Raw genomic sequence first — 144179 nt, 5'->3', positions numbered from 1 at the left:
TTTAATTACTTAAAAAGCAGTTGCGTGGTATCTGTAAATGGGGGTATCCAGGGTAAAACAGACAAATTAAGAACATATATTAATGCGCCATGAATCTGCTATGGCAGCATATAGACATATTGTTCTATCGAACACAACAGTCCTTTTGGCTTAAAATACAGCAGTTTATTTTAAAGAGGGGTTGCAAGAGCAGAAACTACTTTTTTAGCCTTGTCTGTGTTTTCTGCCATAAATCATTTCTTTCATAATTGTATTTGCAGTGCTAAACCCTTTAATGCCTGCAATATGAATGAATTGTCAGAGAATCACAAAATTAGAAAAATAAGGTCTTAATGAAACATTTTTCTCAAATTTGTAAAAAAGAAAAAAAAATTATATGTGTAATAAGCGCTCTAATATCTATTAATAACCCTTGCTAAATCCAGTTTTTTTTTCTCATGGTATCTGCGGAAGCATGAGTTCACTTGCACCCATTATTTTCTTTTTTTTTTTTTTTTTTTTTTTTTAAGATTTCAAAATTCTGAATTAGTCTCAAAATCATGAAATTTTAAGTGTATCAAATGTTATACATTTGGCAAAAAGGGGTTAAAATGTGCACTTTGAGATTCGTTTTTCAAATGTAAAGTGCGTTATAAATAAAATGTATTGTTATTATTATTCTAAAATCAATTTATAAAAATATTCATATAGATATAAGGTTTTTTTAGGTTTTTTTTGGGGGGGGTGGGGAGGGGATTTGTAAATTTTCTAATTTGTTAATTAAAAAAAAATTCTTATATGTATCTTTCCAATGCTGTTAAATCTGACTAAATACATTGAACACACCTTAGCCCCTTCAGACCTGAGCATGCTGCTGAATAAAAACACTGAATTTAGTTGCTTTGCTACTTCTGGGAGATGATTGGATGGAACTTTACCCATCGAAATCAAATCATGAGGTTTAGCGCACGTTCTTTGCTATTTTTGGCTCTTTGAAAATGGCTGAGACAAAACGCAACTTTAAAAAGGCAAACTTAAGTGCTCATTTCTCATTAAAAACAATGCAACTCTGACATTAAAAATAACCAATAAAAGCATGAAATATCCCAGACCAAAAAATGGCACTTTCTTCTGGTATTTGAGTAGAGTAAAAAAAAAAAAAGTTTTTTTTTGCCCAGCAGAAAAAAATGCGGGTCTGAAGGGGTTAAAAAAAAATTGTTTTGTTTTTAATGTAAATAAGCGCCGCCTCTACTTCGCAGATTTAAACCGCGAAAAACGAGGGATCTCTGTATTCTATTCAGCTAGTTCTGCACCAAAACAAAAAAAAATGGCCTCATGTAATGAATTAAAATATCACGTAAATTCTTATTTCTTCAAGGCGCCCAAGAAGGAGCTACAAAACGGCGTTATCCGTGGCTACCAAATCGGGTACAGAGAAAACGGCCCAGGCAGCAATGGCCAATACAGTATTGTGGAAATGAAGGCAACAGGAGATAGCGAAGTATACACGTTAGACAACCTAAAGAAGTTTGCCCAGTACGGCGTGGTGGTCCAGGCTTTCAATAGAGCGGGAACGGGGCCTTCCAGCACAGAGATCAATGCAACCACACTGGAAGACGGTGAGTAAAATTAGACAAATTCGTGAAATAAGATTGTTCTTTTTTTTATGGTGCCTAAAGCCACAATGGAACAGTAACACACGGAATCTGCTAAACATGCATTTGTACACCTTTAAAGAGCATACGACAGGAGAAAAAAAGTCTTAGATAGCATTATTATGTGAACTAGAATCATATTTTGAGACGCGTCCCCAACAGGTGGATGACGTCAATGGGAGACTGGGCTCATCGGTTTTATTATACAGCCCACTGAGGGGGAATTATTCAGAACGAGGAAAACGTGACAAAGAGAGCCGCAAAATGTCATTGTTTCAGTCTCTCTACTCCAATATTTTTCCAGGATATTCTTTTTATCCAAGTATTTTCCCCAACTGCTAAATAAATGGCATGGTCATGACAAATAACAGTCTTGTGCTAAATGGAATATGAAATAATAAAAATGCACTTATTCAGGACGACATGGCAAAATGACTCCATAATGGTCAAATATTATTTTATATTTTGATATTTTATGACACCTAAATCGGACATATGTCATATCCCTTCCCCGGCTTCGGAGAATGTAAACAAACCAAGAGGGGTGACAGCTAGCCGACATGCTAACCCCAACCGAGTGATGTTTCAAAGTTTTCGAAGCGGAAAATCACATATAACTAGCCCGGATTATTTGACATGACGACTGGGTTGTCGATTGTCTTCGCGGATCGGCAAACCGCCCGCCGGAGAGCAATTTACAGCTCATTCCCCGGAGGAGGGCGGCTGCAGTTGTTGTGCAGCTAACGTGCATGAGGAGAGCTTTTTACATGCCTATCAATGATCAAACGTAAGTAGTCCTTTATTTAAAGAAAGTTTGTAGTGTTTACTTTGTAATCACTGTATTCGTATTTGACATAATACAAAACAAGATATTTACTCACTTCCTCGTAAGTCCAATGGTCCCACAGTAGTTTTGGCCAATATCCACGGTGAATGGGAACCTTTTGAAACTCCAAAAAGGCGCACACGCCTCTCCCTCATAAAGCAAGATTTTTCTGCAGCCGTTTGGCTGGCATGATGCGAAAAGTAAGCGTATTAATCCACAAAATCAACTGAATCCTTAGTCCTCATACACAACAGTACAGCTGTTTAGTGAAGAGGACGCCTTCGCTCGTACACGTCACAGCGCCCTCCTCCTCAATGCAAGACCGAAGCCGGAAGTCACTCATTATCATGGCGCGGGATTCAAAAAACTAAATAAATATAGCGATCGCTTCCACACACATCCAAGCGGTCCATATCATTCAGGAGCATAAAATACCGCGTGTATTATGAAATAAACATGCTTTTTCGTGTCACATGCACTTTAAAACAAATGAATTGCATATATTCACCCCACCCTGCTCATTTGCATTTGAACCAAGGCGTACAGTCGTAGCTTGTTTTCTATTCACACCGCTCTCTTGCCCGCCATTACAGGAAAAAGAAACCATTGTGAGCTCTTTTAAGCTTATTTGACTGATTTATTCCTTGCCTGTGGGTTTCGGTGTTAAGGAGTTGCTTAAATGTCAGCGCTTCAGCAAACTAGATCAGACGGCAATAACCTAAAAAGTCATATCTTTTCCGGCCCCTCTCTATATTTGCAGTGCCCAGCGAACCCCCCCAGAACGTGCGAGCCATCTCGGTCACGTCGGACGAGGCGGTGATCACGTGGGCGGAGCCTCCACGGCTGACGCTGCACGGTGTGCTGAAAGGCTACCGAGTGGTGTTTTGGTCCCTCTTCCCCGACGGAGGTGGGTGCTGTGGAAGCCGGGCCCAATGGCCAATGCAGAGTAATTATCATCTCTATCATTCTTAACGTCACATAACAGCCCTCCCACCTCACTGTCAATGTCGTTGACTTGTTAAATTGTGTGTACCGTAATTTTCGGACTATAAGGCGCACCTGACTATAGACGCTACTCACCGACGTCACAGAATGACGTGCCGGCCGCCATATTGTCCGTCTCTGTTTAGCCCTATTCTCAATGGTTTCAATTAGTCGTTCAGTTTATAGAGCAATTCATGGAAGCCCCAGTGCTTTCAGACACGGTAAACTCATTGGATGCGTTGCATAAAAGGCTTTATTTGGAAAAGCTTCAGTTTATCCATTCGCTAGATCCATATTTGATGCCTAAATCGATATTTTTCGACCCGCTGTCTTCGCCCTCTCTGCCTGACATCTGCTTCCCTGATATATACAACTATCTTTTCCACAGAAACTCGGCCTGTTCTCACAAAACTTTGAAAAACATTAAGAGCAGCACTCAAAGCAACATTACCCTGTGTGATTTCTAAAATGGCGACAATCAAAAAAAAAAAAAAAAAAAAAAAAGTTGACTGCGATGGCTGATGCTTCAAGGATAGGTGGATATTGGACTATTTCTTCAATAAAACCCGCAACAACTGTGTCTGCCTCATTTGCAAAGAGACAGTCGCTGTTTTTAAAGAGTTAGATGTGACGCGATAATAACAAGACACGCTGACATGTACAAAATGAGGGGCGGCTAGCTTGACTTCGTTTTAACGAATGGAGGGTGGCTTGACCGCAGTTTCGCAAGAGCCCGTGTGCCGCCACAAAGACGAGACTGTTGAAATGACGAATTAAAAAAAATAATAAAGCAAATGTGACACACAGAAGGGCTTGCTAACATTTGTTTAAATATATTGTTCTATGTAAATCAGCCAAGGTAGCCCCCCGCATTTTTACCACACCAAATCTGGCCCCCTTTGCAAAAGGTTTGGACACACCTGTTTAACTGATGATCCGTAGACGAGGCCAGCTTCTTTCACTTGGTACCAGCTAAATATTAATCAAAATGTAATGATGGTGGAAGAATTAACATCTTGAATTTGAAACTGTATGTTGTCGGCGATTAGCCTCCCAATGATCTTAATTGTGGTTGTCAGCCCAAAACCCTCTAAATATATATTAAATGCATCTTTATTATTAATGTTAACGAGCAGAAAAACACACCATAATTGGAGGAATTTACGTAGCGGTAATGCATATACACGACTAGTAGACGGACAACATGGCGCAGAGGCGTGGTTGTGACGTCATGTGAGTAGGGTCTATAATCAGCCACCCACCAAATTTGACACACAAGCGGCATTTGTTCATAGATAAGCCTCACTGGACTATAAGCCACAGCTCTCCTCACTGTATTATGGGATATTTTTTACAGAAAGCTATTAACCTGTAACACTTTATTTGACAGCGACATCATAAAACTGTCATAAGACCAAATGAACCACAATGAAACTTTGAACTAGAGCTGAAACGAATACTCGAGCAACTCGAGTAACTCGAGTTTAAAAACTGATCCGAGTAATTTTATTCACCTCGAGTAATCGTTTATTTTGACAGCTCTAAGCATCACGTTTTGCTCGGACTACTTATAATGCGGGATAACGCGCTGATGTCACGTGCGTAGAGGAAGAAGCAAAAAAAAAAAAAAAAAAACTTACTGCAGCCGACAGCCGCTACAAACGACGCCGACGTTGCTAAATACTAGCCCACACGATGCTATGTTGTTAGCAGGTAGCGTCTGATGAGTCTCATAGTGATCACATGGATGTTGAACTAGATGCGAAATGACATTTCATTTAGCATTTAGCATTTTTAGGTATATATATATATATATATATATATATATTTTTTTTTTAATAAGATCGAAAGGTTTTTTTGAGTGAAAGCAGTGAATTTGTCTTTTTTTATTCTAGTTACATCTGAGATGCAACTGTTGGCTGTTTTCAACAATATACATCGAAAATAAAGACATTGATTGACTGAAAATGGTTCAAAATTAGATGAAATGTCTTGTTTTCTCATGTATATTTATAATTGCTCTTCATCTAAAAATATGTTTTATCCGATTACTCGATTAATCGATAGAATTTTTAGTCGATTACTCGATTACTAAAATATTCGATAGCTACAGCCCTACTTTGAACCAATTGGCTGCAAAGCTTCATTGCTTCAAGAAGCTTCATTTAGCCATCACTGCTCCTTTGGTGGTGACAGTCAAACTCTGCTGTCAACACAGTGGTCATCTAACATGCCTCCTAGCATGCATTGCAGCGCTACAGATGTAAATAACAGTCAAAATTCATGTTCTGTGCTAATTATTTCTTCAATTACAGTTACAGTTGTTTGATTAATTGGTAGTCATGGTATTTGGTGACACTTTATTTGACAATGTTGCCATAAGACCATCATAATTATGACATGAAACTGCCATGAGTATTACCGTAATTTTCGCACTATAAGGTGCACCTGACTATAAGCCGCCATCCATCAAATTTGACACCAAAACGACATTTTTTCATAGATAAGCCGCACTGAACTATAAGCCGCGGCTATCCTCACTGTATTATGTGTTATTATTCACACCAGCGGCATCATACGACTATCATATCACCAAATGAACCACCATGAAGCAATGAAGCTTTGCAGCCAAGCTTCATTGCTTCAGGAAGCTTCATTTGGCCATCACTGCTTCCATGGGGGAGACAGTAAACCTCTGCTGCCACCTGCTGTCAACACTGTTGTCCAACATGCCTCCTAGCATGCATTGCAGTGCTACAGATGTAAATAAAAATTTAAAAAATCATGTTCTGTGCTAATTATTTCTTCAGTTACTGTTCCAGTTGTTTCATTAATTGCTAGTTATGGTATTTGATAACACTTCATTTGACAGTGGCGCATTAAGACTGTCATTAGACAATTATAATTATGACATTGTCATGAGCATTAAACAATGCTTATAACAGATGTCATTTTGTGTCATCCGGCAAATGATCTCACTTTTGAATGGATGTAAAAGATCCGAGCTGGACATAAATGGAGTTACATAATTTGCCAGATGACACTTAATGACATCTGTCATAAGCATTCAGTAATGCTCGTGATAGTGTCATGTCATAGTTATGACTGTCTTATGACGCTGCTGTCAAATAAAGTGTTACCTGTTAACCCAAATAAATCAACAAATAAGCTGCACTGGACAATAAGTCGCATAATTCAAAATGAAGGAAAAAAGTAGCGGCTTATAGTCCGAAATTTATGGGTAATGAATAGAGGCGTGCGAAATTTCCGATTCTTAGATTATTCGCGATTCGGCCGTGGAAGATTTGAGAACGATTCACAAATATCCCAATTCCGGTTATTGAATTATACCAGGTAAAGCGGAAGCAAAACACAGTCAGCGCGGTCTTTGGGACGCAATGAGGAACGGACCAAGCATAAATATCATGTTCAACTCATGGTGCTAGATAAAAAAAAAAACAATCATACCTGAATGTGGCTAAAAAACAACGCCCAGTTGCTAGTTGCTACAAACATACGGCCACCGTAGATATCATATATATGTAGAACTAGATGCAAATTGACAGACGACGTCAGTGTTAGAACATGTATTATTGAACAGAGATGTGAAATGACACTTTCCGGCGTAAGTAAACAGCCGCCATCTTAAAGCAGTAGACCTCTCTAGAAGGCTCTGTTGTAGCGAACCTAATTAACTTTTTATCTAAAATACTCCTAAATCGGCAGAATCTTGTCTTGAATCTATCTTGAAATGATGAAATAGTTTTAAAACTTTGACAAAAGTAGACAGAAGGGAAATTATGGAATAACGGGAGCAATTTTAACAACTGCAACAGTTGATTCACAACATTAAATTAATTGAATGCAGTTTAAAGCTGCTGATACAGAACAGGGACTGGAGTTTTTTATTTACTGTTATTTTTGTATATTTGTTTACTGTTATATGTTAACTTGATAATGAAATAGTAGTTTGGTTTAGCCTGAGAGGATTTTTGAACAATTTTGGAACTAACGTACAATACATTAAAAAAAAAAAAAAAAAGGAGGGGGTGCATCAATAATCATTTTATAATTGAATCGGAGCCTCTGAATCGTAATCGAATCGTTAGGTGCCCAAAGATTCCCAGCTCTAGTAATGAATGTTTATGACAGTGTCATTTTGTCATCCGGCAAATTTTCTCACTTTTGAATGGATGCAAAAGAGCCAATCTGGAATGGAGTTAGTGACATAATTTGCCGGATGACATTTAATGACATCTGTCGTAAGCATTCATTAACGCCCATGATAGTCTCATGTCATAATTATGATGGTCTTATGGCATCACTGTCAAATAAAGTCACCAAATACCATAAGTAACAATTTATGAAACAGCTGTAACTAACTGTAGAAATAATTGGCACAGAACATGAATTTTGATTGTTATTTACATCTGTAGCGCTGCAGTACATGCTAGGAGGCATGTTGGACGACCACAGTGTTGACAGCAGAGTTTGACTGTCTCCCCAAAGGGAGTAGTGATGGCCAAATGAAGCTTCTTGAGGCAATGAAGCTTTGAAGCCAATTGGTTCAAGAAGCTTCATGGTGGTTCATTTGGTCTTATGACAGTTCGATGATGTCCCTGTCAAATAAATTGTTACAGGTTAATATCTTTCGGTAAAAAAAATATCCCATGTCAGTGAGGACAGGTGCAGCTTATAGTCCAGTCCAGTCTTATGACGCCGCTATCAAATAAAGTGTTAACTAGTGCTGTCAAACGATTAAAATTTTTAATCGAGTTAATTACAGCTTAAAAATTAATTAATCGTATTAATCGCAATTCAAACCATCTATAAAATATGCCATATTTTTCTGTAAATTATTGTTAGAATGGAAAGATAAGACACAAGAGGGATATATACATTCAACATACAGTACATAAGTACTGTATTTGTTTATTATAACAATAAATCAACAAGATGGGATTTACATTATTAATCTCTTAAAGCGATCCATGGATAGAAAGACTTGTAGTTCTTCAAAGATAAATGTTAGTACAAGTTATAGAATTTTTATATTAAAACCCCTCTTAATGTTTTCGTTTTATTAAAATTTGTAAAATTTTCAATCAAAAAATAAACTCCTAGCTCGCCATTGTTGATGTCAATAATTACACCATGCTCACTCATGGTACTAACCCATAAGATCAGTTGGACCCAAGCGCCAGCAAAGAGCGCCAAACACCAAAAAAAAGTAACAAGTGGACATTACACTGTACTGTCATTTTAATCTGTTTGAGCGGGGCATGTGCGTTAATTGCGTCAAATATTTGAACGTGATTAATTTAAAAAAATTAAATTATCACCCGTTAACGTGATATTTTTGACAGCCCTAGTGTTAACTATTAACCCAAATAAATCAACAAATTAGGCGCACTGGACGATAAGCCGCAAGATTAAAAATAAGGGGAAAAAGTAACAGTTTGTAGTCCAAAAATTACGGTCTGTCATGAATCACTTCCTCTTTCTGTGTGGAAATGTAGTACAGTGTTATGTGCTTGTTATAATGTTTATGTTTGTGTATTTTTTTCAATGCTTGCTATTTTAGATGGAATAGAAAATCCTAAAAAAAAAAATTGTCTTGGTGTCTTGTGAATTTTGTTTATGTACAGTGAACCTCTGCTATTTGTAAAAACTGAAAAAATATCTACAGTCGTATGAAAAAGTATCTGAAACTTTTGGAATTTCTCATATTTCTGCATAAAATCACCATCAAATGTGAGGTGAACTTAGTCAAAATTACACAGATTAAAAAAGTGTCAGCTTGAACTAAAACCACCCAAACATTTATAGGTTTTCATATTTTAATGAAGATAGCATGTAAACAATGAGAGAAGGAGGGAAAATAAGTGAACCCTCTGCCTAAGGAGCCTTAAAGAGCAATTGAAACCAATTTTTACCAAACAATTTAAGTCAGGTGTTTGCCCAATCACTAATGAGTGGATTAAAGCTGCACTGCCCACTAAAAAACACACCTGGTAAGAATTGTCTTGATGCAATGTCTAATATGCATCATGGCTTGGTCAAAAGAGCTGTCTGAAAACTGCGATCAACGATTGTTGATTAGTAGAAATCTGGGAAAGGATACAAAACAGTTTGAATTGCGATTAATTACGATTAATTCATTTTTAAGCTGTAATTAACTCGATTCAAATTTTTAATCATTTAAAACCCCTAGTAATAAGCGCTCTAATATCTATAACGCTTGCTAAATCCTGTTTCTTTTTATCATGGAACCTGCAGATGAATGTGTTGACTTGCACCAATTTTTTTTTTTTTTTTTTTTTTCAAAAAAAAAAAAAAACCCTCAAAATTCTGAAATAGTCTCAAAATTAAGCCTGAACGATATATCGTTTAAACATCGTCATTGCGATGTGCGCATGCGCGATAGTCCCATCGCAAGGAGGTGCGATAGTTTTTTTTGTTTTTTTTTTCCAATCCACAGACCTTTGATCTGCTTCATTCGCTTGCACAGCCTCTCACACCCTCTTTCCCAGCTCTCAGTCACTGCGGCACTTGCTTATTAAAGTTAACGATGGCTTTGATCTGGTCAAAGAAGCCAGGCAGCAATCTGTCAATCATCGTTTAACTTTTTAAACAGTTTCTGCAAAGAAGCGCGGGCTGGAATAAATGTGTGTGGAGACGTTCGAGACAAATAAAATAAACGCCAAAAGTGATTGTGAGGAGTTTGTAATTTCTACATGTCACTCCAAGAGTCACAGCTATGTTAGGTAAACAGAAGCATTTAATAAAGCCAAGCATTTTTCTACTACAGTACTTTATTCTTGTTTAAAAATGATTCAGTGGGAGTTATGTTTAAAACGGATATAATTATTGCATTTGAAGTGCTTAAAAAGCATTTATTAAAATATATATATATATATATATATTTTTTTTTTAATCATACTTTTGGGGGGGGGGGGGGGGTGAGAAAAAAAGAACATGTCTTATATGTATCTCTTTCCATTGCTAGATCTGAATAAATATATTGAGCACACACACACACACCCACATACACACACACACAAAGGGGGGGGGGGGCTACTTCGCGGTTTTTCACTTATCGCGGCGGGTTCTGCTCCCTATTAACTGCGAAAAACGATGGAATACTGTACACTGTGACCATGATGAGTCATCCAAAGTCTTTCCAAACAGCTATTCAAGTCATCTAGTAAAAATTTCTTTAAAAAAAAAAAATATATATATATTTTTTTTTAATATCGCAATATAATATCGCAACCCCCCCCAAAAATCGCAGCAATAGTTTTTTCCAATATCGTTCAGGCCTACTCAAAATCATGAAATTTTAGGTGTATCAAATGTCATACATTTGGCAATAAAGGATTAAGACGTCACAAAATGGTGCCGTGTACGTTTAATGCTTTGGTTTGAGCACGAAAACCGAAAGGGCTTTTTTTTGTTGTTTTTTGTTTTTTTGTTTAAGCAACTATTGAAAAAATACACAAGTATGCATGGGTTCACTCTAGTTATTAACACATTCCCTGCCATTGACGGTAATAGACATCCAAACCATTATGACCTGGCTTGGACTTCTATCAATCAATAGCAGCTAATGAGTGTCTGATTTGTAAACTTTTTGCTGTGACAATATGTACGAATAATTTCATTCACTGTATTCTCAGAGTGGGGAGAGATGCAGAACATCACCACTACACGTGAACAAGTGGAGCTACGCGGACTGGAGAAATTCACTAACTACAGCGTTCAGGTTCTGGCGTACACGCAAGCCGGCGACGGAGTCCGCAGCAACGTCTTGTACATTCAAACACGCGAGGATCGTAAGTAAACCCGCGAGAAAATTTACATGCCAAAATGTCTGTTACGTGTTTCGCAATATCGAAAAAGCGGAATACAAATGATGTGCTTGAGCGTACAAGAGGTAGGGGAAGCGATAACTGGATGTCTGGTCTGTCGCAAACGCATGACAAAAGCTCATTCATGCTCGGAAGCTCCATTAGCGCCGCTAATGAGAATTAAGAGGCTTTGGGTACATGGCGCGATCTCACTCTTACAGCATATAGCGCACGGGAGTCAAGCATCATCCCGAGCCTGCTTCCTTTCCATCAGCCCCCTTGCCATAGGCAGCATAAGGATTAACTTCTCTTGGATTAGAAAGAATTAATTTTGTGCTTACACCATTGGAGGCAGGATTATTGTCAGATTTACTACAGTGTAGAAAGGAGGGGGCAAACAAGGGTTGAAGATGGAAAGATAAAAAGATATCACACAGCCTATTGTGTGTTGTTGGCATCAATCTATTTGAACTGGGAGGGCTGGCAGTGAACAATCATATTTCAGTGCCATTTACGGGGAGATAAAAATTTAATCCACTTGAATTGAGAGGAACTGTAGCAATAGAATGATCAGTTCAAATGGATTGGCCAATGAGTTGACTTTGGCGACATACAGTGGGGCAAATAAGTATTTAGTCAACCACTAATTGTGCAAGTTCTCCCACTTGAAAATATTAGAGAGGCCTGTAATTGTCAACATGGGTAAACCTCAACCATGAGAGACAAAATGTGGGGAAAAAAACAGAAATTCACAGTGTTTGATTTTTAAAGAATTTATTTGCAAATCATGGTGGAAAATAAGTTTTTGGTCAATACCAAAACTTCATCTCAATACTTTGTTATGTACCCTTCGTTGGCAATAACGGAGGCCAAACATTTTCTCTGTAATTCTTCACAAGCCCTGGTGCAGGTCTACAATTTTGTCTCTGGTGTCCTTCCACAGCTCTTTGGTCTTGGCCATAGTGGAGTTTGGAGTGTGACTGACTGAGGTTGTGGACAGGTGTCTTTTATACCGATAATTAGTTAAAACAGGTGCCATTAATACAGGTAACGAGTGGAGCCTTGTTAGACCTCGTTAGAAGAAGTTAGACCTCTTTGACAGCCAGAAATCTTGCTTGTTTGTAGGTGACCAAATACTTATTTTCCACTCTAATTTGGAAATAAAATTCTTTAAAAATCAAACAATGTGAATTTTTTTTTTTTTTTCCACATTCTGTCACTCTTGGTTGAGGTTTACCCATGTTGACAATTACAGGCCTCTCTAATCTTTTCAAGTAGGAGAACTTGCACAATTGGTGGTTGACTAAATACGTATTTGCCCCACTGTAGATGGTGCAACGATTGGTTAAGCAACGAGCCAATCAACTAGATTGAAATGTAAAACTGATCGTGATTATGTTTAGTATGGATCAGTTGCTGATGCTGGTCTTTCAAGCCAGGGAAGCTGAAAGTTGGTCCGCCTGTGAGTACTTTGTGAAGGTGGGAAAGGAACTGGAGTGCCAGAAGTCAAGTCTCCAAACACAAGCAGCTGCAACACAAAAAAAAAAAAAAAAACTGAAATAAGATACATCTTTCGCGCTTCATTTTTATTAGTGATATACCGAAAGCAAAATTCTTGGCCGAAACCAAATACTGGGAAGACTTGGCCAAAAAGCCAAAAGAAATGCATGCACATTATTCCTTTTTTGTTTAATTATTTAAAAAATATTTTCTTTAATTATTTTCCAATGACTGCGCTTTGCCTTGGCATTGGTTCTATAACCCCGGGTGCTTGAGAAATTTAGTTTGAAAGGTAGTATTAATATTTTATATGCTCTAAAAACAACATTCGGGGTTTCCACTAGGATTTTTTTTGAAGCTGTGGTGCATAGGCTTCATAACCTATTGACATGACACGTGAAACGGGGCCGATTCGTAGAGGGCCTATTTTCAAAAACTTCAAATTCAAATATTTACAAAACCAAAGCTGCTACCGACCTAAAACCAAAACAGGCACCTACCTTAGCCATATATGAGTCTCCATGAGCAGCGGCATCAAAAAATTCAAAGTCGTCCCCTTATAAAATCCTGATTAATTTTTTTTTTATATAAGTATTACACAACTTAAAATGGCTATAAAAGTCTCAGAATATACTGTACACTATATGCAGAGATAATCACCAATATTTTCAGGATCAATAGCAATATTTAACTTAATTTTTGACCAAAATAGCAATTTAATTTTTTTCTATTTACTGCAAGTTTTCAACAGCTAATAAATCACTCAATTTAACATCAGAAACTTAATACTTGAGGAAAACATGCAGAATCAATCATAAATAATATATAAATAGATAATTAATAAATTCTATATACAATTACAACTAATTATATAATAGAATAGCCCTTTATTATCATTATACACTATAAACTGTTAGCGAATGAGGCTAGCGGCCGCCTGGCGTAAACAGAGGTTTTCTGGTGAAAATTCTCGTGAATAAATGCTTAAATCCCCGAATTTTTCATAGATATGGACGTAAAATGGTCTCGATTCTTGGTTACAAGCAAAGAAACCGTACAGTTAGCGTTTATTTTACTTACATTGACAAAGTACCATGCTACTATGCTAGCGAATGAGGCTAGCGGCAGCCTGGCATAAAAGGAGCTTTTCTGGCAAAAAATATACATACAATCTTGAGCAAAAAGTATGGAATCACCAGTCTCGGGCAAGCACTCACTTAGACATTTTATCATGTAGAACAAACTCAGATAAACAGCTTGAAAAAAATAATGAATTAGTTCAAAAGTGCAACTCTCTCGCAATCAGAAACGCTAAAAGAAATTAATCAAAACACTGTGGTGGTCAGTAAATGTTACTTTTATAAAGCAAGTGCAGGGAAATATATATGGAATCACTCCATTCTGAGGGAAAAAAATATGGAAACATGAGAAACAAACAAAGAAATAACAATCAAAACACATCTCTAGTATTTAGTAGCACTACATCTGGCTCTTATGACAGCTTGCAGTCTCTGAGGCATGAACTTGATGAGTATTCTTCATCAATTTGGTGCCAACTCTCTTTGATTGCAGTTGCCAGATCATCTTTGCAGGTCAGAGCGTTGCTGTGGACCATTGTTTCCCCCAATTTCCACCACAGGTTTTCAATAGGGTTAAGACCTGGGCAATCTGCAGGCCATGGCATTGACTGGATGAGTCTTTCTCCAAGGAATGCTTTAACAGTTTTAGCTCTGTGGCATGATGCATTGTCATCTTGGAGAATGACAAACATATTTTCAATTGAAGGGATAAGAAAGCTGTCTAAAATTTTAATGTAAACTTGTGCATTTATTGAAGATTTAACCACAGCCATCTCCCCAGTGCCTTTGCCTGACATGCAGCCCCATATCATCAAGGACTGAGGGAATTTTGATGTTTTCTTCTGGCAGTCATCTTTGTAAATCTCGCTGGAACAGCACCAAACAAACGTTCCAGCATCATCACCTAGCGATAACTGTGTAAAACTGGACTGTACAACCCCTAGCAAAAAGTATGGAATCACCAGTCTCGGACGAGCACTCACTCAGACATTCTATCATGTTGAACAAACTCAGATAAAAAGCTTGAAAAAATAATGAATTGGTTCAAAAGTTGCCTGGTATACCAGACTCACCGCTGTTCAAGCGATTGAGTCTGGTGACCGTCCGGCGGATCAAATTCCCAGGGCGGAGCAAGCCACAGCAAACAGACAGCGGAGTGGACCAATCAGCGACGGGCAGAAGTGACGTTGTTAAAGCAACGAGTAATTAGCATGAGCAGAGAATGGAGAAGTTTATTCAACATGGCTAGCGCGAGCCATGTTGACTGTTGTCACTGACTTGTTTCGATGTGTTTTTGGTCATTTAAAACTGGTTTTACCGCGGATTGGAACATATTCTCGGCTCTCCCGTTCACCATCTGTGTTGTTGTAGACATGACTTTCGGCGCTCAAGAGTGACGTTACTCGTTAAAAACATGTCACGCAAATAAACAAATCTGATTGGACGATTGATTTTGTACCTTGCTCGAGAGGCCGTTAATGGGCTGGGTCCCAGACTATTTCTCACAGTGTTTGAAAAATACAGGGAGAATAGTCTGGCTGTGCCAGGCAAGTTCAGAAGTGTCATCAAGGACTGAGGGAATTTTGATGTTTTCTTCTGGCAGTCATCTTTGTAAATCTCACTGGAACAGCACCAAACAAAAGTTCCAGCATAATCACCTTGTCCAAACCAGATTCTTGACTCTTGACACCTTGTCCAATGCAGATTCTTGACTCTTGACAGCTTGAGAACTAGGCGAGTTCTAGCGGCGACCAAGCTGAGTGGGTACGAGTCCTGATCTGGACGTTACATACCGGTTCAGCTGAATTAACTTTCTAATATTGGCAAATATTGTGTCGTTGTCCAAACAGTTGATATCGTACTATCGTGCAATTCTTGATTTACAGCCATAAATTTTTGTTTCTACCATGGAGGTTCAGTTATGACAACATACTTCCTCATTGCCACCCATCATGACACCGCCAGGATCCACAGCTATCAAATGCTTCACCCTTGTAAAAGCTGCCCTGTTATATTCTACTGAGCCACTGACTGGCTGAATAACAAGATCAGGGGGGCTACATTTTGGGTGGAGGAATGGATTTACAGAGCCTTGCTATTATTACACCGCGGCGCCTCAGCCCTGAGATGAAGCATGCTGTCTGGCACAGCTAATATTTATGTCAGGAATTGAATAAGTTGACACTGTGAACTCTCCACTCCATAGCTTACGAGACTATAGCCTAGCGCTCAAGCTGTCCGGTGCTATTGTGTGTTTACTGTAAAGTGCGCATGCATTTTTAAAGGTCTTGAGGCTTTGGCTTGATTACTTCCCAATTGAGCGTATTAAGCAGCATCCAGTTTTAAACTGAAATGGCTGACAGGGGATCAGACATTAGTGTCTAATCTGTTTGCGAGTTAGGAAAATGCTGGGTGTCACAGTGTCAGAACTGCTGACCAATGTCTGAATGAACATATGTCACCCCTGGAACGCAAAGACACTTCTTTCCGGACCTTCCGCGGCGGCTTAGTGAGGGATAAGACAAAAAATCTGCAAACAAGCCTGATTACTTGACAACTCATTCACTGCTATTGACTGTGATATACGTGTGAGAGGGAGGAAAGGAAAGACTAGGGTATGGCTGGGCAGGTTTGACATCTACACCTTTAATGTGTGAATTATTTTTTTTAAAGGCCTTACAGGGTACTCAATCAGCTCATTGGCTGCAATTGACAGTGGTAGATATCCAATCCATTTAGACTGGGAGGGGTCATTCGCCCCTCCCAGTCAAAATAGATTGGACGTGTAAGGACGTCAATGGCATTCAATGCAATGGTATCAAGTACTATAAAAAAATTTTTAAAAATTAAAAAAACTTCAGTGTTCTTAGGGGCCGTCCCCTGTTTTTGTTCAATGACGTTTCATTTATTTAGTTCTTAATTAACAAAAAAATCAATGATTAATAATTTTAAAAAATATATTACTGTTTTGTCCACACGATAAGGTGCAGGTGGCTTGACCACGGAATTAGAAAACTTCAGACAACAATAACATAGGAACTGCGTAGAAGGGTTTATTGAACACACACAAAAGCATGCGACCGTGAAAAGGGAGAAAGAAAAATGGTCTGTGACAGTAGGTTGGGATCAATAAGTTTTTGGGGTTTTTTTAAACGCGGAGGGAAAACTGCGGTGAGAAGCTAAAAAATGAAAAAAACAAGGCAATGATGCAACTAGCAATGAAGGGATATACAAACTGTCAAATGGCAGCAAGTCAATATCTCAGCAAGCCGCCTAGGATCGGTGTAAAGACACAGCTGATGAGCTGGAATTGGAATTGGCGTGAATTGGCTCGCAGCATGACCCCAAACGGCTCGCAAGACAATTGCAAAGACGATGACCCAGAAGTTAAAAAAATAATAATAATAATAAAAAGACGACACTTTGTATATTGCTATATGTGCTTTGTGACCATTTCTGCGGGCCTCCGCTGATGAGCTGGAATTGGAATTAGCTGGAATTAGCTCGCAGCACAACCCCAAACGGCTCGCAAGACAATTGCAAAGACGATGACCCAGAAGTTAAAAAAATAATAATAATAATAAAAAGACAACACTTTGTATATTGCTATATGTGCTTTGTGACCATCTCTGCGGGCCTCCGTAAAGTTGCCCCCCCCCCCACCCCCATCAGACGCAAATTTATATAATAATGATGATGTTAACTGTTTGTGCTGCAACGGTTTTGTAAATACAGTATTATGATTTTATTGAGATATTAATGACGAGTGGGGACGTCACTCGTAGCTTTTTCTTATTAGGGGGCTTGAGATAATAATTTCGAGTGATGACATCCCTCTAATCCCCCAATTTACTGCAAAATGGACCCGAATTTGTTTGCGTTCGTTCATGCTAGCCTTTTTAGGACACTCCTCTATTATTGAGAGAGTTGGTACGCTCCATTAGCTGCGGGAGCTAAGCTAAGAAAAAGCTACGAGTGACGTCCCCACTCGTTATTAATTTAGAGGGATGTCATCACTCGAAATTAATATCTCAAGCCCCCCAATTTATAGCAAAATGGACCCGAGTTTGTTTGCGCTACGTTCGTGCTAGTCTTGTTAGGACACCCCTCTGTTATTGAGAGTTATTACGCTAGGGTGACCATATTTTGATTTCCAAAAAAGAGGACACTTTGCCCGGCCTCGAGATACTTGAATTTTACTCGAAGTTCACTCAAAGATGCCTGTATCACTTTAATATATTTAAAGTGTGCCTCTTCTGTCTGGACAGAAAAATTCCGTTTTATTTAAAAAAAAAAAAAAAAAAAAAAAAGCCAAATAGTATATATTATATACTATATGTTAATTTTTTTTTTTTTTTGCTCAACAGGCTTTATTTTTACCAAAACATAATCAAACAACAACAACAACAAAAAACGCAAAAAAATAATTAAATAATGACCAAAAAAATATGCAGACCCGTGGAAATATAGTACAGTCAATACAGACACACAGTAGGCTTGTGCCACATAAATATTTTTATAAATTATTATCTCGACAATTGTCATTAAGAAATTGTTATTCCCACTCAATTTTTATTCTCATCCAATGTTCTAGATTGCACGCAAACAATAACTAAAATAAACTGACAAACTATTCTACCGGCATGTTTCCTAACGCAGCAGTTCAAAACTACGTTTCCCATAATGCGTAGTGAAGCTTAGTTAGCTCACTGATAGCGACCCTTTTAGCGAGTACCGGGAGACGAGGCAAAATCAAACTTTGCTATATAAGTTTACAATCATCTGTAGCACAACGATGCGACACCAAACGGGATTTTACAGATCACGCCAGTACAAAACTCCGAGAGAAGTCAACAGTTGCCATTATATACGTATTTATCATAAAAAACTGAACAACTGTGCAGGCGCTCCCACTTAGAATATAAAACTAACATTCAACCAAATACACAAATGCAGATTAATACAAGACTAATACAACATACTGCGTCTCTTTGTACCCATATATTGTATAGTATATAACAGAAGACACATGAGCGACATTAACAGAAGATAAACTTACAGAAAGGTGTACGGAGCACTATAAATGTCTCTTATAACTACTCCTTATTGTAGTCTGTAACTGCCTGTTTTCTTGCCAAACCGTCAACCCACTAGATGGCGGTAATGCCCCATAATACAAGGGGTAAACTGTACTCCTTCTCCCGCCTCTACTAGTAGGAGCCACGACGACGCAGGCAAGCGCTGCCCCCCAGCGGCCGGAGGGATTCTCTTCAAATTGGTCCCGTGAAAAATCATAAAAACCGGATATTTTCATGAATTTATAAAACCCGGCCGGATGTCGAGGACACGACGTGAAAGGTGGACATGTCCGGGCAAGAGAGGACGTTTGGCCACCCTATATTACGCTCCATTAGCTGCGGGAGCTAAGCTAAGAAAAAGCTACGAGTGACGTCCCAACTCGTAATTAATATCTCAATGAAATCATTATACTGTATTTACAAAACCATTGCAGCACAAACGGTTAACATCATTATCATATAAGTTTGCGTCTGATGGGGGGGGGACTTTACGGGGGCCCGTAGAGATGGTCACAAAGCACATATAGCAATATACAAAGTGTCATCTTTTTTATTTATTTATTTTTTTTAACTTCTGGGTCATCGTCTTTGCAATTGTCTTGCGAGCCTTTTGCGGTCGTGCTGCGAGCCATTTGCTGCCGTGTTGTGGCAATTGGGGTTTGTGCTTTTGCTAATTTGGGATCGCGCTTTAGAAATTGGGGATCGTGTTGTGTCAGTTTGCATTCGTGCTTTTTGTGTTTTGCAAAGCGTTTGCAATTGGGGTTCGTGCTTTTTCTATTTGCAAAGTGTTTGGACTTTGCATTTTGCCTGACACCTCTCGGACACCGTAAGATAGGGTTTTGCTGTTTTATAATTAAAAAACTTTTTTTTTTTTAAATTCCCTCCTGTTCAATATGTTTCTCTCCCCAGAAAATTGAATTTTTAAGCTTTCCAATGATGTATCACACTTGCATATCGGACAGTTTTTAAATTTGGCTGAATTTGGGGTCTCAGAGCGGAACTTCAAGTCACCTGAGTGTTTTCCGCCATATATAATTAATGAACGAACAAAAATGGTCACTTGCTCTAACAAGGGTTAAAGGGTCAAATTTTCAATAGCTGTCCGCTGCTGTGACATGCACTGTCTCTAAAAGGGTTAACGCTTGGCTCTGCTATATTTTTTCCTAGTTCCCGGTCCACCGGCTGGCATCAAGGCAGTTCCGTCGTCTCTTAGTAGCGTGGTGGTGTCCTGGTTGCCTCCCCACAAACCAAATGGTGTCATCCGCAAGTACACCATTTACTGCTCCAGTCCAGGCTCTGGACAGCCGGTAAGCGACTCACAGGAAAACAATATGGAAAATTTGCAAGCTCGCTACTAAACTAATCACGGCTTGAATCGTGTCATCGTGCGGGCGTGTTTGTATACGTGTCTTTTTGTCACTCTTGACTGTTTGCGCCCGTCGCCTTATTTCCTGCCTTCCCAGATGAACAGATGAGGTTGTCTTGGCAACGTGATGAGACGTAGATATGCAAATGAGGCCGAGAACAAGCTCACACATGCACACTGCCGCATCACAGAGGCACACAGACATCACAATTCAGCCATTTGCTATTTATACACCAAGTGTGGCATTTCACTTTTGGTTCGATCACGTGCGCACGCATCACACGGTGAATTTTGATATCTCACACTTTGTTGTTATTCAGAAACGCTCCTCAATTTCTGGGCACGAGCGCAATGTAAATGAGCGCGGGCTGGGAGACGAGAAGGGAGGGTGAGAGGGAGGGAGGCTGAAAGAAAGACACCATTAGAGGTAGGCAGAGACCGAGGGGAAATGGGGGGAGAGTGACAGACGGGCAGGGGAGAAGGGAGGAGCAGGGGAGGGTATCAGTCACATCGAGATGAGAGTGCTTTTGTCCGTCTTTTCATTATCTCTCCGTATCACTCCCTGGATCACCACAACACGGCCGCTATTCTGGTGGAATGTTCGCACCCCCTTTAAACACGTCCTCCCTCCATCCTCATACTGATTTAGACAGAGAGGGAAAAGAGGGGAAAGCAAATTTTCATCGCGCTGAAGATGAACACCAACAGATTAAAGAGACAGAGCAGGAGATTGACTTGACACAATGCAGTATTTTGTGCGCATTGCCGTACGAGTGTGTAGGGAATAATACTTTATGTTGGAAATGTAACCTTTTAATCACATTTAGTTGTGTCTGAACATCTCTCACCGTCAATGGCAATGAGTCAATTGATTTTAATTCTGCCAAAACTCCAAAAAGGTGTGTTCAAAGTTACTGAAGGGAAATGCAATTTTCGCTAACATGCTAATCGATAATTGTAAACACGCCTGCTTCTATTGTTTTAGTACAAACTACTGTAATGTCCCGAATATAAGGGGCACCCGTGTATAACGCGCGCCCCAAATTTACTTGTAAAATCTAGGGGAAATTATTGTACCCGTTTATAACGCGCACCCTAATTTTAGTACCAATAAATAGAATACATGAAAACAGAGACAGATACAGAAATGTCATTTTACTGACTGGTGAAACACAGCACAAGCATAGCATATTGGTAGTTCAAAACATTACCATAACTAGTGATGCACGATAATGAATTTTTCAACCGATACCGATGACGAGAGATGTCCCGATCACGTCATTTTCAAAGTATCGGAATCGGCAAAAAAATATCGGCCTTCCCCTTTTTTAATATATATATATATTTTTTTAATCGTTTTCTAATTGTATTTAACGTTACAGACATAATATGTTACACTCACCCAGAGTCTTTAGTTTAGGCTTAAGGTATGGTTATCAAATTTATCCCAATAACGGCAGTAATTAACTTTTTTATAAATGTATCACGTTAAAATATTTAACGCAATTAATGCATGCGCTGCACGACCCACTCATGCATTGTCGCGCTCAATTTGTAATAGCGCCGTTTTACCTATATAGAGAGATAAAAGGCAGCATAAAATGAAAAGAGTGAAATTTGGCAGCCTGGAGCCTTTTTTTAATTGGCTAAAGCCTTACAATCCCTCTCCCTACGATAAGAAATATCATGGCAAGCAATGTGGGGAAGCAAGGTAGCACTTGCTCTTTTTCTTAACACCTTATGTTATTTGCCAACGCAGAGAAGATATATGAATTGGTAGCACTACGCACAGTCATGGTTCCACTTCCCATCATGCATTTGACAATGGCTACAGTATCATTTACTGAAAGCTCAAACACGATGGCAATATTTAGTCACAATATACAAAGTCACAGGTCTTTCTAAAATTTACAAATTTTAATAAAACGAAAACATGAAGAGGGGTTTTAATATATATATTTTTTTAAGAACTACAAGTTTTTCTATCCATGGATTGCTTTAAGAGAATGTTAATAATGTGATGATGATGATGATATTGCCATCTTGTTGATTTATTGTTATAATAAACAAATACAGTACTTATGTACCGTATGTTGAATGTAGATATCCGTCTTGTGTCTTATCTTTCCATTCCAACAATAATTTACAGAAAAATATGGCATATTTTATAGATGGTTTGAATTGTGATTAATTACGATTAATTAATTTTTAAGCTGTAATTAACTCTATTAAAATTTTTAATCGTTTGACAACCCTAGTTTATATACACACACATATACATATATACATATATACATGTGTATGTATATGTGTGTGTATATATATATATATATATATATATATATATATATATATATATATATATATATATATATATATATATATATATATATGCTACGGCTGTCAAAATTATCGCGTTAACTGCCGTTAATTAATTTTTTAAATTAATCACGTTAAAATATTTGACGCAATTAACGCACTAGGCCCGCTCAGAGAGATTTAAATGTCAGTACAGTGAAAGGCCAACTTGTTAATTGTGTTTTATGGAGTTTTTCCGCCCTCTGCTGGCGCTTGGGTGTGACTTGCATATGTTATGTGGCGTAATGTCGCCCTCTGCTGGCGATTCAGTGCAGCTGATTATTTGGGTTTCGGCGCGCTTTTCTGACGTGATTATATGTCGACGCGAACTCACATTAATAGACAGTGCTATTCAGACCAGCTAACGTCCGCATCCAGTATTTAGTGGCAGTTGTCATAGCCCCATCACACTGTTTGTGTCTAATACATGCATCGCTTGTGAGTTATATTCTTCCTTTGTTTATATTCATGAGCATTACATAGTTATTGATGATGTGTATTTGAATTTGTTCACATATATGGTGAAATGCAGTTACATTGTTAGATGCTTGTGAGCTAATTGGCTAGTGCTACTGCTCAAATGGACACGTGTGTGTACATTTTATGTTATTTTGTGATTTATGCAAGTTATTGACACATTGCCTTGTTATTTTCAGTTTTACAAAAATACAAGAAACGTGCTCCTGTCAAAAAGAGATGACTTCAGTAAAGCCCATGCAACTTTGCCACACCATCTGATTTCTTTTTGGAACTTATGTTCGCTATCTGTCAATTTGTGTACTCACACACATTGAGGACAGAATAGGGCTACTAGTTTATTTTTTGATTGAAAATTTTACAAATTTTATTAAAACGAAAACATTAAGAGGCGTTTTAATATAACATTTCTATAACTTGTACTAATATTCATCTTTTAAGAACTACAAGTCTTTCTATTCATGGATCACTTTAACAGAATGTTAATAATGTTAATGCCATCTTGTTGATTTATTGTTATAATAAACAAATACAGTCCTTATGTACCGTATGTTGAATGTATATATCCATCTTGTCTTATCTTTCCGTTCCAACAATAATTTGCAGTAAAATATGGCATATTTTATAGATGGTTTGAATTGCGATTAATTGCGATTAATTACGATTAATTAATTTTTAAGCTGTAATTAACTCGATTAAAAATTTTAATCGTTTGACAGCCCTAATATATATATATATATATATATTTCTGTCTCCATCCATGTACCCATTTATAATGCGCACCATGATTTTACAAGTTGATTTTGGGGAAAAAAAGTGCGCGTTATATTCGGGAAATTACGGTAATTCAGTTCACAAACATTTTATCATCAGTGTTGTTTTCGTCAACGATGACGATAACGAAAATATTTCGGCAGCGAACATTTTTTTTTTTTCATGATGATGACGATAACGAGCTAAAAACGTGTTTTGGGAGAGTAAGACATCACGAGACGGATGCCAGATTTCGTTGAGACGATTATAAGCAATAGTTTCCGTCACATGTTGACAATGTCTGACATTTTATGTGTAGTTAGCATAGGCAGAGTTTGACTTTTGGGGCAGGGGGGGCACCACATGTTGATGACCCCGAAACGCAGTTTCAGCAATAAAATTAACTGACAAGAATATTTATAATAATAAGTTGACAAAGAGCGTTTTTTGTTTCCCATAATTCTTGAGGGGAATTCTGGCTGCTTAGGCAATACTTTTCGCCAAGATCGTCAACCATTGAATATGGTACGCCTGCCGATGTCGTGCCAATGTAGTTACTCCAGTCAAAAATTGTATCCCGTGGGCGGAGCCATATGGAGGTAGATTTGTGTCTTTATTATTCAATTTAAAAGAAAAAAGTTGCTTCAGTCAAAATATATATTTTCAATCCAAAAAAAAGTCGCTTCAATCAAATAAAAAATGTGTTTGCAAAAATAAATTTGAAACTCAAAAAAATGCATGTGAAAGCTATATATAGGGCTGCAGCTATCGATTATTTTACCAGTCGATTAATCGATGAACTAGTTTGTTTGAATAATTGAGTCATCGGATAAGGAACATGAAAAATTAAAATACCTGAGCTGAGCCTCAAACAGTATAAAAAATAAATAAATGAGGATCTAAGTACAATAAAATAGTAATTGGCTAACTTATATAACAAAACCCGCTAGCTTAAATGCTATAAAATGCGGACGTTTTTTTTTTTTTTTTTTTTTTTACAATTCTCAATGCAATGATTCAGACACATATTCCCACAAAAACGGCCAAATATACCTATAAACTAAAACAAAAACTTAGCTTACAGTATGTTGGTCTTAACAGGGAGCAGTTGGATTCAGCCATGCGAAATGAGGCAGACCAGAGGGCAGTGAATCCACACTAATCAATAAAACTTAATGCTAACACTTTCAAAATAAACCATTACTAAACTTAACGAATACTCGAAGCAACAAAATTGAATTCGAATATTTTTTTCTAATCGAATACTCGAGTTAATCGATTAATCGTTGAAGCACTAGCTATATATTTAAGAAATAAATTCGCGGGGATATTAGGTTGACTAGCTTAGATATATCTGCGGTCAAGAAAAAATGCAACATTGGATAATTTCTCGCGACACACCTGATGTTTTCTCACAGCACACTGGTTGAAAACCTCTGAACTAGGATATGACAGGGCACGGTGAACGAGACTTTGGCCTGTAATCCTCTAACCAAAGATTGTATCTCAGGCTCCGAGTGAGTACGAGGCCAACCCGGAGATGCTGTTCTACCACATCACGCACCTGAGCCGAGGCAAACAATACCACATCTGGGCCGCCGCCGTGACGACTGCCGGCCGGGGCAACATGAGCTCAAAGGTCATCGTGGAGCCGGCCGGAAAAGGTGGGTCGTAAAGGCGAGCCTCGTAAAGCTTACGAGCCGGAGCGCCTTCAGAATGGCTATTAAACAGCAACATGATCTCCTGTTCACACATCACTTTCATCGCTTGCCCTCCTCCTCGCTCGCCGCTATTGATTGACAGCTGTAGTATTGATTGAGTGCCGGCTATGTTGCCAGAAATGTTGTTGTTAATTACGTGCTGATGAACAAGGCCCGTCTAGTCCATAGTAAAATGACCCTTGGGGAGACAGGGAGCAGGCAGGAATCAATAGAGGGAGGATCTATGGGGTGAAGATAGACTAGAGAATCTATGAGGTCAGCTGAGGGTCTCGTCTGGGAATAAAGGCCACGCTCTCAGACAAACTAGGCCAGTGATATCTCTCACAAAAGATGGGGGGGTTAAGACACCCTGTTTGGGTGTATGTGTCAAACACTGTGTGTGATGTCTTTGTGTCCTTCGCCGCAGTCCCGGCCAAAATCTTGTCCTTTGGGGGAACTGTGACCACGCCCTGGATGAAGGAAGTAAGGCTGCCCTGCAAATCCGTGGGGGAGCCGGCGCCAACCATCAAATGGACAAAAGACAGGTTTGTTGATTCTTTATAATCAAAACAAATGGGAATTTTCAGATTGTGCCCTCCAACGGACTAGCGAGCAGTTTAGAATGTAATTCGCATTTCACCAGAGGTCATCTGGGGTAGACTTCAGCACCCTAAGACCCTGACAAGGATAAGCAGTTTTGAAAATAGACCTTTTGAACTGAACTTTTAACTAATTGACTACCATTGATGGTATTGGCAGCAATAATTCAATCTACAAAACAGTAAATATTACACTACAAAAACACACCTCCTCAAAACTAGTTACAGTGAGGAAAATAAGTACCGTATTGGCCTGAATAGACTGCCCTGATTATAAGACGACCCCCTCTTTTTTAGGACTCAAGTTTGAAAAAAATACTTTTTAATAATAAATAATAATAATATTATACATGTATATATATATATATTAGGGCTGTCAAACGATTAAAATTTTAATCGAGTTAATTACAGCTTAAAAATGAATTAATCGTAATTAATCGCAATTCAAACCATCTATATAATATGCCATAGTTTTCTATAAATTATTGTTGGAATGGAAAGATAAGACACAAGATGGATATATACATTCAACATACGGTACATAAGTACTGTATTTGTTTATTATAACAATAAATCAACAACATGGCATAAACATTATTAACATTCTGTTAAAGCGATCCATGGATAGAAAGACTTGTAGTTATTAAAAGATAAATGTTAGTACAAGTTATAGAAATTTTATATTAAAACCCCTTTTAATGTTTGTGTTTTAATAAAATTTGTAAAATTTTCAATCAAAAAATAAACTAGTATCCCGCCATTGTTGTCAATAATAACAAAATGCTCATGGGTGCTTAAGCCCATAAAATCAGTCGCATCCAAGCGCCAGCAGAGGGCGACAAAACTCCCAAAAACCCAAGTAACAAGTTGGCATTGCACTGCACTGTCATTTTAATCTGTTTGAGCGGGGCATGTGCGTTAATTGCGTCAAATATTTTAACGTGATTAATTTTAAAAATTAATTACCGCCCGTTAACGCGATAATTTTGACAGCCCTAATATAAACCGATTTTTTTTTTTTTTATTGACACGGCCACATTGTGTTGAAGAAACGTATGCGTATGTATTATTATTATATTTTTGAACACCAAATTGATTTTTATACAGAAACTAATTACAGTACATCCGAAACAAATGATTATAACAATATATTTGAGAGAAAAAGCATGTTATTTTGCCTCATTCAAATCTTAATACCTGAACATTTAAATCTGTAAACTAAAGTGCAATCACATTCGTAAATGATTGGCTTCTGGTTTTTGAAATGTAAATAAACCAATCTGTTGTTTTATAACAAATTGCAATGACTGAATTAACCATCAAAGTGAGGTCTAACTAACTGTAGTCTTGAATCAAATCTGAATAAAGAAAAACATTGCAATAAAATAATGCAAACTGGTTAAGCTTGAGAGTAGCTGAGATCTGTCATGACAGAACATCGCTTCAATGATATCTGGCGCCATCTAGCGTCGTGAATGGGTATAACGTTTAGACCCCGAATATAAGACGACTCCCACTTTTTCAGTCTTACTTCAATGCAAAAAACAGTCTTATATTCGGGCCAATACGGTATTTTAACACCAGTGTTGTTAATCTTACTTTAAAAAAGTAATTAATTATAGTTACAAATTACTTCTCCCAAAAAAATAATTGCGTTAGTAACTCAGTTACCTGAATGTAAGAGTGATTAGTTACTTGACAAAGTAACTGGTGATCATTTTCATGTTTTTTTTTGTTTTGTTTTTTTTTAAGAAAAAAAAAAACATAGGTCACATTTTGTGAAGTTTAAAAGATTTTTGGGACAATTGGCCCTAGCCCAATTCTTTTACCCTGAATCAACCGTTAAAAGTTGTTGAAATTGCTCCCATTATTGCATTAGTTCCCTTCTGTCTACTTTTGACATGTGGAAGTTTTAAAACTGTTTCATCATTTAAAGATAGATTCAAGTCAAGATTTAGGAGTATTTTAGATAAAAAGTTACTTAGGTTCGCTTGGAAGGTTCTCTACAACAGAGCCTTCCTAACAAGTCTACCGCTTTAAGATGGCGGCTGTTTACTAACGCATCTAGTTCCTATACTGTACATGTTGCTCACGCCGCAGAGTCTGTCATTTCGCATCTAGTTCTCTCTCTCTCTCTCTATACATATACAGTGTATATATATATATATATATATATATGATATCTACCGTGTCTACCATATCATGTGGGCGTAGTTTGTAGGCTATCGGCTACAGTCAGGTATTATTGCAGCCACCTAGCATCGCGTTTGCTGCTCGGCGTCATAACTTTTTTGCCTCCTCCCCACTCCTGCTCTGCTCTGTCGTCTCGGTGAGTCCGTCTCCCTCAGACTTTTCAACCGATATAGTAACGCACGCCTTTCCATCCTCAGTAACGGTAACGGCGTTGCCAAGATGAGAAAAGAAATTAATTAGATTATTCACTACTGAAAAAAATAATGCCGTTAGTAACTCCGTTATACTCTAACACCTTTATTAACAACACTGTTTAACACCCTGCGATTTTGCAAGTTCTCCCACTTTGAAATGATTGGCGGGTTTGAAATTTTCATCGTATGTGCTTGTCAACTGTGAGAGACATCTAAAAAAAAAAAAAAAAAAAAAAAAAAACAGAAATCACAGTGTACAATTTTTCAACAATTTATTTGTATTATACTGCTGCAAATAAATATTTGAACACCTATCTAATAGCTAGAATTGTGAGCCTCAAAGACCCATTCGTCACCTTTAAAAAGTCCACCTCCACTCCACTTATTCACCTAAATAAGTGGAGTGGAGGTGGACTTTTTAAGTCTGACTTTTTGACCTGTTTGAGACGGTTAGCTGCATATATAAACACCTGTCCACTCCTTATACCAAGACAACAGAGACAGAATTGTAGACCTCTACAAAGAGCTTTGGGGCAATTGCCAAGCAGTTTGGTGATATAAGATCCACCGTTGGAGGAATTACTAGAAGATGGAAGACGCTAAACATGACTGTCAATCTCCTTCAGACTGTGGCTTAATGCAAGATCTACCTCGTAGGGTCTCAATGATCTTAAGAATGTTAATTATGTAATAAAAATTTCATTTTGAATGATGACAATGGCTTTGTTGACGCCTGATGTGGTCATCTGTAAAAACAGGACTTGTCATGTACTTGTAATTATACATATGTACAGTGGGGAGAACAAGTATCAAATACTTGTTCTCCCTACTGTATGTATACATACATATCCATTTTTTTTTTTAGCTTCGGGAAACGTATGGAGAAAACATCCTTCATATGTCATAATTTCTAGAGTTGTTTCTACAAGTTCTAAAACAGCAGTGTTTACTCGGCATGTTCTTTTTTTGATAGATTACCAGCAGAAAACAAGCAGTAATAACATAGTTTGTATGCGAGGGCGTGTCTATGTTGACCCACTTCTAGGTTAAGATGGCGAAGTACGGTCTAAAAATAGCATTCGTGCGGTACGCTATTGGCTAACTTGCATAGCAAAAGTTTCCTAGCTTGAATGCTCTATAATGCTAATGTTTACAACAATTGGCTAACTTGCATAGCAAAAGTCCGCTAGCTTAAATGCTACGTAATGCTCATGTTTACTAGTTTGCTAGAAATAATCCGGTGCACATCAGATTGCTTAAATTTATATTATTTCTGTCGATGTTCCTTTAGGGGCGCCGTAAAAGTCAATATTTCCTCTTTCTTTTAATTTTTTGGCAAAAAAACTAAAAAAGCAGTAAATATTCTATTTGCATACATCTGCTTTTGCTTTGAAAACCTGTAATTCAGTTACACTAATAGTCATAGTTTACTCAAAAATGTTTCACTGTCCGTGGCAGCCAATAAATTCATTGCCGCCGATTGTTCAATTCCCTCAATTTAATGGGAGAATCCCCTTTGGCGATGACGCCATCATATCCTTGACGGAATTCATTCCTAAGCCTTGCAGATGAGGTTAACGTCTGTAACATCCATGTCATTTGTCAGCGAGGACGCGGCCATTCCGGTGACAGCTGACAGTCAGCGGCAGATTTTATCCAACGGCACGCTAGTTTTGCGCTCAGTCAAAGCGGAAGATTCTGGCTACTACACGTGCACGGCCACCAACACCCTCGGATTTGACACCATCATTGTCAATCTGGTGGTGCAAGGTAAGGGAAATGAGGAGTCAAGCCCAAATGTGATGTATATTCTCCATTCACTTTCTGCCTATGTGCTTCTATTCAGTTCCTCCAGACCAGCCCCGCCTCACTGTCTCCACCACCTCCACCTCCTCCATCACCCTAGCTTGGATCCCAGGGGACAACGGTGGAAGTTCCATCAGAGGTATCATATCCACAAGAGACATTATTTACACTCCAGTGTCATGTGTTTTTTGATAGGATCATCTGACGTGAATAAATTCTTGTCATTTTATATGTATGGAACTTGTGCCTCCTGGTGGTCAACAGATATAACAGTATTTTTTCCTACAATGCACCTAAGTCATTGGCTTCCATTGATTGATGAACCAGAAATGGACAATAGTGTTGCACAAAAACAGTTTTTTTGGATATCATTTGAAGCAGGAGGGTGGCAGCGAATGAACGAACCGATTGGACGTCTACTATTAGCTGCCATTTAATGTGGTCCACGTCCAATCCATTTTGACTGGCGTGGTACGATTAAAGGGAACCACATACAGAAAGACTTGTAATTCTTAAAAGGCAAACGTTAGTATGACTTAAAATAATTTGATATTAAAACCCCTCTTGATGTTGTCGTTTTTATGCAACTTGTAAAATTAGTTTAACTAGCAGGACGCCGTTGTGTTTTGACGTCCCAGGAAGGTGACGTTACTTGACTACGCTGCCGAGTTTCCTGAGTATGACTAGCGACATAAACATGTCATCTGTTCAGCAATGTCGATATTTCAAAACGAGCAGCAAAAGCAAAATGAACAGGAAAGACAGGATGAGACGAGAGACAAAACCGGTGTTTGCGAAAATGTGCTACACCAGCGAAGCGTCTGAGAGGCGAATTTGACACCCAATGCACTACCGTGCGCTTTGAGCTTGTTTTGTTTAGATGCATATAGACAGAACATGCTAAAGATGCCTTAAAGTGATCCTCGATCTTTAAGGCAAGTAATTCTTAAAAGATAAATATTAGTATGAGTTATAATAATTTCATATTAAAACCCCTCCTAATGTTTTAGTTTTAACAAAGTTTGTAAAATTATTTTAAGTGATAGGTCGCCATTCTTGTTACGTCGCAGTGCGTGACGTCACTTGGCCTTTTGCCGAACTTTCAGCGTGTCACTCTTAGCTACCCCAACATGTCAGGCCATCGAATCCACAAAATAGACAGATCCGAAAAGCCGCTGTGGGACCGTTGAATCCAGAAGATAAATAGACAGATCCGAAACCAATATTGCAGCCGCGGTGGGACCGTCGGATCCCTTACTTGACTAAGGATCCAGGAAAAATGTTCGTGCGCCAGTTGTAACGCGTGGTAGGTAGGATACGTGCATACAGGGACCAAAAACGGGAGAAGCTTCCACTTATGCTTATTTATTCACAAAAAATAATAATTCCACCTTGACCACTCACGTCACTCCCCTTGTTTCAATTTGACTGGAAATTTCATCCAAAAGCAGCACATCGTGGCATTTTACTTCGCGAGTTTAGGCAGCAATACGCAATTGTTGTATACGCGACACATTTGGAAAGATCCCCTTTACGTCATCACTGCGAGCCCGCAAAACATGGCGCCAACTATCGGTCAAAATGTGTTCTAAATATTATAAAATATTGCCATTGATTTAACATTTTATGTGTTTCTAACAATATGTTTTAGTACAAGAGAACAATTGTGGTTCATTAGCGCCTACATGTATTTAAGGTAGAGGATCACTTTAAGAAAATACTTAAACGTAGTGATTTCAAATAAAGTTGGTTTAAATACGCTACGTGACTGTGGTCAACAGATCAACAATCTGCTCTAAAGCTACCACAAGAAAACACAAGGCTTAAAAGTATGAGAGGAAAACACATGGAAAAAGTATTTTGAGGCAATGAAAAGGTAATAAAAGACTCAATAAAAACACATGTGTTGGACGTCTCGACACGTCAAAAACCAAGGCAAGCAACGAAGGGATCAAAAATACAAACTGTCAAATGGCAGCAAGTCAATATCTTGGCAACCTGCCTAGGATCGGTTTAAAGACACTTTTGGATGAAGGTACGACGTCAGAAACTCATCCCACAGCTCTGTAACAAAACAATCTGACCAGCAGCAGAATGTGACAAAATCATGCCAGTCGTCATTCTAGCTTCGCTTGCTTGCTAGTGTAACCCTTCTACCCGTGTGGCTGGGTTGTAAATGGTATAATTTTAGGGTTCGACTAATCTAGGTTCCGTAGGAGATTGGCAGCGGCACTCAACAACATAAGACACACTGACAAAAGAACATGTAATGGAACACAACTGTATTATTGAATTTGATTTTGGACAATTTATAAACAGTAAATGCAATGAAAAAAACTTTTGCGATCGCTTTTTTTCCCTTTTAGTCTGGTGTCAGGCCTGACCCAAAAAAAAATGAAAATCTGAGATCTCAAGAATTAAAAAAAAAAAAATCCAAGGACTGCTGATGAATCCTTTTGTCCTACCGCCCTCAACGAACGTAGGTGGTCAAGGAACGTCAGTGTTCTCCTCTGTAAATGTTTCCCCTACGCCTCTGGTGGCGTCCGTTGTTGGGGTTCAGTCCAGGTCGCAGCAAATAGTCTCTTCTCCACGAGTGAATCAATCCAAAAAAAAAAACAGCTTGCACAAAAGGTGCAGGTTCATTACTCAAGGTGCAAACAATGCAACACACATACCAGTAATGGATTAGCTAAAATAAAAAATAAATATACATTGGACTCTAATATACATAGTTAACACCATTATCCCCCCCCCAGCACAGCTCATGTGCTAATGCTAGAAAAAAACGCATTGAAAAGTTCGCTAAAAACACGTTTTTCTTTTTTTCACAACTCAACATAAATGACATAACAGAACTCTAATCACAAATCTTTTGTCCATAACAGTCCATAACAATTGTCCTGGCTGGTTTTATTTTATCATTTTTCGTGTGGATACATCCAAATTGTTTAGCGCACATCGACAGCTAGCCCATTAGCATATATGGGAACACTCACCAGGATAGGTTTTCTACTATAACCTTTATCTCCTTGGCTCAATATGTACCGCAGTCGTCTCCAACACATTTCAGCCCAAAATAAACTGTGAATAAACAACTTAAATTATCAGGGAACGCTATTTTGTCTTATACTACTTACGTGGAAACTTCTGGAAGCTTTGCTAACGACTAACGTTCCCGCTCTCTCTCTCGCAAATGCCTGGGCGTCAGTGGGCGAGCAAAAGATGGCGTACATTTCGCAGTGGTGCATTCAGGTGCATCGGAAATAATTCGATTTTATAAAACATTAATTTCCTGGTTATTTAACACTGGGTTACACTAGCACAGCTAATCTCCCATTCCAGGCCAACTACATCATCACCCCGAGCGTCCATTACGCGCATAAGATATGGCGCCCTCCGAAGGTCAAAACATGAACTAAATCTTATAGATTTTTAAATCAATGGCAATATTTTATGTGTTTTTAATAACATATTTTAGTAAAACGAGCCTACAGGTCTTCAAGTCCGAGGTTCCCTTTAAACGTGTGCATATAATTGCGTAGGATTCGTGCTGCAGTATTCCGTGGACAACACCGAGGAGTGGAGGGATGTTTTCATCAGCTCCAGTGAACGTTCCTTCCGCTTGGACAATCTGCGCTGTGGAACGTGGTACAAAGTCAAGCTGGCTGCCAAGAACAGCGTGGGCTCAGGGCGCATCAGTGAGATTATTGAGGCCAAAACGCATGGCAGGGGTGAGAACCGCTTGAATGTAATAGAAACATTATTTTGTAGACCCTCCTGCTCATGTCTTGTTCTTCACAGAGCCCGTATTCAACAAGGACCAGCCGCTGCTCACTCACATCAACTCCACACACGCAGGGCTCAACCTGCAGGGTTGGACCAGCGGTGGCTGCCCTATCACTGATATGATGCTGGAGTTCAGGCCCAAAGGCACCTGGGCTTGGCAGAGCATTAAAGCTAATTCTACCACTCAGCTATTCCTCAGTGAGCTGCGGGAGGCGACTTGGTATGAGCTTAAAATGAAGGCTTGCAACAGTGCCGGCTGTGGCAACCAGAGCTCGCAGTTCGCCACTACCGATTATGATGGAAGTAAGTTCTATATAGTGTCTCGACTGCTAGTCCTCCATCTCTGTGTTTTTTAACCTTTTCTGAGTCAGGGCACGTTTTTACATTGGAAAAACTCTCGCGGCAAACCCCAAACTAAAGATGTTCCCAAATTACTTTCTATACAGTATATTTAATCATAAAATAATTTCTAAATATTTATACTGACTCAGTGTGAAACTTAGTATACTTAGCCTTAGCTTGCTTAGATGAACACAAAGCCAATATCCTGGCAGGAATCTTCTTCAACAGCTCTGTCTCTCTATTATTATTTTTTTTATAACAGTTAGGCTTGAAAAGCTCAGAATTCTCAGACATGGCGACTTTAGCAATATCTTTAACCGCAACATGGCTTTGCAGGCAGGTAGTATTAATGTCTCTGCCACAAAGAGGGAGTTTTTGGATTTAGCAACACGTTCAGAAACAAGGTACTGTAACTGGTTTGAGGGCTTTTTCATTTACCTTGGTAATTTTTCTAGGTTCCTCAATTTAACCCAACAAAAGCAAAATGTGCATTTTTCTATATACAATCACAACTTATTTAGGTTGAATTCCGCTATTCTGTAGAGATAGAAAATCCAACAGGATGGCTGTCACAAAACAGAGCTTTTTAAGTTGAAAATTCTTATAAATAAATGCTTAAATCGCAAAATCTCTTAAAATATGAATGTAAAGCACGCTAAACTCTTGGTTAAAAGGAAAAAACGGGCAGTTATTATTCATTTTACGTAAATATTTCAAGCTAAAGTTAGGCTAATTTTTTCCATTTTTAACTTTATTCACAATGTTTCAAAGTGCATGCGTGGTGCGAAAAATATATAATTACCTTGAATCCTCGATCAAATCACTATTGAGATGCTTGTATGCAGTAAAACATTCGTCCTATTTCCACTTAAAGCAGGCGTTAGAACACAGCGTGTGTTTGAGTTTCTCGCAGTGAAAGCCATCTTTTGTCAACTGATGGTGGAGTCCATGATTCAGCCTTGTTAAATGAATTACATCATATTCACTGTTGCCACTAGAGGACAGTGTATCCACCCAAATCAATAAAACTAAATGCAGACACTTTCAAAACAAACCATTACAACGCCACTCCAAACAGGTCCTCGAAGCAGCAAAATTTGATCCGAAGCTCTTTCCAATCGAATTACTTAGTTAATTGACTAATCGTTGCAGCCCTATTTAGGTGTGTCAATAATGTGGCTCTGTCTGAACAAACCCAGGTCTGACTTGGACACTTGCTAAAAAACAGTGTGAAAAGTCAGTCCCAAAAATCAGATTTGACGAGGAATCAGATATGCTTATAGTCTGAACCCAGCCAAAATGTACGAAGATAACTACAATTTTAGTGAACTCATTGGCATCCAGTCATAAATTCCTTTTTGTTTCCCCACAACAGGCACAATTCCTCCCATTAAATCCGCCCGCGGGGAGGGCGATGATGTGAAGAAGTTGTTTTCCATCGGCTCACCTGTTATTCTGGTCACCATCGGCGTTGCTTTGCTTTTCATAATTCGCAAGAAACGTAAAGAGAAGAGATTGAAGCGACTTCGAGGTAAGTTGATAAAATCAAAAGATTTTTTAAAAACCTGAAACAATTCCATTCACAATGAACTCTTTTCCCAGATGCGAAGAGCCTTGCTGAGATGCTAATCAGGTGAGAATCATTATTTTGTAAAAGTCGGAAATTTGAAACGTAACAATAAACTCTACGGTTTTGGTTTTTTTTGTATCGCAGCAAGAACAATCGCAGTATCGACACTCCAGTGAAGGGTCCTCCTCAGGGACCACGTCTCCACATCGACATACCCCGCGTTCAGCTGCTGATTGAGGACAAGGAAGGCATCAAACAGATAGGTAGATGTAATTTTAATCCTGTCCAGATTCCTCTTAAAGTTGTGATAAAAAACATTGGTAGTGTGAGTCATTTTTCAGCAAATATCATGGCTAACCATCAGATTCTGTCTGTCTTAAAGGAGAGGACAAGGCTGCGGTACCAGTAACAGACACCGAATTCAGCCAATCGGTCAACCCGCAGAACTTCTGCACAGGCGTGTCTCTTCACCATCAAGCCCTCATCCAAAATTCCGGACCTTTGATTGACATGTCAGACATCCGTCCGGGCACGAGTAAGTTACAAGTTGTGCTAGAATTTTAAATTTTCGTCTTAGTATCTTGGACAATAGTGCTTGTTAGTCTTTCGTGTTTTCAAAATGTGTTTTAGTCTCTTGTCTATTTTTCGTTGAGGCATACCCAGGGGTGAAAGTGGCTAGAATTTCTTGCCGGAACTGCCCGACGTGAAGGTCGCCACAGAGCCACAAATTTTATTTATTTTTTCTTTCTTTTTTTTTTTTTGGGGGGGGGGGGGGGTCAAACCTCTTAAATTACTGAAATGCAAAGAAAACTGTTTTACCACAGTGATTTCTATAACGCGTACAAAAACTGATTTTCATTCAAAATTGTATTTTTTCAATTATTTTCAAAATAAAATTCAACAAAAACAGCAATAACCCCGACCTCCATCTCCTAATTTTTATTTTCCCTCATTTCCTCACATATTAAATGCCAAATCTCAATTTTAACTACTTTTTTTTTTAACCCTAAACCCTAACCCTAACCCTAATGAGGACAGAATACATCATATTTCAACCTTTTCTGAGTCACGGCACATTTTCACATTGGAAAAAAATCTCACGACCTACGCCCTTGCTCTTGCCAATACTCTATAAGAAAAACAAATCTTACACTGTGTTTCAAAACAAGCAAGCCTGGAGCACACGTCCTAACACTAGTGAGGATGAGGGGGGCACAGCACATGTCACATGAGGGACATGACCAAAACGCTGCCATGATGCAAGCGTACAACACGTACAATAAGAAACTATCACACATTGTAAATTGTGAGGAAATGACACAAACTATAGTGCATTTTTGTCTCCTTAGATGAAAATTAGCCTTCGTAATGTTTTAAGTTTTCAGCCCGTCATCGTCATGAAAAAACATTGTTCGTCGACAAAAACAACAAAAGACCAAGATGTTAATCCACGTTCTAATCACTCGCACCTTCTCCCAGATCCCGTCTCCAGAAAGAGCATCAAATCAGCTCACAGCTCGAGAAACAGATACTCCAGCCAGTGGACGCTGAGCCGACCCAGCCAGAGCCAGTCGACGGCCTCGGCGCGAACTCTCACCTCGGACTGGCGGACCATGGGCTCTCATGCCATCACCGCCACTGAAAGTGACAGCTACAGCGCCAGCCTCTCCCAAGACACAGGTGAGCAGCACTAGCTAGCTCCCTCTAGTGGGGTACAAAAGAGTGACTAACTTTTTATCAATCCTATATAGTGCATTAATCAAGTACACTACTACGGAGCCCCTAAAGCAGGGGTCCCCAACCTTTTTTGCACCACGGACCGGTGTGATTTGGGTCTTTTTTTTTTCACGGTGTCCTGTCAAATTTTGCACCATTATAAAATTTTGCTCCCAAAGCTTTTGTGGCGGTGAAAAAAAGCCCTATTTTATATTCAGTTGGACTCTCAATGTTATCCAATGGTGCTAAAAAACTATTTACATCACAAACATACATGTGCAACAGGGAAATGGCGTAAATTAATGCTAAACGACACGGCGAAGTCGTTAAGTGAGAGGGCTACTAGCAGTTGTTGTGTGCGTCTAACATGGCAAACGTAAGTTAATATTCCTTTCTTTAAAGAAAGTTTGTAGTATGTACTTAAGAATCGCTGCATTCGCGGTCCTTTTTAACGTTACGCGCATGCCAACTTTGTCAGAACACCGGCAATGTGCGGCAGAAAAATACAGCAAATATAAAATAGCATTTGTTTTTAGCCCCGTCGTGTTAAGTGCAGGGAAAAAATACAACTCACCCGCTGAATCAGTGGGAGGCCTGAGTTTGTTTCGTTGAGATGAGATTGTCCCGAGATGGGAGAGTGAGAGAAGCTAGCATCACAAATACACGATATTGGAAATTGTAGCACAGTTTTCAGCGCGCTCCTAGCGATGTCGGGATATTCCGAAATGACTTTAATCCAGAACTTCGGTAGAGTTGTTGTCTCAAATGTACGTTAAAGTCGCAGTGATTTGCGATCTCTACAAGCTGATATTCCTGTTCCACAGACATGCTCGAATCACTCGATTTATTCACATACGGGTCACTAATTCACTCCTTCGCAGTTCGTGGGTCTTTAGTGATGGGGAAGTAGCATAAATTTTGTTTTCTTTGAGGTTGTAGGCACATCTTCTGGCTCGTAAGGTTTCCTTTTCCCCGTAAAAAGCCTGTCCAAAGACGTCTGTTATTCAGTCATTCTAGTGTGGGGCTAATTATTTCCAGGAAGAAATGTGATTGGCGACGACCTACGCCATACGTTATTATCGAGTCCAAGCGCGCATACAGTGCCTTGCAAAAGTATTCGGCCCCCTTGAACCTTGCAACCTTTCGCCACATTTCAGGCTTCAAACATAAAGATATAAAATTTTAATTTTTTGTCAAGAATCAACAACAAGTGGGACACAATCGTGAAGTGGAACAAAATTTATTGGATAGTTTAAACTTTTTTAACAAATAAAAAACTGAAAAGTGGGGCGTGCAATATTATTCGGCCCCCTTGCGTTAATACTTTGTAGCGCCACCTTTTGCTCCAATTACAGCTGCAAGTCGCTTGGGGTATATTTCTATCAGTTTTGGACATGGAGAGACTGACATTCTTGCCCATTCTTCCTTGCAAAACAGCTCGAGCTCAGTGAGGTTGGATGGAGAGTGTTTGTGAACAGCAGTCTTCAGCTCTTTCCATAGATTCTCGATTGGATTCAGGTCTGGACTTTGACTTGGCCATTCTAACACCTGGATACGTTTATTTTTTAACCATTCCATTGTAGATTTGGCTTTATGTTTTGGATCATTGTCCTGTTGGAAGATAAATCTCCGTCCCAGTCTCAGGTCTTGTGCAGATACCAACAGGTTTTCTTCCAGAATGTTCCTGTATTTGGCTGCATCCATCTTCCCGTCAATTTCAACCATCTTCCCTGTCCCTGCTGAAGAAAAGCAGGCCCAAACCATGATGCTGCCACCAGCATGTTTGACAGTGGGGATGGTGTGTTCAGGATGATGAGCTGTGTTGCTTTTACGCCAAACATATCGTTTTGCATTGTGGCCAAAAAGTTCAATTTTGGTTTCATCTGACCAGAGCACCTTCTTCCACATGTTTGGTGTGTCTCCCAGGTACTCTGAGAGCCAAGTTTCCTCGGAAGTGGTACTTGTTGTCAAATGTTTGAGAACAACTCTTCTACTACACAGCACTAAGCATTTTTTTTTTTTTTGCACATCCAGATAAGGGTCGTAACAGCATGGTGTCTACGGAGAGTGCCTCGTCTACTTACGAGGAGCTGGCCAGGGCCTACGAACACGCCAAGCTGGAGGAGCACCTGCAACACGCCAAGTTCACCATCACCGAATGTTTCATCTCGGACAGCTCCTCGGACCAAATGACCACCGGCACCAACGACCCGGCCGACAGCATGACCTCGCTCAGCACGCCGTCCGAGCCGGGCATCTGCCGCTTTACTGCCTCGCCGCCCAAACCGCAGGACTACGACCGCGGGAAAAATGTGGCGGTGCCCATTCCTCATCGTGCAAACAAAAGTAAGTCGAGATGGCAATTTTGTTTGAATTTTTGTTTTTATTGAAAAACTAGCTGATCGATGAATTGCAAATATTAAGTCTGGCTGCCATAGACTGCGATAGACGTCCTACCGTTCAATCGCTGCCAGCCTCTCCCTATTAGAATGGATAGGACGTCTTCGGACTTTTCGCTGCTAAACTTTTGGCCTTTTAACCAAAAACCGAAAATGCAATTTTATACGGAGCTCCTTAAGGGACATCGACAGAAATAAAATAAATTTAAGCAATCTGGTGCGCACCAGAAAAAAATCTGGTAAAGATTAGCATTATGTGGTATTTGTGCAAGCGGACTTTTGCAATGCAAGCTAGCCAATCGTAAAGTTTTTAAAAAGTTAGCCAATTGTTGCAACGATTAGCTTTTAAGCTAGCGGACTTTTGCCATGCAATTTAGCCAATTGTTGTAAACACTAGCATTATATAGCATTTAGCAAGCGGACTTTTGCTATCCAAGTTAGCTAATTGTTGTAAACATTAGCATTATATAGCATTTAAGCTAGCTAACTTTTGCTACGCAAGTTAGCCAATTATTGTAAACATTAGCATTATATAGCATTTAGTGAGCGGACTTTTGATATGCAAGTTAGCCAATTGTTGTAACCATTAGCATTATATAGCGTTTAAGCCAGCTAACTTTAGCTATGCAAGTTAGCCAATTGTTGTAAACATTAGCAATGTATAGCATTTAAACTAGCGGACTTTTGCTATGCAAGTTAGCCAAGTGCAACAATGCGACAATTGGCTAACTTGCATAGCAAAATCCGCAGGCTTGAATGCTATATAATGCTAATGTTTACCAGATAGTTTCTGGTGCGCACAAGATTGTTTAATCTTAACATTAGCATTATGTACCATTAAACGAGCGGACTTTTGCCATGCAAGTTAGCCAGTTGTTGTAAACATTAGCATTAAATAATAATAATTGGGGATGGCCTGGCTCAGTGGTAGAGTAGTTGTCCCCCAACCCAGAGGTTGTGGGTTCGATTCTCTGGCCTGATGAACTCGCCTAACTATCCTTGAGCAAGATACTGAACCCCACATTGCTCCTGGTGCTGCGTCACCAGTAGGTGGATGGCGATGTAGTGTAAAGTGCTTTGAGCGCCTTGAAAGGTGGAAAGTGCTATACAAGTGTAACACAATTTAAATAACATTTAAGCTAGCTGACCTTTTTTTATTTTTTTTATTTTACACAAGTTAGCCAATTGTTGTAAACATTAGCATTATATAGCATTTAAGCTAGCAGAGTGTCAGCCAATTGTTGTATTGTTGCAATTGGCTAACTTGCTTCACAAAATCCGTTAGCTTAAATGCTATATAAAGCTAATGTTTACCAGATAGTTTTTGGTGCGCACCAGATTGTTTCATCTGGTAAACATTAGCACTATATAGCATTTAATCTAGCGGACTTTTGCTAAGCAAGTTAGCTAGTTGTTGTAAACATTAGCGTTAAATAGCATTTAAGCTAGCTGACTTTTTTTTTTTTTTTACACAAGTTAGCCAATTGTTGTAAACATTAGCATTATATAGCATTTAAGCTAGCAGACTATTGCTATGCAAGTTAGCCAATTGTTGCAACTGGCTAACTTGCTTCGCAAAATCCGTTAGCTTAAATGCTATATAAAGCTAATGTTTACCAGATACAGTAGTTTTTGGTGTGCACCAGATTGTTTCATCTGGTAAACATTAGCATTATATAGCATTTAATCTAGCGGACTTTTACTATGCAATTTAGCTAGTTGTTGTAAACATTAGCGTTAAATAGCATTTAAGCTAGCTGGCTTTTTTTTCACGCAAGTTAGCTTGTTGTTGTAAACATTAGCATTATATAGCATTTATGCTATCAGACTTTTGGTATGCAAGTTAGCCAATTGTTGCAATTGGCTAACTTGCTTCGTTAAAAATCCGCTAGCATAAATGCTATATAGTGCTAATGTTTACCAGATAGTTTCTGGTGCGCATGAGAAACAATCTGGTGCGCACCAGATTGTGTTTAAATTTATTTTATATCTGTCGATGTCCCTTTAAGGGTTATCTTCTGGCTATTCGGTCACATCTCTTGTGAGAAACCATCTGCTGTAAAATGTCCTGCGTGCATTTTTCAGGTGAATTCTGCAACTTACCCCTTTACATGAAGACGGACCCGTTCTTCCGTAAGCAGGGGGAGCTGCACGATCCCTGTCCGGCCGTGCCCCCGCGGGAAGCGTCCATCCGCAGCCTGAGCCAGCGTGCGTATCACACGCAGGGCCGCCACAAGACTCTAGACTCTGCCAAGCAGCAGGCGCTGACTCTGGGCCACTCGGGCCCGGGCAGCCTGGGCTCGGGCACGGCCACCCTGCCCCAGCGGACTCTGACCATGCCCGGCTCCAACGCGGCGGCCACGGCCTCCACGTCCAGCACGGGCAGCAACCCCAGCAACAGCGGTAACAAGATGGGCGGCTCCAGAGACTCGTTGCTGGAGAGCAGCTCGTCCGCACTGGGCCGGCTGCAGAAACAGAGCGCGGGGGCTTACTCCAAGTCCTACACGCTGGTCTAGTCCGCGCTACGTTTTCTACCTGCCGTAGGAGCTAACTTTGCTTTTTAATCTCCACGCGGGACTCTACAAAATATCTACTAACTCCGACTAACAGTTACGGCCGGCTGACGCGGAGTTATCGATGATTAGTCTCCGTGACGGCGAGGACTACGTTTCTCATACGCATACACACACGCTGTCCTTCATCGTTTTGAGTATTACTGACCATTTGGAGGACTTCTGCTTCAGTTCCTTATTCTTATTGTATCTTTTTCCCCTTTGTGTCTCTCTCCGATTGGCAATCGTCCTCTAAAAGATGTTCAGCTTCACTTTGAGAAAAAGTCTCGATCGGCCAACCCCGATGAATCACCTGCAAATAGAGTGTTTGCTATTTAAAAAAGAATAAGATCTATATTTCTATGTAGATATATTGACATCTTAGTGAACATATGACAAAGCCTAAAGGCACTGTATTTACACAAATGTCAAATTATAAAAGAATGAGACAATCGCTCAATCATGATAAAAGAAATATTCATGAAATGTTTGATTAAAGACTAAATTAAAGCTAAGTATGGATGTTCTGAATGGTTAAGAAGTGATGTAGTGTTGAAATGGGAATGCGAGAGATGTATTCTTTAATATTATTATGATAAATATGAAGATTAGCACTCTGGTTGAAGGTATGATGAGGTTCAGCTACATTGGTTTTCACATTTTATGTCCATTTCATGAAATTTTCAAGTGCAGGGGCGGAACATAGGGGGGTGCTAACGCACTAAGGGGCCCGGTTTGTGGGTGTGGTTGGGCGCGGGGAGGGTCAAATGATGCGCAGAGCTATAATATAGTGTTTAATGTTGTATTCACACCAGGATAGGCGCTAAAATCCCCCCTCTCGCCTCCCTACTCTTTCCAGAGAATATAAACCCGGTAATGTGACTCCTGAAATATCTTAAAGTTTAGAGCCGTTTCAGGGATTTGAGTTGTGGACTTGATCAAATCGTTATCTCAATGAATATCTTCAAGTACTGTAAATGCCCCATAACACACAAGAAGCGACTGGAATGTCTTTCTTAAGCATCTCCACCTTAGGGTTATGTGTTTTATATTTTAATTTGTATTTGTTTCAAGGTTGATCATGGTTTTAATTGATGCGGGCTATCGTTGAAATGTAGAGTCTAGACCAGTGGTTCTTAACGATGCAAAACGTACCAGGAGGTACCCCATGACTTTCCCATGTGCGCCAACCAAACCCTTCGAAATTATATAATAAAGCTTTTTCCCCCGATTTAGCACAGATATATCTAAGCTAGCAAGCTAATATCCCCATAAATTCCAGTTTTTCTCATTTTGATTGCATGTTTTAGGTCCACACTGCTCATTGGTCTTCCTCATACCAAGTGCGAGTCAACCTTCCACTGAGCAAACTAGCTTCAAACTATCAGATAGAGCAGTGTTTTTCAACCTGTGTGCCGTGAGAGTATGTGTGGTGAAATGATCCAATATCAATTTTTTTTTCTTTATGTCGTCGGGCGGAGTTGCAGTAGAAAGGAAGGAGTATGTAGAAGGTTGCAGTCATGTGAGATGAAAGAGGTATTGCTCCTCGCATTCAATAACTGCTCGGATTTCTAGCCATCAGCCACCTTGGTGTCTGCGACAATGTGCAACCCAGCACTAGGGCTGCAGCTATCGAATATTTTAGTAATCGGGTATTTGATTGAAAATTCTACCGATTGATCGAGTAATCGGATAAAAAATATATTTTTTAAGGTAAAGAGCAATTATAAATATATATGAAAAGAAGCAAAACATTTCATCTAATATTGAACCATTTTCAGTCAATGTCTTTATTTTCTATGTACATTGTTGAAAACGGCCAACAATTGCAACTCATTTGTGACTAGGAAAAAAAAGCCTAATTCACTAATTTCACTCCAAAAACTTATTTCTTACCTAAAAATGTCAGTACGCTTGATAACACACATCACTTATAAGTTAGGTGTTTTTCCCACATGTTTTAATTGAATTTCCATTTGTGTTAAGCTACTTTTAAGTTCCAGTTAAAGTGTATTATAATACTAAGGGGCTGTGAGATATCAATAGAACCGTTATGTGGCAAGATAACAAATATTAATAAAGTTAACAAAAAAATAAATCACATTCATGAGCAATTATCGAAAATAGATCGAAAACATTTCCAAAAGTATTCCGGAAACAGCCGAATGGGGCGGAGACGTCATAACAAGTCATGACAGAACATTACTCCTCAAGTTCAGCATTCGCTTCAGTGATATCTGGCGCGATCTAACGTCGTGAATGGGTATAATGTCTAGACCCCGAATATGAGAGGACGCCCACTTTTTCAGTCTTATTTCAATGCAAAAAAACACAGTCTTGTATTCGGGCCAATGCGGTAATAATTATCTTTAATCCTTGAACAAATCACTCTTGAGACCCTCCTGCTACTTTTGTCCCGTTTCCATCTAAATCCGAGGTTAGAACGCAGCATGTGTTTGAGTTTATCGCAGTGAAAGCTATCTCGAAGCCCTGCCTGGCACGGCCCCCTACATGAAGCCACGGCGCAATGTCCGTAGGAGCTGTCTTGTTAACTGATAGTGAAGTCAATGTATAGATATTGAGGAATTATTTTATAATATACCGTCCAGAAAGTAATTTTGCAACATTTTTAGTTTGTGGTGTGCCGTTAGATTTTTTCAAATGTAAAAACGTGCCGTGACTCTGAACAGGTTGAAAAACACTGAGATAGAGGACTAGCAGTTGATAGACATGCCTGTAAATTTGAGGCAAGCTAGACCAAAACCTGCTCTAAAACACAACTTTTCCTGAATTTAGTTAACGTACGAAAACGTGTCCTACTTTCGTCGAACCCCTTAGGCTTAGTCATCGATCAAACCCAGGTTAAGAACCACTGTTCTAGACTGAGGTCTCAAGTCAGCCAAGCAAATCAGGGACTCGTAGCTCTTTTGGTCCACAAACTGCTATTATGTATATAAATAGTGGAGGGGAGTGTGAATGTCTAAGAGATGCGTTCAGGCTCTTCTCCTTTGCCCCCCCCCCCCATGTGGATGAATTCAAGTTGAAATATCCATAACCATATTAGATGCAGCAGTGTTGTTTATAGATGAGGTCTTGTACATAAAAACAGTTTTGTATGAAGAGCTATTTTCGTCAGAATGGTTAAGGGGATGTGTCACGCACGGCTTAAACCCCCCCTCGATTTCAAGAATTGAAATAAAATCCAAAATAAAGGACAGAATTTTACTTTGGGCAAAACGCTTTTGCTTTCCCTTCACGTTTTGATACGAATTTTACTTTGAATTTTTTTTTAAGGTACTTGATGTTAATGTCATTTGTCCCATTGTTATTATTTTTTATCATTTTGTATTTTGTCGATCCTCTAAAACGTGCATGCTTGCTAAAAGGGAAACATTTGAAGACAAAAAAAAAAAAGTATGAAAATCAAAAACGTCCAAAAAAAAAAAAATGTTGAGGGTATCCCAAACATTTGTTTGAGTTGCTTGTTACAGCAATTGCTTGTGTTCAAAAGTACATTTTCTATGAAAAGAAAGCAAAAACTAAAAAGATCATTCTAACACCTTGTGCAATAAAGCTATCTTTCATACGTCACGGTTTCGGTGGTTTTCACGTCGGGTATGATTGCATCCAAGTCACTCAAATGGACGCCGAATGAAGACGAGAGTGTTGCCACAGATTACTTGAGAAAGTATGGTTCAAAAAAGTCATCTATTTGCTTTACTGATGACTTTATTATTAGGGTTGTTCCGATCATGTTTTTTTGCTCCCGATCCGATCCCGATCGTTTTAGTTTGAGTATCTGCCGATCCCAATATTTCCCGATCCGATTGCTTTTTTTTTTTTGGCTCCCGATTCAATTCCAATCATTCCCGATAATTTTTCCAGATCATATACATTTTGGCAATGCATTAAGACAAAAATGAATAAAACTCGGCCGAATATATACATTCAACATACAGTACATGAGTACTGTATTTGTTTATTATGACAATAAATCCTCAAGATGGCATTTACATTATTAACATTCTTTCTGTGAGAGGGATCCACGGATAGAAAGACTTGTAATTCTTAAAGGATAAATGTGACTTGGTATATTGTGACTAAATATTGCCATCTAGTGTATTTGTTGAGCTTTCAGTAAATGATTTAACTGTTCTGCTCGAATGCATGATGGGAAGTGCAACCATGACTGTGCGTAGTGGCACCAATTGATATATCTTCTCTGCGTTGGGAAGTAACATAGGGTGTTAAGGAAAAGAGCAATCATTACCGTTCTTCCCCACATTGCTTCCCACGATATTTGTAATTGTTGAGAGAGGGATTTTAAGGCTTTAGCCAATTGAAAAGAGGCTCCAAAGACTGCCAAAATTCTCTCTACTCATATTACGCAGCCTGTTAGCTCTATATATAGGTAAAACGGTGTCATTATAGATTGAACACGATAATGCGTGAGTGGGTCGTGCAGCGCATGCGTTAATTGCATTAAATATTTTAACGTAATTTTAAAAAATTACCGCCGTTTACGCGATAAATTTGATAGCCCTACTTTAAGCCAAAACTAAAGACTCTGGATGAATGTAAGACATTTTGTCTGTAACATTAAATACAATTAGAAAACGATTTAATTAAAATATATATATACAGTATATTAAATAAAGGCATGTCCGATATTTTTTTGGCCGATTCAAATACTTTGAAAATGACGTGATCGGACCCGATCGATCGGCATCTTTATTTATTGTAGTGCTGCAATGTTTAATCGATTAACTCGAGTAATTTGATTACAAAAAAAGCTTCAAATCGAATTTTGCTGCTTCAAGTATTCGTTTATTTACCCTAATTTTCAGACGACTAGCCGCTACTTTTTTCCCTCATTTCGAATCCTGCGGTTTATAGTCCAGTGCGGCTTATTTATTTGGGTTAATAGGTAACACTTTATTTGACAGTGCCGTCATAAGACAGTCATAATAATGACATGACACTATCATGGGCATTACTGAATGCTTATGACAGATGTCAATATGTGTCATACTGTGTCACTAACTCACTTTATGTCCAGCTCAGATCTTTTACGTCCATTCAAAAGTGAGATAATTTGCTGGATGACACCAACCAACATCTATTATAAGCATTCATTAATGCTTATGACAGTGTCATGTAATAATTATAACCATCTTATGACAGTATTGTGGCACCACTATCCAAGAAAATGTTACCAAATACCATAACTAGCAATTAATGAAACAACTGGAACAGTAACTGAAGAAATAATTAGCACAGAACATGATTGTTATTTAAATCTGTTCCACCGCAATGCATGCTAGGAGGAATGTTGGATGACAACAGTTTTGACAGCAGGTGGCAGCAGAGGTTGACGGTCTACCCCATGGAGCAGTGATGGCCAAATGAAGCTTTTAGAAACAATATGACTTTGCATTCAATTGGTTCAAAGCTTAATGGTGGTTCATTTGGTCTCATGACAGTCTTATGATACCATTGTCAAATGAAGTGTTACCAGTTAATATATTTTGGTGTAAATATCCCATAATACAATGAGGACAACTGCGGCATATAGTCCAGTGCGGCTAATCTATGAACAAATGCCGTTTTCATGTCAAATTTGGTGGCTGGCGGCTTATAGTCAGGTGCGCCTTATGGTCCAGAAATTACGGTAGTGGTTTTGCAATGGTTTGTTTTGAAAGTGTTTGCATTTAGCTATATTGATTTGAGTAGATACACTACTCTCTTGTGACAACAGTGAATATGAAACAATCCATTTAACATGGCTGAAACCAGCCACTACCTGTTAAGAACAACATAAGGTAAGATTTTGTTCAGTGCATTCTTAGTTTATATGTCAATTTAGCCATTTTTTGTAGGAATATGTGTTTAACTGATTTGTTATGAGCATTGCAATTTATAGCATTTAAGCTAGCGGACTTTTACTGTGCAAGTTAGCCAATTGTTCTTTTGTTGTACTTAGATCCTCATTTATTTATTTATTTTTATACCGTTTGAGGCTAAAATCAGGTATTTCATTTTCAAATGAAAGTGCAATCCTTAGCAAGCCTTTGTTTTACATCTCGTAAAATTGATTCTGCATTAAATGATCCTAATCCGATTATTCGAACTAACTAGCTGAATCGACTACTAAAACAATCGATAGCTGCAGTCCTATTTTATTATGAAAGTAACTGTTACTTTAAAAGTAATTCATTGATAATTAATTTTTATTATTTTTCTCCCTTTGCTGCCTTAACATAAGAATGACAACAGAAAAATCGCATGTAATTGACTTTCCGATAATTGAATTTAAAGGGTTTAGAAATTTTCACATAAGGCTTAATAGTTAAGTAGGCGGGGTTTAATTATTTGATTGAGTTGATTTCAACCACAATTGACTCGGGCTAGCTTAGCCACTCCAGTGGCCTATACTACGAAGCCGGTTTTCTGCCTTAGCAGGGTAACTTCGAGAGTAACTTTATCACGTGCGACGTAAAACCTGGTCGTGTCAGAGTTAGATCTTGCTTAACATCAGGATTCCAATTAACCACGCTCTATTTAAACAGCACTCCTCCGCGGACGTGTCCTCCTGACAATGACAGCGTACTTGGACGACCCATACGACATTGGCGCGCGGATTGTGAGGGGCTCTCTCTGGAGGGCACGGGTATTTCATGACCGCCAGAATCCGCTGGCGTACCCGGAAGATGTTCTCCATGAAAGATATAGATTTTCAGCTGAGGGAATTCTTTACCTGTGCCAACTGATCTAGGCAGCAGACGTCACTAATGTAACCCGCCGAGTCAGGCCCTCACAACCGCGCAGATTGTGTGTGCCTGTCCGTGCGCTCTTTCGCCAGGGACAATATATGTATTCCATCGGTGATGCTGAATATCTGCGTAAGAACACTGTATGCCGTGCGATTCGGAGTGGGGTATGGAAACGCTTCAAATTGATGCATTTATAATAATCATAGAAATATGTAGACTATTTAAACATTGAGAAAACTTGCGTTTTTTTCTGCCAACTGGAGGAGATTAAATTAAATGTCAAATCCACTGATAGGACAGACGCACAAATATAAAAGATATAAATGTTTATTGAATATGCATCTTACAGTCTTGTTTAACTGTGAAAAATCGCTACAAAAGACGGGCTTTTATTTACGCAACAACGCATGGCATCCCCGCATTTCCTTCTTCTCCTGAGTCCTCACAAAATATAACATTTTTTTTTTTGGGGGGGGGGGGGGGGTTGTCGGGCTCGGGCCTGCAAATCAAGTTTATTGATCGGACTCGGATTTTTTAGGCCCAAACTAAAAAAAAGAACATACGTATTCGTACAGTTAAGGGGACTAAACATACAATCATCCTGTTTTGTGTGGTGATGCGTGACAATTATTTCTTACTGTTAATGTACCAAATCTTATTTTATTGTCCTGACAGCAGGCTTTATTTCTTTTCATGGACATAAGTAAACTGGCATATTGACGCATTCACAAATCACACGATCTGTAAATTCGCTGTCAACAGACCCGTTGCGCTCTACTCGCCGAAGCGGTGTTGGATTTCGCGGTGAGGGTGGATTTTAATTCCTCATAATTCCGCATGATCATCGTGCATTCCTCCTCCGTGAAGTAAGGTGCCCGTGCCATCGTCACAAGTAGTGTTTGACTCTGGTCACCGCCCCCTTTTATGTGAACGCGCAGTAACTCTGACTGGGTTGACACAGGTTCGACTAATTAACCTCATAATCAGCGTCGTAGTACCGATTGACCACAAACTAGACAACCAGGTTTTGTCAACTCCGGTTACCCGATGGTAAACTGGATTACTTCTTGGGAGGTTGAACTCGGTTCGTAGTATAGGCCACTGAGCCCTGTAACTAACAAATAACTTCCACCGACTAATTACACCCCCGCTACCTCAAAGATATAGCCTAATAAATTCTGAACTTCGGTTTCGGGGTTAGGGTTAACATCATATCAGTGCCAATGTACAACAATGCAAATTGACTGAACAATAATCAACAACACACAAATGAATTGCACACTACAATAAACACAAAGGTGGAGGCAGGCACGAATGCGCGTGCACAACCAGGACACACGCTGTCAATTTTGGCCACAAAACTAGCGGCAACTACTCACTTTACACTCAATTAGACTTCCAACACATCCCAAAAGATGCTAAACGAACACATCACCTCATGGCATAAACGTGCAACACAAATATGATGTAAACAATGCTCGCCTTCGACCCTTTACAATAGGGCCACGCATGTAGCAGCTCCAACCTATAGCTGGAACCCTCCAGAATGAAGGGGAAATAGTCACGTTTATTCATGGACGCACACCGATCAGCATTCCCTCGCATATCTCAACAGGTGGCTGCACTCGGCGCGAATGTGCACCCTCGCTCCATACGCCTTTCTCAGTCCCAAAACACGTAGCGCGTGTGACTCGAGACCAAAACAAGAAGTAATAATAAGCGATAACCATGGATACGAACGTGTACAAAAGACTCGTGTTATTTGTGTCTTACACAGGCACTCCGGGCGGCCGCGTTTTGAGTCCTTTTCTGTGTGCCTGCATGAATGTACTCTAGTTATCGTATTGACCCGAATATAAGACGACCCCCACTTTTTCGGTCTTATTTCAGTCGTCTTTTATTCGCGGTCTAGACATTATACCCATTCACGACGCTAGATGGCGCCAGATATCATTGAAGCGATGTTCTGTCATTACAGATCTCAGCTACTCTCAAGTTTAACCAGTTTGCATTATTTTATTGCAGTGTTTTTCCTATTCAGATTTGTTTCAAGACTACAGTTACAGTTAGACTTCACTTTGATGGTTAAAGCAGCTATTGCAATTTTGTTGTTTTATCACAATATATTGGTTTATTTACATTTCAAAAACCAGAAGCCATTCATTTGAGAATGTGATTGCACTTTAGAGTACATATTTAAATGTTCAGATACTAAGATTTGAATGAGGCAAAATAACATGCTTTTTCGCTCAAATCTGTTGTTATAATCATTTGTTTCAGGTGTACTGTAATTATTTTCTGTATAAAAATTAATTAGGTGTTCAAAAAGTCTTTCAAACTTGAGTCTTGAAAAAGAGGGGGTCGTCTTATAATCAGGGTCGTATTATATTCGGGCCAATACGGTAATTAAGAGCTAGCTGGAAGAGAGAAAGTACGTGACTACTCCCTTTCAGTTGTCTGCTAGTAGTTTCGGGTCGCGTTGAACCAAAATGTTCTGTGTGAGAGCTCAAGTCCCGTGTGCGTCCATAAGAGGTGAGTGTATTAAGTCTCTTGTATTGTTTAGTATTTATTATTGTTGGTTTGAAATGGTACAAGTTAGAGCCGAGCGCTTAGCTAATTAGCGAATTGCTAATGTGTTATTTCCGTGTCGACTGTGTGTTGTTAGTATATTAGCCACGCTGTTATTGCTGCGCTGTAAGTCACTTCATTTTCTCTTTTATGCAGAAAACCACACATACACAAACATCCACATCCACTCACCTGCACTATTTCCCACGAAGCAAATTAGCAATATACAGTTTAGTTGCCTACCATAGCACAATGAAACCATGTACATAAAGCGGACATTGTCGCCATCTGCTGTGCAAACTGCAAACTGCAAATATTGGCTAAAGGAAATTTGAGTTACTGCAATCTGCTTCCCTATTAGAGTATTCTTTTGCCTTCCCTCCTTGCTTGGACATCCTGGCCATATAGGAGCGCTCTGGCCGGCGCCCCAGCTTGTGTACGAAGAAAATTGAGCCACCCAGATCAACAACCCGCAGCAAAAAGTATGGAATCACCAGTCTCGGACGAGCACTCACTCAGACATTTTATCATGTAGAACAATCTCAGATAAAAAGCTTGAAAAAAGAATAAATTCGTTCAAAAGTGCAACTCTTTAGCATTCAGAAACACTAAAAAAATGAATAAAAAACATTGTGGTGGTCAGTAAATGTTACTTTTATAGCGCAAGTGCAGGGAAATATATACAGAATCACTCCCATTTTGAGGGAAAAAAATATATGGAATCATGAGAAACAAACAAAGAAATAGCAATCAAAACGCATCTCTAGTTTTTAGTAGCACCACCTCTGGCTTTTATGACAGCTTGCAGTCTCTGAGGCATGGAGTTGAGTATTCTTCATCAATTTGGTGCCAACTCTCTCCGATTGCAGTTGCCAAGTCACCCTTGCAGGTCGGAGCCTTGCTGTGGACCATTTATTTCCATTTCCACCACAGGTTTTCAATAGGGTTGAGATCTGAGCTATTTGCAGGCCAAGACATTGACTGGATGAGTCTTTCTCCAAGGAATGCTATAACAGTTTTAGCTTTGTGGCATGATGCATTGTCATCTTGGGAAATTATTTCATTATCCCCAAACATATTTTCAATTGAGGGGATAAGAAAGCTGTCTAAAATTTCAATGTAAACTTTTGCATTTTTTGAAGATTTAACCACAGCCATCTCCCCAGTGCCTTTGCCTGACATGCAGCCCCATATCATCAAGGACTGAGGAATGTTGATGTTTTCTTCAGGCAGTCATCTTTGTAAATCTCACTGGAACGGCACCAAACCAAAGTTCAAGCATCATCACCTTATCAAGGGTCAAGAATCTGCATTGGACAAGGTGTCAAGAGTTAAGCATTGGACAAGGTGATGATGCTGGAACGTTTATTTGGTGCTGTTCCAGTGAGATTTACAAAGATGACTGCCAGAAGAAAAAAATCAAAACTCCCTCAGTGATGACACTTTTGAACCAGTTCATTAATTTTTTCAAGCTTTTTATCTGAGTTTGTTCTACATGATAAAATGTCTAAGTGAGTGCTCGTCCGAGACTGGTGATTCCATACTTTTTGCTAGGGGTTGTACAGTCAAGTTTTACACAGTTATCGCTAAACCTCCACCACAAACGCGTAGTGGGAACCTTTCTTACAGTTTCTATTCAAAATGCCCATCGCAGGTGATTACAGTATTCTTCATACTGTATACATTATGGGGCAATAAAAAAATAGTAACACACAAACACTAAGGAAACTAATCACATTACTGGTTTGGAAAAGACGACGCGTTAGATTGCTCCCCAGATAGCAGACCGACATTGAATAAACATTGATTTTCCATCATAATCATCAGTATGTTTGACATTGAAATTTTCGACAATAAACTATGTTGAATCAGCATTGCAAATACCGATGTTAGCTGACAGTGACGTTGAAACAACGTTGTTCTACGGTGTGTCAGGCGATGGTCGAGTTAACATTGTTTTATAGTTGATTAAATAATGTTGACAAATAGTTGATTTGTGATTGACCCAACGGTATAGGTTTGCATGGGGACGGTAGGGACATAATACTACCAACTTTTCAGGATGCTGAAATTGTCCCCACCTACTTTTACGCAACCTTATTTGCATTTTATAATGACTTCAAATTATATAGGTAATATAGATTGTTGTTGTAGGGATACAGTTAAAGCTACCATTATTAAGTGAATTACTGTACCGTAATTTTCACACTATAAGGCGCACCTGGCTATAAGCCGCCACCCACCAAATTTGGCAAGAAAACAGCATTTGTTCATAGATAAACCGCACTGGACTATAAGCTGCAGCTGTCCTCACTAGCCACGTTTACATGCTGACTTTTATTCATACCGATTCAAATCATTCCGAATGGAAATTTCACATCAGCTGTTTACATGTCACTTCATCTATTCCGATCCAGCGTTTACATGTGTCTGCCTTTATTCCGAAAGGACGTTTGACAACTGCCGTCTGACATGCGCAGATTAATCAAAACAAAGCGTCACGTTGCAAAACATGGAGATCGATCGCCAGATCAGCTGCTGTTTTAACTTTTCGAGTGGAAACAAAACTTCAGAATGATACGCCGTTCATTTAAAAAGTTGTGTGGGTGCGCTGTGCGTGTGCTTGGAAGCCATGTTGCAAGTGACGTTACTTACGTCACCAAGTGACGTCACCACGTCAGTACGGAGCATGCGCAGAAAGAACGAAACCAGACACCATTCCGCTTCCCTGTTTACATGATATAATTTTACTTCTAATCGGTTTGGGAAAAGGAATATTCCACCCCTGTGAATCGGAATGAAATTCCATTCGGTTTGGGCCTGTTCATTCCGAATGAGGTGTTTATATGGAACACATTTATTCGGTTTGAACAAATATTCTGATTGTAATTGGAATATTTGGCTCCATGTAAACGTGGCAACTGATATTTACACCAAAAGATGTAACCGGTAACACATTATTTGACAGCACATCATACTACTGTCATAAGACTAAATGAACCACCATGGCTTCAAGAACAATGTTGCAATTCCGCATGAAAACGATATAATATTCATGCCAGGCCCTTGGGGGCAGTTCAGATTTACAAGGCGGCAGCGAATGATGCACTTTGACCCCACCAAAGTTCCTCAGCCCGGAAAAAAATATGCCCGCCCACTCGAAGCGATGGCATTTTTCTTTTGTTCAAAAAGGCACAAAAATGGAAACATTCAACATATTTAAAAATATTATTAAAACCGTAAATTAAAGCCGACATTCCGCCATATTTGCTGTTTTTAATGTTTAGTAGCACCGCTGCGCACGCCCAATTTGACGTGTATCTGTGCTGACGTTATCGGCGCGGTGTCGCGCCACAGGAGCCTTTGATTTGCATGCGGAGATAGCCCCCCTCATTCCTCCGCAATCGAATTCTTCCACTTGGGAGGCAGGATCCAGAATTTTTCGTTTTCCCCTTCCTTCTTCACCGACACCATATGCACGTAGGGGTGGGCGATATGGCCTTAAACACGTATCACAATAAATTGAGCAGATTTACCTCGATAACGATAAATGACGATAAATTCGCCCAAGCGGACTGTTGTATAATTTGAAAATCTGAATCAATGCATGAAATACAGATTCACAGTTTCTTGTTGATTTTTTTACCAGCATTCAATTTGATATATTTAACAATTGTACATGCAGTCTAAACATTAAGTTTATAAAAATGTATTGTAAACAATAAGAATTCAAGTATGAGCATTTATAACGGCGTGTATGGCTTGAACAATGTACATTGTCAAAAACAGTGTACATTGTCAGAATCAATATGCCTGTGCAAACATGTCATTGTAACACAAATGACTTGCAGCTTGAACAGGACACTTCAAAAAGACAATTTATTGGCTGCTGTGACATAATTATTCAATACAAGTGTTTACTTTATGGTTTCAGGGTTTTTTTCCCCCCCAGTGCATTTTTTAATAAATTCACGCATACATGAACCCCCAAACAGACAGACAGACACACATTAAAGCTATATTGATCTTCTGCAAATGAAACACTTAAGATTTTATGATAGCAATAATGACAGAGAATTAAGCACATACAGAAAAATAGCTGGGGCCATTTCTCTGTCATATTCACCGTTGGATTGTGCTTTAAGCTGAATGCTTTACCATCACAAAAGCTATCTGAGAAATCACACACAGAAAGATACAAAATAACGCGACATAGTAATTGCTGGATGCAGTCCGTGCCCAATCCACTCATTAAGTTCAGCCGTTTCGACAAGGTTAGAGCCGCTATCCGACTCCATCACGTTCATTTGTAGCGTTAGCCGCTAGCGGCCGCTAGCGTTAGCCTGTGGCCTGGCTACCAGTAGAAAGTACTGAAAGCAACATCTCCGGAAATCGTGAGAACAAGGGAGGACAGCGGGTGAAAGCCCGTCTGGATGCCACCAAGAATCTACTAAATGTCGGGTGAGAGTGTGGCGAACCTCCCTTAAGCCACACTCCATCACGTTTTGCTTGTAGCGTTAGCTGCTAGCGTTAGCTTACCAGGCTTCTGTTTGATTGGCTTCCCGATGATCACGTGACTCTCTATGTAAGCACATTGACTGTTTTCTTAAAGGGGAATGAACATAGACGAACAACACAGAGTCAAAGCCGGATGAAAAGACTATTTTCTTGTTTTATTAATTTACCGAATTTACCGACATGGTCAAAATTACGTCGGTCATCGTGAAGAATTTCGGTTACGGTAAATTTTCGGTTTACCGCCCTGCTCTATATGCACGTGAGGCATAGTTTGACTTTGGGGCGGGGGGGGCACAACATGTTGAAGACCCCGAAACGCAGTGTTTGCAATAAAATTAACTTACAAGAATATTTATAATGATAAGTTGACAATGACAGTTTTTTTGTTTACGCTAATTCTTGAATGGAATTCTAAATCAGGCTGCTTAGGCCAAGATCCTCCTCCATTGAATATGGTACCCCCACCGGTGTCGTGCCAATGTAGTTACCCCTGTCAAAAATGGTATCCCCTGGGCGGAGCCATATAGAGGTAGATTTGTGTCTTATTCAATCAAAAAAAAAGTTGCTTCAATAACAAAAAGTTGCTTCAATCAAAATACATATTTTCAATCAAAAATAAAATGTGTTTGAATGCAAAAATAAATTTGAAACTACAAAAAAATGCATGTGGAAGCTATTTATTTTTGGTTGAATTTTTTTTTTTTTTTGATTGAAGCAATTTTTTTTAATTTGAAGTAATGTTGATTTGTGTTTGGGCCACATTTTGGCTAGGACCAAATAAAAAAATCCTTTGAAAAATATATATTTTTTGTAATTATATGCAAAGCAAATGACCGTCTAAGGTTCTAGTCACATGATCTGCTCGAAAAATAATTTTGACGCATTATAAAATTTTTTTTGTTTATTTCATTCATTTTTGTTACAGTTTTATTGCTTCACAACTTCTGTATATATAGGAAAGTAGGGTTGTCCCGATCCGATATTTGGATCGGATCGACCGCCGATATGTGCAAAAAAATGCGCATCAATATCAGATCGGCTGACACGGAAAAATTCCGATCCAGACTCCGGATCCAGTTGTTTCCAGTCCAGTAGCGCACTGATTTACATAATCAATTCCAGTTTTTGCTTTGGTTTCCCTAAAATCCGGTCCGCATTTTATGGCACACCTTCATTTTTTTTAAAGCCTTGGTACAGTTGTTCAAGAGCAGAGAATTGATGCAGAGTTAATAGTTTTTTTTACCACGAAGGTTGTTTGTGCGTTTTGCTTTTTTAAGACAGTTTACAATATTATTTGCATGTTTTACTGACTGAATATGCCATTTCTGTTTGTTATTTATAATGTTTTGTGTTTATCACTGAATAAACAGGTCAGTTTCTTGTTACCGACCATTGTGTTATTCAAATTCAGCTAATTCAGATGGCTAGTTGTTATCAAGAGTAATAAAACCCTTTTTAACATGAGTCTGACAACTAAGTAAGTAGGCTAAATAACTTTAAACTTTAATACATGCTCGGATAGGCCGGTATCGGTATCGGCCAGTATCGGATCGGAAGCGCAAAACAATATCGGTATCGGATCAGAAGTGCAAAAACCTGGATCGGGACATCCCTATAAGAAAGTCAATTTCATGCAATGATACTTTTCGGCCACCAGGAGGGCCCGCCCCCCCCTTAAAATCCGCTTATGACGCGAGGCAACTCCGCAACACAGTCATTGCGTCTTCGTGTCGCAGAGTCGCCATGTTAACTGCCCCTAAGATTGACAGCGAAATGTTGATTCAACATCTTTTCAACGTCTGTCTGCTATCTCGGTCGTTACTGAAAGAAAGATGGTAATCAAATTACAATTAGGCGTTACTTAGCAACACGTTAGTGAAAACACTGAAGACAATTTTACAAGATTTAATTTATTAACTATCATACAGTTCACATAAGGCCTTCATCTTCACTATTTGCTCAGTCAGACAAATTTCAAGGTTTTTTTTTTCCCTCTTGATGCGCAGTACATAAGCTATTTCTTTTGAAGCATTTGCTCGGTCCTTGGACTAAATTTATATTTTGAAAGAGTGGGAGAGAGGCTTTCATCCCTCTCCCTTAGTGTGTTTTTAAATCATGCACTAAGTGGCCTTCAACCCTTCACAAAAAATGGTAAAAATGGAATTTCAATCCAAATACACACAAATGTTTCCTACCGTTGACTTCACTGGTGTCCTTCCCCAGCCTACAAACAATCACACAGTCACTTTAATTGCAGTTGTACGAGCAACTACTTTAAAATGGATGACTATTTAAACAGCATTGTGGGTTTTGGATCCAGTAGAACAGTCAGGAAAAAAAATCCAGTGATTGAACACACTTTCCCTGTAGGAAACGCAGAGCTTTAACTTGTAAAATTTATGGGTAAAAAAACAAAAAAAACATTCATCTTCATCAACAATGAATGATAAAGTACTTCACATGTGGCGACGCAGTCCGCGCATCCTTTCATATTGTTGAAGCAGTATTTGCAGTAAACTGGAGGGAACATTATAGATTGGTGATGTTTCAAGTGTGTTGATCAGATATGGCTGCAATTCTTCACTTGATCTATATTCAAACTCCTTGGCTGTCATTGACGGTGATAGATGTCCAATCCATTTGGAAATGAATGTGTATTTAGTGACCAACTAAATTCACAGCAGAAAGGATGAAGAGTCACATGGAGTCAGAATGGACGTCTGTCGCCGTCGATGCAGTATCAAATCCAACTTAAAAGGGAAGTTCAAAATTTTTGACATTAGGCTTAATCTTCGAGTTACCGTAATTTTCGGACTATGAGCCGCTACCCACCAAATTTGACCCGAAAACGACATGTGTTCATAGATAAGCCGCACTGGACTATAAGCCGCAGTTGTTCTTCCTGTGTTATGGGATATTAACAACAAAAGATATTGATCGGTAACACTTTATTTGACAGCAGCATCATAAGACTGTCATAAGACCAAATGAACCACCATGAAGCTTCATTGCTTCAAGAGGCTTCATTTAGCTATCACTGCTCCCTTAGGGGAGACACTCAGCTGCTACCTGGTGTCGACACTGTTTTTGTCAAACATGCCTCGTAGCATGCATTGCATCGCTACAGATGCAAATAACAACCAAAATTCATGTTCTGTGCTAAATATTTCATCAGTTACTGTTCCATTTGTTTTATTAATTGCTAGTTATGGTATCTGGTAACACTAATTTGTAGAGGTGTGCAAAATTTCCGATTCTTAGATTATTCGCGATTCGGCCGTGGAAGTTTCGAGAACGATTCACAAACATCCAAATTCCGATTATTGAAATATGCCAAGTAAAGCGGAAGTACAACACACTCAGCGCGCCGCGCGGTCAATGAGCAACAGAGCGAGAGTAACTAAACATCATGCTTCTCATTACCCGGCCCCTCGGGTAATGCCAATGCTCAACTCACGGCTCTAGCTCAACTCATGCCTCGAGATAAAAAAACACAACAACATACCTGAAGCTGCTATAAAAGTACGTCATCCATATAATGTTACGGTAGATATCATTTATATAAGACTAGATGCACTACGGTAGCGGTAGCGTTTGTAGCACATCTACAAAAAGCTAGATGCAGACGTAGTAAACGGCCGCCATCTTAAAGCAGTACACTTCTCTGCAAGGCTGTTGTAGCGAACCTTCCAAGCAAACCTAATTAACTTTTTATCTAAAATACTCCTAAATCGGTAAAATATTGACTTGAATCTATCTTTAAAATAGTTTTAAAATTTTCACATGTCGAAAGTTGACAAAAGGGAAATTATGGGTTAACGGGAGTAATTTTAACAACTTTAACGGTTGATTCACAACATTAAATTAATTGAATGTAGTTTAAACCTGCTGATACAGAATGGGGACTGGAGTTTTTTATTTACTGTTATTTTTGTATATTTGTTTACTGCTATATGTTAACTTGATACTGAAATAGTAGTTTGGTTTAGCCTGAGAGTATTTTTGAACAATTTTGGAACAAATGTACAAAATATTTTACAAAAATGCATCAATAATCGTTTTAGAATCGAATCGGACCATCTGAATCGTAATCGTAATCGAATCGTTAGGTGCCCAAAGATTCTCAGCTCTACTAATTTGACAGTGGCGCTATAAGACTGTCATAAGACCAAATGAACCACCATGAAGTTTTGGACCGATTGAGTGCAAAGCTTCATTTGGCCATCATTTCCCCTTTGGGAGAGACAGTCAACCTTAGCTGCCACCTGGTGTAGACATTGTTTTTGTCAAACATGCCTCCTAGCATGCATTGCAGTGCTACATGTAAATAACAATCAAAATTCATGTTCTGTGCTAATTATTTCTTCAGTTACTGTTCCAGATGTTTGATTAATTGCTAGTTACGGTATCTAGTAACAGTAATTTGACAGTGGCGCTATAAGACTGTCATAAGACTGAGTGAACCACCATTCATTGCCTCAAGAAGCTTCATTTGGCCATCATTGCTAGTTTGGGGTAGACAGTCAACCTCTACTACCACCTGCTGTCAAGACTCTTTTTGTCCAGCATGCCTCCTAGCATGCATTGCAGTGCAACAGATGTAAGTAACAATCAAAATTCATGTTCTGTGCTAATTATTTCTTCAGTTACTGTTACAGCCGTTTGATTAATTGCTAGTTATGGTATCTGGTAACACTAATTCAACAGTGGTGCTATAAGACTATCATAAGACCAAATGAACCACCATGAAGCTTCATTTGGCCATCACTGTCCCTTTGGGGGAGACAGTCAACCTTTGCTGCCAACACTGTTGTCGTCCAACATGCCTCCTAGCATGTATTGCAGCGCTACAAATGTAAGTAAAAATCAAAACTCTTGTTCCGTGCTAATTATTTCTTCAGTTACTGTTCCAGTTGTTTGATTAATTGCTAGTTATGGTATTTGGTAACACTAATTTGACAGTGGTGGTATAAGATCGTCATAAACCACATGAAGCTTTGAACCAATTGACTGCAAAGCTTTATAGATTATAGTCCGAAAATTACGGTAGTCGCTGGAGTCGATTTCAACAAATTCTGGGCAGCTTGTCAGTTATTTGTTAGTTTCAGGGCTCCGGAGTGGCTAAGCTAGCGCAAGTCAACGGTACAATATTAGCATGCCAATATAAAACAACATTAACAGATCTAAGATAGTCAAATAAATTCGAAGTACCCACGCGGCCAAAATAATGTCATAGCAAACTGCAGTCATTCATTCCATTTTGCGGGACGATTTTTTAAAAAATGCATCATGCGAACACAATATAGAGTGCTTCAGCCACTTGTGCTCACGATGCATTCGCGGAAGTCTGACTTGTCCCACTCGGCTGGTACCAGTTGCGACCTCGTATAGCTTTCCAAGCAAATGTACACAGAAAAGATGGCTGATGTGAAAAGTTTTTTTATTTTGGCCATTAAAAGCCATTTTGACCTGTAGCAAACCCGCCTTCTCGTAAGCGATCAAATAGTGGAGGGAAAAACGACGGCCGAGGTAAATAGCACACACTGTAAAACTGCCTTCTTTAGTTTTACTATTGATGGTGTGCTTTTTTTAACGGGCGGCGCCATTTTGTTGAGCGACATCTGATAGAAGCAACTCGTGATATCTGGGTACTTTTTTTTAGATTTCGCGACTACTGCAGGTCGGATGTTGGAAACTACGACTTCCCACCCTCCTTGAATGCAGCAACAGTCTGCTGTGTTGACTGAAGGATGGCAAAATGAAGAAATTTGCATTTAGGGATTGTGGAAACAGAGTAAATGGGCATAGGAAAGTTTCCACTGGCTAGGACATGAAAAATTCAACGATGAAAAAAACTATGTGATATCACTCCGCCCTGCTTCCTGGAGAGCTGCTGGATTACAAATGTTGCTCTTCATACCACAATTTTTGACATGCAATAAGTTTTAATAACTTTATCCTGAAAACCTAGCCAACACTATTGATTGCATGAGTCATCGTTGATTTTCATGCGTGGCATATGTTGCTTTTTATTAGCATGCTAAGATCGTCCCATTGACTCCCGCTAGCTTAGCGACTCCGGAGCCTTGAAACTAACAAATAACTAACAAACTACACGGAATTTGTTGAAATCAACTCCAATGACGAATAAAACTCCCGCTAACTCGAACATTAAGCCTATTGTAAAAAAAAATCTGAACTTCCCCTTTAATTGAACAACAGTTTGAAAGAGGACAAAGCCTAGAACTATACTTCACTTGGCCGGATGAGTGAGGAACAGGTTAATCCAACCAGTGAACGTTTTAACGTTAGGAGATCTCGTCGCCAGACTCGATCACCGAACGAGCAATGTGGACAAATAAAATGTAACGCTACACTATCAAAAAAGTGCTTCAGAGAAGTATGTGGATATAAAAAAAAAAAAAAAATACAAATTCTATGTAAACAAGGTTTGATCTGCCAGAGCTCTGTTATGTACAGGCAATGGGTATGGCTGAGCTGTCAAAATTAAGAGGGTACAACACCACCAGCATTGAAAATGAAAGCAGTGTCACAATCTTTTCCTTTTTTTAATGACAATGTTGCTAGATCTCAGCAATAAATAGTAAACATTGTAGTTTATGATATCACAGGTCGACGCCTTTATTTACAAATTTTGCTCTAACTCGGGAATGCGTCAATATTTTTCTTCTAAAATTTGGCACACTTATGAAGAAGTACATGCTTTATCATCTTAGGACTTTGACAGCAGACATTGCATTTCCATGGCAACAGTAGCAGAGGTGGGTAGAGTAGCTGAATATTTTACTCAAGTAAGAGTAGTGTTACTTCTAAATAATATTACTCAAATTGAAGTAAAGGCGGTCATCCAAACATTACTCAAGTACAAGTAAAAAAAAAAATAGTTGAAAAGAATAGTCAAGTAATGAGTAACATTGTGAGTAACTGCTTAAAATGCCAGTTTTTTTTTTTTTTGTTTTGTTTTTTGTTTTTTTAAATAATGGTACATTTTTTCTTCAGCACATATTCATTTATATGACCTGTTACTATTATTAATGACCATATTAGGCCAAATAGATGACACAAAAATCAAATTCAGACCAGAACAACACTATGAACCATCACGCATCCAAGGAGCATGAGTGCCCTCTAGTGGAGAAAAAAACATTGTTACCTCCGATTGGTAAAATGGAGTCATTTGGTTATTGTTGCGACGTCTCATTAGTGCAGGGGTCGGCAACCTTCAACACTCAGAGCAATTTTGACCCCGTTTCAACAGAAAAGACATCACTAGAGCCGTACATACATATACTGTAGACATTTGAAATAATTACATCAGCACGATTTTATATATAAGGGCTGCAGCTATCGATTATTTTAGTAGTCGATTAATCGATGAACTAGGGAGTTCGAATAATCGGATAAGGAACATGAAAAATTAAAATAACCTGAGCTGAGCCTCAAACGATATTTAAAAAAATGAGGATTTATGTACAACAAAAGAACAATTGGCTAACTTAAATAGCAAAAGTCTGCTAGCTTAAATGCTATAAAATGCTTTTTTTTTTTTTTTTAAACAATGGTCTTAACAAATGGTTCAGACACATTCCCACAAAAAACGGCTAAAAGAGGCAGACATAAGGGCAGTGTATCCGCCCTAATCAATAAAACTAAATGCAAACACTTTCAAAATAAACCATTACAACGCCACTAATTGAACAAATACTCGAAGCAATAGAATTTAATTCGAATATTTTATATATATATGTAATATATAGTGCTGCAACAATTAATCGATTAACTCGAGTATTCGATTAGGAAAAAAAGATTCAAATTAAATTTTTCTGCTCCCTGCTAAGACCAATATAAGCTACTTTTTTGTTTGAGCTAATGTTTTTTACAATGCATTCGTAATTTAGTTTATACGTATGTTTAGCAGTTTTTTTTTTTTTTTTTGTGGGAATATGTGTCTGAACCATTTCTTAAGAACATTGTTTAAAAAAAATTTTTTTTTTTTAATGTTTGCATTTTACAGCATTTAAGCTAGCGGACTTTTGCGATGTAAGTTAGCCAATTGTTCTTTTGTTGTATATAGATCCTCATTAAAAAAAAAAAACACATTTATACAGTTTGAGGCCCAGCTCAGGTATTTTAATTTTTCATGTTCCTGATCAGATTACTCGATTATTCAAATTAAGTAGTTCATCGATTAATCGACTACTAAAATAATCAATAGCTACAGCCCTAAAATATATATACACATACATACGTATATGTGTATTCTGTGCTGCATATTTGACTCCTTTTAGTATGCTTTGCGCCTGTGAATTGCACAAAGACTTTTGGGTACACATTCTGAGTGGTAACCATGACTTTACATAGTTGGTGAATTAATAAGCTAAATGAGTGAACTAAGTGAGGTCGTGATTCTAATTTGGAAAGTGTACCCACAAGTCTTTGCTCCTGTAAATGGTGCAACGATTTGGGGGTACACCTTCTGGTGGGCAACCAGAACTTTACATAGTGGGTGAATTCAATCGTAAGTGTTCTGTTAACAAACACACAAAACAGAGAGTCTGTCCTGATCTGCCTATTAAAAGGAAGGTAAAATTCTTACTTAAATCTCACAAGCGCCAGAATAAATTTGAAACGCATAATCATTTATTCAATATAATACTGAGCCGCATCAGCGGGTTAAAAGAGCCGTTTGCACGGGTTGCAGACCCCTGCATTAGTGAAACTGAGACAGCCACTGTCGGCATCATTGGCAAAAAATGAGTCAATATAAAGACGAAAAATGTAACGACTATTGTTGCCCAAAGTAGTGGAATAAGGGTACTTTTTCCTCTACACAAATCTACTCAAGTAAAAAGTATTGCGTGGTAAAACTAAGAAGTACGTTTTTCTCAAAAAGTTAAAGTAAATGTAACGGACTAAATATACGCATTACTACCCACCTCTGAACCGGAGATAAAATTTTTTTAAAAATATATCAATAAATGTTGGTTTCAGGTATAACTACTAACCAAATATGAACAAAAAGTACCATAGTTTGAACCAAGAGTAAGATTTTTTATGCTAACCAATAGAACACATTACAATGTATACAATTGTATTGCTGAGACCGCTAGCAACATGCACATCTGTTTGAAAAAATAAATTGTGGTATTGTTCTTTTTTTAAATGCTTTTGGTGTAGTACCCCATTAAAAACACAAGTATGTCAAAAAAAAGAAAAAACTAAAACATTAAAGTGCATCCCTGGATGTGTACGCCCCTACCTCTTACCATTGAAATGAGTCCCCTCCCAATGCAGCCACTAGAGGGCGCAAAATTCCCCCGACGAGGACAGAGTCAACAAATCCAGTGGCAGTACTTCATGAGGAAAAATAAAAGTTAAAACAATGTGGCCACGTTTCTTGCTTCCAGATGACCCTCAAACACACCAGCGTGAGGTCGGGAGCACTCCCCCCACCCACCATAATTGTGAGATGGCGTCGAGGGGGGCATTCTGGGCACGCACGGTTTGGTTGTCTCACAGTGTCTCCTGTTCAGCAGGGGAGAGGTGCGGGTGAGGGTGGGCATGCTGGTGCAAGGAGGGTGGCAGGGACTGTAGAGGTGACTGGGGGGTGTTGGGCGGCGACTGCTGCTGAAGGGGGCTGAAGTGCGCGCCCGTGTGCGGCGGAGACGAGCGGTAGCAAGAGTAGGCCGAGCTTCCGCCCAAGGTGGTGGTGGGAGAAGCCGGAAGCCCCCCGAGGCCCGTGGGAGAGTCGATGAGCGGCTGGTTGTAGAAGAAGAATGCACACTGGTGGATGAAGATCTCGATGATTGTCTGGTAGGTGCGCGTGGCCGTCAGGGCGTCCATGGTGGTGAAGTCCGGTCGCATGAGCGTCGGCCAGAAGCAGATGGACAAGTTCTCGCTGGTCATCAGGTTCAGCCTGCTCAGCTGGCTCACCCTGACAAACATGCAGGTGGAACTAACTCACAAGTCTTAACCTAATCGTACAATGTGCGAGAAATGATGATGACTATTCCTCCCCCCAATCTTTCATGGTACCTGGTGTCGGAATTACTGGTACCTCACGCAAAGCATTAAATCATTGGGTTTTTGCAATTTTACGCTTAGAAAAAAAAAGATGTTTTAAGTCACGACCACATTATGTTCCTATGAAAGTCCACGGCTAGGTGTCGGACATTTGTGGATGTAGTTTTGCGACAGGTCCATTAACAAGTTTGAAGGGTTGGCTTACAGTGGGGCAAATAAGTATTTAGTCAACCACTAATTGTGCAAGTTCTCCCACTTGAAAATATTAGAGAGGCCTGTAATTGTCAACATGGGTAAACCTTAACCACGAGAGACAGAATGTGGAGAAAAAAAAAACAGAAAATCACATTGTTTGATTTTTAAAGAATTTGTATGCAAATCATGGTGGAAAATAAGTATTTGGTCAATACCAAAAGTTCATCTCAATACTTTGTTATGTACCCTTTGTTGGCAATAACGGAGGCCAAACGTTTTCTGTGACTCTTCACAAGCTTTTCACACACTGTTGCTGGTATTTTGGCCCATTCCTCCACGCAGATCTCCTCTAGAGCAGTGATGTTTTGGGGCTGTCGTTGGGCAACACGGACTTTCAACTCCCTCCACAGATTTTCTACGGGGTTGAGATCTGGAGACTGGCTAGGCCACTCCAGGACCTTGAAATGCTTCTTACAAAGCCACTCCTTTGTTGCCCTGGCTGTGTGTTTGGGATCATTGTCATGCTGAAAGACCAAGCCACGTCTCATCTTCGATGCCCTCGCTGATGGAAGGAAATTTTCACTCAAAATCTCTCCATACATGGCCCTATTCATTCTTTCCTTTACACAGATCAGTCGTCCTGGTCCCTTTGCAGAAAAACAGCCCCAAAGCATGATGTTTCCAGCCCCATGCTTCACAGTGGGTATGGTGTTCTTCGGATGCAATTCAGTAGTCTTACTCCTCCAAATACGAGAACCTGTGTTTCTACCAAAAAGTTCTATTTTGGTTTCATCTGACCATAACACATTCTCCCAGTCCTCTTCTGGATCATCCAAATGCTCTCTAGCGAACCGCAGACGGGCCTGGACGTGTACTTTCTTCAGCTGGGGGACACGTCTGGCAGTGTAGGATTTGAGTCCCTGGCGGTGCATTGTGTTACTTATAGTAACTTATGTTACTGTGGTCCCAGCTCTCTGTAGGTCATTCACTAGGTCCCCCCGTGTGGTTCTGGGATTTTTGCTCTTATCATTTTGACACCATGGGGTGAGATCTTGCATGGAGCCCCAGATCGAGGGAGATTATAAGTGGACTTGTATGTCTTCCATTTTCTAATAATTGCTCCCACAGTTGATTTCTTTACACCAAGCGTTTCACCTATTGCAGATTCAGTCTTCCCAGCCTTGTGCAGGTCTACAATTTTGTTTCTGGTGTCCTTTGACAGCTCTTTGGTCTTGGCCATAGTGGATTTTGGAGTGTGACTGACTGAATTTGTGGACAGGTGTCTTTTATACTGATAATGAGTTAAAACAGGTGCCATTAATACAGGTAACGAGTGGAGCCTCGTTACAAGAAGTTAGACCACTTTGACAGTCAGAAATCTTGCTTGTTTGTAGGTGACCAAATACTTATTTTCCACCATAATTTGGAAATAAATTCTTTAAAAATCAAATAATGTGATTTTGTTTTGTTTTTCTGTTTTTTTTTCCACATTCTGTCTCTTATGATTGAGGTTTACCCATGTTGACAATTACAGGCCTCTCTAATCTTTTCAAGTAGGAGAACTTGCACAATTGGTGATTGACTAAATACTTATTTGCCCCACTGTAAATTTACTAATCTCATAAATAACTCTTTGGAAACGTACTTGTGCAAGTGGCTCACGACGTATTTGAAGGCATCGTAATTCTCCCTGGGGAACCTCCTCAGGACATCCTTCATGGTGTACAGCCGCTGTTCTCTGTCAGTGATTTCTGCATTCACAGCAAACAATTACAATTTAAAACCTGCTTTAAGACATTTGCAGCATTCATTTGTTTTCAAGACACCTTTGAAATCATCAGCTTCAACACACGGGAAAATAAAATGGTAAAAGCTGTCCCACCCTCTCCAGGAATCATTTATCTTGGAGTGGAGACCCTCCCTGCCCAGCAGTGTTTGCTTACTGAAAGCATCCAGTAGGTCCACCTGCAGAGCACAAGGCACCAGGGGCTCAGGCAGCTCGGAAAAGAAGCTCTTCAGGGCTCCGGCCACAGTGTTTATGGAGAAGTCTTTCTCCACCAGGTCTAATCCATGGTCTGCATAATGACAGAAGTGGTTAAGAAGAGAAAGATGAACTGGGTCTTTGGAAGTGAACTTAACTTAGCTTTGGTGACTAACCTTGTTCAAACTGCCTCTGCATGCTTTCCATCTCCGACTTGTTCCCACTTACACGGTACAAGCCTTCTGTGTTCAGACCTGAGCAAACCAGGGAAATGAAAAAACAAAAAACATTAGAATTAGAGCTGAAACGATTACTTGAATAATTCAAGTAACTAGATTTTAAAAATTGATCAAGGCATTTTCTCCACCTCGAGGAATCGTTTAATTTTGCCAGCTCCAAGCATGGGTTTTGACCGGACCACTTTTAATGTGGCACAACGTGCGTAGAGGAAGAAGGGAGAGGCAGCGGATATATTTGATTTCAACCATGCATTCATATTGCGGTAACGACAAAGAAGCCAGCAAAAGCGAAGAGAAAGGCACCAAGAAAAAGCAGAAAATTTCACAAGCGTGGGAGCATTTCAAGCTGGAGACAAGGTGAACACTGTTTCATGTATTAACTGTAAGACAGAGCTTGCATAACACGAGCCCTGCCCGCCCCCAAAACCCAGGTCGGGCGCCATCGCTCGACCCGCCCGCCTAACCCCTGGTCCACTGAAGGCGCCCCGTTTATCCAAAAGCAAAAAAGCTACAAGGTAAAATTAAGTCATCGTAGCGCTAATAAATAAGATTAACGTTACTGTACCTTGCTAACGTCACGTTAGCCCTCCAGAGGGCTAGGTTTCTTTTGATTATGACTAATGTCGATGTCTGGTTAACGTGTCTTTCATACAGGCTTTATTTGATCTGTAAAAACACAGCGCTGTAGAGTGATGAGGGTGTAAAATAAAACATAATAAAGCTAACTGTCAATTTTGGCTCAGTAGCCATTGATGGATAAAACACCAAGTAGCACTGGTGCCAAATGTGCTTCAATACAGCGGATATCATACATTTATTTTATACACTGCAAAAACTCAAATCCTACCAGAACCAACAATTCAGACCTAACCTTAAAGAGCATACGACACCAGAAAAAAAGTCTTAAATGGCATTATTATGTGAATTAGAATCATATTTTGAGACGATTCGACCATATACAACAATTTAGCAAAGCGCAGATGACGAGAAATTAGTCTTTTAATCTGCCGGTTAGCCACGCCTACAATTATAGGGCTTTAGCGTCCCCAACAGGTGGATGACGTCAGCGGTAGACTAGGCTCATCGGTTTTACTATTCAGCCCATTGAGGGGGAATTGTTCAGAACGAGGAAAACGAGACGAAAAGAGCTGCAAAATGTCATTGTTTCAGTCTCTCTACTCCCAATATTTTTACAGGATATTCTTTTTATCCAAGTATTTTCCCCAATAGCTATATAAATGGCTTGAGAAGGACCAGTCAGCCCGTCGAGGGGGAACTATTCACAATGAGGAAAACGCGACGAAGAGAGCGGCAAAATGTCATTGTTTCTGTCTCTTTACTTCAATATTTTTACAGGATATTCTTTTTATCCAAGTATTTTTCCCCAATAGCTATATAAATGGCTTGAGAAGGACCAGTCAGCCCGTCGAGGGGGAACTATTCACAATGAGGAAAACGCGACGAAGAGAGCGGCAAAATGTCATTGTTTCTGTCTCTTTACTTCAATATTTTTACAGGATATTCTTTTTACCCAAGTACTTTCCCCAATTGCTAAATAAATGGCATGGTCATGACAAATAACTTGTGCTAAATGGAATATAAAATAATAAAAATCCATTTATTCAAGACGACATGGCAAAATTACTCCATAATGGTCAAAACAGTCGACTTTACCTTTACTGTCACACCTGCCGAACGATATTTTATGACACCTAAATCGGACATATGTCATTTCCCTTCCCCGGCTTCGGAGAATGTAAACAGACCAGAAGGAGTGACAGCTAGCCGACATGCTAACCCGAACCGAGTGATGTTTCAAAGTCTTCGAAGTGGAAAATCACACATAACTAGCCTGGATTATTTGACATGACGACCCGGTTGTCGAGTTTCTTTGCGGATCGGCAAACCGCCCGGCGGAGAGCAATTTACAGTTCGTTCCCTGGAGGAGGGTGGCTGGAATTGTTGTGTAGCTAACGTGCTAACAGCTAACTGCTAATGAGCGTGAGGATAGCTTTTTACATGCCTATCAATGATCAAACGTAAGTAGTCCTTTATTTAAAGGAATTTTATAGTGTTTACTTTGTAATCGCTGTATTCGTATTTGACATAATACAAAACAAGATGTTTACTCACTTCCTTGTAAGTCCAATGGTCCCACAGTAAATATCCACGGTGAATGGGAACCTTTTGAAACTCCAAAAAGGCGCATACGCGTCTCCCGCATACAGAATGATTTTTCTGCAGCCGTTTGGCTGGCGTGATGCAAAAAATAAAAGTATTAATCCGCAAAATCAGCTGAATCCTTCGTCCTCATACACAACAGTACACTGTAGCGTGAAGAGGACGTCTTCTACCGTACACGTCACAGCGCCCTCCTCCTCAATGCGAGACCGAAGCCGGAAGTCACTCATTTTCCTGGCGCGGGTTTCAAAAAACTAAATAAATATAGCGATCGCTTCCACACACATCCAAGCGGTCCATATCATTCAGGAGCATAAAATACCGCGTGTATTATGAAATAAACATGCTTTTTCGTGTCACAAGCACTTTAAAACGTAACTAAAACTAAAGAGCTTGAAACGAACGGAATTTCAATTGAAACGTGGGAAAAACACCAAATTTTAAGTGATGTGTGTTATCAAGTGTAATGACATTTTCTCAGAGGTTTTTTGAGTGAAAGCAGTGAATTTTTTTTCTAGTCACATCTGAGACGCTAGTTATTTATTTGGTAACACTTTATGTGACAGCGGCATCATACGACTGTCATAAGACAAAATGAACTACCATGAAGCTTTAAACCAGTTGGCTGCAAAGCTTATTGCTTCAAGAAGCCTCATTTGGCCATCACTGCTACTTTGGGGGAGACTGTGAACCTTTGCTGTCAACACTGTTGTAGTCCAAAATGCCTCCTAGCATGCATTGCAGCGCTACAGATGTAAATAACAATCAAAATTCATGTTCATTCATTCATTCATTCATTTTCCATGCCGCTTTTCCTCACGAGGGTCGCGGAGGTGCTGGAGCCTATCCCAGCTAACTCGGGGCAGTAGGCAGGGGACACCCTGAACTGGTTGCCAGCCAATTGCAGGGCACAAGGAGACATACAACCATTCACGCACACACTCATACCTACGGACAATTTAGAGTGTTCAATCAGCCTACCAAGCATGTTTTTGGGATGTGGGAGGAAACCGGAGTTCCCGGAGGAAACCCACGCAGGCACGGGGAGAACATGCAAACTCCACACAGGAAGGCCGAAGCCCGGGATTGAACCCTTGATCTTAGAACTGTGAGGCAGACGTGCTAACCACTCAGCCACCGTGCCATCCAAAATTCATGTTCTGTGCTAATTATTTTTTCAGTTACTGTTCCAGTTGTTTCATTAATTGCTAGTTTCGGTATTTGCTAACACTTTATTCAACAGTGGCGCCATAAGACTGTCATAAGTCTGGCAAATTATCTGACTTTTAAATGGATGTAAAAGATCCGAGCTGGACATAAATGGAGTTTGTGACATAGTTTGCCAGATGTCATAAGCATTCATTCATGCCCATGATAGTGTCATGTCATAATTATGACGGTCTTATGGCAGACGCCGCTTACAAATATAGTGTTTCCTATTAACTCAAATAAATCAACAAATAAGCCACACGGCACTACAAACTGCAGGATTCAAAATGAGGGAAAAAAGTAGCGGCTTATGATTTGAAAATGACGGTACTTGCTAAATATCTCATTTTTATACAAGCGTAATGTTTACTAACCATTTGCATTTACCAGCCTTGTCCAGTGACTTACACCATTTTAATTGTGTTTGTGTTGTACCCGTTGGATTATGCATGTTTACCTAATGAAGCGACTTAAGTAAATACAGGAATGACAAAGATAAGTTCCTACCTGTAGTCTCAATGAAGCGAACACACTTCTCAATGAAGAGTGGAATAGGTCTGTCTAGGGACACCACATTGGCTAATGGGACCCCAAAATAGTTGCTTTCCATGGGCTTGGGGATCGCAGGACGGGGCTTCGATCTTGATTTCTGAGAGCAAAACAAACACAGAGATGAATTGAAACGTAAATTTTTCAGCAGCAGACAATACCTGGCAACATAAACCGCTCAGACCTTGGCTGTTCGTCGCAAACTCTTCAGGATGTTCCTCTTTTTGGGGTCTTCATTCTCCTCGATAACCAGACTTTCACCTTTCAGTGTCCCGAAGTCGTCTTCCTTGGACTTGTGGAGCGCTCCCATCTCGTCGTCGCTGCCTATGAAGCTGGTGCGGAAGCTGCTGAATTTGCCGAGCCGCTTGGAGCGGTCGCGGTACAGCCGGGGCTTCACGCCCACCGCAGAGAATTTCCTCCTTCTCTCCAGAGAGCTGCTGTCCGCTTCACTGTCAGAGCCGTTGCCATTGGAGTGCATCCTGTTGGAGTTGCGGATGGTGATGATCTTTCCTTGCGTGCTGTCATGCGGCACAGAGTAGATGATCTCGTCGTTGCTGGGGCGGGGCTTGCAAACGGCGTCCATCGGTTCCGCGTAGTCTGAGGGGTCGTAGCCCACGTCGCCCCCGGGTACCCAGGTAACAGCGGACGGTAGGGACCGCCGGTGACCAACCGTGTCCATGTATGGGTTTCGGCTGACCTTTCGGAAGTCGAAAGTGACGCCAGGTTTAACTCTGACGTGCGGAGGAACCTTGTTGTTCAATTTGCTTTCCAGGTCTCTGATGTCAGAGATAAGAGAGATATCACCAGAGTCCAAGTCGGGGAGGTTGAACCCCCCGTGGTGAGACGTTAGAGTGCCGTCGTAGTATGGAGGCGAAGGCTCGACGTCATCTTCTGAATCCAGGAACATGGTGACAGGGCTGGGAGAACTACAGCGCGGGGAGTACACGTTTTCATTGGTGCACGCTTCGGCGACATTATCGTACATGTGCGTGGCTTCCACAATGTTGCGCTTCTCTACCACCTCCATGAGGAAGGGATGGAACATCTCTATCCTGTGCAGGCCTCCGACGACACCCCCGGATCCGCAAACCACACTGTTGAAACGGCCTTCGATCTCGTGCGCCAGTTCTTCTCCTTGGATCTGCTGCTCCCGAGCGTAGTCGCTCTCTGTCAGCTCGGCTTGGCTGTCGCCTACTGCCAACAGCTGCACTGGGATGATGTCCTGAACCTCACATAAGAACGCGCACAGCGTCTCCAGGGATGCTTTTCGGGAGACCGAGTACACAGCAAAGTAGCCGTGTACAAGCCTGCTCTTCCGTAAAGTGAAGGAGGCGTGATACGAGAGAACGGATAGCTCTATCGCCAGCTTATGTCCAGCAACAGTCTGCTCTAGTAATACGGAGGTGCCGCTGTTGGACATGGGCCTGCAGTGCTGATGCATCAGGAAGGGGGACAGCAGCTGTTCAATGTCGTAGGTGTCTCCACACATTAAACACATGACAATGCGAAGATCTGCCTCTGGGGCTGGCTGATGGGGAGACTCCCTCAAACCCGGGGGCTCAGGAAGGAGCGGAGGGGAACTGCTACTAAAAGATGTACTCCTCCGAGTATCCAGAAGGCCCCTTAGCACTTGGTTAATTTGCGACTCGCTGACGTTATGACCGTAGCCGACACCGGGAGAGGCAGGATCTAAGAAGCTACACTGCAATCTCCTTGCAACTTGCTGTCCCTGTGTTATTAGGTTTAAGGCAGTTTCTCCACCCACATCCACATAGGACCCTACGCCTCTTTTGGTGACTAGGAGCAGAGATGTTGGCAGCTGCGCTAACTGGCTGTCCCTTCGACCTAAGGTTGATTCCCTGAGACGCTCAAGGCTTTCAATCACATAGGAGAGGGACTCTTTCGAATTATACAGACACAGACATCCGTGAGGGGTGAATGTCGGAGTGTGGAAAGAATTTACAGGAAGACGCACATTTCCCTCAATGGGCCGCAGCGTCAGCTCGTACATCTTCCCGTCTAATACATACCAGTCATCATTTGTGCAGAGAGCCCTAATCTCATTGGCAAATTCTCTGGCCAGTCCATCTTTCCCCAGTATGACAAGATTGATTCTGTCAGCCTTCGTATCCCCGAAATGAGCTTTCACATCAAAAAAGGGATAACATGTCGGGAAACGAGATGCCAGGAGCTGTTCAATCTTTGAGTCTCCACAGTGGGGACTGCTCGGGCAGGTCTCCTTAGTAGGGTGATATACAAAATGGATATGCTTCAATACTAGAGCGTCTCTTTCAGCTGGAAGCTTTTGCAGCACCTTGAACCTTTGCTCCTCCACCAACACTTCCTGAATCGCCCCCATCTTCTCCTTACTCGGTTTGGCGTCCACTTCGAGCTCGTAAAAAAGCTCAGAGTACTCCAGCAACAACTCCTGAAAATCTTCTTTAGCGCGGTCGATGATCTCTTTTTGATGACGGTTGTAAAGTTCTAAATACTCAGGTTCCTCAAGCCATTGGTAGAACTCTTCATTCATGATGAAGCTACGGGCCTCCTCCCAAGGTCTACCGGGTGTGACGAAGGGAGAAGAGGAAAGCTTGTGTTTAAACTCGAGCCTCATCTCTGCGCGTCTGCACTCGTTACGTAAATGCTCCAGGTGAGCATTGAATAATTCCTCCGCTTCATCCGTCTCCAGAAGGTCTGACGGGATCCGCTCGTCCTCCATGTTGTCAATGTGAGACGTATCCTCCCAGGGAGAGTCCTCCAGAACAACAAACCAATGGGCAAAGTGCTGCTTGGACTCGAGAACCTTCTGCACGCCAGACCAGCTAAGCTGATCTATTTCATCCAGGTCCGGCACCAAAGAACTAAGTGCAAGAGGGAGTGTGCTCAGGTAGATTTTACGCCGCCGCTCGATATGTTCCTGCTTCAGACGGTAAACATGCTGTTGAAATAGCTTCTTGCATTTAGCAGTTCCCTCCAAGAAAACATACTCTTTGTATTCTGGTGAGGTGTTCATGCGTCGACTGGTGTTGAGCCAGGTTTCATTATGATTCTTCACTATCCGGTTGATTAACCATTCATAGCGATCCTTGGCGGAAGCTATCTGCTGACTCTGAAGCTTTAGTGCTTCGAAATAGGGGATGATTTTAGGCTTCCCTCTGCTTTTATCGATAAGCTGAACCAATGTGAGGAAGGCGAGGTCCACGTTTATGTTTGAACGAGCAGACGTCTCGACGACAGGTAGGCTCTTTTTAGTGATGGCAAAGGTATGCGCGTCTTTGATGTAGCGTTCGACGCCTTCATCACACTTGGTGAGCACTAACACAATGGGTTTCTTGGTCTTGCTCAGCTGACCGTAAATGTTGGTGACAAATTTCAGCTGGTCATCGAAATTGCGGTTCATACCCCGGCTGACATCGACACAGAGCAGGAAACCGTCAACCTGCAGTTTGCCCTCGGGCATTTGCTTTTGTTCAAAGTCTTGCTCCAGGCCCAGCTGATCGGTGCAGAAGTACATGAGCTTCTCTGCCGATGCCAACTTGGTGGCGGCTGCCCGTTTGATGTAGGGCTGCATAGCGGTGCTACGATGCGGCTGAAATGTCTGGTCGTCGATGAATTCAGTTTGCTCCACGACATGCATTCGACACTCTGGCCCTTCCTCCAGAAGCCGCGAGACCTCACCCCAAAACAGAAAGTGATCATTGTTGACCACTCGACCACCAAAGTCACTGGTGCTCAAAACCGACGTGTGGTCTAAGTAGAAGTCGTCCGCGCTCGGCCGGACATACCGATTACACAGACAGGACTTTCCGACCCCGCATTGTCCTTTCTCTTTCTCCGTACCCGACAATCCCACCACAATGAGGTTGTAAATGGGGGACCGGACATCTTGCTTTTTCGCCATCATAATCTACCGACGATCATCCTGTTTTAGACAGGCACTGTGTAAAATGTTGGCTTGAAGGTTTGTCCATATAGTTGGTAAAGGGCTTAAATTTTAGTTCGTTTGACAGTCAGGTCCTGTAAAATAAAGACACAAAAAGCAGCTTTAGCTTTCTTAAATGGACAAACATTTACAGTGGGACAAATAAGTATTTAGTCAACCACTAATTGTGCTAGTTCTCCCACTTGAAAATATTAGAGAGGACTGTAATTGTCAACATGGGTAAACCTCAACCATGAGAGAGAGAATGTGGAAAAAAAAAACAGAAAATCACATTGTTTGATTTTTAAAGAATTTATTTGCAAATCAGGGTGGAAAATAAGTATTTGGTCTATACCAAAAGTTCATCTCAGTCCTTTGTTATGTACCCTTTGTTGGCAATAACGGAGGCCAAATGTTTTCTGTAACTCCTCACAAGCTTTTCATACACTGTTGCTGGTATTTTGGCCCATTCCTCCATGCAGATCTCCTCTAGAGCAGTGATGTTTTGGGGCTGTCGTTGGGCAACACGGACTTTCAACTCCCTCCTCACCTGTTAAAATGATAACAAGAACGGTGAGCAAACATCGCAGAACCACACGGGGGGGCCTAGTGAATGACCTACAGAGAGCTGGGACCACAGTAACAAAGGCTACTATCAATAACACAATGCACCGCCAGGGACTCAAATCCTGCACTGCCAGACGTGTCCCCTTGCTGAAGAAAGTACACGTCCAGGCCCGTCTGCGGTTCTCTAGAGAGCATTTGGATGATCCAGAAGAGGACTGGGAGAATGTGTTATGCTCAGATGAAACCAAAATAGAACTTTTTGGTCGAAACACAGGTTCTCTTGTTTGGAGGAAAAAGAACACTGAATTGCACCATACCCACTGTGAAGCATGGGGGTGGAAACATCATTCTTTGGGGCAGTTTTTCTGTAAAGGGACCAGGACGACTGATCTGTGTAAAGGAAAGAATGAATGGAGCCATGTATCGAGAGATTTTGAGTGAAAATTTTCCATCAGCAAGGGCATTGAAGATGAGACGTGGCTGGGTCTTTCAGCATGACAATGATCCCAAACACACAGCCAGGGCAACAAAGGAGTGGCTTTGTAAGAAGCATTTCAAGGTCCTGGAGTGGCCTAGCCAGTCTCAAGGTCTCAACCCCATAGAAAATCTGCGGAGGGAGTTGAAAGTCCGTTTTGCCCAACGACAGCCCCAAAACATCACTGCTCTAGAGGAGATCTGCATGGAGGAATGGGCCAAAATACCAGCAACAGTGTGTGAAAAGCTTGTGAAGAGTTACAGAAAATGTTTGGCCTCCGTTATTGCCAACAAAGGGTACATAACAAAGTATTGAGATGAACTTTTGGTATTGACCAAATACTTATTTTCCACCATGATTTGCAAATATTCTTTTTTTAAAAAATAAAACAATGTGATTTTCTGGGTTTTTTCCACATTCTGTACCTCATGGTTGAGGTTTAACCATGTTGACAATTACAGGCCTCTGTAATATTTTCAAGTGGGAGAACTTGCACAATTAGTGGTTGACTAAATACTTATTTGCCCCACTGTATAATATTTAGAATTTCAGTAAGGTAACACATCTGATAACCAATTTAATGAAAATAAGATCTAATATTTGTTGATATTACAAAGTCTGGAAAGAATCATTACAAAGGCTTTCGATCGATTCAATACGACAGTATGTACACATATTAAATAATCAAAACAATGCAATTTTTTTGACAGTTTTGTTGCTGGAAAAAAAATTGACCTTTGAGGCCGATATACTTTTTTTTAAAGCACGCAGATTATGAAAAGCATTTTTTTAATATTGCCTCAACAGCTTCAAATTTAAGGTAACTTATTTGATTTTGCACCCTAACAAGGTTCCCAGGGCCTTTGAAAGCGAAACAGCCCTACAGCATCACTGACCCACCCCCATACTTCACAGTGTGTATGAGGTGCTTTTCAGCGTGCGCATCTTTCGTGGCACGCCAGACCCACTAAGAGCGTTTGTTGCCAAAAAGCTCAATCTGACAAAAGCATTTTTGTGTGAGACCAAGATTGAGCTTGGTCTGTGAAGTATGGGGATGGGTCAGTGATGCTTCCGCTTCCAAAGGCCCTGGGAACCTTGTTAGGGTGCATGGCATCATGAATGCTTTGAAATACCAGGACATTTTGATTCAAAATCTGTTGCCCTCTGCCCGAAAGCTGAAGATGGGTCATCACTGGGTCTTTCAGCAAGACAATGACCCTAAACATATGGCCAAATCTACACAGAAATGGTTCACCAGACACAAAATCAAGCTCCTCCCATGGCCATCCCAGTCCCCAGATCTTGTTTTGTTGGCAAAAGGGGGTTGTACAAAGTATTAACACCAGCGGTGCTAATAATTGTGACACACATTATTTGATGTCAAATAATTTTTTCTTTATGTGGGATTTTTCCCCACTGAATGAATGCACTTGTATTGAAGGTTGGATTTTTCTCTTTTTTCTCCATTAAGGTCCCATATTATTTGAATTTTTAAAAATTATTAGAAGCTAAAAAAACACATCTTTTTCTGGGGTGCCAATAATTATGGAGGGCACTGTATAGACATTATGTTGAATGTATATATCCGTTTTGTGTCTTACCTTTCCATTTACAGAAAAATATGGCACATTTTATAGATGTTTTTTTTATTGTGATTATTTACGATTAATTCTTAAGCTGTGATTAACTTGATTAAAAATTTTAATCGTTTGACAGCCCTAATTTTAACGTGATTAATTTAAAAAATTAATCACCGCCCGTTAATGCGATAATTTTGACAGCCCTAACGATATATAACCAGGGATGAAAGTGGGCCAGAACGGTCAGGAATGCAGTTCCGGTAGAAGATTCAGGGCCGGAATGCTGTTCCGCTACACGGTGCTTTGATTCCGAAAATATGACAGCAACTGTCAAAACGCTATGTAAAAAATATATATATATATGCTAAGCTGCCACACATGCATTTCAGCTCCAAGAAGAAAACAATCTACCAACATCAGATTTACATACACAAGTGTTAACAACAAGCATAATAAAGTGCTTGTCTAGCGTAATGCGAATGCACGCAGCAAAGCAAAACGCCTGGACTCATTTATCCGTTCAATTGGCTGACATACTGACATGTGATTAGCAGAGATGGTTAGCTCTGATTGGTTCAAATGCAGATGTTTTTTGGAACAGCAAAAAAAAAAAAAAAAACTTGTTGAATTGATGTGACAAAAAAAGGGCAATGCAACTTAAAATGGATCAAATCTTTAAGAGCAACAAAAGAGTTAAGGAGGCCTATTTATCATATTTAGTTTTATTTGCTCTGATGGGGAGGTTCAGAACATCATAGCTGTCAATGTGCACTTTGGACTTGTTTGTTCATTTACGTGAGGCTACTTATTCATTTCCATTGATTTTAAAAAGTCTATGTTTGCGCAATCTTCAAAATATATTCCATTTCACTCTGCATAATATAAGTCATTTGTACTTATTTTTCTGAAATATGTTACTTATAGCTTTATTATTTTTAAAAAATGTAAATGTTTGCATTAACTTCAATTTTAATATATATCCTATGTTCTTAAGTAGTTAAAATTGAGATTTGGCATTTAGTATGTGAGCGCAAATAAAAATTAGGAGATGAAGGTTGGGGTTATTGAATAATCATTGAAAAAATACAATTTTGAATGAAAATCAGTTTTCGTGTCATAGAAATAACTGCTAAAACAGTTTTCTTTGCATTTCAGTGGTTTAAGAGGTTTGAAACCCCCCCCCCAAAAAAAATGGGGAAAAAAATAAATAAATAACATTTCTGGCTCCGTTGCGACCTTCACGTCGGGGAGTTCCGGCAAGAAATTCTAGTCACTTTCACCCCTGTATATAACCATTTCCATTATTTGTCACACCCCTATTTAATAAAGGTTGAAAAGTTACTTAGTGTTGCTTTCACCCCTAATAAGCAATACGAGGCCTTACAATTCATTGGAGTCAATCAAGAGGGGACATTTAGCAGGCTCAGAAGCAACTATTAGTAGTCTATATTGCTCAGCTGGGCTAGGCTAGACATCCGAAAGAAATACATGCAACTTGAGGTGGTTCATCCAAAAAGAATCGATTGATAATCCAATTTGTTGACGCTACATACTAGTGTCGATCGCTTTCCTCTATTTTGCGCAAAGGGTGGGAAGTCACAGGGAGGCTGACCACGCCACATAATGAGATTGCAGACGCATTCAAGAAATCGGGGCTTGCGTGCCGTATAAAAGGTGCTTTATTTACCCAGCTGTCTAGTGTGGAACACACCGGCAAACTAAAAGCCATAAATAAGAAGAGGGCGTGCATAGCATCGCACGTCTCCCTTTCTCTTGCTGCATCTGTCAGGCCAGCTTGCCGCAGCCCAACCGAGCCGCCTGATGTGCAACCGCATAAAGGCACGCGTATCATCCTACATAAAGCCTTTTCGATCTCTACCGAGTGCACGTGCCCTGGGTTATGTTATAAAGCGGTGATACTGTAGTTACCCGTGCTTGCTTTCTCCTCTTCGGCATCACTTGCTCCTTTCGCCGTTGCGATTGAAAAACACTGGAAAGGCGATAAATATCCACACATACGAACACAAAAGAAAACAATCCGGTGTCGTTTTTTGCTTGTGTTAAAATCCCGGCGTGCAGAAATGAAATCCTACTAAGCTTTCGCCTCGCTGGCTTCACCACGTTGCTTGGTTTTCACTCAATTATTGTGTCCATTGTTGTGCACGTTTAAAGCTGGGCCGGCCGCACACGCCTCACGCAAAACAGGCCGCTAGCTCGCAATTCGGCAGCCTTTGGGTCTCCGACAAAACATTCACGAGGCGTTCGGGAGCGTCCGCTTGCCGCTTTTAGGAGCCGATCGCGTGTGTGAAAGTGCGATTTGAGGCTGCTTTCGGATAATGGCGGCGGTGGCGGGGGCCCTCCTCCTCCCCGGACCCAGTCAGTCCTCCTCTCCTCTTCTTTTCTTCGGGAGAGCGGAGCAGTGGAGGCAGAGGCGGCGGAGAGAGGGACTCACCCAGCGGCGCCCGCACACTACTGCAGCACGCCTAGCCGAGCTAACCAATGCGGGCTGCGTCACTCCCAAGTCAGCCTCCAGAGGATTTCAACAAGGTACAGTGTACTGTCTGATCATTTGTACGCTTTTTTTTATGTTACACTTATCAGTTAATTTTCACTTAAAAACGCAGATTTGTGTGTGTGTGTGTTTTTTAAAGGGAGGTCTCAAGTTCTCGCTCACTTTGTTCATAATGCATACATAAGCCAGGGTGACCATATTTTGATTTCCAAAAAAGAGGACACTCAGCCTGGCCTCAAGATACTTGAATTTTACTCGAAGTTTACTCAAAGATGCCCATGTCACTTTAATATTTTTAAAGTGTGCCCCCTCACTCTGGGTGGAAAAATGCAGTTTGAAAAAAATTTTTTTTTAAATTTTTATACATATATATATATTAGGGCTGTCAAAATTATCGCGTTAACGCGCGGTAATTAACTTTTTTAATTAATCACGTTAAAATATTTGACGCAATTAACGCACATGTCCCGCTCAGACAATATTCTGCCTTTTGGTAAGTTTTACAGCAAGGCTTTTTGTGCTGTCTAACAGTGAACTCTTGTGGTCGCTTTGCGACATAGTTTATTGTTTTCTTGCCAGTTCAATATGGCTGCACGACGTCTCGGGCTGACGCCTACGTTGTAATGTTGTGCTTATATGATCCTTGGACAAGATTTGTCCGTAAGTATGGTTGTTGTAAAGAATGTACATATTATGTTAGGAAGCAAAATGTTATATTTTTTGTATGAGACGCTTTTTGTTTATGTTTAGTGAACCTGTATAGCGTGCTAAGCTAACGTTGTTGCTAATGCAATGCTTGTTTACTTTTTTTTGTTGTTGTAGTTTTACGACGGTCTAAAGAGGACAATGGTTTGAGGCCATTTTATCAATTAATCAGATGAAAAAGGAAGAAGTCTGATTATTAAGGCGTCGTTCACTAGCTGTCTAGCTTTGGAAAAAGTAGACACTTCGGAGAGAGGACAGCATAGACAGATTTAAATGACAGTAGAGTGAAATGCCCACTACAGTCCTTATGTACCGTATGTTGAATGTATTTATCCATCTTGTGTCTTATCTTTCCATTCCAACAATTTATTTTACAGAATATTTATACATAATTTACAGAAAAATATGGCATATTTTATAGATGGTTTGAATTGCGATTAATTACGATTAATTAATTTTTAAGCTGTAATTAACTCGATTAAAAATTTTAATCGTTTGACAGCCCTAATATATATATATATATATATAAAACGTATAATATATAATGCAGACCCATAAAAATGTAGTCCAGTCAATACACATAGACGCAGTAGGCTATGCGCCAACTAAACGTTTTTATAAATTACTATCACGACAATTGTCCTTGACAAATTGTTATTCCCATTCAATTGATATTCTCATTCAATGTTCCAGATTGCACACAAACAAAAACCGAAATAAACTGACAAACAATTCAACCAGCATGTTTCCAAACGTAGCAGTTAAAAACTACGTTTCCCATAATGCCTAGCGCGGTTTAGCTTACTGATAGCTAGCTGAGGCATAAATCAAACTTAGCTATAAAAGTTTACAATCATCGGCAGCGCAACGATGCAACACCAAACGGGATTTTACAGTCAAAGCTCCGACAGAAGTCAACAGTTGTCATTATATACGTATTTATCGTAAAAAACTTCAGGCGTTGTGGCCAAATCGTCAACCCAGTAGATGGCGGTAATGCCTCATGATAGGGGTAAACTGCCAACAAAAACAAGAAGAACTACTCCTTCCCTCCCTTCTAGTAGGAGCCATGTCAAATGCTGCCACCCAGCGGCCGGAGGGATTCTCTTCAAATTGGTCCCGTGAAAAATCATAAAAACTGGACATTTTTATGAATTTATAAAACCCGCCCAGACGACGAGGATACTACGTGAAAGTAGGACTTGTCCGGGCAAAAGAGGACGTTTGGTCACCCTAACATAAGCGGATTTTAAAGCGGAAATGTGAACTAAGGTTGGCCAACCATGTTTTTGAATAATATCAATGGCTAAACAATTATATGCATATTTTCATTATTTTTTTTAACGCAACCCTTCCAGATTCTTTGTTTAACCCATAGCAACGCCCTTGACAACGAAAATGCTTTTCTTCGGCAATCTTCGGAAATTACGTCACACCGGGAAGTGCGAGGGAAGTCCGCCATAGAACAGTATTGTTTGTTGCATTGCTTCTCGGGAAGATGCCACGGCGGTGTGTGGCGATATTTTGTTCTCACTCAAGCGAAAAGTTGTATGAGTGGCCAAAGGATAGCAGGGCACGTAAATGGACATCTTTCATTCGCACGAAGCGAATTAATTTCACGCCATCATCGAGTAGTGTTCTCTGCTGCAAAAACTTCGAAGATGCCCGCTTCCTTAACCGGTCTGCTTATGATCAAGGATTTGCCAAAAAGTAAGTGTGATTTTTGGATAGATGACTGATGACTTTGTCAAAGCAGAGCTGCCAACTGTTGTGGAATGAACAGTATAAGCTAGCGACGTTAGCCGAAAGTTAACTCGTGGCAATCCCCGATCATAGTTGTTGTTGCGTTCGCTAGGTTAAGCGTGTTTAAATTGTGCGTCATCTACGATCTTGTCCGAAAGAGTTAATCCACTGTCAATCGGGAAAGCGGTGTGGATGTGCATGTAAGCGGGTCGGCGTCGCGATAATTCACGGTCACGTTGCCGTAAGAGACACACACCGCCGGTGAGTTTGTGCACATTTATTTGTATTATGTATTTCCACCTTCATGCTTCAAGCATTGCATTGCATTTGTACAATTCGGTGTTTCTTTCACGGTGATCGCTTGATAGCCTTCTAGTTTGTGTTTTACGTACGAGAGCCGCTGACAGGTGACAACAACAAGCGTTTTGGTTTTAATTTCTGGCAGCGAATCAGCGAGCGCGCAGGTCACGCAGTGAATCATGGGAAAAGTAGTCTCGGGACAACACTGAAGTGGTGCTTTGTAATCTGTTCGCTTGTGTGAAAAAACTACATTTCCTCACGCCATTAGACGCCACTTCCTGCCGAGAGCCCCGAGCTGTGTTCGTACTGTTAGCTCCATGTGTTAATAAAGAAACAAAGTTGTCAGCACGTCGTGTGTTCGATACCTTTGTCAACAAAAAGCTCATAACAAGACACTATGCACGATCCGTTTAAGAGACGCTGGAGTAGTAGGAGGCGAGGAGGAGATCAGCGAGAAGCAAAACTTTGCGGTCGAATGTGGCGGCAGTCCACTATTATTTTGTTTTCTTATTGTTGCCACAATAAAGTGGAGAAAGCCATCAACGACTCATCTCTTTCTTTACCCCCAACGTTTTTATATTATTATTTTATATGCACGAGAGCTGCCGGATCTGCCAAAATGAAATGAAATCTGATTATTTTTTTAAACAATGTCATCAGATAGACAAAAACATAAAATGATGTGCAAATGACTGCATCTTCAAATCATGAAAATAATAACAGCCTATATTTGACCAATCTTGTAATCTCGATGGGTCTTGTCTCCATTCCATGTCAGGTCGTCGAGGCACATTGTTTGCATCCTGATTAGCATCTGGCTAATACATGTTAGGTCCAACATGAAATTCCAACCTCCTCTTCTTCCTGCAACTCTTCAAAAACTTGGATCTCCACTCTTGCGCTCAATCTATCGCTGTTTGAATCATTGTTTGAAGGGCTTTGTATGGCGGCCGTATGTATGGAGCGCTGCCATCGCTGTTCTTGGTGTGACGTATCACTTCCGGGTTCGTCCCCTTTCAGGCTCGAACTTCGGAAACGCGATTATTTTGTCAAATATACAACATACGAATTATTTTTTCATGCTTTATTTGTTGGTAATTACTTTAATTGTGACCCTATTTGGCACGTTATGAAATTACTTCACATTTCTGCTTTAAATTCATGTATAGTAGCGCCTTCCTGTGTATTGATGTTGTTCCACAAGAGGGCAGCATCGACCCATGAATGGTCTGTCGGTGTGTTTTTTGAAACGTACGTACTGTATATTCCTTTGTTTTCAATATTTTAATTCCACATTCACACTTGTCAATGCATAACTCATTATGATGTTTCACTTGTTTAACAGTAACAGACTATTGAAATGGTTGTGTACTGTTTTAACTGCCCAATTGTGTGCTGCCAACATCCAAGCATCACAGATGGCATATTGCGGCATGTTACATTTAGTGTTGCTTAAAACTATAGTAGCATTATGTTGGTTTTGCATGACAGTGTCAAGGTTATTTCCCTTAAGCTCTTTTATAATATGATGTGTTTGCATTCTGCAGCTCGGGGATGATTTGAGTGTCTCGGTACCTGCTGAAGAAACATCTGGGAATGGAATGCACCCCACATCCAAGTTGACTCACCTTTTCTGAACATCCACGAAGACATGTGCAGATATGTCTGTTGCTAGTTGGGGAGGAATACTGGTCAAAGGCTAAATAGTTGTCAGGTAACTATGTAAGAGTGACCTTAATGTACTTCCACAAAAAGAGCTACGATTGGACGTCTATCACTGTTGATGGCATTTATTCAGAAGAATTGTCACTGGAAAAGCTCTTTTTTTATGATAAGGGGGCTCCCACAATGGCTAACAGACTAGCATCATTCTTCGACATATTAACATAAAATAAATGCGAACTGCCTGGATTTTTGCTCTTCGAACAAAAAATCGAGAATGTTTTACATTCATATCTATAAAGAATTCTGGGATTTAAGCATTCATTCACAAAAAAATTCACCGGACAATCTGTCTACATATGGTGGCCCCTTGCCTGGCAAGGCCAGACTGTTCTCCCTGTATTTTTCAAACACTGTGAGAATAGTTAGGGACCCAGCCCATTAACGGCCTATCGAGCATGGACAAAATCAACCGTCCAATCAGATATGTTTATTTGCATGACGTGTTCTTAACGAGCAACGTCACTCTTCCGCGCCGGAAGTCGTCTCCACAACAACACAGATGGCAAACAGGAGAGGCGAGAATATGTTCCAATCCACGGTAAAATCAGTTTTAAATGACCAAAAACACATCGACACGAGTCATTGACAACAGTCTGTCTCGCGCTAGCCATGTTGAATAAACTCCGCTCTCCTCGTATGTTTACTTCCGCGCGCAAGTCCCTTGTCACTTTACTAACGTCACGTCCGCCTGTTGCTGATTGGTCCACTCCGCTGTCTGTTTGCTGTGGCTTGCTCCGCCCTGGAAATTTTATCCGCTGAATGGTGGCCAGATTCAATAGCTGGAACAGTGCTGAGTCTGGTGTACCAGGCTAGGCGGCCCCCCACATTGACTAACAGATTAGCATCATACTTCGACATATACACGTAAAATAAATGCTAACCGCCCGTTTTTTCTTCTTCTTGCTTTTAACCAAGAATGGAGACTGTTTTACGTCCATATCTATAAAGAATTCAGGGATTTAAGCATTTATTCACAAGAATTTTCACCGGAAAAGCGGTTTACATATGGCGGCCGGCCGCCACATTGACTAACAGACTAGCAACGTACTTCGACATATTTGCGTAAAATAAATGCTAACTATACTTTTTTTTTTGCCTTTAACTAAGAATCCAAACTGTTTTACGTCCATATCTACAAAGAATTCAGGGATTTAAGCATTTATTCACAAGAATTTTCACCGGAAAAGCTGTTTACATATGGCGGCCGCCACATTGACAAACAGACTAGCATCGTACTTCGACATATTTGCGTAAAATAAATGCTAACTATAAAAAAAAACTCCAAAAACGGGCCGGACAAAAGTATTGGCACCCTGAGTCTAATATTTGGTAGTACAATCTTTCGACAAAATAACTGCGAAGAACCGCTTCCGGTATCAATCAATACTTACAATGCTCTACTCGAATTTTAGACCATTCTTCTTTGGCCAACTGCTCCAGGTCTCTAAGATTTGAAGAGTGCCATTTTCAGATCCCTCCACAGGTGTTCTATGGGATTCGGGTCTGGTCTAATTGCTGGCCACTTTAGAAGTCTCCAAGCTTTCTCTGAAACCATTTTCTAGTGGTTTTTTGAAGTGTGTTTTGGATCATTTTCCTGCTAGAAGACCCATGAACTCTGAGGGAGAGCCAGCTTTCTCACACTGGGCCTTACATTATGCTGCAAAATGTGTTGGTAGTCTTCAGACTTCATAATGCCATGCCTACAGTTAAGCAGTCCAGTGCCAGAGGTAGCAAAGCAACCCCAAAACATCAGGGAACCTCCGCCATGTTTGACTGTGGGGACCGTGTTCTTTTCTTTGAAGGCCTCATTTTTTTCCTGTAAACTCAATGTTGATGCCTTTTCCCCAAAAAGCTCTACTTTTGTCTCATCTGACCAGAGAACATTTTTCCAAAATTTTTTTGGCTTTCTCAGGTAAGTTTTGGCAAACTCCAGCCTGGCTTTTTTATATTTTTGGGTCAGAAGTGGGGTCTTCCTGGGTGTCTCTTTTCAATCAGACGCCGCCGGATAGTACGGGTTCACACTGTTGTACCCTCGGACTGATGGACAGCTTGAACTTGTTTGAATGTCAGTCGAGGTTCTTTATCCACCATCCGCACAATCTCTCGTTGCAATTTCTTGTCAAATTTCTTTTCAGTCCACATCTAGGGAGGTTAGCCACAGTACCATGGCCTTTACACTTTTATGATGACACTGTGCACGGTAGACACGAGAACATTCAGGTCTTTGGAGATGGACTTGTCGCCTTTAGATTGCCCATGCTTCCTCACAATTTTGCTTCTCAAGTCCTCAGACAATTCTTTGGTCTTCTTTCTTTTCTCCATGCTCAACGTAGTACACACAAGTACACAGGACAGAGGTTGAGTCAACTTTAATCCATTTTAACTGGCTGCAAGTGTGATTTAGTTATTGCCACCACATGGTATGTGCCACAGGTAAGTAACAGGTGTTGTTAATTACACAAATTAGAGAAGCATCACATGATTTTTCAAAGGGTGCCAATACTTTTGTCTGGCCCATTTTTGGAGTTTTGTGTAAAATGATAATGATTTAATTTTTTTCCCGTTTTCTTTTGTGTTTTTTCATTGCAAGCAAAAGAAATGAAGACATTACTACCAAAGCATTTGTAGTTGCAATGGTTTTCTGGGAGAAATTGAGCATTGTCTGACAGAATTGCAGAGGTGCCAATACTTTTGGCCAGCACTGTATATGTCAATGGCGGAAAACACTCAGGTGACTTGAAGTTTCGCTCTGAGACCCCCAATTTAGCCAACTTTCAAAATTGTCCGATATGCATGTGTGATACATCATTGGAAAGCTTAAAATCTCAATTTTTGGGGGAACAAAATTTTGAACAGGAAGGTATTCAAGAAAAAAATAAAAAAAATAAACAGCAAAATCCTAATTGGAGGAGAGAGCACGCGAGAGCAGAATTAAAGACGCCACGATTTTAACGATATATTATCGTGTACTTACCTTGTTTCAATCCAAAAACTCCATGTAGCGTGAATCACCGAGTGTCAAGACACAGCTGTGAATGGCCACAGCCAGATTTTTTTTTTTAAATTTTATGGGTGAAACATGGTGATATAACAAGGGTCGCGATGCAGAAATCGCAGACAACAAGGAGTGGTTGAGATTTTCTTTTTGATATAGTTACTCTTTTAAACGTTCTTTTTCAATTTTTTATGTTGTTTGGATCGATTATTTATCATCCAACATATCGGGGGAAATGCGACAGTAACCAAAAAAAAATACAATTAAGCGATAGTTATGAGGTAGATATCCGTGACTTTTTTACAGACGCCAAATTTTTCATTGTGATGTAATTCATTCATTCATTCATTCATTTTCCATGCCGCTAATTCCTCACGAGGGTCGCGGAGGTGCTGGAGCCTATCCCAGCTAACTTCGGGCAGTAGGCAGGGGACACCCTGAATTGGTTGCCAGCCAATCGCAGGGCACAAGGAGACACACAACCATTCACACAAACACACACTCACACCTAAGGACAATTTAGAGTGTTCAATCAGCCTACCATGCATGTTTTTGGGATGCGGGAGGAAAACGGAGTTCCCGGAGGAAACCCACGCAGGCACGGGGAGAACATGCAAACTCCACACAGGAAGGCCGAAGCCCGGGATTGAACCCTTGATCTCAGAACTGTGAGGCAGACGTGCTAACCACTCAGCCACCGTGCCGCCGGTAATTCATTTAAAAGTTTAAAATATGTGAGTGAATACATTTTTTAAATTAATTTTGTTTTTTTTAAACTAAAATTTAGACATCAATGAATGATTCAAAGCTAAAAATGACAGACATTTTGAATAATAAATATAGTAGAGATGTCCCGATCGATCGGCATCACGTCATTTTCAAAGTATCGGAATCGGCAAAAAAATATCGGCCATGCCTTTTTGTAATTTTTTTTTTTTTTTTAATTAAATCGTTTTCTAATTGTATTTAACGTTACAGACATAATATGTTGCACTCATCCAGAGTCTTTAGTTTAGGCTTCAGGTAGGGTTATCAAATTTATCCCGTTAACGGCGGTAATTATTATTTTTTTTTTTTTTTATTTATCACGTAAAATATTTAACGCAATTAATGCCTGCGCTGCACGGCCCACTCATACATTGTCGCGTTCAATCTGTAATGGCGCCGTTTTACCTATATATAGAGCTAAAAGGCAGCGTAACATGAGTAGAGTGAATTTTGGCAGCCTTTGGAGCCTTTTTTTTAATTGGCTAAAGCCTTATAATCCCTCTATCTACGATTAGAAACATCGTGGGAAGCAATGTGGGGAAGAAAGGTAGTAATTGATCTTTTTCTTAACACCCTATGTTATTGCCCAACGCAGAGAAGATATATCAATTAGTACCACTACGCACAGTCATGGGTGCACTTCCCATCATGCGTTTGGGCAGAACACTGAAAGCTCAACAAATACACTTGATGGCAATATTTAGTCACAATATGCAAAGTCACAAGTCTTTCCATCCGTGGATCCCTCTCACAGAAAGAATGTTAATAATGTAAATGCCATCTTGAGGATTTATTGTCATAATAAACAAATACAGTACTTATGTACTGTATGTTGAATGTATATATTCATCCGAGTTTTATTCATTTTTTTCTTAATGCATTGCCAAAATGTATATGATCGGGAAAAATTATCGGGAATGGTTGGAATTGAATCGGGAGCAAAAAAAAGCAATCAGATTGGGAAATATGGGGATCGGCAGATACTCAAACTAAAACGATCGGGATCGGATCGGGAGCAAAAAAAACATGATCGGAACAACCCTAATTACTTACCTTCTTTTTATGGCTAGGTTGAAACAAAAGCGGTTGCGCGATGTCTGTAAACGGGGCTTTCCTGGGTAAAACGGACAAATCAAAAATAGTTCGGTGGCTTAGTGCGCCATGAATCTGCTCTGGCAGCATATAGACATATTGTTCTATCAAACACAACAGTTCTTTTGGCTGAAAATACAGCAGTTTATTTTATAGAGGGTTGCAAGAGCAGAAACTGCTTTTTCCGCCTCGTCTGTGTTTTCCGCCATATGTATTTTTTCAATTATTACAATGACACGAGTCGTGATGTGTCATTGCTATAACTTCCACTAGGCGGATCCACTGGCCCTCACTTAATTAGACACGAGGAGTTGATCTTGTGATTAGTTTATCTCATTGATCAAAACAAAACTGGAGCTGCAATTTTATCCTCGTGTCTGTGACTCCACTTTCCAACGTTACTACTTCAAAGAGAATCTTACTTATTTCTCCATATTACACCGCACACAGTGTTATTTATTAATCAGGAGGGCTTTGTGCTTGTAATGGGGATATGGGGCTGCAAAGGTGAAGACAGGGTGAAAGTGACAACAGATGGGTGGTGACGGAGCCCGGCACAGACGGACAATAGGCTACTAGCGGCTTAATGCACAGTGGTGGAGGCTTGATAAAAGATGCACATCGAAGCGTATACGCTGCAACACGATAGGCCGAAAGGGACGGGAAGAGGGACGTACAGAATTTGTGTGTGCACGTGTTTGTTGGACAAAATAGACACATTCGAAGTAAGAATCCCTTATGTTTTCCGCCCCGCCTTAAAAAAAGTCATCCCTCCATGATATATTGCCGTGAGTCATGCAACCTCTGCAGACCAAATAAGACACAGGCAGGCTGACAGTTTGCAGCAGCAGTTGTTTATGCTGGTCTGGAATTCCTTCAAATGTAGTCCACCGGCGTGGAATTAGATTTGCAGCTTTAATACCATTATGTGAAAATCAAAGGGAGTGTTTATTTGCCACATCTTGCCCAGTTGTGAAGCAGAGGATGCGCCACCTAGCCTCATTTAACACATTGGCTGCCGTTGACGGCGGTAGACGTCCGAGCTATTTAAACTGTGAGGGGTTGGCAGCTAAATTGAATCATTCAAAGTACTCGTGCTGACTTCATACCAGGGGCGGAGCTATTTATTACCCATAAACATTTATGGGTTGCCAAGTGGAGGGCGGGAACTTTTTGAGGGTGGTAAATATGACATGTTATCATACATCAACGATTCTTAGGATGATAATACAATAATCTGAGATGATTCAATTCAAGGGCCTTCAATCAATTTAATACATAATTTTAAAGACATTTAACACAATCAGACATAGTGTTACGAAAAGTATCTGAACCTTTTGGAATTTCTCACACTTCTGCATGAAATCACCATCAAATGTGATCGGATCTTTGTCAAAATCACACAGATGAAAAAACTGTCTGCTTTAACTAAAACCACCCGAACATTTATAGGTTTTCATATTTTAATGAGGATAGCATGCAAACAATGACAGAAGGAGGAAAATAAGTACCGTATTGGCCCGAATATAAGACGGCCCTGATTATAAGACGACCCCCTCTTTTTTAGACTCAAGTTTGAAACTTTTTGACTTTTTGAACACCAAATTAATTTTTATACAGAAAATAATTACAGTTCATCTGAAACAAATGATTATAACAATTTATTTGAGAGAAAAAGCATGTTAATTTGCCTCATTCAAATCTTTTTTTTTTTTTTAACCTGTCCTGTTCACCTGTTTGACACGGAGAATGGAAGTCTTAAGTGCCCGGATAGTCTGAACAGTTTTAATGTTTCACATTGAGAGTCTGACATACTCCCTTTGTGATCATTCAACATACCTCATTTAATATGACAAAACAGCGAACAGGAAGGGGTTATGGGGGAACAGAAGAGAAGAAACACAAACAACAACAAGAAATACATTGAACGCCTAACTACACTAACTACTAATATGTTGGTGCTATCATCAGCTAAATGTATTTCCGGTTGACACCATGTGGGGGGCCTGTTGACCAGGGAAAGAGGGGGAAGAAGGTAGGGGAGTCTATAAGCTAAGTGATAGAAAGGGGTACAGTGTACACAAATCATCTCTGTGATCTAGAACCCAGTAATCGTCTGATTCCCTTGTGAGTGTAAGCCCGTTGGCGACCGACTCTACGCCACCCCATCGCCAATCCCGGCACCAGGACCCCCTGCCCGAGCGCGGCCAATAACATCCAGCCGCACGCGAGCCCTGACGGGCACGCAGCAGCCATGCAGACGAGCGGAGACGCCACGCGGGCGCCGACACAGGGCCAAGGCCCCCACCTAAGCCAGCCCTGGGAGGAAGGGGGTCAGCGCAGCCCATCCCTCCTCCCGCAGCCCAGCAAAGGATAATATAATAATATATAGTATATATAATATATATATATATATATATATATATATATATATATATATATATATATATATATATATATATATATACAATATAATATAAGACGGCCCCCTCTTTTTCAGTCTTATTTCAATGCAAAAAAACACCGTCTTATATTCGGGCCAATACGGTTAATCAATATGTGGGTCCAGATCGATTTTTTTTTGTTACAATATATGGCAGGTGTGTACACATATTGAATCAGACTTTGCTAAGAAATCGCATGTAGAAACTACAAAAATGCTCAACTGATATTTACAAACAGATATAGATAAACTTAGCTTTATACAATCTTTGTTATTATTATAGCCTAATTAATGTTATCATAATAATAATAATAAGTATCGTAACTGACACCACTACTTATTTAATGGCAGTAAATTGACTAAAGCTTTTTTTTTTCTCCATCAGTTAGCGTGATAAGCATGTTTTTTAGGGTGGCAGCTGCCACTCAGTGCCACCCTGCTGGATCCACCCCTGCTTCATACGCACACAACTTGAACTACCATTTAGGAAGCAGTACTTGAGGTTAGCGGATGGCAGGCCATGAAGGAAAATCTTCAACATCAGGAAAGAGCGAGGAAGGAAATCCCACTTACAGGAACTCGCTATACAGAAATAGGAGAACAAACCCATAGATTTAAAAACCAACTGAATGTAACACCTCTCAAATGTGGTGGAAAGGTTTGACATCTCGCATAATGTGCTACACTTGTGCAGAAATATAGAGAAGACCTGAATGTTTGTCCAGAATTGTTTCTCAGGAGACTGATTTCCTTTGATAGGAAAGCAAAACAATACTGATCACTTTTTCACCCTGTGGCAAACAGATGATTAACTATTCTCTCATTGTATTAATTTCTTTGAAATGGCAGCCATTTTTGAAAAAGAACAACTGTAATTTGATGGAATGCGAACATGATAAGGGCGCTGTGTGACTGGAGTCACTGAACCATATATAGTCAAAGTATTTGTTCTCAAATCATGCATCAGATTGACTAATTTGCGTAATGTACCAAGATTTGAGATCGACATAAGACGTCCAATCCATTTTGACTGTCGGTTTAGAGACGTTGTTCACCTAAAAATACTCCAGATTCTCTTTGTTTTAGCCTGTTAATAGGAAATATTCTCTTTTTAATCTAAAAAAGCAACTTATTTTTGTTATTATTTTGCAGATAATTTGCCACTTTTTTACTGGCGACTGCCACCTTTGGCCTAAAGCGTAACGTAATCAGCATCGGAAGTGTAAAAACAGTTAGCAGCAAGTTTTAAGTGGGTTAGAAAAGTGTTTTGGTGGAGCATGCATGGAGTTAAAAAGTATTTTAAAATTAACTCTAAAAATCACCTCGAGTCCCTGTAAAATAAAAAAGAAAAATGTATTTTTCATGAAAAACAAAAGTAGTCTTTTCATTGTTTAATTTAAAAAAGTTTTTGGGTGTTTTTTTTTTTTATTCAAAAAATAAAACTATTTAAAGAAATATTCTCAGATTTCTGTAGTCTTATTTTGCAGTTTATAAAGAAATAATAACATGGAAAACCAGTTTAATATACAGTGCCCTCCATAATTATTGGCACCCCTGAAAAAGATGTGTTTTTTAGCTTCTAATATTTTTTTTTAATTCAAATATTATGGGACCTTAATGGGAAAAAAAGAGAAAAATCCAACCTTCAGTACAAGTGCATTCATTCAGTGGGGAAAAAAATCCCACAGAAAGAAAAAAAATATTTGACATCAAATAATGTGTGTCACAATTATTAGCACCCCTGGTGGTAATACTTTGTACAACCCCCCTTTGCCAACAAAACAAGGTCTGGGGACTGAGATGGCCATGTGAGGAACTTGATTTTGTGTCTGGTGAACCATTTCTGTGTAGATTTGGCCATAGGTTTATGGTCATTGTCTTGCTGAAAGACCCAGTGACAACCCATCTTCAGCTTTTGGGCAGAGGGCAACAGATTTTGATTGAAAATGTCCTGGTATTTCAAAGCATTCATGATGCCATGCACCCTAACAAGGTTCCCAGGGCCTTTGGAAGCGAAACAGCCCCACAGCATCACTGACCCACCCCCATACTTCACAGTGGGTATGAGGTGCTTTTCAGCATGCGCATCTTTCGTGGCACGCCAGACCCGCTTAAGAGTGTTTGTTGCCAAAAAGGTACTTCTTGGTCTCATCTGACCAAAGCACACGGTCCCAGTTGAAGCCTGGGACCGTGTGTATCTTTTTTTGTGTGAGAGAAACTTAGCTGATGTTGGTCTTAACGGGGAGCAGTTGGATTCAGCCATGTGAAAAGAGGCAGACCAGAGGGCAGTGTATCCACCCTAATCCATAAAACTAAATGCAAACACTTTCAAAATAAACCATTAGAACGCCACTTTAATTAAACGAATACTCGAAGCAACAAAATTGAATTCGAATATATTTTTCCTAATCGAATACTCGAGTTAATCGATTAATCGTTGCAGCGCTAGTTAGTAACATGAGTTAGCCTGGTGTAATTATTGACATCAACAATGGTGAGCTACTAGTTTATTTTTTGATTGAAAATTTTACAAATTTTAATAAAACGAAAACATTAAGACGGGTTTTAATATAAAATTTCTATAACTTGTACTAACATTTATCTTTTAAGAACTACAAGTCTTTTTATCCATGGATCACTTTAAGAGAATGTTAATAATGTTAATGCCCTCTTGTTGATTTATTGTTATAATAAACAAATACAGTACTTATGTACCGTATGTTGAATGTATATATCGTCTTATTCTTCTTTCTATTCCAACAATAATTTACAGAAAAATATGGCATATTTTATAGATGGTTTGAATTGTGATTAATTACGAATAATTGATTTTTAAGCTGTAATTAACTCGATTAAAAATTCTAATCGTTTGACAGCCCTAAAAAAATAACATACATGTATAGATATTAAAAAATATTCTGTGGTGTCTGTCGCCCTTGTTAAAAGTAGTCAATGTCAATGGCAGCCAACGCGTTAATCGTCATTTGAAAAATATCAGCAGGTTTACTCATTGGAAGAAATCCTTCACCCACATCCTACTTGAATCTGTCTCGGCTTGTGGGACAAGAGGGAGGGAGCAAACTCAACTGGGAGGGTAGAAAGGAAAGAATGTTTCAAGATCTCATCATCTCATTTTTGGAATATTGTAGCAACAGAGTGCTTACTCTTTATTTTGGAGCAGCTAGTAACTTTTTCCACTCTCTGCTTCCCCCAGCTTGCCGTTTGCATTATCCACAGCAGCATACTTTCCCATGTTTTTCCTTTTTTTTTTCTTTTGCGAGGCACTTGTGACGCGTGAGTGGAGTTCCTGCTCTTGTTTCACGCAGCACCGATTAGAGTGAGAGCGGGCGGAGGGCTTCGGACAGGCGGACGTATGTTGAAGAAGGTGAAGTGAAGGTTCAGACGAGGAAACTGCTTGTTTTCTATCCTCAGTGGAAGACGACGGACGTGCGGAAAGGCTGAAAGAAAGTGAAAAGAGGACTAACGGCGAGAGGAGACATTGAGCTGCCTCGCTCTGTCGGCCCTCGGGCAACGCTGAATGAGAGGTTCCAGTTGACGGGTCCGCCTGACACGAGAGGAGGGGCTCCAGACTAGTGGGGGTACCAGTACTTCATCCTTCTTCAATAAACAACAGGACAGGATGAGGTACCAAGGCAGGGTAAGAGTCTCTCTACCACAAAGGCCACTCCTTTGTGCTCTTTTTACATATTATTCTGTTCACAGTGTCGACCCACACACTAAAGTAAAGCACAAACTGCCGATCGATCGGGTCCGATCACGTCAAGTATCGGAATCGGCAAAAAAATATCGGCCATGCCTTTTTTTTAATATATATATATTTTTTAATTAAATCGTTTTCTAATTGTAGTCAACATTACAGACATAATATGTTACCCTCATCCATAGTCTTTAGTTTAGGTTTAAGGTAGGGTTATCAAATTTATCCCGATAACGGCGGTAATTAATTTTTTTTTAAATGTATCACGTCAAAATATTTAACGCAATTAATGCATGCGCTGCACGACCCACTCACGCATTGTCGCGCTCAATCTGTAATGGCACCGTCTTACCTATATAGAGAGATAAAAGGCAGCGTAAAATGAGTAAAGTGAATTTTGGCAGCCTTTGGAGCCTTTTTTTAATTGTCTAAAGCCTTACAATCCCTCTCCCAATGATTAGAAATATCATGGGAAGCAATGTGGGGAAGCAAGGTAGCAATTGATCTTTTCTTATCACCTTATTTTACTTCCCAACGCAGAGAAGATATATCAATTGGTAGCACTACGCACAGTCATGGTTCCACTTCCCATCATGCATTTAGGCATGGCTACAGTATCATTTACTGAAAGCTCAACAAATACACTAGATGGCAATATTTAGTCACAATATACAAAGTCACAAGTCTTTCTATCCGTGGATCCCTCTCACAGAAAGAATGTTAATAATGTAAATGCCATCTTGAGGATTTATTGTCATAATAAACAAATACATATATATATTATTGTATATATTCGTCCGAGTTTTATTCATTTTTTTTCTTAATGCATTGCCAAAATGTATATGATCGGGAAAAATTATCGGGAATGATTGGAATTGAATCGGGAGCAAAAAAAAGCAATCGGATCGGGAAATGTCGGGATTGGCAGATGCTCAAACTAAAACGATCGGGATCGGATCGGGAGCAAAAAAAAAACATGATTGGAACAACCCTAGTTACAAATGATTATTTTTACAACCGATTAATCACTGATCATTTTTGCCATTAATCAACCTATTAGTTCGTATATACAGTGCCTTGCAAAAGTATTCGGCCCCCTTGAATCTTGTAACCTTTCGCCACATTTCAGGCTCCAAACATAAAGATATGAAATTTAATTTTTTTGTCAAGAATCAACAACAAGTGGGACACAATGGTGAAGTGGAACAACATTTATTGGATAATTTTAACTTTTTTAACAAATAAAAAACTGAAAAGTGGGGCGTGCAATATTATTCGGCCCCCTTGCGTTAATACTTTGTAGCGCCACCTTTTGCTCCAATTACAGCTGCAAGTCACTTGGGGTATGTTTCTATCAGTTTTGCACATCGGGAGACTGACATTCTTGCCCATTCTTCCTTGCAAAACAGCTCGAGCTCAGTGAGGTAGGATGGAGAGTGTTTGTGAACAGCAGTCTTCAGCTCTTTCCACAGATTCTCGATTGGATTCAGGTCTGGACTTTGACTTGGCCATTCTAACACCTGGATACGTTTATTTTTTAACCATTCCATTGTAGATTTGGCTTTATGTTTTGGATCATTGTCCTGTCGGAAGATAAATCTCCGTCCCAGTCTCAGGTCTTGTGCAGATACCAACAGGTTTTCTTCCAGAATGTTCCTGTATTTGGCTGAATCCATCTTCCCGTCAATTTTAACCATCTTCCCTGTCCCTGCTGAAGAAAAGCAGGCCCAAACCATGATGCTGCCACCACCATGTTTGACAGTGGGGAGGGTGTGTTCAGGGTGATGAGCTGTGTTGCTTTTACGCCAAACATGTCGTTTTGCATTGTGGCCAATAAGTTCAATTTTGGTTTCATCTGACCAGAGCACCTTCTTCCACATTTTTGGTGTGTCTCCTAGGTGGCTTGTGGCAAACTTTAAACGAGACTTTTTATGGATATCTTTGAGAAATGGCTTTCTTCTTGCCACTCTTCCATAAAGGCCAGATTTGTGCAGTGTACGACTGATTGTTGTCCTATGGACAGACTCTCCCACCTCAGCTGTAGATCTCTGCAGTTCATCCAGAGTGATCATGGGCCTCTTGGCTGCATCTCTGATCAGTTTCCTCCTTGTTTGAGAAGAAAGTTTGGAAGGACGGCCGGGTCTTGGTAGATTTGCAGTGGTCTGATGCTCCTTCCATTTCAATATGATGGCTTGCACAGTGCTCCTTGAGATGTTTAAAGCTTGGGAAATCTTTTTGTATCCAAATCCAGCTTTAAACATCTCCACAACAGTATCTCGGACCTGCCTGGTGTGTTCCTTGGTTTTCATAATGCTCTCTGCACTTTAAACAGAACCCTGAGACTATCACAGAGCAGGTGCATTTATACGGAGACTTGATAACACACAGGTGGATTCTATTTATCATCATCGGTCATTTAGGACAACATTGGATCATTCAGAGATCCTCATTGAACTTCTGGAGTGAGTTTTCTGCACTGAAAGTAAAGGGGCCGAATAATATTGCACGCCCCACTTTTCAGTTTTTTATTTGTTAAAAAAGTTTAAATTATCCAATAAATGTTGTTCCACTTCACGATTGTGTCCCACTTGTTGTTGATTCTTGACAAAAAAATTAAATATCATATCTTTATGTTTGAAGCTTGAAATGTGGCGAAAGGTTGCAAGATTCAAGGGGGCCGAATACTTTTGCAAGGCACTGTATATTTCTGTCTCCATCCATGTACCGTTTATAATGCGCACCATGATTCTACAAGTTGATTTTTGGGGAAAAAAGTGCGCGTTATATTGGGGAAATTACGGTAATCTGATCATCTATTAGTTGTGTAACCGTGGTAGCCTTAGCTGCCATTGACGGAGATATACGTCCATTCCATTTAACAGGGTTTGGCTGGAGGAGTTTTTCCAGATAAGCCCTGCCACTAATGCAAACAGTGTTAGGGTAAGGCCGAAAGTGTTAGGTGATGGGGATTAACTTTTTGGTGGGGCTTATCTGGAAAAGATCCAGGCTGGCTTCGTGTTGAGCTTTGAGACCTTAAAGTGGACTTCCTCACAACAAGAGACAGCATCCAGCTGTGCTAGCATTAAACCCTGCCAAGGGACAGAAGCTTACCAAATAAGGAAGCTTCAGTCACTCTGGCAAAGGTTAGTCAAGTCCTACTGCAAACACGCTCACAAGTTTACAATCAAGTTTACCAACATGTTTTCCAAAAGCTGCAAAAACACATTTCTGTGTAAATTTGGCCGATCACCACATTTCAACTCGTGACTTGAAAAAGACTGAAAACAAAGTTTGCTGTGTTGTATGATGACACCAAATAGTTTTGTTGCCTGGCAACTCTAATGTTTAACTAGTTCATAAGTGAGAACAAACCAGATTATTGAGTACACACGCGCGCACAGCATCAACGTGACAGTTTATGCACATCTGCAAACGCAGACGTGAGCTACATCTTAGGTGTTAAATTTGATGAATGAGTGATTATGTTGAAGGAGTTGCCAGATTGTTATTGCCAATGGCATTTTGGCTTTGTACAGTCTTGTACTGAGCTATGTTTGGTGAGGCATTCCTAATTTTTGGTATGCAGTTCTAAGAAAAAATATTTGAAATGACGGAGTTATTGCTGACATTTCTTTCTTGCCTCATCTGTTGGGCTGATTCTTGTGGTCCGTCCCCCGTTGTACACTTCCCCCGTGTATAACTTCCTGAGACCCTGCATACTCATTTGAGGACATTTGATTTCTGCCTCTGAGACCCATTAAATGTCTTTTAAACAAACAAACCCAAAAACTTTTGACCACTTGGGAACATTCAGGGACGTTGTCAGCACCTTCTTGTAGTGTATACACTACTTTACAACTATTTTACAGTATTACGGAGCCCCTAAAGCAATGCTTCTCAATTATTTTCTGTTACGCCCCCCCAGGAAGACGTAAATGTTTCGCGCCCCCCCAACTCTACCGCCACTGTAAATAGTATCATTTGTCTATAATATTACTATTATAAGTATGCCTCTGCCTCACATTGCATCCTTTTTTTCTATTAGAGAAAATAAGAGAGATCAACTTAAAAGTATAACTTTATTAACATCGTTTTGTTTGTAACAGAAAAGACTTAACGCGCATCAATTTGCCTGAATTAAAAAAAAAAAAAAAAAAAAGTCACATCCAAACTGTAAAAATACACTCAAGGTACATTTTTTACCATTTGATACTGAAAAATAAACTCAGTAAATAATAACAAATTCAAATTGATTAGAAACATTAACTCCTGAGGACAATATGCCAAAAAATTTGACTGAAAAAAACAAACTGAATAGGAGGGGGGAAAAAAAAGAAAAAGTGTCTTTGGACAGAAGGATAGTTTTTATTTTCGCTGCTCCCTGCTCACAGTATCACCTCCAGTTTGCAATGATATGGGGTTATTTTGCACTGAGCATGCTAACAGTGCTCACTGGTTTACTTATATAACACTGACAAAGCGGGATGATTGTTGGCAATATTCGTCACGTTTTCGCTGAAAAACAACCAAGCGGCTTATCAATGAGATTGGGGTCTAATGTCTTTAAGTGGCGTCTCAATTGATTTGGCTTCCGGCTGTCCGCTATAATCATTTTCAGACACAGTAAACAGTGGTCTTTCCTCATTTCCCACTGTATTAAAAGTCAAAGGCAAACGGCCCGAAAAAAGCGCATTCTCGGTAGCCGAGGGAGAACCGTAGGTGAGGGCGGCCATCGTGACGATCCCAAGCCGAAAATGGCACTTCTCGGGCGGACACGTGATAAGTGGAGAAGACAGTGGGTCGCTGCGTGAGTCCGGCCGGAAAACAGCTCTCGAAAATGGCGCACAGCTCTCCAGCTCCTCATGAGTCTCTTCCGTGTGCTCTTGCTTACTTCAAAAATACTGCGCGCACTTTGAAAATGAGAGCGCCACTGCCACCCACTGAGTGGATGTGCAAGTACACTTTATTCTAGTACGGCCAAAAAAAAAAAAAAAAGCATGTTCCCCGAGGTCACATGCGCCACCCCTGGCATCGCTCTGCGCCCCACTATTTGAGAAGTACTGCCCTAAAGGGACATTGACAGAAATAAAATAAATGTAAGCAATCTGGTGCGCACCAGATTGTTTCTAGTGCGCACCAGAAATTATCTGGTAAACATTAGCATTACATAGCAAACCAAACAAAAGTTCCAGCATCATCACCTTGTCAAGAGTCAAGAATCTTCATTGGACATGGTATCAAGAGTCAAGACTCTGCATTGGACAATGTGATGATGCTGGAACTTTTGTTAGGTGCTGTTCCAGTGAGATTTACAAAGATGACTGCCTTAAGAAAACATTAAAATTCCCTCAGTCCTTGATGATATGGGGCTGTATGTCAGGCAGAGGCACTGGGGAGATGGCTGTGGATAAATCTTCAATAAATGCACAAGTTTACATTGAAATTTTAGACAACTTTCTTATCCCCTTCAATTGAAAATATGTTTGTCATTTTCCAAGATGACAATGTATCATGCCACAGAGCTAAAAATGTTAAAGCATTCCTTGGAGAAAGACTCATCCAGTCAATGTCATAGCCTGCAAATAGCCCAGATCTCAACCCTATTGAAAACCTGTGGTGGAAATTGAAAAAAATGGTCCAAAGCGAGGCTCTGACCTGCAAGGATGATCTGGCACCAAATTGATGAAGAATACTCAGCAAGTCCATGCCTCAGAGACTGCAAGCTGTCATAAAAGCGAGAGGTGGTGCTACTAAATACTAGAGATGTATTTTAATTGTTATTTCTTTGTTTGTTTCTCATGATTCCATATTTTTTTTCCTCAGAATGGAGTGATTCCATATATATTTCCCTGCACATGCTTTATAAAAGTAACATTTACTGACCAGCACAATGTTTTTTCTTCATTTCTTTTAGTGTTTCTGAATACTAAAGAGTTGCACTTTTGAACTAATTATTTATTTTTTTTCAAGCTTTTTATCTGATTTTTTCTAAGTGATAAAATGTCTGAGTGAGTGCTGGTACAGGACTGGTGATTCCATATGTTTTGTTAAGGGTTGTATTCAGGGGTGAAAGTGGGCCAGAATGGTCAGGAACGCAGTTCCGGTATAAGATTTAGGGCCAGAACGCAGTTCCGGTATAGGAATTGGGTCAGGAATGCTGTTCCGGTACAAAGATTCAGGGCCGGAATGCTGTTCCGGTACACGGTGCTTTGATTCCGAAAATATGACCGCAACTGTCAAAACGCTATGTAAAAAAAAAAATGCTAAGCTGCCACAATTTTTTTTTTTTTTTTTTTTGAAGAATAAAGCCTGTTGAGTAACCAGTTGAGTAAAAAAAAATATATCCATAAAGTGTATAATATATACTATATGGCAATAGGCCTATGGGGTTTTTTTGTAATAAAACTGAATTTTTCTATCCAGACGGAGGAGGCACAAAGTTATTTAGGCATCTTTGAGTGGACTTCGAGTAAAAATCTCGAGGACGGGCCGAGTGTCCTCTGTTTTGGAAATGAAAACATAATAATGTTATTCTATAATATTAATAATGTTGACCCACTTCCAGTTTATGATGGTGACGTCACGCAGCCTTGCGGTCTAAAAATAGAATTCGTGCGGTACGATATTGGCTAACTTGCACAGCAAAAATCCACTAGCTTAAATGCTACAGTATATAATGCTAATATTTACAACAATTGGCTAACATGCATGGCAAAAGACCTCTAGCTTGAATGCTATATAATGCTAATGTTTTCAACAATTTGTCGGGGTAATTTTTTTTTTCCCGGAATTCGCGACTAGGATCTCCCAGTTCGACTGGCGTTCCAATGATATTTTTCCTGGTCGGAGGTTGGAAAACTTTCCACTTTCCTTAAATGCAGCAATATTCCGGGATTATTTATTTCATAGTTCTAACTAGTCTGTCAAGTGTCAAATTTGCTAATTTGTGTCATCAAATAAACTAGGAAAGATTTTAAAAATTTCTACAGGTAAAAAAAAAGCCATGTTTTTTGAATGTTTTTTGACCATATCCACTAGCTAATTAGCTAACAGGCTAAATAACTACACTGTGTTACAAACCATACGTCTCTATGTCGCTATGGATTTGACTCCATTTGATTATTTTGCCATTATCGGGGAAAATTCATTGTGTAGACGAACAGATGATCCCATTTACAGGGGCATGTCCATTCCAACAATAGTCTATGTCCACTAAAGCCAAATCGAGTGGGAATGAAAAATTTTGTGCTAGCTTTGAATTTTAGGAGAACCACTTTGTGTGCTGACCATTTCGATCATTCTGGTCCTAAGCAGCAAATATACAGTATATCTTATAATAAACTCACTGTCGTCGTATACGGACATCTTTATTCCAATAATGGCTTCATGTACAAAAACCTAATTTTGTTATGAAACTTAAGAGGTTGTACTAATCTCAAATAGCAGAGATAAATGAAAAATGCATTGCAAAAAAAAAAAAAGCTCCGGTCTCAGAAGGTTCATCTAAAAACAAGCAGCTATTGCCACACAGCAAGAACAAATTTGCGAGGAATCCTCTGACCGAACATTCCTCTGTTGTGTTCTTTGGAAAATCTTGACAGCCAACTGTTAATCACATCTGTAGGGAGCCCACCTGCAGGAATGAGAGAACAATGCTCCAAGGTGAAGCCATGCGAGAGACTCTCAGTGACTTTCCTTTGCTCTCACCTCTTGGCCAACTTCCACTGTTGTCTTGTTGTTTTCGTAAGGATTTCCCTGCGACCGCCGCTCAAGGGGAAAGGCCTTTTTACCGACATGGAGCTGCTTAATGAGCCCCCCGAGATGGACACTCGCATAGAAAAGAAACCTTTTGTTCTGCTCTCAACTTAATGCTAATGTTTTTATAGCTGCGTGCACCAAATCTGCAAGGGGTTGCAGATGAAAGGAGGGTTGAACAATGACTAATCAATGAGCAAAATAATCGGCAGGTTTTTTTGTTTTTTTTTTTTGCCATTGATGATTCTTTAGAGACTTTGGGGTCTCTCAAATAGTATAATTATTTTAGTGCTGCAACGATTAATCGTTTACTCGAGTAATTTGATTAAAAGTGAGGATTTATTTAATTAGCGTGCCATTGTAATGGTTTGTTTTGAAACTTTATGCATTTAGTTTTATTGGTTTAGGTGGATACACAGCCCTCTAGTGGCAACAGTGTATATGACATAACTCATCTAACATGGCTGAATCCAGCTGCTCCCTGTTAAGGCCAACATATAGTTGTAAGTTTTGTTTGAGTTAATAATGATTGATAATGCATTCGTTATTTAGGTTTGAAGTATATTTATATATTTATTAATTTGTGGGAATATGACTTTGAATGATACGTTAAGAGGACTGTAAAAAAAAAAAGAAGAAAAAAAAAGTTTGCCTTTTATAGCATTTAAGCTAGCTCGCTTTTGCTATGCAAGTTAGCCAATTGTTCTTTATTTGCACTTAGAGCTTAGGGTTAGGGTTTATTTATTTTCTATTCCGTTTAAGGCTAAGCTCAAGTATTTTATTTTAGTTTCAAATGCATTTATTGTTCTTGTGAAATGAAAGTGCAATTCTGCATAGTTTGAAGAAACGGAAAAGGAATTTTATTTTGTATTTGCATTTAATGCTCCTTTGCAAGTGAACTCTTAGCAGGCCAAAATACGTAAATATTACTGCAAGCTAAAACAATCTCTTAAAATCTGTTCTGCAAGGCATTAAATGTTTGTAAAATCACTTGATTTTTTTTTTAATTTACTACTTAATAAATTAAATAGATGACTTAAATAATTGATAGCTGCAGCCCAATTTGATTTATATTCTTTTATGTCATATACATAAACATATTCATGTTATTGTATTCTTTTATTGTATTTTTATCATAATAGTAAATTAATTGTGTTTTTGTTTTTCTTTTTTGTTTCAAATTTTAAACATGGAAAAAAAACTGTAAATACTATGTTTTAAATGATTATTTGATTTTCTGAAATATTACTTCAAAACGACAAACTGAAAAAATAGTACTTGGAGTCTCGTCTGCTATTGTCACACCCAACGCTTCCACTAGAAGGCAGTGTATTCTCCATCATGAAATAAAATAAAATACTTTTGGACTTTTTGGATAGTTTTTTTTTTTTTAAAGGTTTAATTCTGAAATAACATGTGATTCCTACAGTAGGACCACAAAAAAATAACAGGTTAATCCTTTGTTGCAGCTGTAATTCAGAGTGTTCAACCCAAAAACAAACAAACAAACAATACTTTTCATGGTAGCATCCTGTTGACAAGCCTATGTAAGGTACCGCAACACACTATGACAATATTATTCATCAGTAAGGATTCCAAAGTGGCAAATGTTTCCCTTTCCGTTGCATGTTGCTGTGGTTGTGTGTGTGTGTGGTATTTTACACTGCCGCCACAGAGAATGTCACCGCAGCCCACTAAATTCTATCCACGTGTAATATTAGGTTTTGTCATTCGCCGCCTGCCTATCCCGTGCAGTCAAAATAGATTGGACGTCTGTGGCTGTCAATGGCAGATAGTGAGTTCATTCTTTTAAAATCAAATTGTCATTCCCATTTAAATGTCATCCAAATCTAATCCGGATTTGGTCTTCATTTTTATTTAACAGTGCGAATGTTCTCGAGGTTTTGCTATATACAGTCCCTGACGAAAGTCTTGTCGCGTATCCATTTTGTTGAAACAATTGCTAATAACCTGACTTTTAATTGACTTTTAATTATTCAATTCAATTGGTTTCAGAAATGGCTCATATGAAAGCTAAGACCCTTCCCAAATGATGTTGAATTTACAAAAATATATTTGGTTCACTGATAAAAATTTTATCATTTAATGAAGACATAAAGGTCAAATTTTGGCAAGACAAAAATTATGTCACCTATAGAAAGTAGTGTGAAAATTGGAAAAGTACTTCAAATACAAAAATATGTTACATAACATAAGCGAATTAAGTAGTGGTGCTGTGAGATCCAAATTAAATATTTTGTATGACTTCCATGGGCTTCGGCAAGAATTCCTACAATTTATTGATGAAGTCATCAGGAATATCAAAGAAAGCAGTCTTGCATGCCTCCCAGAGTTCATCAACATTCTTGGGTTTCGTCTTCCATGCTTCCTCTTTCATCCTGTTCAGGTCTGGTGACTGGGCTGGCCAGTCCTGGAGGATCTTGATCTTTTTTGCCTTGAGGAACTTTGAGGTAGAGATTGAAGTATGCGATGGAGCACCATCCTGCTGCAGAATTTGTCCCTTTTTATGGTTAGGGATGTAATGGGCAGCTAAGATTTGTTGATATTTCAGACTAATTATGTTGCCTTCCACCCTGCAGATCTCTTGCACACCCCCATACTGGATGTAACCCCAGACCATGATTTTGCCACCACCAAACTTCACTGTTTTCTGAGTGAATCTGGGATCCATGCGGGCTCCAGTAGGAAAAAATCCACCTTTTTCCACAAAACTGTGAAGTTTGGTGGTGGCAAAATCATGGTCTGGGGTTACATCCAGTATGGGGGTGTGCAAGAGATCTGGAAGGTGGAAGGCAACATAAATAGTCTGAAATATCAACAAATCTTCGATGCCTCTTACATTCCTAACCATAAAAAGGGACAAATTCTGCAGCAGGATGGTGCTCCATCACATACTTCAATCTCTACTTCAAAGTTCCTCAAGCCAAAGAAGATCAAGATCCTCCTGGACTGGCCAGCCCAGTTGACAGACATGAACAGGATGAAAGAGGAACCATATCCAAATAAAATTGCATTGAATTGAATTGAATTGAATGGAAGACAAAACCTAAGAATGTTGATGAACTCTGCGAGGCATGAAAGACTGCTTTCCTTGATGTTCCTGATGACTTCACCAATAAATCGTATGAATCCTTGCCGAAGTCCATGGAAGTCGTACAAAATATTAAATTTGGATCTCACAACACTACTAGTTAATTCACTTATGTTATGTAACATATTTTTGTATTTGAAGTACATTTTTTGTTCAATTTTCACACTACTTTCTGTAGGCGACAAAACTTTTGTCTTAGCAAAATTTGACCTTTATGTCTTCATTAAATGATAAATCTTTTTTCAGTGCAACAAATATATTTTGTACATTCAAAATCATTTCGGAGGGTCTTAGCTTTCATTTGAGCAATTTCTGAAACCAATTGAATCATTAAAAGTCAGGTTATTAGCAATTGTTTCTACAAAATAGATAAGCGACAAGACTTTTGTCAGGGACTGTATACATGTCAGATTAGCTGGAATAAGTGCTTGAGCGTCCTCTTGTGTCAAAATGATGTAACTACAACTCATTTTCTTATCGCCAGGAGGTGGATATTGAAGGAAGGGTGCGATTGGTGATGGAGAGCACCCTCACGGCCCGTGACAGGGTCGGAGTTCAGGATTTCGTCCTACTGGAGAACCACAACAGTGAGGCAGCTTTCATAGAGAACCTGCGACGACGCTTCCGAGAAAACCTCATCTATGTAATAAACGTCCTCGCTCGGAAGAAAATTTATGAATCTATAAATATGTGATATCAATCTATGATGTTTTGACTCAGACATACATTGGCTCGGTGCTGGTATCGGTGAATCCTTACAAAGAGCTGGAGATTTACTCCAAGCCGCAGATGGAGCGCTACAGAGGAGTCAGCTTCTATGAAATCTCGCCTCACATGTAAGTATTGCTTTCCAAATGGTAATAATCGTAAAAATTGAAAGATTTGCTGATTTGTTGCTTTTCTCTCAGCTACGCCGTATCAGACAACACTTACCGGGCCATGCGGACTACATCTAGGGATCAGTGTATTCTGATATCCGGTGAGAGCGGCGCAGGTAAAACGGAAGCCTCGAAGAAGATCCTCCTCTACTACGCTGCTACCTGCCCGGCAAGCCATCATATGAGCACCCTCGGAGACCGCCTGCTCCAGTCTAACCCTATTCTGGAGGTGTTTAAATGATTAAAATCACTTCAGCAGCATATTTAACATCTTGAAACTTTACTTTTCAGGCAAGGGCGTAGGTTTGCATAGGGACATAACACTACCAACTTTTCAGGATGCTCAAATTGCCCCCCCCCCCCCCCCAGCTTTTAAGCAACCTTATTTGCATCATATAATGACTTCAATTATATCGGTAACTTAGATTGTCTTCCCATATGTTGTAACGATAGAATTGATCCTACCATTATTAAGTGAAATATTTTCATTATGTTCTCGCCCCCTTCAAAGAGGAGGGACACTGCAAGTTAGTTTTCGGTCAGCAGGAGCCAGCGTAAGTAATGTAACAAGACATCAATGTTGTGGAGGTGGGGAACACACCATTAATTTTGCAACTGAAAGTCTGACCTTCATCAGCGTTAGCATAACATTAAACTATGTGAATTTGCTAACCTGCTAAACTTGAATAGGAAGCTGCTTAGAGAGGTGTCCTCTTGTACGTGTTTTCTACTATAAACTTTGAGAAATGTAGTGAACCGTGGTTTTTACCCCCTTCTTATCTTTATTTCATTTATGGCCCCAAAGCCACATACATTTTTTTGTTTAAAATTTTTTTTTTTTCTTGAGTTTGGGTGTGCTTTTGGACAAAAATAGTAGTTTTTTTTTTTTTTACCTGAAGGAAGGCTCCCTTTGTATTTATTTGTTTTTATTCCCTGACTAAGAAGATTTTTCAGTTACACATAATTCTTTATTTAGACAGCCAATGATGAGTCGTCATAAAACAAATGTTTTTTTTTTTTTTTTTTTTTGCATTACTGGATAGTTTAGAGATTATTAACAAGTTTGTATTTATTGTGTATGGTAATATAAGTCATGTTGAAATATTGCAATTTAAATTTGAAATTTGCTAATAAAATCCAGACATACCAGTATATGCTGGAAGTTTTCAAAATGTTTCTTAATTTTTGTAAAAAAAAAAAGGTTTGAATCGAACGGTGCACCACCTGAGCCAATACACATGAAATTTAGTATAAGTCAATACAGAGTGATTTTGCATTGATCATTTAGCCTGTCAATTAATTAGGTTCATATTCGTAAGAAATATAGTCCTGACCCCCGTTCATCCAATCTGTTTGGTCTTATTAATGTCCCATCCCCAGCAAAAAGTGTACATGCAGGTTATGCTGTTACAGTATATCGTCCTTAACAATGTTGAGACCAAACATGCGCCCTTGTTTGCAGGCATTCGGTAATGCTAAAACACTAAGGAATGACAACTCCAGTCGGTTTGGAAAATATATGGATGTGCAGTTTGACTTTAAGGTAAACAAATCTAGAAATATTGATAATTCAGTAACTATGGGATAATGCTGTTATTTCTCATTTAGTTGCACGTTTATGCGCTTTCATAGGGGGTACCAGTGGGCGGCCACATCCTGAATTACTTGCTGGAGAAATCTCGCGTGGTTCAGCAGAACCACGGAGAAAGGAATTTTCACATCTTCTATCAGCTTCTGGACGGTGGGGGTAATGAGCTTCTCCAGATGCTGGGCCTTGAAAGGAACCCTCTGAGCTACCAGTATCTGGTTAAGGTGTGTTGAATAAAAGTTGCATTGTGCACAAAACACAGCTTGAGATCACGGTGTGTTATAATGAGTCATCTTAATAGGGAAGCTGTTCCAAAGTCAGCTCCATTAGTGACAAGAATAATTGGAAGGTTTTGATGAATGCCCTCTCTGTTATCGGCTTCACTGACGAAGACCAGAAGGTAAGTCGAATTCATTCATCTATACTACTGTACATATTTTATTCATCTGGGAAAAAAAAACAATCCAATTTTAAGTGTCTAAACGAGCTGTCGTCATACTCAAGTGTGCACTGAAATGTCACTGTCATTGCACTGCTAATGCCACAACATTGTCACGTGCATGTCACTAAGTAATATGTACTCAGACATCTGTCTCAATCTGGGTGCTTCATAAAAATCTGTATCTGCATCAGCCTTTGAAAATCCCATATCGGTCTAAATTGTCATGTACCGTATAGTTTTCGGACTATAAGCCGGTCCTTTATTCCTCATTTTGAATCCTGTGACTTAAAGTCCAGTGCAGCTTATTGTTGATGATACAGTGCCCTCCATAATTATTGGCACCCCTGAAAAAGATGTGTTTTTTAGCTTCTAATGAAAAAAAAATTATTCAAATAATATGGGACCTTAATGGAAAAAAAGAGAAAAATCCAACCTTCAATACAAGTGCATTCATTCAGTGGGGAAAAAAATCCCACATAAAGAAAAAATTATTTGACATCAAATTTTGTGTGTCACAATTATTAGCACCTTAGGTGTTAATTCTTTGTACAACCCCCTTTTGCCAACAAAACAAGGTCTGGGGACTGAGATGGCCATGGGACGAGCTTGATTTTGTGTCTGGTGAACCATTTATGTGTAGATTTGGCCATATGTTTTTCGGTCATCGTCTTGCTGAAAGACCCAGTGATGACCCATCTTCAGCTTTCAGGCAGAGGGCAAAAGACTTTGATTTGAAATATCCTGGTATTTCAAAGCATTCATGATGCCATGCACCCTAACAAGGTTTCCAAGGCCTTTGGAAGCGAAACAGCCCCACAGCATCACTGACCCACCCCCATACTTCACAGTGGGTATGAGGTGCTTTTCAGCATGTGCATCTTTCGTGGCACGCCACACCCACTTAGAGTGTTCGTTGCCAAAAAGCTCAATCTTGGTCTCACACAAAAATACACATGGTCCCAGGCTTCAACTGGGACCGTGTGCTTTGGTCAGATGAATCTTCTCATCATATCACTCTTGTTTGCATTCTTTTCTGCTCTTGTGTCAGAATTTATTGGACATCATCGCCAGCATTCTCCATCTTGGAAACACGCAGTTTGGAGAAGGAGAGGAAGGAGAAGCGCATATTACCACTGAGATTCCGATAGCAAATGTTGCAAAGGTCAGAGGTCTTGGTAGATTTCAGATGCGCGTTGTGTTTTCTTTTTTTCTATTTAAAGGAACAGATGTGTTGATGTTTTGCAGCTGCTGGGTCTTGAAGCCTCATCCCTCAGTGGAGCTCTTACTCACAAAAAACTCACTGCCAAAGGGGAGGAGGTAGAGATAGTATTGCTCTCACTTTGAGTATCGGTTTTGAGTGTTTTTACATTACTTGCTTGCATTGCAGATGATCATCCCACTTAACTTTGAGCAAGCAATGTCTTCCCGAGACGCCTTAGCCAAGGCTGTCTACGGTCGGACCTTCACTTGGTTGGTGGAGAAGATCAACCAATCTCTTGCTCTCAAGGTGCAGCTCTCGTTTGAATAATAAGACAAATCCAACGATAATGATGTCACTCATACAGTACGTATATCCACTGCTTGCTGTGTTGTTTTTCAGGATGACGTGGACCACAGCAATAAAACCTTCCCTGTGATTGGGCTTTTAGACATCTATGGCTTTGAGGTCCTACAGCGCAACAGGTCAGACTAACATTTTTTTTAATCGATGTAAAGCAGGGGTGTCCAAACTACATACAGTTTTATTGGTCTGCAGAAAACAATGTCTATATATCATTGAAAAGAAGTTTGAATTCACCCTACAGTCTATTGCACATCACAGATTTAGACACTCTAGACCAGGGGTGTCCAAACTTTTTGCAAAGGGGGCCAGATTTGGTGTGGTAAAAATGTGGGGGGCCGACCTTGGCTGACGTCCTTTACGTAGAACAATATATTTAAGCAAATTTTAGCAAGCCATTTTGTGTGTCACATTTGCTTTATTATTTTTTTTTTTAATCAATAATTTCAACAATCTCGCAACTAGCCTTTGTGGCGTTCTCTTTCGACTCTGGGCTCTTGCGAAATACTGCTGCTGTGAAATTAAACTAGCTTCAAGTCACTTCAATTTTTCGTTACGTATCTTCCCTGTAATCTTGTCGTACATATCAGCGTGTCTTGTTTGGTAATATCGCCTCACATTGAACTCTTTAAAAAACAGCAATTGTCTCTTTGCAAATGAAGCAGACACAGTTGTTGCTTATTTTAGTGAAGAAATAGTCCAATTTCCACCTATCCTTGAAGCGTCGGCCGTCGTAGTCAACTTTTTTTTTAATTGCTTGTCGCCATTTTAGAAAATTGGGAGTAAAGGGTCACACAGGGTAATGTTGCTTGGTGTGCTGCCGCCTTTTACTGGGTAAATGAGGAGCAGCATTTAGTGTGTAAGCTACTTCATATGCTGGTAGCAGTACTGCTGACCAATTTATTAAGTGTGTGTGTGGGCCAGATGTTATTGATTTCATGACAGAGGCTGGGGGCCGGGTGAAATTTGACCACGGGCCGCATTTGGCCCCCGGGCCGGACTTGTCTGCTCTAGACACTTACACAGTGCCTCTATTATTTCCAATAAATGTAGGAGACTGTAGAATTTCAGTTTTTGTTTTCACATAAATAAAAATACTAGGGCTGTCAAACGATTAAAAATTTTAATCGAGTTAATCACAGCTTAAAAATTAATTAATCATAATTAATCGCAATTCAAACCATCTACAAAATATGCCATATTTTTCTGTAAATTATTGTTGGAATGGAAAGATAAGACACAAGACGGATATATACATTCAACATACTGTACATAAGTACTATATTTGTTTATTATAACAATAAATCAACAAGATAGCATTAACGTTATTAACATTCTGTTAAAATGATCCACGGATAGAAAGACTTGCAGTTCTTAAAAGATAAATTTTAGTACAAGTTATAGAAATTTTATATTAAAACCCCTCAATGTTTTTTTTTTTTTTTTTTTTAAATTAAAATTTGTAAAATTTTCAAACAAAAAATAAACTAGTAGCTCGCCATTGTTGATGTCAATAATTACACAATGCTCATGGTGCTGAAACCCATAAAATCAGTCGCACCCAAGCGCCAGCAGAGGACGACTAAAACACCAAAAAACACAAGTAACATTTGGACATGACACTGTGCTGTCAGTTGAATCTGTTTGAGCGGGGCATGTGCGTTAAATGGGTCAAATATTTTAACGTGATTAATTTAAAAGATTAATTACTGCCCGTTAACGCAATCATTTTGACAGCTCTAAAAAATACAGTAATTTTCTGACTATAAACCGCTACTTTTTTCCCTCATTTTGAATCCTGCGGCTTATAGTCCAGTGCCGCTTATATGTTGATATATTTGGGTTAATAGGTAACACTTTCTTTGACAGCAGCGTCATAAGACTGCAATAAGACCGTCATAATTATGACATGACGTTATCATGGGCATTAATGACATTATGAATTATGTTACTAACTCCATTTATGTCCAGCTCAGATCTTTACATCCATTCAAAAGTGAGATAATTTGCCGGATGACACAAAATGACATCGGTCATAAGCATTCATTAATGCTCATGGCAGTGTCGTGTCATGGTTATGATGGTCTTATGACAGTCTCATGGCGCCACTGTTAAATAAAGTGTTAGCAAATACCAAAACTAGCAATTAATGAAACAACTGGAACAGTAACTAAAGAAATAATTAGCACAGAACATGAATTTTGATTGTTACTTACATCTGTAGCGCTGCAGTGCATGCTAGGAGGCATATTGAACGACAACAGTGTTGACAGCAGGTGGCATCAGAGGTTGACTGCCTCCCCCAAGGCAGCGGTGATGGCCAAATGAGGCTTTTTGAAGCAATGAAGCTTTGCAGCCAATTGGTTTAAAGCTTCATGGTGATTCATTTGGTCTTATGAGAGTTGTATGATGCCACTGTCCAATAAAGTGCTACCGGTTAATATCGTTGGTGTAAATATTGCATAATACAGTTAACAATGCATGAAAACAAGTAACAAATACATGTTACAATTAGATTATTGCACAATAAACATAAAAGTTGTGCATCATGAAAAAAACAAGAATAGAGTAAACAATGATGTCAAATGTGTAATGTGTGTAAAAAGCCCAATTTGTTATGGTCTTAAAATGTCTTTAAAAGTCTTAAATTTGGGTTGTCGAAACCTGCAGACCCAGCCTGCTGCAAATGTGAATGTTTAATTTTCTTATTGTCTTTCTTCCCTGTAGTTTTGAGCAGTTTTGCATCAACTACTGCAGTGAAAAGCTTCAGCAGCTCTTTATTGAGCTCACCCTCAGATCCGAGCAAGAAGAGTACACAACAGAAGGAATCGCGGTGAGTCCTATGGCATTTTTCCTACTTCCATGCTAACAAATGTAGCTAATAGAAGCTACAATTGTATGAAAAAAGTATCTGAACCTTTTGGAATTTCTCAAATTTCTGCATAAAACTACCATCAAATGTGTGATGTGATGTTTGTCAAAATCAAACAGATGAAAATACAGTGTCCAAACATTTATAGGTTTTCATATTTTAATTAGGATACCACACAAACAATGACAGAAGGGGGAAAAATAAGTAATTAACCCTCTGCCTAAGGAGACTTAAAGAGCAATTGAAACCCTTTTTTTTAACCAAACAATTTAAGTTAGGTGTGTGCCCAATAAATGATGAGTGGTTTAAAACTGCCCTGCCCACTATAAAACACACACCAGGTAAGAATTGTCTTGATGAGAAGTATTGTCTGATGTGCATCGTGGCTCGGTCAAAAGAGCTGTCTGAAGACCTGCGATCAAGGAGTGTTGATTTGTATAAAGCTAGGAAGGGTGGGTGGGTGGATGGATGGATGGATGGATGGATGGATGGATGGATGGATGGATGGATGGATGGATGGATGGATGGATGGAACAAGACAATGATCCAAAACACAGAAGTAACTCAACTTCACAATGGTTTCAGAAGAACAAAATACACGTTCTGGAGTGGCCAAGTCAAAGTCCAGACTTGAACCCCATCCAGATGCTGTGGCATGACCTAAAGACAGCGATTCATGCCAGAGATCCCAGGAATCTGACAGAACTACAGCAGAAGAATGGGCCAAGATTAATCCTGATCGATGAGCCAGACTCAGTTATTGATGCCAAAGGAGGGGTCACAAAATATTAAATGTGATGGTTCTTTTACTTATGTTTCCCCCTTTTGTCATTGTTTGCATACTATCCTCATTAAAAAAATGAAAACCTCTAAATGTTTGGGTGGTTTTAGTTAAAGCAGACCCTGTTTTTTCATCTGTGTGATTTTGACAAAGATCAGCTCACATTTAATGGTGATTTTATGCAGAAATGTGAGAAATTCCAAAAGGTTCAGATACTTTTTCACACCATTGTATAATAGCTAGTACTCTGATGTTCAAATTCAGTGGGAGATGGTGAAATACTTTGATAACAAAATCATCTGCGACCTGATAGAAGAGAAGCACAAGGGTATCATTGCCATTCTGGTATGTACATCAGCTTCTTTTCCAAATGTTGCCCGTCTACTGTTGTTGTTGTTAGCGTTTCTGTCATTCAGGATGAGGAGTGTCTAAGACCCGGAGAGACGAGTGATGAGTCATTCTTGGAAAAACTGGAGGACACACTAGGCGGTCATCCTCATTTTGTCACGTATGATTGGAAGTTATTAAAGTAGTATTGTTTGTTATATCTATGAAGACTGTACGGTAAATTTGTTGTGAATTTCTTTTAGTCACAAGCTAGCAAATGGGAAGACCCGGAAGGTCATGAGTAGAGAGGAGTTTCGGCTGCTTCACTACGCTGGGGAGGTTAACTACAATGTGAATGGTAAAAACAAAAAAAAAGAACCACACTTAAATTGGAAAACTAAATTAAGTGTTTTTTTATTTTGTATAGGTTTTCTTGAGAAGAACAATGACTCACTGAACAGGACCGTGAAAGAGGCAAACAACATTTGCAATTGGCTACAGAAAGGACTTTCCACTGCGTTAACACATTTGATGAGTTTTGGTGTGTTTTCAGGTTGTGTGTCAGTCAGACAACCGGATCATAAGTCAATGTTTCTCCAGAGAGGAAGTGATGGACCAAAAACGCCCACAAATGGTTTGAACACGTCTCACTTTCTCTGGCTCTCTCTCACTTCCTACTAAAACGAAATAAACAATAATCCGATGAACACACCGGCCTCCATTGACGGTGATAGATGTCCAGTCCCTTTTGACCGGCAGAGGCTGGCAGCGAAATGGCGATTTTTAGTCAAAAAAGGATTGGACGTCTATCACCATCAATGGCAGCTAATACAGTTCCAACTTGACAAATATTTTAATTGGTAACCCAGTAGCCTGGTTTCGTCGAATTACAATTTTCTGTTTTAAAAAGAAGTTGATAAACGCCTACTAGAACAACTTAATATCATAATTTAGAGTCAACATAAATGATTCCGATTCAACATTCGTTTCCTGTTCAATTGGATGTATAGCGTTTACAAAGTGTGTTATGTAATAGGGCTGCAGCTATCGATTTTTTTAGTAGTCGATTAATCGATTAAGTATTTCGTTCGAATAATCGAGTAATCGGATAAAGAACAAAAACTGAAAAATTAAAATACCTGAGCTGAGCCTCAAATCTAAATAAATACATTGAACACACACACAAAAAAGAAAATTCTACTTCGCGGGTAATGGCTGCCGGCCGGGAACCTGGCAGCGACAGTAATAGGGTGGTAGGCAGGGGTGAAAGTGGGCGGGAACGGTCAGGAACGGTCCAGTATAAGATTCAGGGCCGGAACGCAGTTCCGGAAAACGGTGCTTTATTCCGAAAATATGACGGCAACTGTCAAAACACGATGTAAAAAAAAAAATACAAAACTGCCTCACATGCATTTCATCTCCAAGGAGAAAACAATCTAACAACATCAGATTTACATACACAAGTGTTAACAATACGCATAATAAAGTGCTTGTGTAGCGTAATCCGTTTCCACCGAAATTTATTATTTATTTTATTCCACGGACGGCATGGAGGTTTCACCAGCTGCTGCAGTTATCCGAGTCTGACGATGACGAGTCACGTCAATGTCCGAATGCAAGCAAAACACCTTGGCTCATTTATCAGTTCAATTGACTGACATACTGACATGTGATCACCAGACATAGTCAGCTCTGATTGGTTCAAATGTGCATGTTTTCTGAAACAGCAAAAAAATAAAAAATTGCAACAGAAAATGGATCAAATCTTTAAGAGCAAGGAAGGAGTTAAGGTGGCTCATTTATCATATTTAGTTTTATTTGCTCATATGGGGATGTTCAGAACATCTTGGCTGTCAATGTGCACTTTGGACTTATTTGTTCATTTATGTTAGGCTACTTATTCACTTCCTTATGATTTAAAAAAAGTCAATGTTTGTGCGATTTTCAAAATATATTGCTCTGCATAATATAAGTCATTTGTACTTGTTTTTCTGAATGTATGTTACTTTTATCTTTATTATTAAAAAAAAAAAAAAAAAGAAAAGGAAATGTTTACATATCTTCAATTTTAATATACATCCTATGTTCTTGAGTAGTTAAAATTGAGATTTGGCATTTAGTATGTGAGGAAATTAGCTTGAAAAAAAATTAGTAGATGGAGGTTGGGATTGTAGCTGTTTTTGTTAACTTTTATTTAGCAAATCATCGAAAAAATACACTTTTGAATGAAAATCAGTTTTTGTATGTGTCATAGAAATAACTGAGCAAAACAGTTTTCATTGCATTTCAGTAGTTTTGACCCCCCCCCCCCCAAAAAAAAACAAACAAAAAAAAAAACATTTCTAGCTCCGTGGCGACCTTCACGTTGGGGAGTTCCGGCAAGAAAGTCTAACCACTTTCACCCCTGGTGGTAGGTGGGTCCCACACTTTTTCTCTATGATGTGGCTCCTGGGGCGTGGCCTCCCCTCTGCCTGGGCTGCCGGGAGTGGGGGGAGGTCGGGGCTCCAATCTCGCGTCGCCCCGCGGCGACTCCTCGGCGTCCTCCTGCCTCCGCCTTCCCCTCTCTTCTCTGACTGGGTATCCGCCCTGTGCTCCGTCGCGGGTCGCTGACTGGGCGCTCGGCTGGATGTTGCCTGCTCCGGTGGGGACCCTGCCGTGCCCTGCCCTGGGCCTGGTGGGCCGCTGGGGGTCCCGTGGCGTGCCGTGCCGGTTGGGGGGCTGCGGCTGTGGCTCGTGGGCTGGGTGGGCGGACGGGGGTGGGCATGGGGTTGGTGGTGCGTCCCCTTTTGCCATCCCTGAAGGCCGGTTGATGGGTGCGCGTGTGGCCCAGGGGACCACCCTGGATCCCGGGGGGGGACGATGGCTCCTTTGCTGGGCTGCAGGAGGAGGGATGGGCTGCGCTGAACCCCCCCCGGCCCTCCCTCCCGCTGGCAGGCTGGGTGGGGGCCGTGGCCCTGGGTTGGCGCCCGCGTGGCGTCTCCGCTCGTCTGCGTGGCTGTCGCGCACTTGGTGGTGCTCGCGTGCGGCTGGATGTGATAGGGCGCGCTCGGGTGGGGGGTCCTGGCGCCGGGATTGCCAGGGTCGGTCGCCAACGGGCTTACACTTACAAGGGATTCCCACGATTACTGGGTTGTAGATCACAGAGCTGATTTGTATACACTCTACCCATTTCAGTCATGTAGCTTATAGACTCCCCCACTCCTGTCCCCTTCTTTCCCTGGTCAACAGGCCCCCCACATGGTGTCAACTGGAAATACATTTAGCTGACGATAGCACCGACATATTAGTAGTTAGTGTAGACGTTCAATGCATTTCTTGTTGTTTTTTTGTCTTTCCTTTCTTCTCTTGTGTTTCTTTTCTTCTGTTCCTCCATAACCCCTTCCTGTTCGCTGCTTTGTCATAATAAACAAGGTATGTTGAATGTGAGTATGTCATACTCTCAATGTGAAACATTAAAACTGTTCAGACCAACCAGGCACTTAGACTTCAATCTCCATGTCAAACAGCTGAACAGGACAGGTTTAAAAAAAAAGAAGAAAAAAAAAAAGAAAATTCTACTTCGCGTTTTTTCACTTATCGCGGCGGGTCGTGGTCCCCATTAACCGTGAAAACCGAGGGATCACTGTATATATTTACAGCACAACTTCATCTATATGAACTGTTATTATTATACTGTAATGTAACTTATTACATAACCTTATTAGTCCAAAAAGACACAAAGAAATGACACAAAAATATCGAGTTCAGACCAGAACAACACTGAAACATTACAACGTCCAAAGAGCATGAGTACCCTCTAGTGGAGAAAAAAAACATTGTTACCTCTGATTGGTGTAATGTAGTCATGTGCTTATTGTTGCGATGCCTAATTGGTGAAACTGAGACAGCCACTGTTAGCGCTTCAATAAATCTTATTTTCATTTGGCATAATTGTATGTAAATCAAAGACCAAATTTTCATGTTTTTGGAAAAATGGTTTCTTTGTACTTGGATTATTTATCTTAGGGCTGTCAAACGATTAAAATTTTTAATTGAGTTAATTACAGCTTAAAAATTAATTAACCGTAATTAAGCGCAATTAATCACAATTCAAACCATCTATAAAATATGCCATATTTTTCTGTAAATTATTATTGGAATAGAAAGATAAGACACAAGATGGATATATACATTCAACATACGGTACATAAGTACTGTATTTGTTTATTATAACAATAAATCAACCAGATGGCATTAACATTATTAACATTCTGTTAAAGCGATACATGGATAGAAAGACTTGTAGTTCTTAAAAGATAAATTTTAGTACAAGTTATAGAAATTTATATTAAAACCCTGCTTAATGTTTTCGTTTTAATAAAATTTGTAAAATTTTCAGTCAAAAAAATAAACTAGTAGCCCACCATTGTTGATGTCAGTAATTACACAATGGTTCATGGCTCATGGGTGCTGAAGCCTATAAAATCAGTCGCACCCAAGCGCCAGCAGAGGGCGACAAAACTCCAAAAAACACAAATAACAAGTGGACATTTCACTCTGTGTGGCAGTGTATCCACCCTAATCAAACAAACTAAATGCAAACACTTTCAAAATTACGCCACTTTAATTAAACGAATACTCGAAGCAATGAAATTTCATTCGAATATTTTTTTCTAATCGAATACTCGAGTTAATCGATTAATCGTTGCAGCAGTAATTGTTATCGATGCCTTTGAATCATGATAATTTGTTCCTATCCCTCCGTGTTGTGAGTTGTTCTCATTTTTTCCAGGCTGCAACTCACTTTAAAAATAGCCTGTTGAAACTCATGGAGAACCTCATGACGAAGGAACCATCATATGTACGCTGCATAAAACCTAATGATGTCAAACAGCCAGGTTTGATGTTATGTTGTACTTTGAAATAGTAGAACCAAACTATGGAATCGTACATAATAGTGTTTATATCATTTTAGGGATTCTGCCCTCTCACATTTGCGCATATGATCGCCATTTACAGGTCACTTTGATGAAGTTCTTGTCAGACACCAGGTTAGGTACCTTGGCCTGATGGAGAACCTTCGAGTCAGGAGAGCTGGCTTTGCTTATAGACGCAGTTTTGAAGCTTTCCTGCAGAGGTGACCCCTACTCCATTCAGAATTTCTCAGCAACAGTTAATGTTATGCTGATGATGTGGTAACGCCATCAGGTACAAGCCTCTCTGTCCTGAGACGTGGCCCAACTGGTGTGGCAGACTTGAAGATGGTGTGGCCACCCTGGTAAACCATTTGGGCTATCAAGAGGAGGAATACAAACTGGGCAGGCAAAGCATCACGCCTTTATTTTCAAATGTGACCACATGGCTACTTCAGTACGAACTGACCTGTTTTTTTAATCCCACACAGGTCCAAAATATTCATCCGTTTCCCCAGAACTCTGTTTCTGACTGAAGATGCACTTCAAGCCAAAAAGCCAGAAATAGGTGAGTTAACAGCCACACAAACATGATACAAATACTTGGGCTGGTAGTGTATGGGTTAAAAGCAGAGATGGGTACTAACTAGGGCTGTCAAAATTATTGCATTAATGGGCGGTAATTAATGTTTTTAATTAATCACGTTAAAATTAGGGCTGTCAAAATGATCACATTAACGGGTGGTAATTCATTTTTTAAATTAATCACATTAAAATATTTGACGCAATTAAGGCACATGCCCCGCTCAAACAGATTAAAATGACAGCACAGTGTCACAATGTCCACTTGTTACTTGTGTTTTTGGGAGTTTTGTGACCCTCTGCTGGCGCTTGAGTGCGACGGATTTTATGGGCTTAAGCACCCATGAGCATTGTGTAATTATTGACATCAACAATGGTGGGCTACTAGTTTATTTTTTGATTGAAAATTTTGCAAATTTTAATAAAACGAAAACATTAAGAGGGGTTTTAATATAAAATTTGTATAACTTGTACTAACATTTATCTTTTAAGAACTACAAGTCTTTCTATCCATGGAACGCTTTAACTAAATGTTAATAATGTAAATGCCATCTTGTTGATTTATTGTTATAATAAACAAATACAGTACTTATGTACCGTATGTTGAATGTATATATCCATTTTGTGTCTTATCTTTCCATTCCAACAATAATTTACAGAAAAATAGGGCATATTTTATAGATGGTTTGAATTGCAATTAATTGTGATTAATTACGATAAATTAATTTTTAAGCTGTAATTAACTCGATTAAAAAATGTTAATCGTTTGACAGCCCTAGTTAAAATATTTGACGCAATTAACGCACATGCCCCGCTCAAACAGATTAAAATGACAGCACAGTGTCACAATGTCCACTTGTTACTTGTTTTTTGGAGTTTTGTCAACCTCTGCTGGCGCATGGGTGTGACTGATTTTATGGGTTTAAGCACCCATGAGCATTGTGTAATTATTGACATCAACAATGGCGGGCTACTAGTTTATTTTTTGATTGAAAATTTTACTAATTTTATTAAAACAAAAACATTAAGAGGGGTTTTAATTTAAAATTTGTATAACTTGTACTACCATTTATCTTTTAGGAACTACAAGTGTTTCTATCCATGGATCATGAGTCACTTCAATCAAAAAATGTTTTTGAATGAAAAAATAAATTTGAAACAAAAAAAAATGCATTTGAAAACTATTTTTCTCTGATTGATTTTTTTTTTTTTTTAATTAAAAAAAAAAAGGCATTTGGGCCAGATATTGGCTGGGACATTTGTGTCTTTATTATTCAATCAAAGAATAAGTTGCTTTTCAATTTCAATCATAGAAAAAAAGGTTTTGAATGCGAAAAAATATTCGTGATTCGAAAATTTGCATTTCAGCACTTAATTTTTCCTTGAAAACGTTTTCTGTGGTTGAAGCAATCCTACTTGTGTTGAAATTACTTCCATTAAAAAAGTTGCTTCAATCAAAAAAAAAAAAAACTGAACTTAATAAAAATAAATAATAATAATAAATTGGTTGGCGACTCTACCCATCTCTGGTTAATAGTAATGCAGATAGATTCACCATTTATCAATTTGGAATGAATTTTCTGTGTTCCAGCTCTGACTCTGCAGACATCTTGGCGAGGCTACAGAGAAAGAGCCAAATACAAACGAATCAGACATGCAAGTCCGTGCAAATACCACTTGTTTTTTGCATCATTACTTGCTTTGATGACTGTTGGGCAGCCTTATTTATATTAATAAGAACATTTTGTGTGCACACGCAGTCATCGTGATTCAATCGGCGTGGCGAGGGATGAAAGCGCGCCAAAGAGCTAGAAGGCGTCGACAGGCTGCTGAGTTGATACGCAGGTACACAACTGTCTCTTATTATTTTGAACTTGTCACAAGATCAATGGCGGTTTTAGGGGTGGGGCCGCAGGGGGACTGGCCCCACCTCGAATTTGAATGGCCCCTGAAATGTTCTCCTGTTCCCATTTTAGCTCAAAGCATGGCAATCAGGAGAGAGAATGAGATAATGTTGTTGTATGTTAACCCCAGAGGTTGCGCTAGACTTTTTCGTTGTCTGTCATTTTGACTGACAGTGTCATAAAAATCCGGTCATAACCTATTTTTACCCGTCACTTCCATTTTTAAAATGATAATAATGACATATTCAATAGTATTTAGTTTTCATTCATTTTTAATTAATATTCTGTCCGAACAAGCTTAACAAGAGGCAAACAGACAGCGGAGTGCACCAATCAGCGACGGGCAGACGTGCCGTTAGCAAAGCGACGAGGGCAGGACGAGGGACTTGCGCGCGGAAGTAAACATACGAGGAGAACGGAGTTTATTCAACATGGCTAGCGCGAGACAGACTGTTGTCAATGTCTCGTGTCGATGTGTTTTAGCTCATTTAAAACTGAATTTACCGCGGATTGGAACATATTCTCGGCTCTCCCGCCATCCGTGTTGTTGTAGAGACGACTTTCGGCGCGCAAGAGTGACGTGGCTCGTGAAGAACTCGTCACGCAAATAAACAAATCTGATTTGTCGATTGATTTTGTACCTACTCGAGAGGCTGTGTCCCAGACTTTTCTCTCAGTGTTTGAAAACTACAGGGAGAACAGTCTGGCCGTGCCAGGCAAACAATCAGTTGCCTTGACATTTTTCCGAGTAAGGCCAACGACGTCATGCATCAAGCGAGACAATAGCTAATTAATATGCTCACTTGCCACCCTGTGGTCTGGGCTGTGAATTACAACCTGTCAAAATGACGGATGGACTTCAGTTTTTTCCGTCACCGTTTTAAAAAACCGGTCAACGATGGAAAATATTATACATTATTATTATGAACTTTTTTCCCCAATTTTTTTTACATTTTTTAAAGTGTCATAACCAGTTAAAGTTGAAGAATTTCAATGTTTCAATATCCACGTGCATTCCTGTCAAGTTGTACGGTTTCGGCGTAATTCGTACAAGTGAGCACTGATTTTTAAATGTGTACGGGGTACGTTCAAATTCTGTACGTTTTTCGTGCATTACATTTTTTTTCCTCCGTTCGGATTTTGTCATCGTTTCGGCAACGAGACAATGTTCGTGTTTGTTGTGACGCTGTAGCAAACGTGATGCTAGCCTATTTGGCTCCAATATTTCCTGACTAGCCGACAGCCTACAATCTACGCTAGATATCACATGTATATGAACTAGATGCGAAATGATACACTTGCCGGCATTGGTAAACAGCCGCCATCTTAAAGCAGTAGACTTCTCGGAAAGGCTATGTTGTAGTGAACCTTCCTAGCGAACATAGGCAACTTTTTATCTAAAATACTCCTAAATTGGCAAAATCTTGACTTGATTCTATCTTTAAATGATGAAACAGTTTTAAAACTTTCACATGTCGAATGTAGACAGAAGGGAACTAATGCAAAAACGGGAGCAATTTTAACAACTTTAACAGTTGATTCACAACATTAAATGACATCCAAACATAGCAAATGTTTTTGTTTTTGTTTTGTTTTGTTTTGTTTTGTTTTGTTTTGTTTTGTTTTGTTTTGTTTTGTTTTGTTTTGTTTTGTTTTGTTTTGTTTTGTTTTGTTTTGTTTTGTTTTGTTGAAAAAATGAAGAAGAAAAATCATGAAAGTTAACACCAGTTACTTTGCCAAGTAACTAATTACTCTTACATTCAGGTAATTGAGTTACTAACTCAAATACTTTTTGGGAGAAGTAATTTGTAACTGTAATTAATTACTTTTTTAAAGTAATATTAACAACACTGGTCATAAAGATGAAGTCTGCAGAATGAAAAGTGACGAAAGCGGAGGTTTTATTCAGCCAATTTGTTGCCGAACACAATTTGCCTGCAAATATTGCTGATCACTTCTCAGAATTAGCAAAAGAACTGTTCCCTGACTCAAAGATTGCATTGGTAAGTTCATTTTATCAATTGACCAATTGGACACACTAACGAAGTACCTTCAAGTCAAACTGAATTGCGAGCTGAAGTGCAGCCATCAAAAGACATGATAGAAATTGCCAAAAGTGCTACTTACAATTACAACACAATTCACTTTTCAATATTAGTAATCATGATGTAGCTGAAGATATTGATTGTTTTTTTATTGCACCAGGTTATATGTTACAATATTACCAATAAATTCATATTATTTTAAGAATTGAGTTTTATTTTTGTTTCATATTGCACGCTATATACAACGTAAGATTAGTCACCAATTTGTAAGGGCATACGTCACTACTTGTAACAGGTATGCATGTGAGACGTCGAAGTGCTCCTGTATAGACCCCACTCACCAACGTCACACAATGACGTGTCGCTGTATCCGGCCACCATATTGTCCGTCATTGTTTATCCGTATTCTCAATGGTTTCAATTTGTCGTGCAATTTATAGTGATATTCATGGAAGCCCCGGTGCTTTCAGACGCTGTAAACTCATTGGATGCGTTGCATAAAAGGCGTTATATGGAAAAGCTTCAGTCTATCCATTCGCCAGATCCATATTTGATGCCTAAATGGATATTTTTCGACCCGCTGTCTTCGCCCTCTCTGCCTGACATCTGCTACCCTGATATCTACAACTATCTTGTCCACACAAAATCAGCCTATTCTCACGAAAGTTTGAAAAACTTTAAGAGCAGCACTCTAAGCAACATTACCCCGTGTGACCCAATTTTCTAAAATGGCGATAATCAATAAAAAAAAAAAAAAAAGTTGACTGCGATGGCCGACGCTTCAAGGATAGGTGGATATTGGACTATTTCTTCAATAAAACACGCAACAACTGTGTCTGCCTCATTTGCAAAGAGACAGTCGCTGTTTTCAAAGAGTTCGTTGTGTCGCGATATTACCAAACGACACGCTGACATGTACGACAACATTACAGGGAAGATACGCAGCGAGAAATTGTAGCAACTTGAAGCTAGTTTAATTTCACAGCAGCAGTGTTTCGCAAGAGCCCGAGTGTCGAAAGAGAACGCCACAAAGACAAGATTGTTGAAATTATGAATTAAAAAAAAATAACAATAAAACAAATGTGACACACAGAAGGGCTTGCTAAAATGTGTTTAAATATATTGTTCTACGTAAATCAGCCAAGGTAGCCCCCCACATTTTTACCACACAAAATCTGGCCCCCTTTGCAAAAAGTTTGGACAGACCTGTTTAACTGATGATCCGGAGACGAGCCCAGCTTCTTTCACTTGGTACCAGCTAAATATTATTCAAAACGTAATGATGGTGGAAGAAATAAGCATCTTGAATTTGAAACTCTATGTTGTCTCGCAATAATCTTAATTGTGGTTGTCAGCCCAAAACCCTCTAAATATATATTAAATGCATCTTACCAGATATAAAATGACTACTACATAATCTGTGGTGATCGTTTGGTGTCCAGTTTTCTCGTCGAATTGCATCAGTCCATCTCGCTCTCCTCTCCGGGTCTCTCGGAATACGGTAGAACTTGAAGTCTCTCTGTCTATCTTCTCTGTTACTGCAACCAACCGCCACACACGCCTTCACAGTTTTGATTATTAATGTTAACGAGCAGAAAAACACGTCATAATAGGAGGAATTTACGTAGCGGTAATGCGTAAACATGGCGAGCTGACGGACAATATGGCGCGGAAGCGTGGTTGTGACGTCATGTGAGTGGGGTCTATAGAAGTATTATTAATTAAGGTTAATTCTGATTCACGCAGAAATTCGGGTTACGTCGCCAGCGTAGGAACGGAACTCGTTCGTAACCCGGGAACTACCTGTATTCTAGCCAAAAATGACGTCTTCATGACGAGTACAACAGATCTTTTTGCCCACAGAAATCAAGGGGAAGCCGGCGTGTATTGGGTTAAATATAAATGCTGATTTTCGTGTTTAAAATGGCTTCTCAAAAAAGTGATTCAAATTATTGTACCGTGTATTGTATCTTTAGTTACACACTGTATGATTAAATACAAATTATTACAAATTTTACATGACAGTGTCAGGCAAAGAGTTTTTAGCGTCACATGCAGGATAATCTGTGTATTGCCTTGTTGACCAAAACAAAAATGGCAGCGACACGTGGCATCACTATACGACACGTGGCACCCCTATAGTGACATGTGGCCCCTTCTTGGCCCCCATTTCAGATAAATCTTTGAACCACCACTGCACAAGATTAGGTACACCTATGGTATATTTTCAAATAGGAAGAACAGCGTCAACAATCATACAATTTACAATTGTAGGAGTGTACTCTGTTATCAACCTTACCAAAAACAAATACAATATTATTGTGCTTTTACTTTTATAGATTTATAAAAGGCTTTATCTACCGTCATGAAGACTACTGTCCAGAGAATGACTACTTCTTGGATCATGTGCGTTACTCCTTCCTCATGAAGCTTAGCAAAAATCTGCCCACAAGCGTTTTGGACAAAAGCTGGCTGGCATCTCCACCTTCGGTCTCTGAGGTAAAATCAGATAATATGTACAGCTAATTACTACATGCAACACTAATTGTCAATCGCGTTGTCGTCTGTAGGCCTCGGAGCACCTGCGCAAACTGCACATGCGCAACATGGTGATGAAGTATTGCATCAGGATTCAGCCTGAATGGAAGAATCAAGTATGTTTGTGTGACATATTAGGTCATTCAATTAAATATTTGAAGTTGATATGACATACTTTGCCACCAGCGGTGGGTAGTAACCTGTTACATTACATGTACTCTGTTACATTTACCTGATCAACTTTTTGAGGAAAAATGTACTTCTAAGAGTAGTTTTGCAAAGCCATACCATAGACTTCATAATGTATTGACGGCTCAGATCGGTCATGCACTGCGCCTAGGGTGGCCACCCACATTAGGAGGAGCTATTCACAAACACAAGCACGCAGTGATCTAACGCCGGATTTCTGTTGAAAAAGTACGAAAGCTGTACGCATACAAACAGGAAGGATTGTCTCAGGAGTGATTTGTTCGAAAATTCAAGGTAATCATTAGATTTTTCGTACCATGCATGAGTTTTGAAACATTGTGGGGAAAAAAATCAATGGGAGAAATTAGCCGCTACTGCATTGGCATCATAGTTTGCAATATTTACGTAAAATAAATGCTTAACTACACTTTTTTTTTGCTTTTAACCAAGAATCGATACTGTTTTACGTCCATATCTATGAAGAATTCGAGGATTTAAGCCTTTATTCACAAGAATTTTGACCGGAAAAGCTCTGTTTACATCAGGCGGCTGCTAGCTTCATTCACTGATTAGCAATGTACTTCGACATATTTATGCAAAATAAATGCTATCTGTGCGTTTTTTTTTTTTTTTTTTTTTTTTTTGCTTTTAACCATTATTCGAGACTGTTTTACATCCATATCTATAAAGAATTCGGGGATTTTAGCATTTATTCGCAAGAATTTTCACTGGAAAAGCTCTGTTTACATCAGGCGGCTGCTAGCTACATTCACTAACAGACTAGCATTGTACTTCGACATACTTACGCAAAATAAATGCTAACTGCACGTTTTTTTGTTTTGTTTTTTGCTTTTAACCATTATTCGAGACTGTTTTAAATCCATATCTATGAAGAATTCAAGGATTTAAGCCTTTACTCACAAGAATTTTCACCAGAAAAGCTGTGTTTACAACAGGCGGCCGCTAGCTACATTCACTAACAGACTAGCATTGTACTTCGACATATATACGCAAAATAAATGCTATCTGCTTGTTTTTTTTTTTTTTTTTATGGGGGGGCTTTTAACCAAGAATCAAAACTGTTTTACGTCCATATTTATAAAGAATTCGGGGATTTTAGCATTTATTCACAAGTATTTTCACCGGAAAAGCTCTGTTTCCAGCAGGCGGCCGCTAGCTGCATTCACTAACAGACTAGCATTGTACTTCGACATCATATTTACGTAAAATAAACGCTAACTGCACGTTTTTTGGGTTTTTTTTTTTTGCTTTTAACCAAGAATCGAGACTGTTTTACGTCCATATCTATAAAGAATTCGGGGATTTAAGCATTTATTCACAAGAATTTTCGACAAAAAAAGCTTTTTCTGTGATTCCACTCGGTCAACTTTGACGGCTTCGCCAACAATGCAGGCCCCCTATTTATCGGCCCCGCGCCCCTCGTCCCGTCAAAACATTATGAAGTCTATGGCCATACTTTTTACTTTGACTTGTGTAGATTTGTGAAGAAAAAATGCTACTCTTACTCCGCTACTTTGGGCTACGCAAGATTCATTACATTTTTCCTTTCTATTCTACATATTAGATTTATTATTTGTTTTGCCAGGGATGCCAAGGTAAGCTCTACCAATTTAACCAAAGAGACGTCGCAACTATAAGCACATGACTCCATTATACCAATCAGACGCAAGCTTGCCGTTCTATACCCGCCAGCCTGTTCTATCACTTGGCGTCTTTAAAGCACCGTAAAAAAAATTAAGCATTTGACATAGAGTGCTGCCCTCAATATGACTCGAAAGTGTGGATTTAAACCTCTTTCCCAGTTTTTATTTGGCGCCGATTGACCACGGAAAACCGGAGATATGATCCTTTTAATTCCATATTAGTAACTATGAAGGAACTATTCACTATTCAAACTAGGAACTAATTTCTCCACTAGAGGGCACTCTTGCTCTTTGGACGAATAGTGCTTCATTTCTGTCATTTTTTTTTTTCTCTCGGTGGAAATCAATGATTTTTTTTCCCTTTTTTGTTTGCATTTCTTTGGTTTAATGTTGTTATGTAATGGGTTATTGAACAGTATCATTGTAAGTACAGTTCATATAGATAACACTGAGCTGAGAAAAAAATGTTTAAAAAAAAAAAAAAATCAAACAAAAATATAAGCTGTTACAATGTTACACATTACTTGAGTATTCTTTCTTTTTTACTTGTACTTGATTACAATTTTTAGATGACTACTTGTACTTGAGTAATATTATTTTTGAATGAACACTACTCTTACTTGAGTAAAATTTTTGGCTAACCTACCCACCTTTGTTTCCCACTAGCTGACGCAGAAGGTTGTTGCCAGTGAGATCTTCAAGGATCAGAAGGACAACTATCCTCAGAGTGTCGGCAAACTGTTTTTGGACTCCAGGATCGGTATGTTGATACCGTCTCCTCACAATTGTACAATCCATTCCATAGACTTATATAGTCCCTCATTGCTTTTATAGAACATGATCAGATCAATCTGAAGGTTCTGCAGACCCTTGGCAGTGACAAAGTGCAGGTGACGTCCTGTGTGCATGTTTTTTCTGTGCTATTTTCATGAAATTGACAAGCCTGGAAAGGAAATATGGTATGGAAATGTCGTATCTGTAAGAGTGTATTGCATACACTTGTGCTACACAGTATGCCGTCCCAGTCACAAAGTACGACAGGAGAGGTTTCAAGCCTCGCTCTCGTCAACTCCTCCTTTCCAACACATTCGCTGTTCTGGTGGACAAGACCAAGATCAAGCAGAGGATCGACTATGCGTCCCTCGGAGGTCAGATTTATCTTCACTTTGTATCAACTGTCCAATTTTTTATACATATAGACTAGTGGCGGAACAAATGTGAACAGGGCCCAGGTGCAATGGGTAAAAATCCAGTGGGTTGGGTTCCTTGTGGATAATCCTTTGTTGAAGCACAGGCCTTGAACGCCCTCTTGTGGTTCAGTGTGAAAATAACATGTGAAATTATATGATAATATTTTCATAATTTCACTAGTGCTGTCAAATTTATGTTGTTAACGGGCGGTAATTTTTTAAATGAATCACGTTAAAATATTTAATGCATTTAACGCATGCGTGGATTGACCCGCTCATGCATTGCCACAAATATGTTACAATGACACTGTTTTTTGCCCTTTGACAAAAAGAAAAGTGCTCAACCCAATGAGAACTGGCATTCCCAATCAAAATATCTATGCAAAATACACATAAAAGTTACTCAGACTTTACCTTGGCTAGATCACTAATTAATTTAAAACTCGCATTGACACCTTGTGGTGTATTTCAATCACTACCTTACGTAGTTAAAGACACTGTGGAAGAACGGCAGGGAGCCATGTGACGTCCTGCTCGGCGATTTTTTGATTGAAAATTTTACAAATTTTATTAAAATAAAAACATTAAGAGGGGGTTTAATATAAAATTACTAAAACTTGTACTCATGTTTATCTTTTAAGAACCACAAGTCTTTCTATCCGTGGATCCCTTTAACACAAAGAATGTAAATAATGTTAATTCCATCTTGTGGATTTATTGTTATAATAAACAAATACGGTACTTATGTACAGTATGTTTGTTGAATGTATATATTATATATATATTGTGTCTTATCTTTCCATTCCAACAATAATTTACAGAAAAATATGGCATATTTTAGAGATGGATTGAATTGCCATTAATTAAGATTACCGGTAATTAATTTTTAAGCTGTGATTAACTCGATTAAAAATTTGAATGGTTTGACAGCCCTAAATTTCACACATAAGTCGCTCTAGAGGATAAATCGCACCCCTGGCCACACTATGAAAAAACTGCGACTTATAGCTGAATAATACGGTAATTGCCTACTGTCAATGGCAACCAATGAATTAATACAGAATATTAGTTTGTAATTGAATTAAAGAATTTCACAAAAAGTACATTTATGAATTTTGATGAGATCCTCATAATTTTGCTATACAGTACAGTCCTTTTTGTAACATTTTAGACAATAATTGCACTGCGAGTTTCCATTTAAAATCCAGGTTTTCTCCTGAAAAGGTATTTCGGTGAGCTCTCTTAGTGACGGAATGGTTATTCTGCACATCCCCAGCGAGGACAAGAAGCAAAAGGTAAAACTGCTATCCTGTAGTTGAATGCGGAACCTCCTAAAACCATCTACATTCATCTTTCCTAGGGTGACGTTTTGCTACATTGTTACCATGTGATAGAGCTAGTGACAAAATTAGCCCTGATAGCCCGCATGTTGAACCACATCAACATCAAGCCTGGCAGGTGAGCCCCTTTTTAGCCTGCCAAATTCCGCAAATAACACTCTAACAGTCTTTATTTGATCAGCGTTAGGTTTGCAGGAGCTCGAGGCAACGAGAGCTTCGTCGATTTCGTCAGGGGCCCCGAGCTAAAGGTGGCTAAAGGCAAAAGAGGACACCTGCTCGTGGTGAGTCCACAGTCGGTCTTATGTTGAAGCGTTCACGTAAAAGCAGCTTACTTAATAAAGCATCCGGTTTGATTTTGCTCTAGACTGCCCCTCGGATCAACGCCACATGAAGAAGAAAAAAAAACTGATAATTGCTTACTAACACTTGGCAAACTGGAGGGTTAAGACTCACTGCTCTTGACGCAACACGCAGACAGTGTCTATTCAAAAGTATCATTTCCTCATATAGTGGCTGAATGTGTTTATTTACTGAAAAACATGGACTTTAATAGTAAGCTAGCAGTATGGCTAGCTAAGTTTATGCAATGTGAAAGCAATACAATCGGATGGCAGATAAAATATACATTGCTTTGAGATGCAGCTGTAATATCGTAATAGTAAAAGGACACCATAAAGGTCAGTGTACCTTTCCGCCTAATTTTGGACAACAACAAACGGAAAAAGAGCGCAGTCCCGTTTTTGTGTGTGTTAGCATTAAGAAAAAAGAAAAAAAAAAGAAATGAATGGTCTCTTAAAGAGCATCCGACAGGAGAAAAAAAGTCTTAAATATCATTATTATGTGAATAAGAATCATATTTTAAGACAATTCGACTATATACAACAATTTAGCAAAGCGCAGATGACGAAAAATTACCGTAATTGTCGGACTATAAGCCGCTACTTTTTTCCATCATTTTGAATCCTGCGGTTTATAATCCAGTGTGGCTTATTTGTTGATTTATTTCGGTTAAAATGGAACACTTTATTTGACAGCGGTGTCATAAGACTGTCATAAGACCATCATAATTATGACATGACACTGTCATGGGCATTACTGAATGCTTATGTCATTAAGTGTCATCTGGCAAATGATGTCACTAACTCCATTTATGTCCAGCTTGAATTTTTACATCCAAAAGTGAGATAATTTGCCAGATAACACTAAATGACATCTGTTATAAGCATTCATAAATGCTCATGACAGTGTCATATCATAATTATCATTGTCTAATGACAGTCTTATGGCGCCACTGTCAAATATAGTGTTACCAAATACCATAACTAGCAATAATGAAACAACTGGAACAGTACCTGAAGAAATAATTAGAACAGAACATTAATTTTGATAGTTATTTGCATCTGTCGCGCTGCAATGCATGCTAGGAGGCATTTTGGACAACAACAGTGTTGACCGCAGGTGGTAGCAGAGGTTGACTGTCTCGCCCAAGGGAGCCGTGATGACCAAATGAAGCTTCTTGAAGCAATGAAGCTTTGCAACCAAGTGGTTCAAAACTTCATGGGGGTTCATTTGGTCTTATGAAAGTCGATTGAGTTTGCTGTCAAATGAAGTATTACTGGTTCATATCTTTTGGTGTTAATATCCCATAATACAGTGAGGACAGCTGCGGCCTATAGTCCGGTGTGGCTTATCTATGAACAAATGCTGTTTTCGTGGCAATTTTTGTGGGTGGCGGCTTATAGTCAGGTGCGCCTTATAGTGCGAAAATTAGGGTAGTCTTTTAATCTGCCGGTTAGCCGCGCCTACCATTATAGTGCTCTAGCTACCCCAACAGGTGGATGACGTCAGCGGGAGACTGGGCTCATCTTTTTTACTATTCAGCCCATTGAGGGGGAATTATTCAGAACGAGAAAAACGCGACGAAGAGAGCCGCAAAATGTCATTGTTTCAGTCTCTCTACTGCAATATTTTACAGGATATTCTTTTTATCCAAGTATTTTTCCCCAATAGCTATATAAATGGCTTGAGAAGGACAAGTCAGCCCGTCGAGGGGGAACTATTCACAACGAGGAAAACGCGACGAAGAGAGCTGGAAAATGTCATTGTTTCTCTCTCTTTACTTCAATATTTTTACAGGATATTCTTTTTATCCAAGTATTTTCCCCAATTGCTAAATAAATGGCATGGTCATGACAAATAACAGTCTTGTGCTAAATAGAATATGAAATAATAAAAATGCACTTATTCAGGACGACATGGCAAAATTTCTCCATAATGGTCAAAACTGTCGACTTCACCTTTACTGTCGCACCTCCCGAGCGATATTTTAGGACACCTAAATCGGACATATGTCATTTCCCTTCCCCGGCTTCGTAGAATGTAAACAAACCAAGAGGCGTGACAGCTAGCCGACATGCTAACCCGAACCGAGTGACGTTTCAAAGTCTTCGAAGCGTAAAATCACTCATAACTAGCCCGGATGTTTTGACATGACGACTGGGTTGTCGATTGTCTTCGCCGGAGAGCAATTTACAGTTCGTTCCCCGTAGGAGGGCAGCTGCAGTTGTTGTGCAGCTAATGTGCATGAGGAGAGCTTTTTACATGCCTATCAATGATCAAACATAAGTAGTCCTTAATTTAAAGAAAGTTTGTAGTGTTTAGTTTTTTACTATTTTTAGCCCAAAGTTGCGATTTCTGAGCGGTCAGAAAATTTGACAGAACACCGGGCTCATGAGCACAATAAGCCGAATATAGTGCTCTCCCGGCAGGTGGATGTGCGACAAGCCGCCGGTGTTGTGCCGAAAAATAGCCGCCCCGCATGCATGTCAGCCACAAAATGCAAGCCACCTACATATTAAAATGATCCCAGTATTTGATATAATACAAAACACAATGTTTATTCACTTCCTAGTAGGGCTTTTTTTTGGCCAATATCCACGGTGAATGGGAACCTTTTGAAACTCCAAAAAGGCGCACACGCCTCTCCCTCATACAGCAAGATTTTTCTGCAGCCGTTTGGCTGGCGTGATGCGAAAAATAAATGTATAATACGTATTATAAAATAAACATGCTTTTTCGTGTCACATGCACTTTAAAGTTGGTCATTCAATAATGGAAAATAAGCCTTATCCGTTTTTCCAATATCTATATTTATTGAACTGAAGTCGAAAAACAAAATACCCCCAATGTTTGTTTTCCAGCACGTTCGCTTTTACAATTAGCCATGACCCGGAAGACGATGTTCTTCTTCAACAAGATAGACAAGACCCTGGTGCATCCACGAAATATTAGTTTATGAGAAGACAAAATTCAGCTTCTTTTCCTTTTTTATTTTCCAAAATTAGATGGGAAAAACCAATGTCCAAAAGATACACGGACCCATAATGGGGTTAATGCGCATTCGCGTTTCTATCACAGTGTACAGTATTGTGGTGAGTGGCGTGGAGAAAAAGAGTTTTTATGTTTCATACATTCTGCTCTTGTGCCCCATTAACTATAAAACACCAGAACATAACAATGTTCACCACCACTCTCAGTCATGGTTGCCACAACTACCCATGAACCATTGCGGGCGTAACACATTATACAGTGCCCTCCATAATTATTGGCACCCCTGGTTAAGATATGTTTTTTAGCTTCTAATATTTTTTTTTAATTCAAATAATATGGGACCTTAATGGAAAAAAAAGAGAAAAATCCAATCTTCAATACAAGTGCATTTATTCAGTGGGGGAAAAATCCCACATAAAGAAATAATTATTTGACATCAAATAATGTGTGTCACAATTAATAGCACCCCTGGTGTTAATACTTTTTACAACCCCCTTTTGCCAACAAAACAAGGTCTGGGGACTGAGATGACCATGGGAGGAGCTTGATTTTGTGTCTGGTGAACCATTTCTGTGTAGATTTGGCCATATGTGTAGGGTCATTGTCTTGCTGAAAGACCCAGTGACGACCCATCTTCAGCTTTCGGGCGGAGGGAAACAGATTTTGATTTAAAATGTCCTGGTATTTCAAAGCATTCATGATGCCATGCACCCTAACAAGGTTCCCAGGGCCTTTGGAAGCGAAACAGCCCCACAGCATCACTGACCCACCCCCATACTTCACAGTGGGTATAAGGTGCTGTCTACACGCCAACAAGCTGTTTGGGAGGCATGCACGGAGAAAACCTTTCCTCACTCACAATCATAAACTTAAACGTCTGGAGTTCGCCAAGCGGTATTGCGGCTTCAACTGGGACCGTGTGCTGATTGAGCTTTTTTGGCAACAAACACTCTAAGGCTACGTTCATACTACAGGTCTTAATGCACGAATCCGATTTTTTTCGTGTTTTTCCGACTCGAGTGAGGCATTAACTTGACGGTCTGAACGTGACAAGTCGCATAGAACTGGACCATTTCAAATCCGATCTGGGTCACTTTCGTATGTGGTTCAAATCCGATCTGGGCCACACTTTTCCAGACTGTCGCGGCGGTCTGTACTGTCGACTCTCCCAAATCGGATTTCATGCAGCAATTACGACATCAAATAGCGAGAGAGACGCTACCGTAGCTAATAACGCACAGCAATAGTGAACACGGCTTTTGGGGAAGGGCTGGGCTTGACAACAGTCATAAAAAAAAAAAAATGGGTTGATAAGCCTGAGAATGCTCAGTTATCGCTCTGCTCCAAGTGAGCAATATTTCAACATTGCCTACACGGCCGAGAGTCGGGGCAAACTGCCCGTACGTTTGTGTGACACGCACGGACAGTGCGTGCATGCTATCGATCCATATAAACTTTGAATATAAGCCTAAACGGGGATTATTTATGTCTGTTATTTGTGTCCTCCTTTTGAAAAGCAAAATATGTTATCCCTGGAATGACGGATGACGTGTGTCATTTGTTTTGATTCTTCTGCGCATGCGGGTCTTCTTGCTCAGCGCGTGTCGGACTGCGAATTAGTGCGCATGCGTAATACTTGAACGGTCTCAATGGACAAAGGCAGTCTGAACGGGCACGCCAAAAAAACGGATATGACAAAAAATCGGATTCGTGCATTAAGACCTGTAGTATGAACGTAGCCTAAGTGGGTCTAGCGTGCGGATCTTTTTTTTTTTTGCTCCAGATCCGATCCCGATTGTTTTAGTTTTAGTATCTGCCGATCCCGATATTTCCCGATCCGATTGCTTTTTTTTTTTTGCTCCCGATTCAATTCCAATCATTCCCGATAATTTTTCCCGATCATATACATTTTGGCAATGCATTAAGAAAAAAATGAATAAAACTTGGACGAATATATACATTCAACGTACAGTACATAAGTACTGTATTTGTTTATTATGACAATAAATCCTCGAGATGGCATTTACGTTATTAACATTCTTTCTGTGAGAGGGATCCACGGATAGAAAGACTTGTAATTCTTAAAGGATAAATGTGACTTTGTATATTGTGACTAAATATTGCCATCTCATGTATTTGTTGAGCTTTCAGTAAATGATACTGCAGCCATTTAACTCTTCTGCCCAAATGCATGATGGGAAGTGCAACCATGACTGTGCGTTGTGGCACCAATTGATATATCTTCTCTGGGTTGGGAAGTAACATAGGGTGTTAAAGAAAAGATCAACCACTACCGTTCTTCCCCACATTTCTTCCCACAATATTTCTAATTGCTGAGAGAGGGATGTTAAGACATTAGCCAATTTAAAAGAGGCTCCAAAGACTGCCAAAATTCTCTCTACTCATTTTACGCTGCCTGTTAGCTCTATATATAGGTAAAACGCCATTATAGATCGAATGCGACAATGCGTGAGTGGGTCGTGCAGCGCATGCGTTAATTGCATTAAATATTTTAACGTGATTAATTTTAAAAAATGAATTACCACCGTTTACGCGATAAATTTGATAGCCATACTTTAAGCCAAAACTAAAGACTCTGGATGAATTTAAGACATTTTGTCTGTAACATTAAATACAATTAGAAAATGATTTAATAAAAATATATATATATTTAAAAAAGGCATGTCCGATATTTTTTTGCCAATTCCGATACCTTGAAAATGACGTGATCAGACCCGATCGATAGCTATACTTTATACTTTGGCTATGGTGAATGGATGATATTGTTTATGCATTTGTATAATCTACAACGGCTGCCTTTGTCACAATGTTTCATTGCTTTCTCTCTTCTACATGGAAAAATGCACTTTAAAAGCTTTCTCGCTAACTTCTCACCACTCCAGTCATGAGTGACAATGACGCACCCTGTCATGAAGAGCAGTGACTTTCAAACAGACACCACTATTTGAGGAAATACGCTTTGCATAATTGTCTTAAAAGAAAAAATCCGGTAATGATTGATGACATCGTCACATGAAGTCCTCACATTTCATCTTTTTATTGCAAGCCATACACAAATAAATATTATTTGCTTTTTCAATATCAAAATACGTGAACGCTATGTCTCTGTTAAATAAATAAAACTTATTCAAATAAATACTTCAATAAATAGCAAATATGGTGTGTTTTTTGGAAAGTCCAGTAGAAAACAGGATGTTGTCATGAGTTGTAGGAACCTCTTGCAGTCAGCTACGAGACAGAAACTCGGTGGGAAAAACCCAGAGAATCCCTCTCGTGTTCATTTTTCTATTTATAGTTAAGTCTCTTTGTCCGGTATTACTGAGTTTTAGAAGCCAGAAGGAGGAAGTCTCGGGCCAACTTGGTGAGGTAAAGATCGAGATCTCGTAGAATGATGTAACCGTCCACGCGCTTTTCCCACACGGTTCTCTCGAGAGTTGTTTGAGGCAAGAGCGTCTGAACGGTGGGAAACGATGGCCTCATGCTGGAGCTTTTTGTGTAACTCATCTAAAGAAGCAAAAGCATAAAACATATTAACAGTGGTGTCCGATTGTTTCTCATTTTTACTCTTTGTCTTGAATTGACGGCACTAGATGTCCAATCTGGATTGAATTGGGGTTGGGTTGGTATCAAAAAATGAAAATAAGTCAATACATCAATTTTTTCAAGTGAATTAGGGACCATCTGTAAAAATGACAACTGTCTCTCTCAATCTGGTCAGATTTTGGTAACACTTCACAATCAGGGTCCCTTAATTAACATTAGTTAATGCATTTTTAGTAACATTACAATAATTATTATAATTGCTTATCTAACATTTATTAATATATTAATTAACATGAGTTAATGCATTAGTTAATGCATTAGTTAAAAATGCCACATGGCAAAATCCATTTTGCCACATGGCGAAAAAAATGCCACATGTGGAAAAAAAAAAAAAAAGCCACATGGCAAAATCCATTTTGCCACATGGCAAATACTACTCTACCAAAAGTGGTATCCATGTTGCCAAATGGCAAATACTACTTTATCAAAAGTGGTATTTGCCATGTGGCAAGATGGATTTTGCCATGTGGCATTTTTTTTGCCATTGGCATTTTTTTGCCATGTGGCAAAATGGATTTTGCTATGTGGCAAAATGGATTTTGCCATGTGGCAAAATGGATTCTGCCATGTGGCATTTGTTTGCCACATGGCAAAAAAATCCATTTTGCCACATGGGGAAAAAAATGCCACATGGAAAAATCTATTTTGCCACATGGCAAAAAAATGCACAATAACAATAAAATGAGCACCAGGGCCGAGAGCCAAAAGTGGTATTTGCCATGTGGCAAAACGGATTTTTTCATGTGGCATTTTTTTTTTGCAATGTATGGCAAAATCTATTTTGCCACATAGCAAAATCCATTGGTGGTATTTGCCATGTGGCAAAATCCATTTTTCCACATGGCAAATACCACTTTTGGCTCTCGGCCCTGGTGCTCATTTTATTGTTATTGTGCATTTTTTTGCCATGTGGCAAAATAGATTTTTTAGAATTGTAACATATATTTGTTACATGTTTTGATGCATTTTGTGAATTTATTTTTTTATCAATTATTTTTTTATGACTTTATTAAACATTTATGTCTGAATTTTATGGGGGCTTGAAATGGATTAGGGCATTTACATAGAAAACGCGTCTCTACTTATGGAATATATAGGTTACGGAACTACTTCCTGAACCAATTAATTTCTTAAGTAGAGGTACCACTGTATGTAGCTCAGTTCAGAAACTTGACCCGATTGAGGGAAACCAATGTGATTTTTGGATACAGCACATTTAAAATGATCATATATCGGCTAACCAAAAATTAATTTTGGCCAGTGTCTTAAGGACAGTACTATCACAAGAACTGTTGCTATTCATTTTTTGAGGTCATTTTTATAGCAGATCTGGTTCACTATCACTGTCAGTGGTGGCCAATGAGTTAACAACAAGAGGACGAGCCCATACCTGATGTCTGACTTGGCTCATGAGGTCCCTCAGGTCCAGCTCAGTGTGTTTGATGCTTTTAATTAAAGTGCTGTGGAGCTCCTGCATCCCCCTCTTCTCTTCTTCTTCAGTCTCCAACTCTCTCCTCTTCCGCTCCAGCATGTTCCTGTAGACCTGCATGTCTGTGAACGCGGCATGTAGTCGTTCCCAAGCCTGGACACAAAGCAAATGTGAGCGGAAGTCTAATCAAGGTAACTTTTTTTCCCTCGTCTTTAGTAAAAGTAACCAACCGTAAGCTGAAGCCAGCTGTTGAAGTCTGTCGAAAGCAACGGCAGGTCCTTCAAATAGCCACTTCTGTCCTCAAAGTGCTTGTTTCCTAACAGTTGCTCATTCTGATTTAGATGATGGAAAAAAATGGGCGCAAGTGTTAAACTGGGCAGATGAAAAGTAACTGTATGGATAATACTATATATGACAGTGGCGTCATAAGACTGTTATAAGACCGTCATAAACATCAACGAATACTTGACAGACGTCATTAAGTGTCATTAAATGTGTAATTTTTTCACTAGCTCCATTGATGTCCAGTCCGCATCTTTTACATCCATTCAAAATTGACATCATTTGCCAGATGACACTTCATGACATCTGTCATAAGCTTTCATTAATGCTTATGACAGTGTCATGTTATAATTATGGCACTTTATGACAATCATCATCATAATTATGACATAACACTGTCATGAGCATCAGTCATCACGTCATAATTATAACACTTTGACAGTCATCGTCATAATTATGACATGACACTGTCATGAGCATTAATGAATGCTCATGACAGATGCTCATGACAATGTCATCACATCATACTTATGACAGACATAATTATGACAGTTTTATTATGACACTTGATGACAGTCATCGTCAAAATTATGACATGACACTGTCATGAGCATTAAGGAATGCTCATAATAGATGCTCATGACAGTGTCATGTCATAATTATGATGGATGACTGTCATCAAGTGTCATAAATATGTGATGACACTGTCATGAGCATCTGTCGTGAGCCTAAGCATGAGCATTCATTATTGCTCTCATGACAGTGTCATAATTATGACACTATATGACAGTCATCCATCATAATTATGATATGACACTTTCATGAGCATCTGTCATGAGCATTTATTAACCCTCATGACATTGTCATGAGGACTGTCATGAAGTGTCATAATTATGACATGATACTGTCCTGAGCATTTATGAATGCTCATGACAGATGCTCATGACAGTGTCATGTCATAATTATGATGATGACAGTCATAAAGTGTCATAATTGTGATGTGATGACACTTTCATCAGCATCTGTCATGAGCATTAAAAATGCTCATGACAGTCATAATTATGACATGACACTGTCACAATTATTGAATGCTCATGACGGTCATAATTATGACAGATGCGCATGACAGTGTTATGTCATAACTATGATGGATGACCGTCATAAAGTGTCATAATTATAACATGACTCTTGATGACACTTTATGAGTGTCATAATTATAACGACATTTTATGACAGTCATCCGTCACAATAATGACGTGACACTGTCATGAACTCTATTGAATACTTATGACAGATGTCCTTAAGTGTCATCAAATGTCAAATTTCTTCAGTCTTATGATATCCTTGTCTAATAAGGTGTCATAATTATGACATGGCACTGTCATGAGCATCAATTATGACGGTGTTATGACGCTGCTGCCAAATAAAGTCATAATTATGACATGACACTGTCATGAGCATTGATGAATGCTTATGACAGATGTCATGAAATGTCACCTGGCAAATAATTTCACTTTTGAATGGATGTAAAAGATCGGACTGGACATAAATGGAGTTTGTGACAAAATTTGTAATTTAATGACACTTCATGACATCTGTCGTAAGCATTCATTGATGGTCATGTCATAATTATGATGGTTTAATGAAGCAAATGTCAGATAAAGTGTTACCACAGTTTTGTTAGGCTAGTTTACCACCAGTGTTGTTTTCGTCAACGATGACTATAACGAAAATGTTCCGTCAACAAACAATTTATTCATGACGATAACTAGCTAAAAACTTGTTTTAGGAGACTAAAACATAACGAGACTAATGCCAGTTTTTTTTTTTTATAATGTACTGTTTTCCTACCGATTGTGTACTATCACCAAATTGGCGTTGTCCTTGTAGACGCTACAAAACATGTCGGTCTGTCAATGTTCATTTGAAATAATTGGAAACCTTTATCTATTTATTTATTTTTAGAGTCAATTTTTTTTAGTTTTACGGACCGAAACATTTTTAATAAACGTCAACTAAAACTAGACTAAATAAGTGTTGCGTTTTCGTCAACGATGACTATAACGAAAATGTTTCGTCAACAAACAATTTATTCATGACGATGACGGGACGATAACGAGCTAAAAACGTGTTTTGGGAGACTGAAACATAACGAGACTAATGCCAGTTTTTGTCTGACGAGACGACAACGAGACACAAATGCACAATAGTTTCATAATGTGTGACATTTTATGTGTAGTTACCTTGCATTGTAGCAGTGTGTGGTTGGGACGCTCGTGTGACGTGCAAC

The 144179-nt window shown here is 39.5% G+C and overlaps 3 protein-coding genes across 7 annotated transcripts in view; 2 read left to right on the top strand and 1 right to left on the bottom strand.

Annotated features, from left to right (window-relative positions):
- Positions 1-46771, top strand: part of LOC130906198 (cell adhesion molecule DSCAML1-like) — a 148904-nt gene extending 102133 nt beyond the window's left edge. Inside the window, exons 17-33 of one of the 2 annotated variants that reach the window (XM_057820233.1) lie at positions 1358-1598; positions 3221-3406; positions 11124-11279; positions 20119-20258; positions 25416-25569; positions 26033-26150; positions 30198-30361; positions 30438-30536; positions 33940-34128; positions 34199-34486; positions 35901-36056; positions 36128-36158; positions 36240-36358; positions 36478-36630; positions 37575-37775; positions 39846-40157; positions 42296-46771. In XM_057820233.1, coding sequence (XP_057676216.1) covers positions 1358-1598; positions 3221-3406; positions 11124-11279; positions 20119-20258; positions 25416-25569; positions 26033-26150; positions 30198-30361; positions 30438-30536; positions 33940-34128; positions 34199-34486; positions 35901-36056; positions 36128-36158; positions 36240-36358; positions 36478-36630; positions 37575-37775; positions 39846-40157; positions 42296-42726 — 3138 coding nt within the window. In that variant the 3' untranslated portion in view covers positions 42727-46771. The remainder of the gene's footprint in view (positions 1-1357; positions 1599-3220; positions 3407-11123; positions 11280-20118; positions 20259-25415; positions 25570-26032; positions 26151-30197; positions 30362-30437; positions 30537-33939; positions 34129-34198; positions 34487-35900; positions 36057-36127; positions 36159-36239; positions 36359-36477; positions 36631-37574; positions 37776-39845; positions 40158-42295) is intronic. The other variant, XM_057820234.1, reaches the window with a different exon arrangement.
- A 9223-nt stretch (positions 46772-55994) lies between these two features.
- On the bottom strand, positions 55995-82030 carry arhgap35b (Rho GTPase activating protein 35b). Its single transcript, XM_057820320.1, has 7 exons — positions 81493-82030; positions 73204-77036; positions 72978-73119; positions 69018-69095; positions 68804-68935; positions 68506-68611; positions 55995-66576 (listed from the first exon to the last, which is right to left on the bottom strand). Exons 2-7 carry the CDS (start codon positions 76921-76923, stop codon positions 66156-66158), a joined length of 4599 nt encoding a protein of 1532 aa, XP_057676303.1. The 5' UTR covers positions 76924-77036; positions 81493-82030; the 3' UTR covers positions 55995-66155.
- Positions 81940-139730, top strand: LOC130906232 (unconventional myosin-Ic-like). 4 transcript variants are annotated; one of them, XM_057820323.1, is made up of 34 exons: positions 81940-82110; positions 86371-86537; positions 97279-97504; positions 108916-109074; positions 109152-109267; positions 109340-109538; positions 110772-110852; positions 110942-111121; positions 111199-111297; positions 112388-112501; positions 112585-112656; positions 112727-112846; positions 112940-113022; positions 115628-115733; positions 116818-116898; positions 116970-117061; positions 117144-117238; positions 117308-117354; positions 117434-117514; positions 121652-121757; positions 121879-121996; positions 122068-122181; positions 122264-122340; positions 123946-124014; positions 124115-124199; positions 128643-128802; positions 128874-128957; positions 131361-131454; positions 131529-131584; positions 131707-131842; positions 133109-133179; positions 133245-133342; positions 133406-133505; positions 133589-139730. In XM_057820323.1, exons 3-34 carry the CDS (start codon positions 97487-97489, stop codon positions 133613-133615), a joined length of 3138 nt encoding a protein of 1045 aa, XP_057676306.1. In that variant the 5' UTR covers positions 81940-82110; positions 86371-86537; positions 97279-97486; the 3' UTR covers positions 133616-139730. The 4 variants fall into 4 exon arrangements, with proteins under 4 accessions (XP_057676306.1, XP_057676307.1, XP_057676305.1 ...); XM_057820324.1 differs by lacking the exons at positions 81940-82110; positions 86371-86537 and adding an exon at positions 96965-97183; XM_057820322.1 differs by lacking the exons at positions 81940-82110; positions 86371-86537 and adding an exon at positions 96965-97217.
- The last annotated feature ends 4449 nt before the right edge of the window (positions 139731-144179 follow it).

Source organism: Corythoichthys intestinalis, chromosome 18 (assembly GCF_030265065.1).
Source record: "Corythoichthys intestinalis isolate RoL2023-P3 chromosome 18, ASM3026506v1, whole genome shotgun sequence".
NCBI lineage: Eukaryota > Metazoa > Chordata > Actinopteri > Syngnathiformes > Syngnathidae > Corythoichthys > Corythoichthys intestinalis.
Note: the sequence above shows the minus strand (reverse complement) of the source record. Positions and strands in the feature narration are given on the sequence as shown.

Coding starts and splice junctions, on each gene's coding strand:
- arhgap35b (XM_057820320.1), bottom strand. CDS start 76,923: ATGATGGCGAAAAAGCAAGATGTCCGGTCCCCCATTTACAACCTCATT. Junction 69,096..72,977: donor TCGCTTCATTGAGACTACAG/GTAGGAACTTAT, acceptor TGGTTTGCTCAG/GTCTGAACACAGAAGGCTTG. Junction 66,577..68,505: donor GTCGTGAGCCACTTGCACAA/GTACGTTTCCAA, acceptor CATGTTTGTCAG/GGTGAGCCAGCTGAGCAGGC.
- LOC130906232 (XM_057820323.1), top strand. Junction 109,075..109,151: donor TCCGAGAAAACCTCATCTAT/GTAATAAACGTC, acceptor GTTTTGACTCAG/ACATACATTGGCTCGGTGCT. Junction 115,734..116,817: donor ACACAACAGAAGGAATCGCG/GTGAGTCCTATG, acceptor GTTCAAATTCAG/TGGGAGATGGTGAAATACTT.